General features: G+C 34.5%; 8 protein-coding genes and 2 long non-coding RNA genes across 30 annotated transcripts; 6 read left to right on the plus strand and 4 right to left on the minus strand.

The window, feature by feature from the left end:
- Positions 1 to 6,021: 6,021 nt before the first annotated feature.
- On the minus strand, positions 6,022 to 9,824 carry LOC149987259 (uncharacterized). The gene is made up of 3 exons (XR_016499131.1): positions 9,656 to 9,824; positions 7,822 to 9,457; positions 6,022 to 7,171 (listed from the first exon to the last, which is right to left on the minus strand). It is a non-coding gene; the product is annotated as an uncharacterized LOC149987259 (long non-coding RNA).
- A 2,337-nt stretch (positions 9,825 to 12,161) lies between these two features.
- On the plus strand, positions 12,162 to 14,812 carry LOC149987260 (uncharacterized). 12 transcript variants are annotated; one of them, XR_016499042.1, is made up of 5 exons: positions 12,588 to 12,820; positions 13,118 to 13,230; positions 13,664 to 13,826; positions 14,022 to 14,097; positions 14,431 to 14,812. It is a non-coding gene; the product is annotated as an uncharacterized LOC149987260 (long non-coding RNA). The 12 variants fall into 12 exon arrangements; XR_016499044.1 differs by having other exon boundaries at positions 13,664 to 13,759; positions 13,966 to 14,097; XR_016499045.1 differs by having other exon boundaries at positions 13,664 to 13,759; positions 13,966 to 14,097; positions 14,436 to 14,812.
- A 41,979-nt stretch (positions 14,813 to 56,791) lies between these two features.
- LOC112272924 (uncharacterized) lies at positions 56,792 to 59,123 on the plus strand. Of its 6 annotated transcripts, none has more exons than XM_024501102.3 (2): positions 56,792 to 57,410; positions 57,822 to 59,123. In XM_024501102.3, the coding sequence occupies exon 2, from the start codon at positions 58,015 to 58,017 to the stop codon at positions 59,032 to 59,034; it is 1,020 nt and encodes a 339-aa protein (XP_024356870.1). In that variant the 5' UTR covers positions 56,792 to 57,410; positions 57,822 to 58,014; the 3' UTR covers positions 59,035 to 59,123. The 6 variants fall into 6 exon arrangements, with proteins under 6 accessions (XP_024356870.1, XP_024356877.1, XP_024356874.1 ...); XM_024501109.3 differs by having other exon boundaries at positions 57,096 to 57,400; positions 57,834 to 59,123; XM_024501106.3 differs by having other exon boundaries at positions 57,100 to 57,410; positions 57,834 to 59,123.
- An 8,626-nt stretch (positions 59,124 to 67,749) lies between these two features.
- Positions 67,750 to 73,200, plus strand: LOC112273579 (peroxisome biogenesis protein 3-2). Of its 3 annotated transcripts, none has more exons than XR_016498853.1 (9): positions 67,750 to 68,494; positions 69,652 to 69,828; positions 70,071 to 70,270; positions 70,573 to 70,697; positions 70,943 to 71,070; positions 71,372 to 71,614; positions 72,000 to 72,262; positions 72,641 to 72,842; positions 72,994 to 73,200. XR_016498853.1 is itself a non-coding variant. In XM_024502518.3 (8 exons), exons 1-8 carry the CDS (start codon positions 68,454 to 68,456, stop codon positions 72,661 to 72,663), a joined length of 1,200 nt encoding a protein of 399 aa, XP_024358286.1. In that variant the 5' UTR covers positions 67,750 to 68,453; the 3' UTR covers positions 72,664 to 73,200. The 3 variants fall into 3 exon arrangements, 1 of the variants encoding a protein (XP_024358286.1); XR_002967074.3 differs by having other exon boundaries at positions 72,641 to 72,802; XM_024502518.3 differs by having other exon boundaries at positions 72,641 to 73,200.
- Positions 73,201 to 75,436: 2,236 nt separating this feature from the next.
- LOC112273636 (cold-responsive protein kinase 1) lies at positions 75,437 to 79,424 on the minus strand. The gene is made up of 7 exons (XM_024502615.3): positions 78,545 to 79,424; positions 78,290 to 78,424; positions 77,932 to 78,050; positions 77,607 to 77,817; positions 77,283 to 77,517; positions 76,950 to 77,100; positions 75,437 to 76,063 (listed from the first exon to the last, which is right to left on the minus strand). The coding sequence occupies exons 1-7, from the start codon at positions 78,930 to 78,932 to the stop codon at positions 75,710 to 75,712; spliced, it is 1,593 nt and encodes a 530-aa protein (XP_024358383.2). The 5' UTR covers positions 78,933 to 79,424; the 3' UTR covers positions 75,437 to 75,709.
- Positions 79,425 to 81,484: 2,060 nt separating this feature from the next.
- On the minus strand, positions 81,485 to 86,610 carry LOC112273634 (solute carrier family 40 member 1). 2 transcript variants are annotated; one of them, XR_002967104.3, is made up of 10 exons: positions 85,858 to 86,610; positions 85,522 to 85,672; positions 85,064 to 85,260; positions 84,502 to 84,838; positions 84,129 to 84,310; positions 83,700 to 83,896; positions 83,285 to 83,422; positions 82,931 to 83,041; positions 82,490 to 82,630; positions 81,485 to 81,776 (listed from the first exon to the last, which is right to left on the minus strand). XR_002967104.3 is itself a non-coding variant. In XM_024502612.3 (10 exons), exons 1-9 carry the CDS (start codon positions 86,130 to 86,132, stop codon positions 82,490 to 82,492), a joined length of 1,704 nt encoding a protein of 567 aa, XP_024358380.1. In that variant the 5' UTR covers positions 86,133 to 86,604; the 3' UTR covers positions 81,485 to 81,776. The 2 variants fall into 2 exon arrangements, 1 of the variants encoding a protein (XP_024358380.1); XM_024502612.3 differs by having other exon boundaries at positions 83,700 to 83,871; positions 85,858 to 86,604.
- A 2,408-nt stretch (positions 86,611 to 89,018) lies between these two features.
- Positions 89,019 to 98,023, plus strand: LOC112273022 (uncharacterized). 2 transcript variants are annotated; one of them, XR_016498929.1, is made up of 10 exons: positions 89,019 to 91,207; positions 91,570 to 91,628; positions 92,211 to 92,866; positions 93,200 to 94,450; positions 94,610 to 94,718; positions 95,364 to 95,553; positions 96,028 to 96,095; positions 96,369 to 96,469; positions 96,963 to 97,445; positions 97,684 to 98,023. XR_016498929.1 is itself a non-coding variant. In XM_024501334.3 (9 exons), the coding sequence occupies exons 1-9, from the start codon at positions 90,762 to 90,764 to the stop codon at positions 97,263 to 97,265; spliced, it is 3,183 nt and encodes a 1,060-aa protein (XP_024357102.1). In that variant the 5' UTR covers positions 89,019 to 90,761; the 3' UTR covers positions 97,266 to 98,023. The 2 variants fall into 2 exon arrangements, 1 of the variants encoding a protein (XP_024357102.1); XM_024501334.3 differs by having other exon boundaries at positions 96,963 to 98,023.
- Positions 98,024 to 99,516: 1,493 nt separating this feature from the next.
- Positions 99,517 to 100,364, plus strand: LOC112273671 (peroxidase N1). The gene is made up of 3 exons (XM_090245453.1): positions 99,517 to 99,606; positions 99,802 to 100,011; positions 100,167 to 100,364. The coding sequence occupies exons 1-3, from the start codon at positions 99,517 to 99,519 to the stop codon at positions 100,362 to 100,364; spliced, it is 498 nt and encodes a 165-aa protein (XP_090101579.1).
- An 18,714-nt stretch (positions 100,365 to 119,078) lies between these two features.
- Positions 119,079 to 123,056, minus strand: LOC141044569 (uncharacterized). Its single transcript, XM_073529296.2, has 8 exons — positions 122,379 to 123,056; positions 121,540 to 121,853; positions 121,041 to 121,280; positions 120,776 to 120,879; positions 120,471 to 120,609; positions 120,217 to 120,281; positions 119,723 to 119,972; positions 119,079 to 119,549 (listed from the first exon to the last, which is right to left on the minus strand). Exons 1-8 carry the CDS (start codon positions 122,464 to 122,466, stop codon positions 119,484 to 119,486), a joined length of 1,266 nt encoding a protein of 421 aa, XP_073385397.2. The 5' UTR covers positions 122,467 to 123,056; the 3' UTR covers positions 119,079 to 119,483.
- A 5,672-nt stretch (positions 123,057 to 128,728) lies between these two features.
- Positions 128,729 to 132,796, plus strand: LOC112273171 (uncharacterized). Its single transcript, XM_024501646.3, has 9 exons — positions 128,729 to 129,185; positions 129,526 to 129,694; positions 129,863 to 130,010; positions 130,213 to 130,259; positions 130,428 to 130,653; positions 130,819 to 131,007; positions 131,214 to 131,529; positions 131,646 to 131,827; positions 131,999 to 132,796. The coding sequence occupies exons 1-9, from the start codon at positions 129,008 to 129,010 to the stop codon at positions 132,359 to 132,361; spliced, it is 1,818 nt and encodes a 605-aa protein (XP_024357414.1). The 5' UTR covers positions 128,729 to 129,007; the 3' UTR covers positions 132,362 to 132,796.
- The last annotated feature ends 11,383 nt before the right edge of the window (positions 132,797 to 144,179 follow it).

Genomic DNA, 144,179 nt, shown 5'->3' on the forward strand with positions numbered 1-144,179 from the left:
GCAACCTAAATTTACATTCAAAGATAGAAGACATGCAAATTGACATGGTATGTGTCAAATCCCTAAGTCTAGAAGAAAAAAAAAATGACGTTGTCGTATTACGTGCTTTCCTGCTCAAGAACGCGCCGGGCGTCTGGCTGTAGAAGGTAGTATGGAGATTCGTCGATAGTCACGCAGTCTATCAGTTTTTGACTGCTGGAATATAAAAGACTGCAACAATGTACAGTAAATCTATACGGGTGCTCTTTGACTGCTTGTCGAAGTCCTTTTTGCCCCAGCCGGTAGGTCTCTAGACGTTACAGAGAACCCCGTACAACCAAAATTGTTAATCTTCAATACTGCTTTGTACTTACGATCTTGTATCCACTGACTGTCTTGTTAGATTAACCCAATAAATTTCATTCACTCTGCATACTCAATCCTATAGACATCCTTTTAATCCTTCAATCACAGACGTAACTCTATTTCATAAAACAGTCAAGAGTATTCAAACCCACTTCATTTAAAAATCCCGATTCACCATTACAATACTGACTTCAGCAGCGAGTGCCTCAGTCTTCCCAAAACTCCATGAAGAAGAAAAATCCAAATTCTCTGTCTTTCCTTCCCCGACCCGAAGCATGAAGCTCCTCTCTCTAATTCCCTTGATCTTCAAAAAAACCTCCAATGAAAACCGAACTGGTAACCTTGCAGAAGCTTGAAAACTTGCTCCCCCCCCCGATTTCCCCCAAAAAAAACCACCCCCAAAACTATATCCCCCCTAACCTTATCCTCTGAATTTCTTCAATCTTCCGTCTTAGATCCGGAATTGGCTCCCACCTCAAGCTTGGATCCAAAATTGGCTCTCATCTCAACTTGGATTCGAAATTGGCTCTCGCCGCCAAGCTTTCTCCTCCGTTTTTACCTTTAAGAAATCCATTTACCGAAAACAACGTTCCCTGAGACGGCACAGAGAACAGGACAGCCTGAAACAGAATCGAACCCCGTAATCGGGACCACATTGAGTCGCCTGACCAATTCAGGTCCTATATTGGTAAAGATGCCCGTAGTAACCTGGATGTTCCCGTAATTGGGTCAAATTAGTCCTCGCATCAGATTGGCTAAGACCCGTAGTAAGACCTGGATTTTCCGTAACTAGACTGCACTAGGTTGACTGGCCAATTCAGGTCTCATATTGGGTAAGAGGACCCGGATTGGATTATCGAAATTGGATCCAATTGGCTCCTCGAACCCGTCGTGTGAATTGGTCCTTCTCTTCCTGCTGACTCTCGTTATTGGAATCGAACGGGGCATTTCAGTATGCCCCGGCTGACTGTAACGGAGTCACTGAACCTGACCACTCAGTATTTGTACTGGAGTTGGTCGATGCTCCCAATATTCGAGGTAACTGAATATTAATAAAATTCTCCTTTCTTTTTATTTTCACTGTATACTCGTGTTACAACACGACAACGTATAGAGGAAGGACTATGCTTGTATTGCAATAAAAAAAGCCACAAAGCTAGAAACTGCCCCAAGAAGCAAAATCGATGCATTGTCACGACCAGAGGCACATTTGTTCAGAAAAACGAAGATGCCCAGCTACAATAGGGACCGTATGGTTGAAAAATTCAATATCACAACAACAATCAGGTTCCTCTTTTTTCACTCAGCGTACCCATTGCTTTACCATTCTTCTATCTTTTTGCCCTTAGAAACTAAAAACCTTAGTATTATTAGATTTAGGAGCATCTGCGTGCTTTTTAGACAAAGAATTTGCTAAGCATCATGAGATTCGTCTAGTACAAAAACCTAAACCTGTTCACGTAGAAGTAATAGATGGACGACCTTTATTGTCTGGTAGTGTCATCCATGAATCAAAACTAATAGAGGTGACGTTTAAAGACCATAGTAGTTATATTATTTTTAATATTATTAGAACCTCATGAAACCGTGTTATTCTTTGTCTTTCTTGGTTAGAAATGCATAACCCATCCATAGATTGGAGGTTAGAAAGGATGACATTTTCTATAGAACATTCCGAGAATAAGCCTGTTAGAAGATCCCAAATCAAAAAACCCTTATTTATTGGAGCAAGAGTATTTGTAACATCATCTAAGGAAGGCACATCATTTATCATTTATGCGACTCGAATTAGCGGAGAGAAGATTTTGACAACAAATATACCAAAGCAATATAAAGATTTTGAAGACGTGTTTCAAAAGAAAAATGTCGACATGCTACCGGAGCATCGACCATATGATTGTACCATAGACTTAAAGGAAGGAGTACAACCACTTTTTGGTCCAATCTACAATTCTTCACAGACGGAGTTAGTGGAGTTGCAGAAGTACATTGATGAGAATCTAGCCAAGAACTTCATTCATTATTCAAAGTTGTCAACTGGGACACCAATCTTATTTGTGAAGAAAAAAGATGGCTTATTATAGATATACATAGATTATCGAGGATTCAACAAGGTGATAAAGAAGAATCGTTATCCATTATCCTTGATATCAGGTCTTCTAAAGTAACTTGGGCATGCAAAGATCTTTACAAAGATTGATCTAAGAGAAGCTTACAACCTCGTGCGAATGAAGAAAGGAGACAAATGGAAGACAACTTTCCGTATAAGGTATGGCTACTTTGAATATAATGTCATGCCTTTTGGTCTTACCAATTCTCCGGTGGTCTTTCAACACATTATGAATGACATCTTTTTGGAGCACCTTGATGATTTTGTTATCATCTATCTAGATGATATTTTGATATTTTCCAAGAACATAGAAGAGCATGAGAAAAATGTTCGTTTGGTCCTTGAAAAACTCCATGAGCAAGGACTTTATATCAAGTTAGAAAAGTACTTGTTTAATCAAACTGAGATAGAATTCTTGGAATTCATGGCAAGTACGGAAGGCTTGAAGATGGATCCTAAGAAGGTGGAAGCAATCGTATCATGGGAAGTTCCAAAGACGATTAGAGATGTACAATGCTTTCTTGGCTTTGCTAACTTCTATAAAATCTTCATTAAGAATTATTCTCAAGTTGCTACTTCCCTCACTCAGTTGACATGTAAAGACAAGCTCAAATGGGGACCTCTAGCAAAAAAAGCATTTTAAGATCTTAAGATGGCATTTAATACGATTCCAATCATGGTACATCCGGACTTTGCAAAGGCCTTCTATTTGGAGATCGATACTTCAAATTTTGCTATAGAAATTGTACTTTTGTCGATAGGCACAGATGAGAAACTTTATCTGATTGCGTTCTACTCTCAAAAGTTTTCAGCTGTCAAGATCAACTATGAGATTCACAATAAAGAACTTCTTATGATAGAGAATTTTCTTTCCAAGAGTAGCGTCACTTTCTTGAAGGAGCTATACATACTGTGACCGTATACACGGATCACAAGAATTTGGAGTACTTTATGTTGGCTCAGGTTTTGAATCATTGTCAAGCTCGATAGAATATGTTGCTATCCAAGTTTGACTTTGTTATTACTTATCGACCTAGGAAGCAACAAGGACTATTCGATGTATTATCAAGAAGATTGTATCTAGCGCCAAAGGCTGCAAAAGCAGCATTTGATCAATAGTGTACAATATTATTGAAGTCGAAATAATTCAGACTTTGTTCTCCTATAGTACCAATTGATGTTGACTTCCTCAATCAAGTATGTACTGCAACTATTGGAGATTCTGTAGCCCTTGATATCATGCAACATGTCAATAATGACAAGTTCAAGGTAGAAAGAGATCTTTTATACTTTGAAGAGTAGTTGTATATTTCAAAGGGACCAACATGACTCCGAGTTCTCCAATCTCAACATGACTTTCTAGCTACAAGCCATTTTGGATTCAATAAGACCTTGGAACTTGTTTCTTGAGATTTTTGGTGGCTCCAAATGTGGAAGGATGTCAAGGATTTTGTCTTTTCTTGTGAAATTTGTTCAGGATGAAAGAACCCTCAGCATCATCCTTATGGTCTTTTTAAGCCATTGCCTATTCTACGTCGGTCATGGTCTTCAGTTTCCATGGACCTTATTACAGACCTGCCGCCATCGAATTCATTTGATAACATCTTTGTTGTGGTAGATCGGCTTACAAAGATGGTATACTTTGTCCCTTGCAAAAAAATATTGTGAAGCAAAGATACTGCAAGGTTCTTCCTTGATGGTGTATATCAACATCATGGTTTATCAGATGATATCGTGTTGGATCGAGGAATCCAATTTATATCAAAGTTTTCAAGATCTCTCTTTGAAATATTGAAAGTAGATATCAAGCTTTCTTCGGCTTTCCATCCTCAAATTGACAGCCAAACGGAATGAATGAATCAAACTTTGGAATAGTATTTATGATGTAGTATCAACTATCAACAAGATGATTGGATTGCATATCTATTCTTAGCCAAGTTTGCATATAATAACATCCTTCATGTGTCAACTAAACAAACACCATTCTTTTCCAACTATGGGTATCATCCAAAGCTTGATTTATTGAATTTGACAACCAATAACAATCCGATAGGTAAAAGATTTGTGAAACAACTATCGAAGCTTCAAACTACATTGAAGCTTCAATTGCAAACTGCTCGAGAAGCTCACAAGTCGTCTACAGATAAATTTTGAAATGAGGCACCTACTTTCAAAATTGGAGATAAAGTATGGCTGCGTCGATGGAATATCAAAACCAAGCAACCATGTCATAAGTTAGACTACTGGAGATTGAGACTATTTGTCATTCAAAAGCAAATCAATCCAGTGGCATATCGTCTGGGATTACCAGCTACTATGAAGGTACATCCAGTCTTTCATGTTTCTTTGTTGGAGCCTTATCAAGAATCATCTTTTTTTGGAAGAGTGCAATGTCCGCTACCTAATATTGAAATTGAGAACCATGAGGAATACGAGGTGGAAAAGGTACTAGATTTATGACAGAAGTGGGAAAAATTGGAGTACTTAGTTTATTGGAGCGGCTATGATATCACTGAGTGCATATGAGAACTAACAAAAAATCTTATCAATGTATCGCAAAAGGTACAGGAGTTTCATGGACGCTATCCTCAGAAACCTAAGTCCTTTTGATGAAAGTTTTTTCAGTGAAGTCCCTTCTCCTTAAAGCCTCTTAATCCTCGGCCTTATAAAAAAAGAAGAGAAGGAACCTCTAAAAGACATAGTTAGAGAATATAAATCTATAATATGAGTCCATTCTTCCATGTTTAGTACTTGTTTTTTTGGTCTGATATGGATAGCTAAGAGATAGATATCATATTAGTCATGTCTTCTCAACCGAGTATCTCACAAAGATAACCTTGAGATGAAGAACTACCTATACCACGAAGACGACGAAGGATATCTAGTAATAGGTCACTAGTGATTGTGTTTGAGGTAGAACCTACCTATGGTGATCTTCTCGAAGGAGTGTTTGCAGGGCATTTTCACAATGAAGACACAGAAGTTCATGCCTGGTCGGAAATCAAAGATGTATGACACTATCGTTGGTTACAAGGACTAATAAACTACTTATCGTACAAACAACAATTGGAGTATATTGTCCACACTAAGCAAAAAAAATTTAACTTCTTACGTTGGTACTGACTCGCAATAGGAGTGCTTCTCTAAGACCTCGAAGCTAAAGGAGAGAGTGATGTCAAGGACATACACTAGGAAGTTGTAGAAGATTCTAGAAGGTTCTAGAGAAGCTTTGTAGTTTGTAGAAGCTACTTGAAAAGTTTTCAAGCTCGTAGATGCTGCTTGAAAAGCTTCCTAGCTTGTGGAAGCTGCTTGAGAAGCTTCCTAGTTTGTAGTATATATAGGAGCCAAGACTGAGGAGATCCTTAGTCTCGACAATACACCTCTTGGAGCTCTAGCTCACTTGTCTAGTGTTGTTCTTGTACTCCTCTTATTAATCTAGTTCTTGTCAATTCTTCTTGAGATTCTTATTTAGATTTCCACTTAGTATTCTAAATTCGTGATATTAGGAGTTACATGGTAATGTTCTATAGGATCTCTAATATATGTTGACTTTGTACGATACATGCTTTAGCTTACAAGGCAAGTTTTTTATGTATAAGCCACAAAATTAGCTTGTTCTTTAGGCTATCAATATGTATGGCACATGGCTAACTTGTTGACTATATTTCTAACCTAAAAAGTCAATTATAGATACCTATAAAATCAAAGTAGCATCTATGAAGCTTCTAAGAAGCTATTATATAGAATATTATAGAATTAACCTATTTTTATTTACTTTTATCTAAACATATAGATAATTATTGGTTTACATGTGTATGTCCATGACATGGTTTTTGTGATAGTTGTGGAATCTAAATTTACATTTCTTTTACATTGTCTCTAAAAAATATTGAGATTACTAGGCAAAAATATCATATAGAAACATGCACATGTCCTTATTATTTTACAATGGATTATGTACATGATGGCAATGAAGAAATAAATGCACCAAAGGCTATAATGAAGAAGATAGTATGAGATAACACATCATTTAAACATATTTTGGTTGTAGTATATATAATTATTAAATTATTTTTTCAAATTTAATAAATGAATTGCTCCTATGTAAAATTCTTGTGTCATTTTATTCTTAATACAAATAAAATAACATGAAATATTTGCATTCAAATATTACAAAATAATTTTAAAGACCATGTAGCAAAGGTTTTTTTTTTTCTCTCAAAATATATATATATATATATATATATATATTTATCTTCCAATATGAAATTTTTATTTTTGAGTTTTTTTTTAAGTAAAAACATAATCTGCCTTATTTATAAGCAACATAACTAATACAATAAATTATATTAGAAATTTGATATTCTGCTTCAGAATCCACGTTCTAATACCTACTGATTATAATTTTAATCTATCACATACACTATTACAGAAATCTTATTAATTATGTACATTTTTAGATACAATTATTTGAATAGTTACAATTATTAAATAAGTAATAATAATAATAATTTAAAAAAATTATAAGTCAAATAAATTATTGCAAAAGTTTCAGTACAATTGTGTCGGATAAAAGTAAAAGGCAACACCTAAATCTGAGAAGAAAAGTCAATTTTATTAATGAAGAATTGTGATTTTTGGGAGTATAATATGAGAATTTGTTCCTTATAATTCATGAATAGCATGTGTATGGCGATCTCAGACACAACCAAAATTCTGTGAAATTTTAAAGAACACTGTGAATACATTTATATCTAATTTATTTTAATCAAAACTTGTGAAATAAAAAATATGAATTTAGCTTTTTAAATCAAAACATAGAACATCTTTCAGAAAAAAAGTAATATTTTACACAAAAGATACAAAAAAATTGTATTTATAAACACCTGAATCAGTGAAGGTGTTTATAAATACAATCAGGTGTTTATAAATAAGAATTTTATCGTAAAGAAGTAAAAACATGGATCTAACTTTTAATAAAAGATTAAAAATTACGTGTTTCTATTCAAAAAAATTAATAAAAATTATATATATATACATATATATATACATACGTTTTTAGTTTATGTAAAAATTAAATTTCAATTTAATTTGAGTGTAAAGAGAGTTTAATATATTTTTGAAAAATATATTAAAAAAACCAATATCAATTAATTAATTAATAATATATCATTAATAAAAAAAATTGGTAAAAAAAACTCTAAATGATAGAAATAAAAACACCAATAACATATATTCAAATATCAAAATAATATTGTCACTATTAAAATCCATTAACTGCTTATGATAATAGATTCTATGTGTTTAATTAATTATTTTTCAAAAACTCTTAAATTGGATTAAACAAATGGAGTATTGTTTCTTACCAGCAAAATTTCATATTTTTTATAGTTTTTGAATCGTTAATAAAACATGACATTATCATCTCTGATAAAATTATAAAAAGTTTATGTATTTTTTATTATGCTATGTTTTCATTGGCTGCTGTTAAAATCTGTACTTCAATCCAATAAAATAACATAAATCATTTAAAGTTCTATGTATAATATCAAGCAGAATTTTTCTAAAAATTGTCATTTCATGTTTTACATACTTATAATTGTGCATTTTTATTTTGTTTTGTTTTTTCTAAATCCAGAAACATCATTTTTTTTTCCCTTAAAATTCACCTCACAAGTGAAACAAGCCTTATTTTTTATTGATATCTTCTCCATACCTCTGTTAATCAACTCAATTTATCAGTCTTCAAAACATTAAGTACCTTCACTTGAAATTCCAAATATCAATTCGTTTCTTTTGTCTATTGTTTACTCTTATTTTATCTCCACCTCAGAGATTTAAACAAAATACATCAGTGCCAAGTACTTATAACATAAGATGACCCCATACAACCCATAGATGATATATTGTAAGCACCCGGACCAGGACTAGGAACAAAGTTTTTATTTTGCTTGGGTTTGTGGCCACGAGAGGCCATAGAATAAGCGGGACCCACTTTGATATGGTAAGTGTCAATATTGTAAGAACCAGGGCCGGGAGTTTGACTCACTCGCGGAGGAGAGCGATATCCAAAACCACTTGTTCTTTTAACACGGTCATTGGAATTCACCACTTTAGATTTCATAGCATAAACTGGTCCATGGTTGTTCTTTTTCAAACATCCTTGAATGTTATATGCTCCAGGTCCCGGACTTGAAGCCACACAAGTATTGCTCTTATACTTTCCACCCATTGAAAACGATGGAGCCGAAGCTCTTGTGGACAATGCATTATCAATGTTGTATGATCCCGGACCAGGTATTGATAACATAGAGTGATGAGATTTGGGTGATAAAGTCCATTTTTTGTTGTGTGATTCAGCCATTGAGTAGGAATTCTACTGAGGGATTAAGCTAATGAATGAATAGCATTCATTACATTTCAATATTAATTCATGATATGAAGTTTCCTTTTGGATCATAAACCCACTGAATGCATCATTGTTGAAATCAATATTAATTATTCATATTTTTTTTCCAATTTTTAAAACAAATTTTGGGTAATGTGATTTGAAGCAATAGAAAAAGTGTTTTTCTTACTGTTAATAACATTTTTTAAAATAATAATAATGAATCAAAATTCTCAATTGAAATTCCGCATTGCAACAATAAAATGAATGAGTCTTTGTTATATTGCATGCATTTTTTAGGAATAGTTTCTAACATTAATTGCTATAATTTTAGTCCCATGCATGCATCAAGTCATTTATTAGATTCCTTTATATAATTTTGCTTGCTTCTTTCCTTTTGTTGAATTTGATCTTCTGATTCTTATTATACTTTTGATAAAGCTACAACTTCATTTTTTTGAAATTTTTCATTCAAAATTTGTGTACATATAATAGTGTACTCAAATAAGACATCACTTCAAGATAAGACAACAGCAATATTATCTTTTGTAATAATTTTGGAAAGTCAAAAACATCAATGATTTGTTGTTACTGTTTTAGCTTGTATCTAAATTCTGCATCAGAGTAGAAAATTTGCCACATATCAATACTAATTTGAGATCTTTAAACAAATAATATATATATATATATATATATATATATTTATTTATTTATTTTCAATATTATTTATTTGATATGTAAATGTATTTTCAAAATAGTTGAGTTGTTATAATTCTTCTGATTTCAATATTAGTTTGTAAGTTTATGCATACAAGACTTGTTTCAAAGGATAGACACAAAACAGGTCATGTCTTTTTGTTTCATTTTGTAAAAAATGTAAATTATTATCCTTATAAAAAATATTAAAATCATGGCATGTAAGTTATTATCAATTAGGTTTTGTTCTAAGCTCATTGTATTCATATGCTAAACTGTAATTTAACAAACCAAGAGTTTTATGCTTTTCAGATTTTTTTCAATAAGTAACTTGTTTTGATTCTAAATTTGTAAAATAGTAGTAGCACACAAACTAAATAAAAATTAACACATATTTTGGTATTTTTTGAAAAACGTTAAACATTTTCTTCTTAAACAGAATCAAACTGTCACCATCAACTCTTAAAATTTTGTGCATTAAGATGAATAACGTTATGAATTGCTTTTCTAACAAAAACTGATCAAGACAATATCAAGACAAAAACTTAAAATGATCAAGAAGTAATTTTTGTGAAAAAATATAAAATAAAATAAATTTATTTTTAAAGCTCTTAACGAAACCATGCTGTCTCCATATGTTGTATTTTGCACTAAAATTTTAAAAAATCATTGTCATTTGATTTGCATTTTCAAACAAGTTTTGTTTTATTTTATAAGGGTAATATTATTCACATCATTTTTAATATATATATATATATATATATATATATGTTCATGAATTCTTTTCTATTATTTTCTAAGAATAATAAACTAACAATATTTAAGTAGTGATTATTTTTCATTTAGTGATATTTTACAACCATCTTAAAGGGCTTCCTAATAACAATTTAACATGAACCTTTGAAATGATATCATTCTTAATTGGAACCTTGATTTTACTTCCAGATGGATAGCTTAAATTCCAATGATTATGACATACCCAGTTATTCAATTAAATAATAATTATCTCTTCACACGTTTTAGAATATTGAGCTACATAAAAATACAAAGTTATATGTTTTAAAATATTCTATGTAAGAAATCCTATCTAGAATTTAAAAACTAAAAAGAAAGAATTGTCATAACATATGTTGTTGATTTAAGTTTTTATATAATCAATTGCATTTTTTTATATTATTATTATATGCCTTCAGTAAGATAATATAAAATAAAAATAAAAAATAATATTAAAATATATTAAAATTACAAGAAGATAATTTTGGTTTTGTTTTTCTTAAATCTACAAATGTTTAAAGATACATATGTGTACATATTTAATCAACTCAAGTAAATCTTAAATCAACCCATCTTTGTTCTTATTGTCTTATATGACATCATATATTCTCCACCAATCCAAAGATCATCTTCTTTGACTTATTCCTTGATTGAGAAGATAGAATGTTGAAGTAGAGTGAATAAGTAAAGTGGACAGGACTAGATATAGGAAATCAAGAGTGAAGGAAGGTTGGTTTAAGATTTTCTTAAATCAATTTAATATTCTTCTTTATATATTTATAATTATCAAACACAAATAAAATATATAATATTATAATTACTTACAATAATTATTATGTTGAAACTATAAATAAGAAAATAAATATAGTATATGATATTAATAGTAGTTATCATAATTTATTGAAATATTAATTCTACAGATTAGAAAATTTAAAAAAAAATTAAAAATCAAGGCCAATAATTATTTTTTGTAATTTTATTTTATTATTTTAGCATTTATTTATTTTTTTTAAATTTTTTAAAATTAAATTTTTATTTATATTTTTATCTCTTAAATTATGATTATAAATCCTTATCTGTGCATGTGTAATTTTTTTTATTAATTTAACTATTTTTGAAATAGTAGTAATAAAATAATTTTATATATTTCATGACATTGTATTGTTTATGTTGAGATTTATTATTATATTATATTATTATAAATTTATAACTTTTTTTATTATATGTTAGTCTCAATGCAAAGACCTGCACTTCTATACATACATTCATATAACCTTAATGTAAAACACCAATATATTTGATCCTCAAAGTAAACAAAATATTTCTTAAATAGTTTTAATAACTTTAATTGGAACATATTTTATTTTTAATATATAACTTATTTTATATATATATATATATATATATATAGATTTATATACTTAATTACTAGAAAAAATCTATTTAGCTATTGAATTATTTGTTGCTATTAAAACAATGGTTTTAGATTTTTAAAATAAATTATTTGAGCAATGTTCGTATTGTAAGCTTAATATCTATATGAACAATGTTTGTATTGTAAGCACCAAGAATACAAAAAACATATAGAAAATTGGAAACATTGATTTAATATAATGTTTAGAATTGATTCTATACAATACCAATCACAGATTTTAATTGATGCTAACAACCTTAATTTATTAGAGATTTTTGTGGACAAATAATTAGATAAATACCATATTTTTATATAAGAATATATATATATATATATATATATAGTATTTATCCCATTAATTAATACAATCTATCATAAATATATATATATATATATATATATATATTAATCATCAAAGTTTATTAATTATTAGAAGTGGCATATTAAAAGCATGATCATCCTTGCCAAGGATATAAATCATCTTTTGTTTACTTCCTTTATAGCAACAATGTGGCTATGCCAATTTTACATACAACCACATGGTCTTTATTGATTATCTCTATTAATTGGTAAAAGTTAATAAAAACCAATTAGTTATTAAAAATTATTAATGCACCACAAAAGAGAATCAATTCTCAAAAAATTTATTAATTATTAAAAAATATTAATTTATAAAAATTAAGGATTGGAAGAATACTATATCTATTATATAAGGTACACACCATAGGTATATGATAAAGAGACAAAAATTGATTATGATTGACAATTGAGAGGAGACAAAAATTAGTTGTGATTGTTTGTTGAGAAGAAACTTTGATAACCCAAGGAATGCAAAGTGGTTGGGTAAATGCTTAACCAATAGAGATCACTATTAGGGTTTTGCTTGTGGTTGTATTGGCTTCTAAGGGCGTGGATTAAGGCTATTTATACAAAAGAAGTGATGGAAATTCTTATGCATTGTGGTAAAATATTGGATGTACATAGAGTAAGATTGTGGTTGTATTGGCTTCTAAGGGCATGAATTAAGGCTATCAATACAAAAGAAGTGATGGAAACTCTTATGCATTGCAGTGAAATATTGCATGTACATAGAGTAAGATTCAAGTGATTGGTTATTCTATTGAATTCTATTGATATTGTTATTGCATAGATGTTGATGTCCTAAAACAATTCAAATGCCATTTCATGTATTGTAGCTTTCTGTTAAATTAGACCACTTTATTATTCTTAGTTGTTATATAGTTACTTTGTAATTAATAGTCGTGTGTCCTATCTTTAAACATTACATCATCCTAAATACTTCAATTATTGGTGATTTTTAAGGTTACATGCAATTTAATTTGTTGTTTGCACTCCTATTGATTAGTGACATGTAATTTCCCATGTATAGGTTTTGAAGTGGACTATGTAGCAACGATGATACTGGAATGACTTCGATTTGAATACAAAATGGCCAACGTGCTGCTTACCAATGGAAACCTTTTACATGCCACATTGATTGAGGTTTCCTTACATGTGTAGAATTTGAGGCCATTGAGTTTTCTAATAGCTGCTTGATACATTTTGAAGCAGGGAAAAATAAACAAGGGCACCAAGATGGTGAAGCGTAGCAAAAATGAGGAGTTTATTTCCATTATTATGGTCTTTTGAGAATTTTTGCAAGAGATCTCATAGCCATGACAGACAGTAGCTAATTGATAGGATAGATAGGGTAGTCTAACTAATAAAAGTTTGGTAATAGAAAAGGGTATGCTCAAGTTTCTAGAATTCCTAACGTACTTCTTAATTTTTCCAAAATGTGTATGTCGGTAAATGAGTCACAATTTCAACAAGTTTCATAGTATTTGCATGCTTTATCAAGTATTGTGGATGTTGTTGTTGGAGGTATCTGCCGTGTTTGAATTACGTAGGATTTTGACATAAGTTTTTGTGGCAGGTTGCGAAGCGAAAAGCAGGACTGCTTGATGAGGAAGATGATGTTGAACTTGCTGAAGCTTTGAAAAAGGCTACTGACCTTGAAACAGAAAAGAAAGTAAAGAATCTTTCTCCGAACGGCGTCATTCTTTTGATACATTTGCTCCAATTGACGAAGTATATATGTAAATACACCAATGGCACGAAGTCTTTTCGAGAGAGAGTCGTAAATGTGTGTGTGCGTAAGCACAAGTGTATGTAAGCTTCTCTGTGGATCTGAAGGCTGGAATCGTTAAACTTTGTGCATTTGACGATGCTGGACAGGTCTCCAAAGTTGGTTGTTGAAGTTCTAATTCACTAGGATTGAATGGTGCTTACAGAAGAATTTTTAATAAATGTTCGCAAGAGCACTAATGTCTTCGGAGCAATTTTTTTTAAAAATCGAGCTGATTTAGGGTGGGTTTTCTTAGCTTTTTGTATGAGTTTTTCTATCGCTTGATTTTTAGTGTGAATTTGAAGTGATACAAATTTACTTCCCATACAGACGAAATTGATTATGTCGGGATCGAATGTTGTCTTTTTAGTACGGATGACATGACGAGGTTGTTTTTTTTTTACTGACTAGCAACACACATGTTTGCATGAAAAGGTGAAAGCCAAAGAGCAGCGTATTTTGCTAGCTTAGATGAGGGGGAATTCATAGAATTGTTCTAGGTCAGTGATGTAGGAGGCAATATACCCCGCAAGTGACATTGGGAGAACATAACGGTTGTGCTGTGCCGTTATAAGACTAGGGAAAGGCATCGCGGCTGTGGTGCATCACTGAAGCATCACTCCAACTAAACAACTTATTCTAGCCTTCGAGCTTTGAGCGCACAAGGGACAACGAGAGAGCAACAGAGAGACTAAGATTACAAGCATTTTCTCAAGAGCGACACCGATCCATTGCGAAGGCGGAGAGAGACAGAGCTTTTGTTACCGACATCGGGGTGGTTATGGCGTGAATTGATTTGAATTAATTCTTCACTGCAGTGGACTACAACGATGAGAATTCATGGAGCTTGGAGGTTTCATAAATTACAAGTGAGAAAAAATAAAATAAAAAATTCAGGAAAGGTACAGCATTTGGTGTTTGTTAGTTTCTTATTCATTCTTTTAGATATAAATTTATCGGACAGAGAACTTTTTCCACAAACATTTGATAAATTCTGTGCATTACATTACATTTAGCAGATTCTATTGTTGTTAAATTTATTATCATCATTTAATTTTTCAATATACATTATTTGTGTGTGTGCATGCATATTTTAACTATTTTTGCAAGTTATCAATAGATTCAAATTAAATAATTTCAAAAATAAATAAATGTTCAGTCATAATTTAGTGACTACAACTTCTGATAATATAATGGACTTTTATTTTTAATGTTTTATGTTTTTTTATTTTTTATTTTTAATGAGTACCTATATCATGTACATCTCAAACCAAAATATAAGTATTTAATGTAATTTATGTATCAGATTGTGTATCTTAAAATTATAATTATAATTTTAAATACTTTAATAAAAGTGTATCTTCTATTAATAAAATCCAAACATTCAGATTTTTTCGAATTAAAATTTAAAAATAAAATAAAATAAAATGATTGAAAGAAAATTTCAAAAAATAATTTGATTTTATTTGACTTCTAAATGACTTTTATAATATAAATTTATAGGTCAGAGCATGCTTATAACTACAAACTCATTTGTGCACTTTACACCTTAAACTCATTTGTGCACATTTTTAAGTTATTAAAAATAAAGATGATATAAGTTTATGATTTTATGTGTATACATATACATATACACAATAATTTTTAATTTTGTATTACAATTACATGATTAAGAAAGATCAAAAAAATTGACCACTGTATTTATGTGTTCAATTGTACAAACAGTCAATTTGCAAATAATATTTTGATTTTAAATAAATATTAAGAAGTATATGTTTATTTTATTTGATTTTTTATGAGTAATTTGTAGTTTAATATTATTATTTAAAAAAAAAATACATCAAGATTAATATTTTAAATTAAAATGAAATATGATATTTTAATCATCAAATTCACAATATGCTTTTTAAAGATTAACAACATGTATAATAGTTACATATAATATTAATTACTAGAATTATTTTAATATTCTATAAATTAAATATAATTTTTAATATGTATATATTCTTTTCTTAAATAATTAATTAAGATAATTTACATTGTAAAAGAATACATATACACATGATTTGGATTTTTGATAAAAAGTTTCAATACACATGTAAATTATTAATAATAGATTGAAATCAAGTAACAAATAATGAAGAATTTCCAACTTCTCTCACAATTTTCTATGAATTTTTCAAAGTAACAATCCAATCTTATTTGGCCCAATAATTAATTTTTTCATCTTGAATAATTAAGAATATTGCCTCTCAAGCTCCTTCAAAAGCTCCGTAGCTTGTAAATTCTTATTAAGCTACTCAATCCATTCCAAAAATAATTTATAGGTAACTCAATCAATCTTGATTTATTAGTAATCCAATCAATCTTGATTTATTGGTAATCCAATCAATATCATATAATTACTACTTATATCATATTACATGTTGTCTTATTAGAGAATGCACGAAGCTCCTAGCTCTAGAAGATGGAATTATATTTTATTAGTATTTAAGAAATCTTAATAGGTTTCATCTATATAAAAAGAATTCAATTCGAATTTCAATTCAAAAGTGCTTAAAGCCAATACAAAGTGCTCAAAAATACTCTTTTCAATAACCTCAACTATATACAAACTCTAATTATTTTATTACTTTCATAATTAGGTAATTTCAATTTCTCTTTGTAAGCCTTAATCCTAGTCACTAAACTTCAACAAGTTGTAACTCGTAATTTGACCATCCACTCAATGCAAATTTTTGCATACAAATGCCACTATAAGTCTTTTACATGCTTATGAAAAAATGTCCAAAAAACTGTACTAATGTCACTTGGCCATGAGCTCAAAAGTAGATATAGATGTTTCAATAGCAATTTCTCTTTCTCTAATTATTAACTTTAGTTCAAAATTAAAATGTAGCTTTATCATCAAGTCTTCTAAAACTACACCAAATTTTACCTTATTTTAACTAATAGATCTTCAAACATCATAGAAACCCTATTCAAGTCCAAACTGCCAACCTTTGATATTTTTTTATATCAAAAATCAAATATCTCCTAATCACATTGTTAAATTAATATCATATTTTATGCAAATTTAGTAAACATAATCAACCAAATACTACCAAATTTTGAATTATAGATATGATACTAATTTCAAAAACTAGCTAAGAGTGCTAGTCCTAATTATATTGCATAAATCCAAAGTCACCAATACAAACTTTGACTTTAAACAACAATTACAAAGTCATCTCAAATCCTATAAAAATATTAAGAATATGAATCTCAAAAAAAATTCTGAATATACTCTTGTGATACTAAAAAGAATTAGAAAATCATTCAAAGATTATATATTATTGAATTAGAATGGCTATTGTCAAAAACAAGAAAGCTAGAAAGTCTTGAAACAAAGGGGTTGACAAGAATGAAGAAGGATCCACTCTTACCTCTATATATACTCTTAACTAGGAGCTATGTGGTGATATCCTATAGGACCTAAAAAACATATTGACTTTATAAGACACGTATCTTAACTTGCAAGGCAAGTTTTTTTATATGTATGCCACAAAGTTAGCTTGTTCTATAAGCTATGTGATTAACTTATTAATCAAGTTTCTAACCTATCAATCAACTAGAAACACATGTTAAGTCAAAGTAGTGTGTATAAAGCTTCTAGGAAGCTTTTTTAGAAGATATTATGAAATTAACTTATTTTTATCTACTTTTAATTAATCATATAGGTATTTATTACAATATATATGTATATTTGTGACATTGCCTCCTTTCTAAGGATGAATTCTATAAGGAGTGGTCTTCATATGTTGAGAAAATCTAAGATGTGGCAAATTATATTTATCACATATTCTAATCTTTGTTCTCTTCAAAGATGGTTGATAGGTCTTCTTAGTCATTGATAGTATCCCATACTAAGGCAACAAGATCGCCATGTTATTTGATCATTATTAAGGCGTTTGTAACTTCTTTCAAATAAAATATTTGAAACACTATCAAAAGTTGTTTCTACCTCTAATAAAATCACAAAACATTGGAAGTCTCTTCCAAGGTTGTGATATCAAATATGTTGTATCTTGCCATCTATTTGAGGAAGGACATGTGAAATATGAGGAAGATTTTCATAGACTCCAATAGACATAATCAATAAGCAATAAGATTGACTTATTCACTAATAGATAAAGGTCTAAGCTTACAATAGTCCAACTTATCATAAGGACAAGTAGTTTGAATATTGCATTGAAGTAATCATACCTTGTCACCTACATTAAATTATACTTGTTCTTTACAATAAGCATCTGTATTACTCTTATGTTGTTCTTGATCTCCTTCTAATTATGCCTTCATTGTTGCATGTACCTTTGACAAATGATTTGCCAAAACTTTTGCCGCAAGATTATCAACTTTTGAAAAGTCAAAAATATCAAGTCATAGATGATAACCATAATTGGCAAAAAAATATGTTTGTTGAGTAGAAGAATGTACCAAATTAAAATATACAAATTCTACTAATAATAAAAGAGTTGTTCAATTATCTTGATAATAATTGATGATACACTTCAAGTATTGCTCTAAAACTTAATTCATCCATTCTATTTGTCCATCAATTTGAAGATGAAAAGTCAAAGAAAGTTTTATATCCACCTTTAAAATCTTGAAAAGAGTTCTCCAAAATCTTAATATAAATTGAGTCCTCCTATCGAATATAATACCTTTAGGCAATCTATGATAGCAATTGTAAACAAAAAGCTTAGCGTTTTCTTCACCTGTAATAGATTTTGTACATAATAAAAAATATGCTATTTTGATAAAACAATCTACTACTATGAATATACAGTGACAAACAAAACCGAGTACAAAATCTGAAGTGCCAACTTTCAAGAGCAATTACAGAAATTTTAATGATTGCTTTATAAATCTGAAAGTTACATGGAATAATACACACAATCTTGTACACATGTACAAAGTTACACATCAAATTGATAACTAAACATCCTTCTACAAAGTCAAATAAACAACTATGTCTTGTACTCAGTATTGTTCAAAGAAAATCTTCAAACTTCAATATTTAGTCCAATAATCTTTTGCTTCTAAAACAGCTGAAATCCTTCTTGGCATACTTTTGTATAGTTTATCACAATCTTTTGCATCAAAACTAGGATAAATACTACAAACATTCTCCCATAATTCTTGAACACCTCTTGGCCTTGGAGTGACTTGGCTTAAACGCTGTTTGAGAAGGGCCCAAAAATGTTCCATTGGATTCAAATTTGGAGATTGAGCTGGCCATCGAAGGAGCTGAAATGGCTGTGAAGAGAGCCAAAATTGAACACTTTTTGCCATATGTTTGGGATCATTATCATGTTGAAAAACCACCTTAGTAGGATCTAAGTTATAATTCTGTGTGGTACTTTACAAGTAGGTTTCTAAAATTTTTTTGTACAAGTGTTGCTCCATTCTACCTTCAATTTGATACCAAGCACCCGGTCCAAAAGCAGTCATACAATCCCAAATCATAATTGAACCACCACCATGTTTGACAGTTTGACTAACATGTTTAGGTCCAAGTCGTTCTCCTTCTCTCAACCAACACCAAGACCTACCATTTGAGTTGATTAGGTTAATCTTTGTCTCATCATTGAAAATAACTCGTCTCTAATCATCAACGGTCCAATTTTTGTATTTATGAGCAAAACTTAACCTTACAAAAACATGTCTTTTGGCAAGTAGAGGCTTCTTTTGTTGCATACAAGCACCCAAACCAGCTTCTCTCAAACCACGCTTTAAGGTGATGTCTGAGAAGTGTTTACCTGTTTTTTCTTGAAGTTATTTTGCAGCTGCACTTGTCATTTTGAGACAACGAGCAGTGACAAGGTGCACCCCAAGTCGCTTCTCTTGGTCTCCTAAAACCTTTGGACGTCTTCTTCTTTTCTTTTCTATTTCACCACTAATCTCCCTCCTCAGATGAACTACTAAAGACTAACTCATTCCAAGTGAGTCTGCAACTTTTCTTGTAGAAACACCACTCTTAAGCTGCACCAATGCTTGGCGCTTCAATGATTCACACAACCGAGGCATAGAGATACAATTGACAAATCAACTTTCACTATAGATAGTACACAACAAGAGCAACACAACAAACAAAAAAAGCCCTCAAATCTTGCAAAAAGGAGTGTATATTGAAATTTTGAAATTCAGCAAGAAGAAGCAACCACGTCTCTGTGCTTCTACAACACTTTTCTCATAAACCCTACCTCAAATGTCTCAAGGACAAAGACTCGATGAGGGAAAATATATACAAAAAGGCTATCTCGATATAATAAGTCAAAATATAAACAAGTAGGTATATTAAAAGGAAACTGGAATGGCTATTGCCACAAGATAAGAAACTAAAGACTCTTGAATCTGGACTAGAAGCAAGAAAGGAGTTGACAAGAGTGAAGAAGCCTTCACTCTTGTCTCTATATATACTATCTAACTAGGGGCTACGTGGCGACGTTCTATAGGACCTCCAATATGTGTTGACTTTGTAGGACACATGCCTTGACTTACAAGGCAAGTTTTTCTACGTGTGGGCCACATAATTAGCTTGATCTTCAAGCTAACAACATGTGTGGCACATGGCCAACTTGTTGACCACGTTTCTAATCCAAAAAGTCAATTAAAGACACCTATGAAATCAAAGCAGCGTCTAAAAAGTTTCTAGGAAGCTTCTATATTAAATATTATAGAATTAACTTACTTTTATCTACTTTTACTTACTTCTACCTATTTCTATATGTAATTATTAGCTTACATGATTATGGCCATGACAAAATGATAATGAGATTTTTCATCTATGTAGAGGACTGGATGAATACACACAATAAAAAAGTAATTCTATCAATTGACTTATGTGTCAGTTGGAAGGATCAATGAACTATGAGTGTTCAGATTTTGTACTTGGTTTCGTTTGTCACTGTAGATTCATATGAACTTGAGACTAAAAGATCCATCATAAAATACATAGAAACAAAAAACTCTAGTTGTTTTGGAATAGGTAATGGCTAAAGAAGTCTATAAGGTCAATGGCAAGGAGTTTTGGATCTTGAAAAATATCATATGATTCTACAAAGTTTCTAACTACCTTCCATATTTAAAGCCACCAAAAATTTCTTGATATTAGTTTCAAAGTTTTGTTGTATCTAAAATATCCAGCTATTCAAAATTTATGATAAGTTTGAAGAATATATAATTGTGTCACATTTTTGGAATATATAAACATCCCTCAAAATAGAATAGATTGTTCTTAAACTTGAATTCGGAAGTATCATGAGACTTATAAGAATTATTCTTAATATCATAGATAAGAGGATTAGAGGACATACTTCATTGAATTTGCTGAAGAAAGGTTGAATCAATAGTCAATGTTGATTTTATTACTCAAAGGTAAAAATATTTCAACTTTAAGAAAATTATTCTTTGTTGATCGAAAGATGCATTTCCTTCTTTTGATATAAGATAAGAATATTTAGAAAAGATATTCAATAAATATTGTTGTTTTTTGGATCAATAAGTGATCTTGAAATCAAATCTTGATAAAGACATGCTCCAACAAGTTTGGCGACAATTCAAAATATGTATCGATATGAAGTACTCGAGGTTCTTATGATCTATATATATGGTGACTAGACTCAAGGTGCCTTCTAAATATTAACGCCATTTTTAAAATGAATCCATGATTATAAAGTACTCTTTGTTGTGGATCTTATAATTAATCTTGGTTCCTAAAAACATTTTAGAATGAAAAGCTACTAGATAGAATTTATCATCTGCACCCATTTATGATAATACTACATCAAAGGCCAAGTTTGATGCATCTATTTCTATGAAAAATACCTTAGAGAAGTCAACACATTATAAGATTGGTGCAAAAATAAACTCCTTTTCTAAAGCATCAAACAATGCTTTAGTTTCTTTACTCCACTCAAGTTTATCTTTACAAGTCATACGTGTAAGTGGAGCTACAACTTTAAAAAAATTCTTGATGAAGATTCAATAGCAATTGGTAAAATTTAAAAAGCATTACATGTTCTTTATAATTCTTAAAATCTTTCAATCCATAATAGTTTGGACCTTCATTGGATCTATCATTAGTCCTTTGTTGGAAATGATATATTCTAGGAAGTCAACTTGAGTAGTGTGGAATATACACTTTTCTAACTTGGCATATAATCTTGCATCTCTAAGTTTTTGTAATACACAACAAACATGAATTTCATGCCCTTTTGTATTCTTAGAGAAGATTAAGATATTGTCCAAATAATAGATGAGAAAATTATCAAAAAATTCATAAAAGACATCATTCATTAGATGTTAAAAAGTAATTGGTGCATTCATGAGTCTAAAAGACATGATATTATATTCAAAATTCCCATACCTAATTCAAAATAATTTTTTATTCATTTTGTTATTTAGTGCATAGTAGATTATATGCACCTCTTAGATCTATTTTTATATAGATCTTTGCTTGATTCAATTAATCAAGAAGTCTTGAAATGAAGGGTAGAAGATTCATATTCTTCATAGTGATCTTATTGAATTTTTGATAGTCCACACACATCTGCAAAGATCTGTCTTTTCTCTTTACAAATGAGATAGGAGCCTCAACTAAAAATTTAGAATGATATATATAATTCTTAACTAAGTTCTCATCAATGTAATCCTTAAGTACATCCAACTTGTTTTGTAATGGCTATAGATTGGTCCAAATAGTGGTCAAGCTCCTTTGTAAAGATCGATGGAACAATCATAAAGACAATGTTTTATTTATATTTTCCTTATCAAAAACATCTTGGAAATCTTGATACTAGCTAGGAATATTACTTGAAGTCTTCTGACCATAAGTAATGGGTGTGGTATATAAAGATAACATTTTTTTTATGACATGCATAAAAGCTTTCGCACCTATTAGTAAAGATTTGGATGTATTAGACTTCTGTATTTCTACTTCACTAAGAAGATTTTAGGTTAAATTAACAAAAAAATTAAAGTTATGAAAAATCCAATTCATTTAAGGATTATACTTTTTTAATCAAGATAATCTTAAAATAATTGAATTGAAAAGAGATCTTATTACATTAAATATTACTATGCTATTATGATCTTTAATTGCTACATCTAAAGGAACAATCTCATATTTAACATCTTTAAAAGTTAGCAAACGACTATCTATGACTTCTATATATACAAGTTTATTTTTTTGACTAATATTATCTCTTATTTTTAAAAAAAACTTTCTCTATAAAACACGTTGAGATTCTTGAATCTAATAAAGCTAAGACTTTGTGATTTTTTGGTGCTAAATAAACTTCTATTGTAAAACAAGGTGAGGGAACTAAGGAGAGAATAAAACCTTTACAATGAGTTAATCAAGATTCCAGCTACATGGTCTCTATTGAAATTGAAAAAACTTATTTTTTGATGCATTGTCTTCTTTGGCAACCATGCTTTTTATTTTTTGGTGGCATTGTTTCTTTGGAAAATATTGAGCAATGTATTTAGCTTCTCCACAATATAAGCATAAGCCTTCTTCATGTTATCAAGTCTTTTTCTACTCGGTGAAGAGTTTAAAATATACCATATCAATTTACATTGGTTCTAATCTTAATGAATGTGTTTGTAAAAACTTAAGAGTTATTGTCATTATTTGATTTGTTCTTTTCAAGCCAAGTCTTTGTTCTAGATTTTTTTCAAATAATTGATTATCACATGCAATGGCTAAGGTAATAAATTATTTTAAAGATTCTACCTTTAGCATTGTCAAAAACAAATCTTTGGCATTATTCTTAAATCCATATGAAAATTTATTAATAAGGGCTTTGTTATACCACTCCACATCACAAGTTAGATTTTGGAATTTAGTAATATATATGATGGCTAAACATGATCTTTGCCATAAAGATAAGAGCTTCATGTCTACTATTTTTTTTTTTAGCACTTTCTCTGAATGTGGCTGTAAATACTTCTAAAAATGAATTCAATTTATAAAGCAGTCACAAATTCTTTTCTATTAAAGGTACAAATGAAGAAAGAGTACTTCTTGATAGAAGTGCACATATAAATCTGACTAGAGTAAATCCATCAAAGTATTAGAAGGAATGTAATCTTCAAAAGAACTTAATTTATTGTAAAAGTCTTCAAAATTTTGATCTTATTCTATCAAATTTCTCAAGTATAATAATCCTTGTCTTTGTCATACTTATAGAAGCAAAACTCCTTGGATTTAATTAAAAAGTGAATCAACTTGCTTCCTTCAACTACACAACTTCTTACCTCAAATTCTAAACTTCTTTCATAGGCATAGGAATAGTACGTCTATGATTTATGTTAGAAATATGTAAGATTTCTATTCTTAAAGTATTGATAAGCTTATGAAGATCTGAAATAGTTGCAAATCTATTCTCACTTCTATTGAGATTAGTTTCTACAATCTTTCTTTCTATAGAAAATTCATAAAAAATTAAAAAATTAAATTAGAGGAACATAATCTGCAATCTCTAATATCAAATAAAAATATCCACAAAGAAGGATAATCTACTTTATTTTTAAAAAAAATCAGTATTAAAAAACAATATTATTTTTTTAAAGATGGGTAGTTTGTAATATTCAAAATACAACAAAAGAAGTGGAATAATCCACTTACTTCTAATATAAGTTAGAAATAATAAGTTAACACTCTTGTCAAAATATTAAGGATATAAATCTTGAGAAAAAAAATCCTCAATATACTCTTATGAGATTGAAAAGAATCAAAAAGTCAGTCAAAGTTTATATGATATTAAACTAAAATGGCTATTGCCAAAATCAAAGAGATTAGAAAGTCTTGAAATAAGACTAAAGATTAGAAAGGCATTGATAAGAATGAAATAGGCTTCACTCCTACCTCCATATATACTCTTAACTAGGAGCTATGTAGTGATGTCCTATAAGACCTCCAAAATGTGTTGACTTTGCATGATATGTATCTTAACTTACAAGGCAAGTTTTTTATAATTATGCTACATAGTTAGCTTCTTCCTTAAGCTATCAACACGTGATTAACTTATTAACCAAGTTCCTAGCCTATTATCAAAGGCATACACATGTAATTCAATAATTACCTATATGATTTAAATAATAGTAAGTAAAATAGATTAATTCTATAATAACTTCTATAAAAGCTTTCTAGAAGCTTTTTAGACGCTGCTTTGACTTTATAGGTATCTTTAATTGATTTTTTAGGTTAAAAATATGATCAACAAGTTGGCCACGTACCACACATGTTGGATAGCTTGAAGAACAAGCTAATTATGTGGCCTACACATAGAAAACTTGCCTTTTAAACTAAGGTATGTATCTTGTAAAGTCAACACATATTAAAAGTCCTATAGAATATTATCACATAGCTCCTAATTAGATAATATATAAAGAGGCAAGAGTAAAGTCCTCTTTACTCTTATCAACTCATTCCTTGCTTCTAGTCTAGATTTAAGAGTGCTAGTTTCTTTGTCATTTAGCAATAGCCATTCTAGTTTCTTTTTAATACACATACTTCTTTATTTCTATTTTTTCACTTTTCTTTTGACACAAAATTTTTAAATTTATGTATCTTCTTTTAATTCATATCCTTGACACATTGACAAGAATATACTTACAATATTAGAGCTTTGTCTTCTCTTGATTGAAACTGAATTATCCTCTTTTTTTTATAAAACATAAGCATATTAGAAGTTGTGGATTACCCTCTTTTAAACTAATATTATTTTTAGTATCTTCTTTGTTCTCAAGTTCCCTCTTCTACTTATCTTGAGTAAAATTAGATATTTATTTTTTAAATATTATCATGATAAAGCTTCTTGAAATAAAAATTACAATGGCAAAAATACAAGAGTAATTGAAAGAGTTAATGCTTGCAATGTATTATCTCAGTTTACCACTACAAAGAGCAACAAGAATGGCAAGAAAAAATATATAGATATGATTAGAGTTGCTTCAACATCTACATCCAATCATATCTCTTTTCTTTTTGTGGAACATCCTTCCAATACTAGAGAACCAAAGAATTGTCTTGCCAAAGAAGTTTGATGGCACAAAATCCTACTTCAAGGATTTATCAATCAAGTACAACTTGTGATTGATTTTCAATTCTAAAGCTATCCAATTCTAAGTTTACAACTTAGATTCATAGATACACTTCTTTTAGGTTCAACATTATCATGGTTTTCATCTTTTCTTCAATGACAAGATCCAATACTAGATAATTTAGAAAAAAAATTAGCAAAATTTTGATCCATGTATAGAGAACATGATGCAACTTGTATTCCAACCAATAAGATCAGTATTTTATGATAAAGCAATCGATTCATAACATTATATGTGTCAAGGACAAGAACAAAATAAAAATAAATAAATAAGTGGGACTTTTTTTAAAAAAAGATGATAAAATAGAAATAATTTTATATATATATTAAGAAAGAAATTGGAATGGCTATTATCAAAAGTCAAGAAAACTAGAGATCCTTGAAACTATACTGAAAGCGAAAAAGAAATTGACAAGAGTGAAGAAGGCTTCACTCTTGTCTCTATATATACTATCTTACTAGAAGCTACGTGGCGACATTCTATAGGACCTCCAATATATGTTGACTTTGTAGGACACATGCCTTGACTTACAAGGTAAGTTTTTTAACATGTAGGTGATATAGTTAGCTTGGTCTTCAAGCTAACAATATGTGTGGCACATGGCCAACTTGTTGACCACGTTTCTAATCCCAAAAAGTCAATTAAAGACACCTATAAAGTCAAAGCAATGTCTATAAAGCTTCTAAGAAGCTTCCATATCAAATACTATAGAATTAACTTACTTTTGCCTACTTTTATTTACTTCTACCTATTTATACATGTAATTACTGACTTACATGCATATGTCTGAGACATTATCCTTCCTTCTAGGGACGAGTTCTACGAGGAGCGATAATCATATGTTGAAGAAATCTATGATGTGAAAAATTATATTTGCCACATGCTCTGATCTTTGTTTTCTTCAAAGATGATTGATAGGGCCTCTCAACCATCGATAGTGTCCCATACCAGGGCGAGAAGACCACCCACTTATTTGATCATTGTTGATGCCTTCATAACTTCCTTTGAATAAAATATTTGGAACACCATCAGGAGTTGTTCCTACCTCTAGTAAAACCACCAAATATTGGAAGTCTCTTCCGAGGTCGTGATACCAAATACGTTGTATCTCGCCATTAATTCGAAAAAGAACATGTCGTTCTTGAAGATCTTCATGTCGATTACGTCATCTTGAAGGTTGTGACAATTATAATGTCTCATTTGGCAGGTTAGCAAATGAAGGTTCTTGAGTCGAATTTGCTCGTTGTTGGTTCTCCATCTCCTAAGCCTTACAACTATAAAGAAGCTACAAACAAGAATTGAAAGTAGAATGTTATCTTGCCTAGATCTTGTTTCTTTTATAAAGAAGGTTTTCATCTTGATTTTGATTGATGTCGTCGATGAAAAACCTCCACTTCCTTTGTTGCATTTGTAAGATTCTTTACAGACTCCCATGTACATTCACTAATATCCTATCCGCGCCAATGGATAAGATATTCCAATTTATTTTTGCGCCGCCTTGTATCTAAGACTTCTTCCACTTCAAAATCTGTATTATTGTCTACTTCTATAAGAGGAGGTCGAGCTTGTCTTCTTCTTGATATGTCCACTGTCTTGTATAGTTCAAGAAGAATCACGTTGTTATACTATAAATGCTTACAGTATGTAAAAGTTAGCTAAAACATATTATATGTTGATAAATCTAGATGTGTATTAGAGTGGCTAGTAGATTAAATTAAAAGGATTTTGTATAAGAAAATTTACTTTGTTTCTTTACTTCTTTTGATTTGGATATTAAAATATATATATATATATATATATATATATAGGACCTAAATGTTTAGTATGAAGCCTTGGAGAAGGTGGAAACCTAAGGATGAAAATCTAAACTAGTAGGAGGCTTATTGAAAGGGATGAAAGCAAGGCATGGTCGGATGAAGGCAAGGAATGGAGAACTTCATCCCTATTGGTCGAATACCATGCCTAATAGGCTTCAAGGAGGCTGCCCGAGGCTTTATTAAGGATTAGGGTTCCTCTTTCGAGGGAATTCGGAGATTAGAAGCTAGGATTGTAAAGTTTAGGATTTGGAGAATAATTTGTGTACAAAAATTAGAGGATTTGGAGTTAGGATGAAAAAGTTATTACCGTTTGAAGTTAAGGTGTTTATTTAAGATATACTGTTACTCTTTTGAGAGTACGAGGAGTTTTACAGCAGCTTTTGAAGATCGGAAGGTGCGACTGGAACAGAGATTTCAAGGCCTACATCTTTCATGAAAGAATTATTGCTTTTGGAGTTCATATGAATGAGTTGTAAGGAGTTGAAGGCAATGCTTCCAAATCAAAGGCAGTAAGTAAGCGGTTTTGTTTGTAGTAATGGTTGGAGCCATAACTTGAGTATTCGGATGAATTTTTGGCTCAAACTTTGGGAGAATGTAAAATTTTGTGTTAAAAAGCTATACATACAAATTTCATGGCATTTGAGCTTATATTTTGTAAGATATGAAGAAAATTTCACGCGGGTATATAAAGACAAGGGTTTGAAGCTACTGTTAGGGTTTTCAAGATATCTCAAGATCCGCAATGAATTTGCAGTTGAAAATTGTTGAAGAAATTAATAAGAATACATCAGTATTTCATGTAAAATTTGAGTTTGTTTGGATGGTCGGATTAGGAGATATGAGGTGCTGAAGTTCGGAAAAATCTCTACATAAGAATAAACAAGGTTTTAGAAGATTTTATCATATTTTGGAAGTTGTAGATTACTTGAGGATTGTGTATTTGGTGTAATTATTCAAAAAGGGAAAAATTATATATAAACTTAGGGCTTCTCCTATTTTTAAGCATGATTGAATAGTTAGTAATAGCCAGAAGCCCATTGTTTTTTTGAGACAAACTCTCTCTACTCCGACAACATGGAATACTGGATGGATTTTCATTGACTCCAGTAGGTCTAAATGATATGCAACTGGATTGATTTGTATAGAAATAGAAAATGGTCCAAGTCTTTAATAGTCCAACTTGTCAAAAGGACGAGTAGTCTTGATATTGTGACGAAGTAATCATATCTTATCACCCATGTGGAATGGTGGTTGTTCCTTTCGATAGACATCCACATAGACCTTTTGTTGTTCTTTAGTTTCTTTTAACTGCACCTTTATTGTTGCATGTAACTCTGACAAATGAATTGTCAAATCTTTTGCATCAAGTTTATCAACTTTTGAAAAGTTAAAAGTATCAAGTCATGGATGATAACCATAATTGGTAAAAAAAGGTGTTTATTTTGTAGAAGAATGTATCGTGTTATTATAAGCAAACTCTGCCAATGGCAAAAGGGTTGTTCAATCATCTTGTTGGTAGTTAATGGTACATCTTAAATACTGCTCCAAAACTTAATTAATACGCTTTGTTTATCCATCAATGTGAGGATGGAATGCCAAAGATAGTTTTATATCCTTTTTTAGAATCTTGAAAAGAGTTTGCCAAAATCTTAATACAAATTGAGTTCTCCTATCTGTTATAATATCTTTGGATAATCCATGATAGCGATAGATAATATCAAGAAAGAGCTTAGTTGTTTCTTCACTTGTGATAGATTTTGTACATGGTACAAAATGTGCCATCTTGGTAAAACGATCTACTATCATGAATATAGAGTCATATAAACCTAAGATTAGAAGATCTGGGATAAAATCCATAGAAATAGAAGACCATGATTGTTCTGGAATGGGTAATGGCTGAAGAAGTCTGTAAGGTCAATGATAAGGAGTTTTTGATCTTGAGCAAACATCACAAGATTGTACAAAAACTTTGACTGCTTTCCACATTTGTGGCCACCAAAAATCATTGGATATTAGTTCCAAAGTTTTATTGTACCTAAAATGTCTTGTTATTGGAAAGTCATGACGAGCTTGAAGAATATGTAATCGAGCTTCACCTTTTGGAACATATAGGCATCCCTCAAAATATAGTAGATTCTTCTTGAATTCAAACTTGGAAGTATCATGAGACTTTGAAGGATTTCTCTTAATATCATGAACAAAAGGATCAGAAGACATACTTCACAGAACTTGTTTAATGAAAGTTCAATCAACAGTTAGTATTGATTTCATTACTCAAAGATGAAGATGCTCTGGCTTCAAGAGAATTGTTCGTTGTTGATCAAAAGCATCATCTCATTCCTTTGGTGCAAGATAAGATCATCTAGAGAGTGCATCTGACAAACCTTGTTGTTTTTCTCGTCGATAAGTGATCTTGAATTTGAATCTTGACAAAGACATACTTCAATGGACTTGGCAATGATTCAAAATATGTGCTGACATAAAATATTCAAGGTTCTTGTGATCCGTATACACTATGACTAGGCTAAAAGCACCTTCTAGATAATGGCGCTAATCTTGAAATGAATCCATGATTGCAAGAAGTTCTTTGTTGTAGATCTTGTAGTTGATCTCAACTGCTAAAAATTTTCTAGAATAAAAAGCTATTGGGTGAAGTTTATTATCTATTCCCATTTGTGACAATACACCATCCAAAGTAAAGTCTGATGCATTTGTTTCCATAAAAAATGGATTAAAAAAATCGATGCGATATAAGATTGGTGCACAAACAAAGGTTGTCTTCAAAGCTTCAAATGCTACTTTTGCTTCTTGATTCCATTCAAGTTTGTCTTTGCAAGTCAAACGTATAAGTAGAGCTACAACTTGAGAGAAGTATTTAATGAAGATCCAATAGTAGTTGACAAATCCCAAAAAGCATTAGACATCTCTTACCATTTTTGGGATCTTCCAATTCATAATAGTTTGAATTTTTTTAGGATCCATCATAAGTCCATCATTTAAAATGATGTATCTTAAGAAGTCGACTTGAGTAGTATGAAATACACACTTTTCTATCTTCGCATAGAGTCACGCATCTCTTAGTTTTTGTACTACTTGGCGAATATGAAGTTCATGTTCTTCTATATTCTTAGAATAGATTAAGATGTTGTCTAGGTAACAAACAACAAAATCATCTACAAACTCCTGAAAGACATCATTCATTAGATATTGGAATGCTGTTGGTGCATTTATAAGTCCAAAAGGCATGACATTGTACTCGAAATGTCCTTACCTTGTTCAAAACGCAGTCTTCCATTCATCTCTTTTTTTGATGCGTACCAAATTGTATGCTCCCCATAGATATATTTTTGTATAGATCTTAGCTTGATTCAATTGATAAAGAAGTTCAGATATCAAAAGTAGAGGGTACCTGTTTTTGAGAGTGATTTTATTGAGTCCTCGATAATCAACACCCATCTGCAATGATCCATCTTTTTTCTTCACAAATAAAATTAGAGCTCCTGTTAGAGATTTGGAATGGTGTATGAAGTTCTTGGCCAAATTTTCTTCAATATACTCCTTGAGTTCAGTCAACTCATTTTGAGATAAATTGTAGACTGGTCCAATTGGCGATTGTGCTCCTTCTTGAATGTCAATTGAGCAGTCATAGGAACGATGTTCTGGAAGCGTATCTACATTCTTTTTTCTCAAATACATCTTAAAAATCTTGATATTGGCTTGGAATGCCACTTGAATTCTTTCCACCAATAGAAATAGCTGTGGCATAAATGACACAAGGTGATCTTTTTTTGCAACATGCAAGAAAGTACTTGCACCTACAAATATAGGTTTAATTAGACTAGACTTATGACTTTCTACTTGATTAACTACGCTCTTAGTTATACTTTCAGAAAAGTCAAGACTACGAGAAGTCCAATCTATTTTAGAGTTATATTTTTCTAGCCATGATAAACCTAAAATGACTGGATTAGAAGGAGATCTAAGGATATTAAATATTACAAAGTTACTATGACCATTAGTTGTTATTTCTATAGGAAGGATTTCATGAGTAATATCTCTTGAAGACAACGGACGATCATCTTGTTAGGGACATAGTCCTTAGAAACCTTCTAGAGATAAGTTTTCAGAACCTTCTAGAAGCTTCTTAGTTGGTAGAAGATGTTAGGGACATAGTCCTTAGAACCTTCTAGAGACAAGTTTCTAGAATCTTCTAGAAGTAAGTCTTTGGAACCTTCTAGAAGTTTCTTAGTTGATAGAAGTTGCTTGAGAAGCTTCCTAAATAGGAGTATATATCAAAATCGAGGCTGAAGAGTTCTTCAGTCTCGACAACACATCTCTTAGAGCTCTAGCTTACCTCTCTGGTGTTGTGCTTGTATTCATCTGATTAATCTAGTTCTTGTCAGTTCTTCTTGAACTTCTTGTTAGATCTCGAGTCTGTATTTCTGTGTCCATGACAGTTTGTCGAGACTTCACTGACCTCAGATATCAGAGCTAGTTTCTTCGTCGTTAGAGTGTAGATTATCCCTCTGCTTGGAAGTATACTAGTATTTTAGAGGTTGCAGATTCTGTCTTCTAAACTAATAGTTCTTCTGTTACAATATTGGAGTTTTATTCTTCTTGGAGAGAGTGGATTACCCCTTTTCTTGAAGTTCTTAAGGCATTTTAGAGGTTGTAGAGTACCCTCCTCTAAACCAATATTGTCTTCTTGTAGAGTCATTTCTGTCCTTGTCTTAGAATAGCCGGGAGCCAAGACATTAGTATGACAGAAAGTTCGGAGTCCAAGTTTGATGCTATCATGAATGCCCTCACTATGTAATTGCAAAGAACTGCAGAGATTGAAGGAGTCATGGCAAGGCTTCATAATAATGGAGCATTTGGAATGGCACAATCTAGGTTGCACCAGCCTCGAACTTCTGCACTTGGAGAAGCAACTTTGTCTGAGGTTCGACAAGCACCATGGGTTCTACAACATAAAGAACCCCGAGTTAGCCTTCCGGATAAGTTCGATGGTATGCAATGTCGTGTTGTAACACGAGTATACCGTGAAAATATAAAGAAATGGAGCTTTTATTAATGTTTAATTACCTCGAATATTGGGAGCAACGACCGATTCCAGTGCCAATATTCAGGGGCCAATTCAGACACCCCGTCACAATCGGTCAGGGCATACTTACCAGTAACAAAATGCTCCATTCGAGTCCAATAGTGGGAGTCAACAAAATCGAAAGGACTAAATCGATGACTGAGCGAGCCTAATACGAAGGACCAATTTGACCCAATTACAGGAACATCCAAATCTTACTACGGGCCTCTTAGCCAATATGAGACCTGATTTGGTCGGGCGACTCAATGTAGTCCCGATTACGGGGGTTTTGATTCTGTTTCAGGCTGTCTTGTTCTCTGTGCCATTTCAGGGAATGTTATTTCAAGAAAAAGAACCTTTTAAAAGGCAAAAAATAGAGGAAAAAGCTCTGACGATGGAGCCAATTCGGGATCCAAGATGAAAGATTGAAGAAATTCAGAGGCTAGGGTTTGAGAGGGGAGAGAAAAAAAACATTCAAAAATGGTTAGGGTAGAGGAGAGGATTCAGAGATTTGGGAATTAAGGAGGTTAAGAAAAAGGGAAGATACAAGGTTTTTGGGTAGAGGTCAGAAAAGGGACTTCTGGCGATCAATGCTGAAAAGGTCGATGTGTTATACTAGTGAATCGAGATTTTAATGAAGTGGGTGTGATTACTCTTGATTGTTTTATGAAATCAAAGTTACGTCTGTGATTGAAGAATTAAAAGGGTGTCTATAAGATTGAATATGCGGAGTGAATGAAAAATTTTGGGTTAATCTAACAAGACAGTCAATGGATACAAGGTTGTGAATATAAAGCGGTATCGGAGATTAGCAGATTGGATTGTTTGGGGTTCTCTGTAACATCTAGAGACCGACCGGCTGGGGTAAAAAGGATTTCGATAAGCAGTCGAATGACATCCGTATAGATTTATGGTATATTCTTATAATCATCTATATTCCAACAGTCAAAAATCGATAGACTGCTTGAATATTAGCGAATCTCCATACTACTACCTACAGCCAGATGCCCGGTGCGTTCTCGAGCAGGAAAGCACGTAATACGACATAAGTGGTGAACCCGACGTGAAAGCTTGAAGTGGAAGGTATTGGATTTTTTTTGATTTTATTTTTATTTTTATGGAGAACGAAATTAAAAATTTTGAAGGATCTTTAGGAAGAGTTTCTGGTGGGGGTTCTTCTAAAGGACAAGGTATGTACATGGATTTGTCTATTGCTAGTATGTTTCAAGCCTTCTCATTATCAATGTAGCAATAGCAAAGTAATGATCGAAAGAAAGCTTTAGCAACCAAAGCATTGCAAGTAGTGGTCAATAAAATTGATCAATTTGATGGAAGGAATATTTCAAGGTATTTAAGATATTATGATCATGAAATGGAATTAAATCGGGTTTCTGAGAAGAAAATGGTTGAATTATTTGGACTTGCCACAATACCAAAGATAAGAGACCATATTACATTGATTACGGATTATTATGGGAATTCATGGGAGGTTTTTTCACATGCATTGAAAGATGAATATTTCTTGGAAGATGTTGATTGCGTTACTAAGAAGCTATTTCTGGAATGGATTGAACGGCCTAATAAGAATTTACAAGCGACAGAGCTACTAAGAGAATTTGAGAGGCAATACTCTCAATTATCGAAGGTAGAAAAATTGACATTGGAGCCAAACAAAGTTGATCTATTTCTTCAAGCTGCTGATAGAGAATTGCAAGGGAAATTAGAACTCCTTCTTGAAGACAAAGAAGAAGATGAAGGATTGACAACAAAGTGGAAGAATGTTGAAGATGCGGTGGGGTTGCTTACAAAAAGAGAAAGTAGGAAGGATAGGAGCAATATTCCGAAAACAGTACAAGCACCCAAAGCTCCAGTACGTACAACACCACCAACAATGCCTACAGTTCAACCTTCGACATCCTTATCAAAGAAAGCAGATATGGGAATCTAAGAAATTATACGAGGAATGCAAGATCTTCAAATCAAATTGGCAAGACTTAAAGAAAATAATTCTACAAACAATTTGAAGAATGTTTCGAAATAAGGATATGTACAAAGATGCATTTGGTGTGATGATGCTTCACACCGTAGAAATGATTGCAATGAATTTAATAATATGATACGGCAAGGAATTATTTGCTGGAAAGATGGGAAGATAGCATTAAAAGATAGCGAGGATCTTCTTCAAACCAATTTTGACAAGAGAAGATTGAGATCATTGGTTCAAGATTACTTAAAAGAGCATGAAATAGCAGCACGAGAAAGTGCAAGTTATGGTGCTAGAGTAGATGATGACCTTGGTAGAAGTACGAAAACTAGTGAGTTTTGAGATTCTGCCATTTCTACAATGCAAGAAGGGAAATTACCTCGAGAAGTGTTATCGAGGACTGCAGCTACAATACGAGGTGCAACAGGTTGGGAGGATCCTATTGAGTCTCTTTCAGTTCATGCTTATATTACTAAGAGCCAACATGAAGCTTTGATGGAAGAAAAGAGACAAGGAAATTTTGATGATATGAGAGAAGGAAATTCTTCTAAGAGGCAAACTCGAGGAGACAAGGCTCGGGAGGCAGCTTCACAAGAATTACCTATAAAGGATATCTCAGCATCATTCAAAGAAAAAACAAGGGAGACAAAAGATAAGGGCAAATCAATTGCTTATAAGCTACTTTCTGACATTGAAGCGGCAACAAATTTGAAAGGGGTGTTGGAAGAACGTATATTAAACGCTAAGGTGGAATTTACATTGAAAGAAGTTTTGGAAATTGCAAAGAAGGAGTTTCATGATGTTATCATTGACAGCATTAAGCGAAAGAGGCAATTAATCGGCGAAACTGGAATGAGTCATGCTATTGATGCAAGAATATATAAAGATGAAGAAGAGGTTGATATTGGTTACAAGCAATCAACAAATGAAAAGAATGGGTATAATCAACAAGTACGTTTCGAAGATTATAGTGATAAGGAAATGGAAACTTTGAGCCATTATACTCGAAAGCATTGGGCAAGGGCAACTCTTGAGGTATTGGTGAAAGTAGGAGATATAGAAGAACCAATTGTTGCTTTAGTCGACCATGGTTCTAAAATAAATCTTAAGTCTAAAGATCTTTATAAGAAGCAAAAATGGCCAATTAATATGGAACATGGATAGGCAATACGAGCAACTAATAACACACAGGGCGAATTATATGGAGCTTGTCTAGATGTCAAAATTTGGATTGGAGATGTTACGACGGAGCAACATTTCTTTCTTCAAGATACAACGCCTTATCCGTTGATTTTAGGACAACCTTATATCATGGCAACACGGATGGAAATAAAAATACTTGATGATGGTTCTATTTATGCAAGGGTACGTAGTAAAGATGGGAGGAAAGCTATACAATTTCTAACAGTACCTCCTAACCATGAACGAAATTGAGATAGGTTGAGGGAGAAACCATTGCCAAAGATTGTTGAAGGATTTAATGATTTTGGGGAGGTACCACTGTAAAGCGAGATTATGGAGGTACAAAAAAGGGGGTACTCTTGCGAGATGAAGGTATCTTTGATGTGAGTTTTATTGATATTTTGGAGAATGGAAATATTATGTATAAGAAAATTGATGATTTTAAAAGAAAAGAAAAAAAAAGATTATATAATATTGAAGGAGAATTATGCAAGTTAGGTACATTGCAAGATGATGAGAGGATTTTAAGTGTTTATGAAGAAAATGGACTGAAAGATTCATTGGAATTGATTACATCTATTGAATTAGGGGATAATGATAAGATTGTTGAGATTCATTCAAGAGAGATTTATACCATACTTGAATCTTTTCTAGCACCAGAAGTCACTATAGAGACGAGATATAAAATGGCAGATAAGAAGGTAAAGCCTCTTGCCAGACCATTACTAGAAGATTCTAAAGAATAAATGGGAGAAGCATCAAAAGAAGCAAGTTTAAGAGATCCAATGAGAATTGGACATCAATTTACTAAAGAAACTTTTGAAGAATTGAAGATTGGTTCTAATGGTTCTTTATTACCGGAGGAAATTACTTGCTTCAAAAAGATGTTGGCTAAACAAGGTAGATCGTTTGCCTTCGAATCTTATGAAATTGGGTGTGTGGATCCAAATATTATAACATCTATGGTTATCTTCACTGTACCGCATGTACCTTGGAATCTAAGACTGATTCCAATACCGAGGATACATTTACCTAAATTAGTGGAACTATTAAAAGAAAAGATAAAGATGAAAATATTGGAACCCTCATTTGTACCGTATTCTAGTCGATGGTTTACGATACCTAAGAAGAATGGATCACTACGATTTATTCAAGATATGCAACCGATGAATGCAATAATTGTCAAGAATGCAGAAATTGGATCTATTGTGGATGAATTTGTTGAGGCGTTTGCAAGAAGGGCGATCTATTCAATGGCTGACTTGTATTCAGGTTATGATCAATTTTAATTTGCCGAAGGAAGTAGAGATATGACAACGACGAGGAGACCACTTAGATTGGTTAGAATGTGCACTCTTTCTCAAGGCATAACCAACTCAGTTACGCATATGATGAATGGGATGAATAAGATATTGAGAGATTTTATTCCGAAGAAGACTATGCCTTTTCTGGATGATGTTCTTATAAAAAGGTGCAGAGAAGGAGACAAGGGTGAAACTTTAGATAAGAGGGGGTGTCGCAAATATGTTGTTGATCATATATAAGATTGTAAAAAGATTTTAACTCGGCTTGGAGAAGTTCATCTTACATTATCGGGTATGAAGTCTGTATTTGGAGTACAAGCGGTTGTAATTGTTGGACATTTATGTGGATCTTACGAAAGAAAACCAGATCAATCTAAAGTTGATGCAATTGGAAGGATGAAAGAGGATTGTGATTCTTTAATAGAGGTTCGCAGGTTTTTAGGTGCATGTGTATTTTATCGAATCTGGATCCTTCATTATGCTCACATAGTGAATCCATTATATGAACTGTTACGCAAGGGCTACTGATTTAAATGGGAAGAAAGGCATATTTAGGCAATGCAAAGATTGAAGAAATTATTGATGTCACCTCCAATATTGAGAAAGGTTGATTATAAGTGCAATAGACCAGTGATTCTTATTGTGGACACTAGTCCAATTGCCATTGGATGGGCTGTGGATCAAGATGATTCAAGTGAGAATAGATTTGCACTTTGATTTGGAGCTAAAGTTTTAAGTATTTGTCAACGTGCGTATTCGCAAGTCAAAAGAGAACTTTGGGGAATTATTTCGGCTATGAAAGCTAAAAAGGACTATTTGATTAAGACTGTAGTAATTGAAATAGATTGCTTGCCATTGCTCAGAATGATTACTAACTGTTCAATGCCAGATATTACAATGTTGAGATGGATTGCTTATATTAAGTCACTAAATCCGGAATTTAAGCATGTTACTGGGAAGGACAATTTAGTAGCAGATATGCTAACTTGAGTAAGATACGAGGGGGAGGACGAAATGGTTGAAGACATTGATGACGTCGGATTGAAATTCTATTCAATATCAAATCTCAACAAAGAAGACAAGCTATTTCTTGAAGAATCTTATGAAGGAAAATTATTGGATATTGGTCATTACTTGAATACCTTGACTAAGCAAGAGAATTGGTCTACAGAAAAATTCAAACAAATAAGAAAAAAAGCATATGGATTTTCGCTTCAAGATGGATTCTTATGGAAGAGACCGAAGAAAGGAATTGGGATGCCACAACGAGTGATAGGCAAAAAGGAAGAAAAACTAAAATTATTAAAGGAGTTTCATGATAGTTTATGGGTAGGGCATAGAGGAATGTAGGCTACTTTTGCTAAACTCAAGGAACGATATTGGTCGAAAAATATATATCGAGATGTGCTCTTATTAGTAGAATCATGTGAAATCTGTCAATCGTATTTTAATATCTGACATTGAGACGGTCTTCATCCTATGTATCCTCTGCCTATTCATTTTAAATGGGTTGTTGATTTGGTTATTATGCCAGTTGGGTCATGGCAGATGAGATATTTGGTCTTAGCTCGTGAAGATTTATCAAATCAAGAAGAAGGAAGAGCATTGAGGACAAAATCTACAAAGGAGATTTGTAAGTTTTTGCTTGAAAATGTCATTTGCCACTATGGATGCATAGGAAAAATCACTGCAAATCATGGAGAATTAAATGCACAAGAAGCTCGTAAGTTCTTTGAAAGATGTGGAATTAAACTATCTCTGACTATTGCTTATAATCCGGAAGGGAATGCAAAAAGTGAACGTGGTCATCCACCGATTGTGAAAGCATTAGTTAAAGCTTGTAATGGGAAAGTTAGAGAGTGGCCACGGCTTTTGTCATTTGCATTATGGGCTAATCGAACAACACATAGTTCGGTAACAGGATATATGCCACTAGAACTTATGATAGGTCGAAAATCAATTATGCCGATTGAAGAAAGGGTACTTACTTGGAGTATGCTATCATGAGAAGTTGGATTAACAAGAGAAGAACTTCTAGCTATTAGGATTCGACAATTGGAACAAAGATCGAAAGATGTGCAAATAGCATTGGAAAGGTTAAAAAGAGCAAGGTTACAAAACAAGGCACGATTTGATAAGCAACATTGATTGAAACCTAAAGCAATCGAGGAAGGTGACTGGATACTTGTTTATGACAATAGTCTGAATAATCAATATAGTACTTTGCGGAAATTTTTAAAACGTTGGTTTGGACCATATGTAGTAACAACTGTTCATGATAATGAAACTTACTCATTATGGAAGTTAGATGGTACAAAATTGAAAATACCAATTGCAGGGAAGCGAGTAAAAATATTTAAACGAAGACACGCGGAGATGAATATAAAAGACCTTAATGAAGGTATAGAGATTTTGTAGCAAGAAGATGAAAGTGATTTGAATAATGAAGGTGACGAAGACGAACTGGACAAAGACGTAGAGAATATATTATAAATCAAACAGCAATTGGATAAATTGGTGCATATCGGACGATGCACAGGTTCAGAGGGGGTGGATGTCGTGTTGTAACACGAGTATATCGTGAAAATATAAAAAAAAAGGACTTTTATTAATGTTCAGTTACCTCAAATATTGGGAGCAATGACCGATTCCAGTGCCAATATTCAGGGGTCAATTCAGACACCCCGTCACAATCGGTCAGGGCATACTTACCAGTAACAAAATGCTCCGTTCGAGTCCAACAGTGGGAGTCAACATAATCGAAAGGACTAAATCGATGACTGAGCGAGCGTAACGTGAAAGACCAATTTGACCCAATGACGGAAACATCCAAATCTTACTACGGGCCTCTTAGCCAATATGAGACCTGATTTGGTTGGGCAACTCAATGTGGTCCCGATTACGGAGGTTTCAATTCCGTTTCAGGTTGTCCTGTTCTGTGAGTCGTTTTAGGGAACGTTGTTTCCGAAAAAAGAACCTTTTAAAAGGCAAAAAATGGAGGAAAAAGCTCTGACGGTGGAGCCAATTCCAGATCCAAGACAAAAGATTGAAGAAATTCAGAGGCTAGGATTTGAGAGGGAAGAGAAAAAAACATTCAAAAATGGTTAGGGTGGAGGAGAGGATTCGGAGATTCGGAAATTAGGGAGGTTAAGAAAAAGAGAAGATACAAGGTTTTTGGGTAGGAGTCAGAAAAGGGACTTTTGGTGATCAATGTTGAAAAGCTCGATGTATTGTACTGGTGAATCGGGGTTTTAATGAAGTGGGTGTGATTACTCTTGACTGTTTTGTGAAATCGAAGTTATGTCTGTGATTGAAGAATTAGAAGGGTGTCTATAAGATTGAATATGCGGAGTGAATGAAAAATTTTGGATTAATCTAACAAGACAGTCAGTAGATACAAGGTCGTAAGTATAAAGCGGTATCGGAGATTAGCAGATTGGATTGTTCGGGGTTCTCTGTAACATCTAGAGACCTACCGACTAGGGCAAAAAGGATTTTGGCCAGTAGTCGAATGACATCCGTATAGATTTACGGTATATTTTTGCAATCGTCTATATTCCAATAGTCAAAAATTGATAGACTGCTTGAATATTAGTGAATCTCCATACTACCTCCCATAACCAGACGTCCGGTGCATTCTCGAGCAGGAAAGCACGTAATATGAGAGCGTTCCAAGTTTCAAGGATTTGTCAATCAAATCAGGTTGATAACAACTTTACAGCTCGAACGCTATCCAATGGAAGAGTCGTGTGTTGAGCTTGTTGGAACCTTACTTACAGGGCAAGCTCTATCATGGTTTGTTCCTTTGTTTGAGAAACGATCGTCCATACTAAACAACTTTGAAACCTTTTTGAACGCATTTGTGGAAGCATTTAGTGAATACGACAAGGTTCAATGGGCTACAAAAAAAATCTGATTACTACAACCAGGGATGTGCTCTACATCAGTCTATGCATCAAACCTTGGACAATTAACATGCGACATCAATTGGAATGAAGAAGCGTTGATGAGTCAATTCTATTGGGATTTAAGAGACGATCTGAATGATTTACTGTTAACTCTTCTTGATCTGCAAATGCTCAACAAAGCTATTAGCTAAGCTGTGAAGTGCGATAACTGCCTATTCCAACGTTGCTAAGACCAACGTTTAAGACAACATACGGTTTGCCATGCCCCAACCATATCGGCAAGCAGTGTGAATTCACATTCAGAGGTAGAAGACATGCAAATTGATGCGGTACATGTCAAATTTCTTACTCTAGAAGAAAAAAAGCGGCGTATGGAGGAAGTTCTATGCTTATATTGCGGTGAAGAAGGCTACAAAGTTCGAAACTGCCCCAAGAAGCAAAATCGACATATTGTCAGAACTAGGAGCGCATTTGTTCAGGAAAACGAGGATGCCCAGCTACAATAGGAACCATGCGGTTGGACAGTGAAATATCGCAACAATAATTTCCGCTCAACCTATCCTTTGCTTTACAATCTCTTTGCTTATTGGTCCTCAGAAACTGAGAACCTTAGCATTATTAGATTCAGGAGCATCTGCTTGTTTCTTAGACAAAGAACTTGCGAAGCGTCATAAAATCCCTTTAGTACAAAAATCCAAACATGTTCACGTTGAGGTCATAGATGGACGACCTTTATTGTCTGGTAGTGTCACCCATGAATCAAAACCTATAGAAGTGACATTTAAGGGCCATAGTAGTCATATTATTTTCAATATTATTAGAACCCCATCAAATCCTATTATTCTAGATCTTTCCTAGTTGGAAAAGCATAACCCATCCATAGATTGGAAGTTGCGGAAGATGACCCTTCCCACAAAACCATCCAAGAGCAAGCCTAATAGAAAATCCCGAATAGAGAAATCCTTATTCATAGGAGCAAGAACGTTTATAAGATCGTTTAAGGAAGGCACACCATTTGTGATTTATGCGACTCCAACTACATGAGAGAAGATCTCGACAGCAAGTATACCGAAGCAATATAAGGATTTTAAAGACGTGTTTCAAAAGAAGAATGCCGACATGTTACCGGAACACCGACCATATGATTGTGCCATAGACTTATTGAAAGGAGCACAACCACCTTTTGGCCCAATCTACAGTCTATCGCAGGTAGAATTGGCAGAATTACGAAAGTACATCGACGAGAATCTAGCCAAGAACTTCATTTGTCATTCAAAATCGTCAGCTGGAGCACCCATCTTATTTGTGAAGAAGAAAGATGGCTTGTTGCGGATGTGCGTGGACTATCGAGGCCTCAACAAGGTAATAAAGAAGAATCGTTATCTGTTACCCTTGATTTTTGATCTCTTAGAACAACTTGGACGTGCAAGGATCTTTACAAAAATTGATCTAAGGGGAGCTTACAACCTCGTACGAATCAAGGAAGGAGATGATTGGAAGACAGCATTCCGTACAAGATATGGCCATTTTGAGTATAATATCATGCGTTTTGGTCTTACCAATGCTCGAGCAGTCTTTCAACATATGATGAATGACATTTTCCGAGAGTACCTTGATGATTTTGTTGTCATCTACTTAAATGATATTCTGATATTCTCCAAAAATGAGGAAGAGCATAAAAAGTACGTTCGTTTGGTCTTAGAGAAACTACGTGAGCGAGGACTATATGCCAAGTTAGAAAAGTGTTTATTTGACCAAATAGAGATGGAGTTTTTGAAGTTCGTTGCAACTACGAAAGGCTTGAAGATGGATCCCAAGAAGGTGGGAGCAATTGTGTCCTGGGAGGTTCCGAAGACGGTTAGAGACGTACAATGCTTTCTTGGTTTTGTCAACTTCTATCGGATCTTCATCAAGAATTACTCTCAAGTTACTGCTCCTCTCACTCAATTGACATGCAAGGATAAGCTGGAATGGGGACTTCTAGCGAAGAAGGCGTTTCAAGTCCTGAAGACCGCATTTATTACGGCTCCAATCTTGGTACATCTAGACTTTATAAAGGCCTTTATTTAGAAACTAATGCTTTGGATTTTGCTTTAGGAGCTGTACTTTCACAAATGAGAGAAGACAAGAAGCTTCATCCAATTGCATTCTATTCTCGAAAGTTCTCTGCTGTTGAAATCAATTATGAGATCCATGATAAGGAACTTCTTGCTATAGTGGATTCTTTCCAAGAATGGCATCACTTTCTTGAAGGACCTGCACACCTAGTGATCGTATACACATATCACAAGAATAAGGAGTATTTTATATCGGCTCGAGTTCTAAATCGACATCAAGCTCGGTGGAGTATATCGCTATCTAGGTTCGATTTTGTTATCACTTATCGATCTGGAAAGCAGCAAGGACTATCTGATGCCTTATCGAGGAGATCGTATCTTGTACTAAAGGCAGGAGAAGCAATGTTTGATGAACAATGCACGACGTTGTTGAAGCCAGAGCAATTCGGCTTAGCGCTACTATTGTGCCAATTGATGCTGACTTCCTGAATCAGGTACGTGCCATGACCATTGAAGATTCAGTAGCCATTCATATCAAGTAGCATGCCAATGACAACAAGTTCAAGGTGGAAGGCGATCTTTTATACTTTGAAGAGTGGTTGTATATTCCAAAACGACCAACACAACTCCGAGTTCTTCAATCTCACCACGATTTTCCAACTGCGGGATATTTTGGATTCAACAAGACCTTGGAGCTTATTTCTCGAGATTTTTGGTGGCCCCAAATGTAGAAGGATGTAAAAGATTTTGTCCTCTCTTGCGATATTTGTTCAAGATCCAAAAATCCTCGGCATCACCCTTACGGACTCCTACAGCCATTGCTAATTCCATGTCGACCATGGTCTTCAATTTCCATGGACTTCATCACGGACCTGCCATCATCGATTTCATTTGATAGCATCTTTGTCATGGTAGATCGGCTTACAAAGATGGTACACTTTGTCCCTTGCAAAAAGACATCATCTAGTGAAGTCACAGCAAGGTTTTTTTTCGATAATGTGTATCGATATCAAGGACTACCAGATGATATCATATCAGATCAAGGAACCCAGTTCGTATCAAAGTTTTGGAGTTCTCTCTTTGAGATACTAAAGGTGGATATCAAGCTTTCTTCGGCTTTTCATCCTCAAATTAACGGCCAAACGAAATGGATGAACCAAAGTCTTGAAACAATACTTACAATGCAGCATCAACTATCAACAAGACGATTGGACTGCATATCTATCACTAGCGAAGTTTGCATATAACAACACCCTCTATGCATCGACTCAATACACACCATTCTTTTCCAACTATGGATATCATCCGAAGCTTGATTTATTGAGTCCGTCAACAAATAACAATCCGACAGCTGAAGGATTTGTGAAACAACTATCATAGCTTCAAAATACGTTGAAGCTTCAATTACAATCTGCTCAAGAATCCTACAAGGCGTCTATAGATAGATTTCGAAATCAAGCACCTACTTTTAAAATTGGAGATAAAGCATGGCTTCTTCGACAGAATATCAAGACCAAGCGACCATGTGATAACTTCGACTATCGAAGATTGTGACCATTTATCATCCAAAAGCAAATCAAACTAGTGGCGTACCGTCTGGAATTATCGGCTTCTATGAAGGTACATCCAGTCTTTCATGTTACTTTGTTGGAGCCTTATCGAGAGTCGTCTTTTCCTAGAAGAGTGCAATGTCCGCCACCTAGTATTGAATCGAGAACCACGAGGAATACGAGGTTGAAAAGGTGTTGGATTCACGATGAAGGTGGGGCAAGTTGGAGTATCTTGTTCATTGATGCGGCTACGACATTAATGAGTGAACATGGGAGCCAGCTAAAAATCTCGCCAATGCGCCACAAAAGGTACAGGAGTTTCATCAACAACATCTTCATAAACCTAAGCTGGTTCGATGATAGCTTCCTTCTGAAGCTTGTTCACCCAAGAATATAAGAAAAGAAGAGAGCACCACCAAAATTCGTAGTTGATGTAGTTATTTTTTCTAAGATAAAATAGAATTTTTTCAGTAGCCATAGTTTGGTCTTCTGATATGGATAGCCAAGAGATAGATACTATGCCAGTCAGATTATCTCAACCAACTAGCTCACGAAGGCTACTCCGAGATGAAGAACTGCCTACACCACGACGACGACGGAGGATACCGAGTAACCGATCATTGGTGATTGTATTTGAGTTCGAGCCTACTTATGATGGTCAACCAGAAGGTGTGTTTGCAGGACAATTTCACAATGAAGACACGAAAGTTCATGCTTGGTCAGTAGTCGAAAGCGTGGGCCACTACCGTTGGCTTCAAGGGCCAATGAACCACTTGCCTTGTGAACAACAGTTGGAGTTCATAGCACACGTTATGTGACAGATCTTCATTTTCTTGCGTTGGTACTGATTAACAACAACATTGCTTCTCAGAGACCTCGAAGCTAAAGAAGGGGGTGATGTTAGGGACATAGTCCTTAGAACCTTCTAGAAACAAGTTTCTAGAACCTTCTAGAAACAAGTCTCTGGAACCTTCTAGAAGCTTCTTAGTTGATAGAAGTTGCTAGAGAAGCTTCCCAAATAGGAGTATATATTGGAATCGAGGCTGAAGAGTTCTTCAGTCTCGACAACACGTCTCTTGGAGCTCTAGTTCACCTCTCTGGTGTTGTTCTTGTATTCATCTGATCAATCTAGTTCTTGCCAGTTCTTCTTGAACTTCTTGTTAGATCTCGAGTTTGTATTTCTGTGTCCGTTGTCGGGATAGAGAGGTTTTGCCTCAAGAAAGCGCTGGGCTTATGGCTGTCACTAATTGCTCAATCAAGCTTAAAATAAGGAAACCCTAATTTTATATATATAAGTTCTCTTTTTGGGATAATTACACCAAATACTTAAGTCTTAAATAACCAACAACATCCAAAATATGGTAGAAGTACTCTAAAACCTTGTATATCCTTGTGTGGAAATTCTCCCGAATCTCAACACCTCATAACTCTTGATCCAACCGTCCAAACAAGATCAAAGTTTACATGAAGTACTAATATGTTGTTATCAATTTGTACAACAAATTTCAACCGTAAATTCGTTGCGGATCTTGAGATATCTTCAAAACCCTAACAGTCGCTTCAAACCCTAATCTGTATATACCCGCGCGCAATTTTCTTCATATCTTACAAAGTATAAGTCTAAATGCCACGAAACTTGTATATATAGCTTCTTAACACAAATTTTTATATTTTTCTAAAGTTTGAGTCAAAATTTCGTTCGAAAACTCAAGTTATGGCTCCTAACACTATTTTGAACAAAACCGTTCACTTACTGCCTTTGATTTGAATGCGCTGTCTTTAACTCCCTATAACTCCTTTATATAAACTCCAAATGCAAAATTTCCTTCACAAAAGATATATGTCTTGAAGTTGCCCTTCCAGCCGCACCTTCCGATCTCCAAAAGCTTTCGTAAGACTCCTCTTAAACTCAAAAGAGTAACAGTAGGTCTCAAATTGACACCTTAACTTCAAACGGTTATAACTTATTCACCCTAACTCCAAACCCTATAAAATTTGCACAAAAATTATAGCCAAAATTCTAAACTTTACAATTCATGCCTCTTATTTCCTAATGGCCTCTTTGAAGTCGCCGCAACCCTTATGAAGGTCGCCGGCAGCCTCCTAAAAGCCCATTGGGCATGGATTTCGACCAATGGGGATGAAGATCCTTATTTCTACCTTCATCCAACCATGCCTTGGTTTCATCCCTCCCAATTAACCTCCTATTAGTTTAAATTTTCATCTTTAGGCTTCTACCTTCTCCCAAGGCTTCATACTAAACATTTAGGTTGTATATATATATATATATATATATATATATACTTAATGTCAAAATCAAAAGAAATAAAGAAACAAAGTAAAGTTTCTTATACCAACTCTTTTTAATTTAATCTACTAGCCACTCTAACATTCATCTAGATTTATCAACATATAATATGTTTTAACTAATTTTTACATACTGTAAGCATTTACAATACGACACCATGACATATCTATGACTTCTATATGAACAAGTTTAGTTTTCTTTACTAAAAATATGCTATGTCTTTTAGCAAATTTTTCATCTAAGAAACATGTTGAGGCTCCTGAATCTAGTAAGGCAGAGGCTTTGAGATGTTTATGTCTTAGAATAACATTTATCGTAAAACATGGAGAGGGTTTTGAGGAGAGGATATGACCTTCACTAGGCGTTGTACGAGGTTTTAGCCACATGGTCCCTATTCTAGCTCGATAAATTTGTTTTCCAACATGCTATCTCTTTTGATCGCCGTACTTTTTATTTTATGGTTGCGTCGCTTCTTTAGACAATGTTTAACAATATGGTTAGGTTCTCTATAATATAAGCACAATCCTTCATAATGATGACGAGTCTTTTCTTGCTCAATAAGAGATTTGAAACGTACTGCATCAATTTACATATCCTCTACTTTCGAATGTATGTGTTGAAGAGATGTTGGTGTTGCTATTGAATTATAGTAACGTTGAAGTTCACTTGTATGATTCTCAAATTGAAATTCAAAAAGGTCATTGTCGCACTTCATAGCAAAGTCAATTGCTTCACTCATTGTTTGAGGATCAGGTAAGTTGAGCATTAATATTTTTACCTCATATTGTAATCCATAGAAAAATTGGCTAATAAGTGCAATATCATCCCACTTGATATCAATTACAAGTTGTCAAAATTGTGAAGCATACAACGTTATTGATCAATTATCTTGTTATAAAATATGGATCTTATTGGTTGCAACATGAATTACATCATGTTCTCCATACATGGATCGAAATTCTACCAAAAAAGCCTCTAGATTATCCAATATTGGATCTCGTTGTTCAAGAAAAGATGAACACCATGATAATGTTGAACCTGAAAGAAGCGTACGAATGAATCTAACTTGCGATCCTGGAATTAAATAGCTTTGGGATTGAAGTTCAATCACAAGTTGTACTTGATTGATAAATCCTCTAAACTTTGATCTGGTGCCATCAAACTTCTCGAATAAGATAATTCTTGGTTCTCTAACACTGAAAGGGCGTTCCACCATAGGAGAAGGGACATGATTTAGTGCAGATGTTGAAGCAACTCAAATCATTTCTATATCTTTACTTCCTGCCAATCTTGTTGCTCCTTGTGGTGGTAAATTGAATTGATGCATCACAAGCATTAACACCCTCAATTGCTCTTGCATTTGTGCCATTGCACTCTTCATTTCAGCAAGTTCTACCATGATAACACTTAGAAAAGAAAAGATGTCTAATATCGCTCAAGACAAATAGAAGAGAGCGCTTGAAAACAAAGAAAATACTAAAGACAATATCAATTTAGAAGAGGGTAATTCGTAACTTCTAATATGCTTATGTCTTATCAAGAAAAAAGAATAATCTACTCTTAATCAAGATTAGACAAAGCTCTGATATTGTAAGTGTACTCTTGTCAATCTGTCAAGGACAAAAACATGATAAAGATAAATAAATAAGTGAAACTTCTTTCAAAAAAAGATGACAAAATAGAAATAACTTGATATATATATATTAAGAAAGAAATTGGAATGGCTATTGCCAAAAGTCAAGAAAACTAAAGACCCTTGAAACTAGACTTGAAACAAGAAAGGAGTTGACAAGAGTGAAGAAGGCTTCACTCTTGTCTCCATATATACTATCTTACTAAGAGCTACGTGGCAACATTCTATAGGACCTCCAATATGTGTTGACTTTGTAGAACACATGCCTTGACTTACAAGGTAAGTTTTTTAAAGTGTGTGCAACATAATTAGCTTGATCTTCAAGCTAATAATATGTGTGGCACATGGCCAACTTGTTGACCACGTTTCTAATCCCAAAAAGTCAATTAAAGACACCTATAAAGTCAAAGCAACATCTATAAAGCTTCTAGAAAGCTTCCATACCAAATACTATAGATTTAACTTATTTTTATCTACTTTTACTTACTTCTACCTATTTATAGATATAATTACTAGCTTACATGCGTATGTCCATGACAATATGCTTCACAATTTCAACAATTTGCAACTGATATCAAGTAGGATGATGCTACACTTATTAGTCAATTTTTTTATAGATTATAATATGAAGTAAATAATTTGATACTCAACTTACATGATCCTCAAACATTGAATCAAGCACTTGATTTTGTTATGAAGTGTGATAATTGACTTTTTGAATTTCAATTTGAGAATTAGATAAGTAGGCCTCAATATTTTTATAATTCAATGGCAACACCAATGCCTCTTCAATATACATATTTAAAAGTAGATAATATGTAAATTGATAGAATACATTTTAGATCTCTTACTGAACAAGAAAAGATTCATCATCGTCAAAAAGGATTGTGCTTATATTATGGAGAATCTAATCACACTACTCAATATTATCTAAAGAAGTGATGTAATTGTAAAATAAAGAGTACAAATGTGAAAGAAGATAATATATTAGAAAATAAATTTGTTCAGCTACAATAGGGACTATGTGATTGGAACCTTATACAATACCTTATAAAGGTCCTATTCTCTCCTCAGAATCCTCTCCTTATTTTATATTAATCAATATTTTAAGACCTATACATTACAAAGCTTTTGCCTTATTAGATCAAGGACCCTCAGCGTGTTTCTTAGATGAAGTATTAACTTAAAGACTTAACATATCTTTAGTAAAGAAAACTAAACATATTCACGTAGAAGTCATAGATGATTACTCTTTGTCTTTTGAAGATGTTACTTATGAAATCCTTGCTATAAAAGTAATAACTAATGGTCATAATAGCTTTGTTGTATTTAATATCATTAAATCTCTATTTAATCAAATCATTTTAGATTTATTGTAGTTAAAAAAATACAACCCCTAAGTAGATTAGATTTATTGTAGTTCGAAAAATACAACAACTGAGTAGATTAGATTTCTTATATTCTTAATTTTTCTAAAAGTATAAATAAGAGTGTAGTTAATGAAGTAAAAAATCACAAGTCTACTACAATTAAACCTATATTTGTAGAAGCAAGATCTTTCTTGCATGCTACAAAAAAACAAAATCACCTTGAGTCATTTATGCCACATGCATTTTTAATAGTACAAATACTTCAAGTGGTATTCCAAGCAAATATCAAGATTTTTAAGATGTATTTGAGAAAAAAAAAATATGAATACTCTTATAGAACATTGTTCTTATGACTGTTCAATTGACCTTTAAGAAGGAGCACAACCGCCATTTGGACCAATCTATAATTTATCACAAAATGAATTGGCCTAAGTCAAAGAATATATTGAAGAGAATCTTGCTAAGAACTTCATATGCCATTCTAATCTTTGGCAGGAGTCCTAATTTTATTTGTAAAGAAAAAAGATGGATCATTGCAAATATATATTGATTATCGAGGACTCAACAAGATCACTATCAACAATAGGTATTCACTAATATCTAGATTTCTTGATCAATTGAATCAAACTAAGATCTATATAAAAATAGATCTATGGAGAGCATATAATCTGGTACACATCAAAGAAGGAGATGAATGGAAGATTGGATTTTAAACCAAGTATGGACATTTTGAATATATTGTCATGTCTTTTGGACTTGTAAATGTACCAACATCTTTTCAATATATTATAAATGATTTTTTTTTAGAGTTTTTGGATGATTTTGTTGTCTGTTATCTAGACGATATCTTGCTCTATTCTAAGAACACAAAAGAACATGAACTTCATGTTCATGGTGTCTTACAAAAATTAAGAGATGCGAGACTCTATACTAAGATAGAAGAGTATGTATTCCATACTACTCAAGTTGGTTTCTTAGATTACATCATTTCAAATGATGGACTTTTGATGGATCCTAAGAAAATTCAAACTATTATAGATAGAAAGTTTCGAAAGATAATTTGAGATGTCTAATATTTTTTGAGATTTGCCAATTACTATTGGATCTTCATCAAAGACTTCTCTTGAATTGCACTCTACTTATATGTTTGACTTGTAGAGACAAACTTCAATGGAATCAAGAAACAGAAGCAGCATTTGAAGCTTTAAAGACAACCTTTGTTTCTGTACTAATCTTGTATCACATTGACTTTTTTAAGGCATTCTTCATAGAAACAGATGCATCAGACTTTGCTTTGGATGCTGTATTATCACAAATAGAAATATATAATAAACTTCACCTAGTAGCTTTTTATTTCAAGAAATTTTTAGTAGCCAAGCTTAATTATGAGATCTATAACAAAGAGCTTCTTACAATTGTGGATTCTTTTCAAGAATGGTGTCATTATCTAGAAGGCACTTTTAGTCCACTCATTATGTATACAAATTACAAGAACCTTAAGTATTTCATGTCAACCCATGTTTTGAATTGTCGCTAGGCTCGTTGGAGTATGTCTTTGTCTAGATTTGAGTTCAATATCTTTTATTGGCCAAGAAAATAATAAGATTTATTTGATACCTTTTTCAAACATTCTTATCTTGCACCTAAAGAAGGAGATACAGCTTTTGATCAATAAAGGACAATTTTATTAAAGCCAAAATAATTTCAACTTTGAGTAATGAAATCAACATTGACTATTGATTCAACTTTTTTTAAATAAATTCAATCAAGTATGTCCTTTGATCCTCTTGTTAATGATATCAAGAGTACTTCTTCTAAGTCTTGTGATATTTCTAAGTTTGATTTCAAGAACAACCTACTTTATTTCAAAGGATGCCTATATATACTAGAAAGAAAAGCATGTTTACATATTATTTCAGCAACATGGCATTTTAGACATAAGAAGACTTTTAAGCTAATATCTAAAATTTTTGGTTGCCACAAATATAGAAGGCTGTAAAAGACTTTGTTCAATCATATGACATTTGTTCAAAGTCAAAAAAAATTTGGCATTGACCATTTAAAGGAAGTTCAAGAATGACAAAAGTTCAATGCGGATGCTTATCAAAAGGAACAACCATAATTTAATGTAGGTGACAAGGTATGATTACTTTATTATAATATCAAGACTACTCATCCTTATAATAAGTTAGACTACCAAAGGCTTGGACCTTTTCTTATTTGTGGACAAATCAATCCAATTGCTTATAGATTATATTTATTGGAGGCAATGAAGATCTATCTTGTCTTCCACAAATTTCTTCTTAAATCATATAAGACTATGAACATACCAAGAAGAAGACAAGTTCTACATCCTCCTATAGAAATGGACAATAATGAAGAATTCAAAATAGAAGAAGTTCTAGACTCAAGGTGTTGCCAAAATAAATTAGAATATCTTGTCTATTGGCACAAATATCATATTAGTAAATGCATATGGGAGCCACTAAAGAATCTTACAAATACAACAAAGGCGGTGGAGGCTTTTCATCAACGACATCCATCTAAATCAAGATAAAGAATATTAAATCTTTGCTATACAAGAAACAAGGTCTAAAGAAGATTGCATTCTACCTTCTATCTTTCTTTGAAGCTTTTGTATATTTGTGATGCTAAGGAGATGGAGAATCAACAACCAATAGTTTCTACTCAAGAGCTTTCATTTACAGACTTACCAAATGAGACATTGTGATTGTTTCGACCTTCTAAACAACAAAATTGATATGAAGATCTTCAAGAATGATATGTCCTACGTCAAATAAATAGCAAGATACAATGTCTTTGATATCACGACCTTAGAAGAGACTCTCAATGTTTGGTGATTTTATTAGATGTATTAACAATTCTTGATAATATTTTAAATATTTTTTTTTAAGGAAGTTATGAAAGCCTCAACAATGATCAAATAATAAGGTGGTCTTTTTGCTCTGATATAGGACTTTATCAATGGTTGAGAGAACGTATCAACTATCTTTGAAGAGAACAAAGATCAAAGTATGTGGCAAATATAATTCATTATATTTTGGATTTTTTCAACATATGAAAACTGCTCCTCATGGAACTCGTCCCTAGAAGAGAAGATAATGTCATCGATATACACATGTAAACTAAAAATTACCTATATAATTTAGATAATACTAGGTAAAAGTATGTTAATTCCATAATATCTTCTATAAAAGCTTCTTGGAGGTTGCTTTGATTTTATAGGTATCTATAATTATTTTTTTAGATTAGAAACCTGGTCAAAAAGTTGGCCATGTGCCACATATGTTGATAGCTTAAATAACAATCTAACTATGTGGTCCATACATAGAAAACTTACCTTCTAAGCTAAGGCATGTGTCCTGCAAAGTCAACACATATTAAAGGTCTTATAGAACATCGCCACATAGCTCCTAATTAGATAGTATATGTAGAAGTAAGAATAAAGCCCTCTTCACTCATATCAACTCTTTTTTTACTTCTAATCTAGATTTAAGAGTCTCTAGTTTCTTTGTCATTTAACAATAGTCATTTCAATTTCTTTTTAATATACATACTTCTTTATTTTTATTTTTCTAGTTTTTTTTTAACATAGATTTTCTAAATTTATATATTTTCTTCCAGTTCATGTCCTTGATACCTATCAATCAACTATAAATATATGTTAAGTCAAAATAATATCTATGTAGCTTCTAATAAGCTTGTTTAGAAGATGTTATAAAATTAATCTACTTTTATCTACTTTTACATAATCATATAGGTATTTATTAGAATACACATGTGTATCTATGAAAAAAAATAAGCCTTATGACTTTAAATTAATCTTGAAATTAAATCTCTAATCTCCATTTTCAATCTCCAAATTTTTCTATATTTTATCCTGAGTAGCCAATTTAGTGACTAAAGGTTTGATTTTGACCTTGTTTCACAAATGGTCGATCCTTGGGTATCAATTCAACCTATTTTAGGTGATCTATTATTATTTGAGGCAATTATTACTTATATGGTTCATAGTCCATGGTCCATATAGACCTTAAAATATGCAAGCTCTATGCATAAAAGATAAAATATGCCAAAAGATTATCAAAAAGTAATATCAATAGGTAGTAATGGATATCATCAATATCAAGAAAATATAATAGAAGAACTTTCAAAATTGAAAATCATATTATAAATAATTGAAATGTTGTTCCATATAATTCTATTATTAATAAAAAAATATAACTATTAAGATAAATATTATGATGTGGATTATTGATTTGTTGTAATGATGTGGATTATTGATTAATTCAAAATTATGGAATTGAAAGGCCAATGCAAATACATATATAATATTATGGACTATTTCTTCTTGATGAAATTCTTTAAGAATCAAACAAAACACTTGTTGATTTTCTATTAATGCCTTTATAGAAAAGGAAATAGAACAAAAATACTAAAATCAAATGTTTATAGAGCATATAGCATGAGATTTATCTTTGCTTTAATGGATAATAATCTTCAAAAGATATATTTTTTGGAAGGACCAGTAAGAATTAAAAAAATATTTGTCTACAATATAGCAACAATAAAGTTCTAAAGTGATGGATTTTTTTTTGTGTGTGTATTGCTTCTTTTAGAATTGCAGCACAATTTTTAAGTAAAAGATGGACTACACACCCTATGTTTAAAATTTTGCTCAATCTTCATGAAGATTCGTTTTGGAGTATTGCAAAGAATTCACCATATGCAAATGTGCTAAGAAAGGCAATTCTTATTATTTGGAATGGGGTACTAATGCAACATCACTTTTGTACTAAAGCTATTGATAGAATTCTTTGAGACATAAATGATACATAAGTTATTTGGCAAAATTACTATAGACTTTAATGGAGATTTTTGGAAAATTCTTCCTTATGTTGTAAAAGACTCAAGAAAAGAGATTATTGATGCTTCTTTGCAATGATCAAATATCTAGTCTAATATTAAAATATGCAAGTTAATCAAAAATATTCATTTAGAAGGTATTTCTAATAAAAATCAATTATTTGCTAAAAAACTTTTGTAGATATGTATTATATAAGATTGTTACTTTTAAAAGTTTTTTTGATGGTATAATGTTTATTTTTAAAATATCTAATATTATTTTTTATTTTTTAGATTGAAAATGGATCAACAATTGTAGATCCATTAAAAAGTATCATGATTCTTCTAGAATATATAAAAATAGGTCCAACATCAACTAATTTGATTAAATTTGTTTATTTGAGATTAGATGATAATGGGACACTTGGAGATGATTATTTCACTAACAAGCCTATTTTATCTACTCAAAATTATGATCTTGATGATTTAAACAAGCATGCTATGCAATGACTTCTTAGTGCATACATAGCAATTATGGATGATAGTATTGATAATGGTAATTATCATCCAACCGAGTATTTGAGTAGTCTAAATCCATCTGTATTGTGACCATTTAGCTTAGAACTCAACATTGGATGTCCTATTATACTATTACAAAACATTGCTGAATGTCAAGGACTTTGCAATGGATTACAATTGATCATTACATAATTGACTAATCAAATTATAGAGCCAAGATTTTTATCTAGAAACTACAAAAGACAATTGGCATTTCTTCCAAAGATCATATTATATCTATTATTTGAAGAGATTCTATTCAAATTGCAATGAGGGCAATTTTCAATAAGGGTGGGATTTGCAATGACCATTAACAAATCTCAAAGACAATCATTGAAGAATATAGGAATAGATCTTAGAGTCTCCGAATTTGCACATATACAATTATATATTGCCCTATCATGATGCACTTCTCTGAATATGATGAAGATCTTATATCCAAAAATAATGAAGACAAAAATACTACTATAAATGTAATTTATTTGGAAGTTCTTTTAATTTATTTATTTTAGCTATTGTTTATATGAAATTTGAAAATTTACATTTGTAAATTTAAATGAAGAAACATTAATTGTTCTATTCTAATTCATATATTCTTTTTCTTATATTTTTTTAAGAGTAGTCACTTTTTGACTTGAAAACCACAAATTAAGATTTTACAACTTTTTTGTGGCCAGCAGCATGGATTTCAACTAATAAAAAAATCTAATAAATTTCTAATAATTAATAAATTAAAAAATTACAATCTTTTAAGAATTATGATCTTCACTTCTATGACTTCTTGATACTATATTGCACTTGAGGGTTTGTACCTTTACAAATTGACCCATTTGTAAGTGAACTTAGTACTAATGTATAGATTTTATTTACTTATTGTCTATACAATATTGTCTTATGCATTTTATTTTGGAACTTTTTCGTGGCCAGCTGCACTGGTTTCCACTAGTATATATATATATATATATATATATACATATATAGTCACAGACATGACTAATACGTATCAAGCCTACGGCGACCGTCGCCACGCGCGCCGGAAGCGCGTGCGAGGCATGGCATGGCTTCAGCCTACTACGAGTTCCACTCCGCGGCGCCGATACTCACGCCGCTGCGACATCGTCACAAGAGCCCGTAGAACCAGAAGCAGTTGAGCTTTGTAGGCGGGGTGGGTTTTTCGCAAGGATCGCGCGAAGTAGGTGGGAAGCCCCCTCGGGGTTTGGTGACGGGACAGGGCGTTCTCGAGGCGGGACCCGACGAGAGTTTCCAGTGACGAGTCACCAACGCCGGTGTCACCAGCTTAAGCTTTTCCCCTGGAGTAGCTCGAGCTCCCTGCGGAGCTGGATTGAGCTCCAACTGGAACTCCATGGTTGGGGACTTTCGTGGCATCCAGATCATTGTTCGACGATGGGCTTTGACATTTTCGATTCGAAGGAACCTTCCTGGGCTTGATTCTCTCCCTTTGTTGCTCACTTCAGTGCGTCGTGAGAGGCGAGGGAGGAGACCGTCGTTTGCAAATTGCATTCCAGAGTGTGAATTTCGTGCGCTTCAGCTCTTGCTGGGTAGGAGATTTTTCATATTTATTTTTTGAACTTTTCTATTTGTTTGAGTTCGTTGTGGTAGTTTTATAAATTGGACGGAGGGGTTTGTCGGTGCGGAGCTGACCAGGAAAAGCTGGGAGTGATTTTCTGGGACGAGATGGTGATGGAAGAGCAAACCGCCTTCCGGATGTAGCCGGCGAATTTTGACTTCGGGACAAGATCGACGTCGGTGAAGTGCGCACTTGTAAGCCCTGAACTGCGATTGGACTATTCGTGCCATGGTTTGGAATTGGCAAGGTATTCGAGGGTCTTTTTTTGAAAATATCAGGTTTCTCCTTTGCATTCCAGTACTTGAATTTTAGAATTGTCGGCCAATCACTCTCTAACCGATGCCTTAGAAGCAGAGTTTAGCTTTACGAGGAGATGTACTCCCCATGATGTTTCAGAATTGTCTCGATCCTGATCCAATATTGGGTTCTGCTGAGTAGTTGTTATGAAGTAATAAAACATCATGTAGACCAAGCTCTTTGTTAAGGCAGTTGCAGTACGATAGTTTCTTACTTTCAAGAGATTGTAAAATGTGTGTTAGGCCAACCATTCCGTGGCCAAATGAATACTTTCATATTGTATCGATATTTCATCTCTTTCGTTCCAGTTATGACTTCAGGTACCCAACCCTGATACTACCAAGGCGGAAGGGCCTACGACAGCGTCGCTTCGGTGCTATCTTAATGAAGCCGGAAGTTCACCCCGCCATTTGACACAAATGAGTGGAATCAGACACGAATTCGAATTCGAATTTTTCGACACTGAGGCCAGGACGGTGATCAGGACAAAGAACGGCTATAATGACTTGTAAATTAAAGATGATGAGCGTGCGAGATGTTGGATTGCTCTTTGCTGTGACAATCTTTGCTTACGTGTTGGGAGTTCTCACAGCCCCATCATTCCTTTTTCTGTCTGCAACCAAAACTTCGCCGTATGATGTTTCGAAAACGCAAAATGATTCATCTCCTGTCTCACAACCGCCACTCCTAAGCTCTTTGCAAACATCTCCACTCCATCAGCTACAACAAGGGAGACAGAACAATAAGGACTGCAGGAATCAGCCATTGCCTGGGTACAGGATGCTCCCCACGGACCTCATCACGTTTAACCACGAGTGCAAGGCGGAGGCGATGCCTGCAGATATGATCCGAAGCTTTCTAATCAAGGAGCTCTTTGACGGCGTGTCCCCATACGAACATTTTCCACCGAAACATGTGGCAGCTCTTCTCCAGAAGGAACGGATCAGAGGATGGGGCTCCACAACGACTGTGTTTCGTCGTCTTATGGAGGAAGTAAAGCCTAAGGTTGTGATAGAGTTGGGGAGTTTTCTCGGCGCTTCGGCAACACATTTAGGCGCCATAGCAAAGGAATTAGGGCTCCAGACTGACATCTTCTGCTTCGACGATTTCCGTGGGTGGCCTGGGTTCCGCAGCGGCCCATTCGCCGACATCAAGCAGCAGAATGGAAATGCAATGCTCATGAATCAGTTCATACAAAATGTGATCTATACAAACTTGACGGAATCTATTCTGCCGGTCCCGTTTGCGACCGTGGCGTCGCTGTCAAGCTTCTGCAAGTGGGGACTTTATGCGGATTTGATAGAAGTGGATGCATCCCATGATTTTCATTCGGCGTGGTCGGATATCAACATTGCCTACAGGTTGCTACGGCCAGGCGGGGTGATGTTCGGACACGACTATTTCACCGCAGCGGATAAACGAGGAGTTCGGCGAGCTGTGAACTTGTTTGCGAGCATGAACAATCTGCGAGTGGAGCCAGACGGACAGCATTGGATTTACAGAAGACTAAAAGAAGTGTAGAAACTGATCAATTCCAAACTCAACTGTTACGTGTGCAGCTCAATTAAGCAAATCAATATGAAAAGTCTTGAACAGATCATCGACATGAATTCCCAGTCGGAGTGTGTACACGAGATCGTTCACCTGACGTTGCATTGTGCGCATTTAACTCATCTCATGCTGTTCAATGGTTTGCCAATCCTTAGCTTGCTAGTCCACCCACGAAGCCACGTCTGACTGAAATTGAAGCAAAACCTTCAGATAAAAGCTAATGTTTCCATGCAAAACATAAACCCTGAAAAATAGATCATGCGACAAAAACGAGGACAGATTTTACAAAAGTCAAACCTTTGGCCACTCAGCTAATGTCTCGGCACCGTCCAACGCTTCCTGAAGGAATCCGGCTCGTTTCCTTCAATTCTGGACGTGCATTCGGTGGCCCTGCTCGTGGGCCATCGTGACGTGGCGCCAGCCGCCACAAACGCAAAGTGCACCCACAATGGGCGACTCAAAACATGCTTATAAAAATGGGTGTTGATATCATTGACCCATAACACAAACTTTCTGCACAAGACATACTTATTAAATGGGCAGTGATATCATCAATACACACACATGCAATCTTCTTAGAAACATACTTATAAATTAAAAATTAGATGTTGATACCAATCTGACTGCAGAGGTGGTGGTTATTACTTTAGTATTTATGTTTTATGATTTTATAATAACTTGTTCCTTTTGATTAGTTGATGATGATGTTCTTTTTAATATAATGTTCTGTTGTGGTAGTTTTATGGATTTATGAGAAACTTCAATAGGAAATTGAGATTAGATGATGACTGAATTTTTATATAATTTATATAAATATACTATCAAAATATTCAGTGTTAGTTTAAGTGTTATGTATTTCTACTAAAACATTCTAAATTCTAAATCATAATTTAAATAGGCAATATATAAATTAATGTGATTTTAACAAGGTATATTTAATTTGCAATTAATAAATAAAGTGCAGAATTTACTCACTGTGTCCACTCAAAATCTTGTGAGAAATACTCTCAATGAATAATTAATATTTATAGATGCATTTAATTTATTCATATTCTTATTCAATTTTGTTTTTGTATTATTATATTCTTTTGAGAGAAGTATAATCTTTGATGATGCACACGAAATATGTGAACACATGTCACAAGACAAAGATATAAGCATAAAAGAATTCAATCAACTAAAACAGATGTTTTCAAAGTTAAAGTTTATTATTATTTTACTGAATAGCGTCTGCAAACTGATGAGATTTTACTACAAAACATGCTGTTGGTATATTGCTTACTAATTTACATAATTTGTACTTAAATACAGTCTATTAAAACATTGGAATTCTTTCCTACATCTGAATCGTTCACAAGATATTTTGAAACACAATCTGAAATAATCCAAAACTATTTTTGAAATTCATTCCTAGAAAGCAGTGCAAATTATCATTGAACCAAAAAATGTAAAAAAGCTTCTAATCCTAATTCATTCTAGACAATTTATCTACCAAGGGTTATAAATAAGGACCCAAGAATACATCACTCATCAAATTCCAAATTCTGAATGGCACAAAACCAGCATAAAACAAAAACATTTCTCATGCAAAAAAAGTACTATTCTGGCAAAAGCATTCAGTTTTTTTCAGCAACAAAGATCCAACATGAAATAAGGAATTGAATAAAAATAAAAATAGCCTGGTCATGATTCCATTAATTCTGTTAAACCAAAGAGTTATATCATCATATTATTTTCTCTGGATATATTCATAACAAATATGAGTTGGAACTTCATGCCAAAGTTGAGGCTTTTCAATAGGGTTTTGAAGATTTGGGATATGGTATGATATTGTCTTCACAAAGGGTCCAATTTGAAGCCAAATTGGGGTGAGTGGGCAGGTGGGTTTTGACACCTTGCCTCTAAATTTGTCTCCATATCCATCATAGTTGCAATCTTGAATCCAAGGCCCTGCAATATCAACACCATGCCACTACACTATTGTAGTGGCCCCAATTGGTGCCATGTTCTCTCTCTCACTCACATGTGTTCTCTTGTTCCCTTGCTCTAGTTCCCTTGTTCTATTTGAGAGTGAGAGTGAGTGTGAATGTGTGTGACAAGGGGAGCTCAAGCTGGAAATGTGCCACTTGGCTCCAATGGGGGTGCAAGCACAATAGCCTCCACTTCCCTTTCTTATTTAGGACTTAGCACTAAAATCATGCACAATTGGTCAAACTCATGTGGATCAAACATGTTATTTGGAGGTGCCCATGCTGCTGCCCAGAACAAACAAAAGAATATCATAAAATCACTTTTCATAACATTTTTACTACTTCTACCAGTTTTATGTCTCAAGGATGTCATGTGAGACTCATTTGGTTTAGGGTGAATTGTTGAGGTTGGGCTTAAGTCCTCAAATGTGTATATGTATATATATATATATATAAATATCTATTTCCTCCCACTCCAAAACAAGTGTCAATTAGAATGAAAATGGCCGAGAGATAAAAATAAGTAAATCAACACTGTACAATCATTTTCCGGATATTCTCATCAATCACCTTGGTGACAGTGGCAAAATGCAATATAATACTACAAAACAAATGAGAAAAAAATAAATTAATGGCAATCTCGTGTTGAATTGTATTATTATAAGTGGAGTTCAAACAGAATCATTGCTTGATTGCAGAAGCCTCACATTTGTTGTCAGAGCTGTGTTTCAATTAATGTGGTCTCAAGGTCACAGTCATATTGCAATAGTAAGGGGGTTCATGCAATTACATAACGAAGGTTTATATTAAATCAAGAGCCTCTATGTACTCAGTTGAGAATCTTTTGCACAGAGGATTCCAAAAATGAAAAAAGGATTAAAAATCAAAATGAAGTCAACACACAAGCACCTCAACGAAGAAAAAGTCAAGGCAAAACTCTCCACTTTGAGGAAAACTATTACAATACTGGAAAAGAAAACAACCTAGTGTAGCTATACCACTCTACAATCTCCAAAAACTATGTAAAATTGTTAAAGACATTCTCCATTTCCACATTTTTTTCACACAATCTTTTAACTTATTTTCCCCCTCCTTTATAGCTGATTTAACATGATCCAAAACTACCAAAAAACGACACATAGTTGCACCAAATGAGTTGGTGGTCCAAATTACAGACAAATAACCTCAACCATGCATGCTAAAAAAAAAAAAAAAAAAAAAAAAAAACAACCACACCCTTATTATTTCTAATATACAAAAAACCATATATATATATATATACATATAACTGAAGAATTGTATATGTTGATATATATAAGCTCCAACAACCAAAGAAAAAAGTGACAAAAGTTTAAAACGAACTTAACCTACCAAAGAACAGAAGGTTGCACTGAAAAGACGCAAAACAGCATCAGTGAGTTGAATCCCAGCTGTAAAATCTTAACCAAGGCCGATTACCCATAGCACAAGTTCACTCCCTGCTATCTCCAAAGCATCGAAACATGAAGCAAAAAAAATAAAATAACAGGGGGAGTGAAGTGGAACCACGGCCACTAGGGCATTGCACCTCGTGGTGCATGCGGGACCAGCTCCGCCCTCCCCCCGCCCCCAGCCCAGGCAGGCGCCACGGCGTCTTCTAACCCTAGCTTGCTATTCCCCTCTGGCTCCGCACTCCGCCTGGGCGACCATTGCAGTGGTGCCCACTTGCAATGATCTCCCCGTCCGCACCCACTTGAACTGTCAGCTTCAGCGAGAGAGCATTTTTCCGCTCTGTTCGTATGCCCAGCGCTGGAAAGCCTGCCTGCGCGACGCCTGAACCAGGAGACGATGCTTTATGCATATAAGGACCATACCATTCATTCCCATGTAGGGAGCGTCATCTGAGTTGTGGTTCGATCAAGTAAGTCCTTGTGGTGGTTCAATTTGCGAAGGGTCGGGAGAGTCGACGTGAAAGTGCAGGTGGTTGCGTGGAATCGGATTGCTTGCGCAGGTCTGGCTAGGAACTGGTGTCTGATTGACAGGGGCGGTGCAGAATTTTTTGTGTGTCGCAAAGGCCTGTTGTGGCGTGGGTTCGGAATGTGGTTTGGTGATCGGCGGCGGAGCGGGTGTGGGTTCAGCGGTTCTGTTTTTGTAGCGTAGGATTGCGCATTCGCTGGCATTTGAAGAGCGTGCTGGAACAGGTGGTGTTGTGATAGACGGTTACTCTGACTTCTAGTTTGTAGCCTAGACAGCCCTCCGTCGCTTTGAGAGAATTTGCGAAAAGAAACTTGCCGACCCGTGGTGGTGCCTGCCACGGACATCTCCTCTATCTGCGACAGAATCTTAGTTCGACTGCGAGAATTGGAGTCGTCCCGTTCCGTTGTTCCAAGGAAAGTAGTGGGGAGCCGCTCCTGCACTAGTACCCAGAGAGAAATAGAATTGAAATAGGCGCTGTTCTCGTGCACAATGTCATCGGACTCATCTCTGCTGACCACAGCAGCGAGTGATACATCCAGCTCCGCCGATAGCCGCTACGTCAGTAGTGGTGCACATTACAGTAGCGCTCGTCGAGGATACATCATCGACACTGCTCGGGAAGTGTCGACATCCTTCCCTGCAGTGCAATGGTCCTCTCCTCCGCTGCAATCCTGCCCAGCCCGATCCTCCCGGCGGCGATCGTACAACCTAAAGGCGCGTGGGGTGGTCATCGCCAAGGACACCTCAAGCGGTGGCAACCAGAAGGTTTTTTGCGTGTGCAAGGGCTGCAAAGGCCAGAGAATTGTCAGCAAGTCGACCTGCTACCGGCACCTGAGACTCGAAGCCGAGGTGGAAGGTGAAGATGTCAATTGGGACGCGCAATGGGGCACCCACCACGTTGATGGCTTGTCGCATGAGGAGGCTCTTCGTATGCACGAGTTCATCCACTCAACCGGTTTACGTCTCGGTTTTTGAGCTTCCTCTGAAACCATTGTCGCAATTGAGATGCCAAGAAGTTGAGAATCGATCATCTCCTCGTCGAGCACGCGTAGACTCTAATTTTGTCTTCCAGTAAGTCATCGATCTACTTCACTGGCACAAGTTCGTGCCCCAGTAGAAGCATGGCAACATTTTTGGAGTCGATACGAGACTTTTAGCAAGAGTGTAGAAATTCCACATAGTTTACTGGACGGAAACCCGTTTTTTTTTTTTTTTTTTTTTTTTTTTTTTCTTCTTCTGTTGCGATTATTCAGAGATAGAAGATCGTGTGCATTTACGGCAACAACCAATCTCAGGATCCAATCATCTCTGGCTCTGAAAATTTCCTTGCAACCAGTTCATGTTCTCGTCGAGGTTATGGCAAAGCTCTACTCCTGTGGCAAGAAACGACTCTTTATTTAGACAGATTTTTGACAGAGATCATCGCATCATCCAGCATACATTTGTCACATGTAAATTCTGCACTTTATAACAATAGGAATCGGATATGTCTACTGCTGCATGTGGTTCTTCCTGCGTGTATTCTCAATGGGTGACTTGCCTTGTTCATACAGTAAACCCAAACTTTGATCATGCAAGAGGATTTGATCATCAAAAGGTATTGTACAATGAAGGGTACTTGAGTTCGACCTCGCCGTCATCTAACTTCTGCTCCACTTTCTTCTCTTAATAGTTTCAAATACCACTTGGTAGGCAAAAGCAACACCTCACACACTTAAAACCCCGTTTAAATCCTTCTGAAGCCAGAGCCAAACAAGTGCGCACAACGCAAAGTACTCAAAATACACAGGCCAACCCTTGAGATAAAGTTTGGGACTAGGGCGAGGGCTAAGAGTGCGGAGAGTTAAACATTCCATCAAGACAAGTGTCCTCTGTAGAATAATATGTGACATAGCTAGCAGCGATTGAATACGCACATGTACCAGTGTACTGAACGATCGGCATGGTGGAATTAATGCAAATGTGTAGAGGTGTTGTGCCACCGGTAGAGGCCACCCTTGCAGATCACGCCGTCTTCGATTTTAATCGAAATGGAGAGAAGGCCACGCCCCTTGTTCGAGATTGCTGATCTCGCACAGCCACTTTGCTCTTCAATTTTTCACTCCCCCCCCCCCCCCCCAACCCAATTTACACCGAAGTGAATGTGTTGCGTGACCGCCATCCGCACAGTGAAAACACGGAGCGCATGTCGTGTCTACTACTTGCAAGCAACGCCATGATTCTCCCATTCAACTGCTTGCGAAGGCTTTTCAAAAATTTATTCTGTGAGCCTACAATGACTTTAATTACCACAGGATGACAGGTTGGTATCAACAGGGTTGTGGGTTAAATTTTAGGTGTAAAATCTTTAACAGTGATTTTACATAATAATAATAACGATAATAATAATTAAAACCAAGTTTGTATCAATAGGGTTATGGTTGAGCTTGTTTTTAGCTTATTAATTGAAAGATGTAAAATTTTTGAGTCAAAATCTGTGGTTACATTATCAATTATTGAGGTTTCAATCTTCTTTATATGGTTAATTAAGAGTTTGTTTAGGGTTTAAGATTTGATTAGGATTTGGTTGAGGGTTTAGGATTTTACTAGGGTTTGGTTAAGGTTTCATTGGTTTGTTTAGGGTTATATTGAGGTTTGATTAAGGTTTATTTAAGATTTTTATTTTTAATATTTCTTTAATATTTTTTGAAGGTTTTTATTTTATTATTTTTTAGTATTATTTTATTATTTTTTATGATTTTTTTAGATATATATTTTTAAAGATTAATTTGTGATTTCTTTATATTTTTTTGTAATTTCTTCAAGACTTCTTATGGATTTGATTAAAATTTGATTAATATTATTAAGATTTAATAGGAATTTGTTTAGAATTTCATTAGAGTTGTTAGGACCTTATTGTTGCAATTTTTATTTTTACCTTCTACAACTAGGTGCCTAATATATTCTCATGCAAACTTCATAGAATACAAATATGTTTTGGCCAACTAGGAGTTGCTATGTAAGCATAGAGGAATCCACTTGTTTGGTCCTCTTATTCAAACCAAGGCCATATAAACAAACCAATGTGCTTGAAGAAGAAGACTAGTATTGAGTTTGGATTCTACTATTGCAATAACAAAAAAAAAAAAAAAAAAAAAAAAAACATTGATAATTGGATTTTTTTTTAGTATTGGCTTAAATATAACAGCTCCAAAACAAAAGTTGCCAACTATGATATTCTTCTCATTTTTTACAACCCATTGCCACACATACTCAAGAATGTTGCCCTTATAAATATTAAAATTTTATTCTTGCCTCCATACACCACCTAAAAAAATATAGCCTATGGATGCTGGAATTATTGCTAGCTTAAAATGGTGCAACACAAGCTTCCACCTTCAATGTTGTCTTAACTATAAAGAAAATAAGTCATACACCAACATCTAAAAAGTGCACCAACTTTAAGCAATAAGATGGATTAGAATAGTATAGAATGATATTTCTTTTAATACAATCTCTAATCACTAGAAATACACAAATATCTTGTCACCTTGCAAAATATAAAGACTACCAACCTATTGTAGAAGACATCTCACATGATGTATCCTAAAATGAAGACAAGCCATCTGATTTTAATGTATCCGAGAAGGAACTTGTATTGGAAGAAGAATTTATTTGCCAAATGATTACTTTTAGAGTGAGGAACCTCATGTCTATTGACACTTTTTTGAACCTAGAAGGTTGGAAAGAGATTTATCATGAGCTCACGACGAAGAGCTTCTTGAATCGACTATTGTTATTAAAGTGGAAATGCTGGAAGAAGGAGAAGAAATAGAAGCACAAAGACCCCAACTTAGCTTGGATGTCTAGTCTTCGGTGTTGAGAGATACTATCAAAATGTGAAAATGATACAAAGTTAGGTCTCTAAAGAAACAAATGTTGAGGAGCAGGGTTGCTTGATTTAGAGGTCTTTAGGCAACTTCTTCTTTCCGTGCTGGCCTTAAGTTTTGTAACAAATCAATGTGGAAAGTTCAATTTTTTGTAGGAATGAGAAAACTTAGTAATTTTGCACTTTAAAAATCCAATTTTTTCTAATGCATTTATTAAACATCAAGTATTAGAGATCATTGGTTGTTAATCAGGAAATCAAGTTAGTAGATTGAAATTGTACCAACTATTGCAGCATATCAGATATAACAACTCCCGATTTGACTGTACATTTAGAAGTGCTATGACAAAAAAAAAAAAAAAAAAAAAAAAAAAAAACAAACCCTTAGAAGCACTCTATTTAAATTTGATGAGATTCATTACAAAATTATAATATAATTATAATATCACAATAAAACATGTAATTACTAGACATATATTTTTGAACACCATACTTAATGTTTAATTAGATTAAATCACAATGACTTAAAAATACACAAACAATAGCCTTTTTCATTGAACAACTACGCACTAGAATGCTGAATCCATTTTTGGTAACAAACCTAAATTTATTCTGTTCAGAATTTATTCAATTTTTACAAATCCAATCAAATTGTAAGATCATGGTATCAAAAAATATAAAAAACATAACAAAACAGTAATCTGCTTCAAATATTATGCAATTAAAGCTTGCAGTGACAAACCACCTAACAAAGTGGTCTGCAAAAGGAACCGTCATGTAAATAAACAAACAAAAAAATATGTATTTTTAGAAAATCCACGTTGTTCATTCTAAGCCTTCAAAATCCTCTACAAAGGGAGTATGGAAATTTCAAAAACCTAGAGACGCTGCCTCGTGATCTCCGTCAGCGCACAAGTTTCGAAGCTTACGTGGGATTCCCTCGCTGCCGCCGCTGCTCTCGGCGACTCGCCGGCCATGCAAAAATTTCCCTGCCTCAATGGAACGCATCGGAGCTGCTTCGCTCCGAAACATGAAATGCTCGCGGATCGCGGACGATGTGTGTATGCCCTGAATCTCATGCATCATCGAAGAGGAAAAGAGGCGATGAAGGTCGGCAATGGAGGCTTGAAGCTAGTAGGTCGATGAGGGTTCGTTTCCCCTGTTTGAGATGGGCGCCCACGAACTCGCATCTCATCACCGTTCTACCCTGTGCACCACCCTTCGCACCGAACTGTGTTGCAAGTCATCAAATCCGGAGCGAGACCCAATGCCGCAGCGCTGCGCCAAATTTAGAAGTAGAATATTGTAGTGGGTCCCAAAACCCTTAGCCAGAAAAGCAAACCAGAATGCGAACCAGGGCTGTGTGTAGGGGAGTCACTAGAGAAGCGTGACAACCAGTGAAGCAAGCATTCACGCGAGGGGAGTAGAGAGAGTATTGTGGCGGGAGGGAGGCTCGTGTACTCTTCTCCTCGCCTTACCTGATACCACTCTGCCCTTTTTGATTGTGTGTCGTCGGGTGGCAAGAGGCTTCGGACCGAGGAATTGGAGATCCTGTGAGCCATTTGCAGGAATTTTGTAGGTTGTATATCGTCGTCATGACTACTCCGCTGCACATCACATGCCACTATGATCTCAAGTAAGCGTGAGCAGATTTGATTAGTGGCTTGGATATGGTTGGAACGGTATTACTGTGCTGAGTAGCGATTGTTGTCATAGGGAATTTTGGGTTTGTTGGTTGATGGTCGATTGTTTGATGGCCAAGGTTTTGGTGAGCTAAGTGGTGGTGGTTGTAGGGAGGGGGAGGGAGGTTTCGTCGTCAAATTGACCTGAGTGCGTTGCCTGATTAACAATTTTTGGTTTAGAAATCGCGTGAGGTGCTTGTTTGTTTTGTTTTGTTTTTTTGTTTTTTTTCCCTCCCTCTCTCTTCTTTTGGGTACAGTAAGTTCCCTTTGTGCGTAATTGGAGAGTTTGGCAGTAGATTTTCGAGCGTTGGGTTCAGAAACTTGGAGCAGATTCTTCTTTATGTGTCAGTATTCTTGTCTGATTATCGTGCGGGTGGTGGAACCCTGTAAGGCTTTTGTTGTTTGAGCTGAAGACCTCACGAGCTAGTTTTAGGGCTTAGTTTATTGGACGAGGATGAAACTCTTGGTCATCGTGTCTTGAATCCATCCGCTTGTTTGTCGATGCTTGCGGCCGTTGAATATGGCAGTGGTGTCCCTACCTTACGATCGGTTGCCTTTAAATCTCAGGTGCTAAGAGATTTATTCATGAAGTTTTGTATCTTGAACGCCTTTTACGAGCTCCACTAGACCTGAAATATCATCCGCTTTTAAAATGTTTGAAGAGCAGCAGCGGCTCTTGCAAGGATATGAGAGCATTTTGCGCTCCCTTCTTTGTGTTCATAGAGGTGAAGTTGTTCTCTAGTTGAGGTCGCTGGAATTCATAGCTTGCTCTCATCCCACTACACTTCGAATAAATTTTATTACATGTATTTGTGGAGGGCTGGGAATCTAATGATCATCATCTCGGCCAGTTGGATTTAAGTACTCTGTACATCAGCAGTTTTCTCTTGACTTAGTAGAAGGGAAACCAAGGTTTTCATAATTAATTAAGTCTCAGCTGTTAAATAAACTCTCCGTATTTAACAATTTATCAAAGGAATAGTAGTAGGGGTTAATTCACGTATGCTGTTTGTTGAAAATGAGAAATGGCGGAACGCTTTGTAGTTTGCTAGTCTGGTAATGTTCATCGAAGGTGGTCTGACTTCCCCACATTTGTGCATGCCGTCCTCAGGGCATGGGTCAAGAAATATAGGCGATCGCTGCTGATTGCAGCTGGACTGGTGGGAGGAGGGACAGCAATTTATTATGGAGTCCAATATTTAGGGTTGGATTCACAATCACGAAAAGAAAGAGATGCCGCACGAGTTGCACTAGTGCAGAAGGAAGCGGAAGAACGTGCCGAAGTGCAGTACGCTCACTGAACTGTATCTGGATGCCCTTATATGTTTCTGTTGCATTTCTTGTGTGGCAAACATCGAAACATGTAGATATTTGACAAAAATGGTACAACCGGACTTTATCGGTTGTCAGGCGCCCGTAATAACTTAAGGATTAGGACGATTGTTTGGTGGCTGCATACTACAGGCACGTAATTTAAATTTGTCTTTGCTATGTACATAGAATTGTAGCACTGAACTTGATTGGTTCCAGGTTGCAGAGTCATTTTGAGGGCATTCAGAGGATATCAGATTCTACAACATTACCTTCAGTGTTACCACACCTGAAAGCTAGCCTGTACTCTAAGGTTGACCTGGAAGGATTAACTGACAAACTGATGTTATGCAAAGTGGATCCGCAATTGTTGAGTCACAGGGATAAGATGCAGCTGTGGCAAGAACTGAAGACTCGAAGTGAGTTTTAATTCCCACATTATGTTGTGCCTCCTATGAGCCTTTCAATGGTTGTGTTTGCATTTTTACAAATAAGCAAGGGTGGGAGCCCTAGCACTAAACTTTAGCACTAAACTTATCTGGGAACCACGGTTTAGTTTTCCAGCTTACGTCAAGAGGTTAATTACTTTCCTAGTATCGTTTCGGTTTTTGCAGGTAATTAAGTTTTCTTTTTCTTCTTGGAATGACTATTGCGGACACTGTATCTTTCTACAAACTTTCGACTTACGCCATATGCTCATCAAATGCATGCATGATGTTAGGTTTTGCTCGCACAGTTTGTGCAATGACAGCAGTTAGTCTGCTTGATCTCTTCATCCGCATTCAACTGAATATCCTTGGAAGGCGTGTGTATTTTGACACCGCCAGAAATATGATGAATTCCGAGGTGGGGAATTTTGAGCATGTTATTTTGCAAGCGTAGCATTTTGTTTGTAACGTTAGTGCCGCCATTTATTTCAGGCAGATATCGTATGTCTTTACGAGGATATTGATGTTCATTGCTCCTCCATTCTCTTCTTATGTTTCTTATCATGTTAGACATCCCTAACCATGAGTGTGCAACACTCATGGATAAAGGAGTGTTAGCAGAGTATAGTTTGCACTAACCCCACATGTTACATGCTTTTTCAGGATTCGCATGTGCCTTTATCCATGAGTGTGCAACACAAGTTCATAGCTTTCGCTGGATACTTGCATCACAAAGGTCTAGCGACTCTTGTTGCAGACACTTACAAGGTGGTGGAAATTGTACTAAGAGGGTACGTGTTAATCAATTTTGGTTACTTCCTTCTTGGCGTTTTGTGACTATTGGATTGCAGGTGTTATGGACTGAATTAGCTCTAGGTGCACAGTGTTTGAACTATAGCAATCATGCCTAGTTTGGAGGTGCAATTGATGTTAACAAGAATCCACTTTTTCATTCAATTGAATGTTTTCAGCTAGATGCTACTTTAGGTGTTGTTCTGAACAACGTGTCGTTATTTTTTTTGAGATGCATGGAACCACCAAGATCGAATTCTACATAATAAATTCACCGTTAGTCAACGTGGGATTTTCCAGGAAACAACTTAAGGAGCCTTATACAATTGACGAACTTAGGGATGTTTTTATGAAAATTCGAGCAAGCTTGGATAGCAGGAGATCACCCTGGGTTCAATACGTTCTTCCACCAGAGAATGTATTGCCGGATGAGTTTGTAGCCACCTCTTCAGCTGCAGATGCAGCCGCCTCAGTTTCAGATATGACACATGAAGATGACGTGCTTGCCCAGCTCATGAATGAAACTAGGGCAGTTGTGTCGAGGTAATGACTCACATGCTTGTAAAGTACCATCTACGTGTCTCTTTTTCACTATTTTTGACTTCCTCCTGGGTCAGAAAGATCTCTTACCTCTCTTGAGCCTACTCTGGAGCTCTGACAAGTTCTATGCAATCTCATGAATTTTGAGTAAACCTCATTGAAGCTGTTTAGAGATCATACAGTTCATCGTGCTAGCTTTGTGAAAGCTCTCTACTGGTATTGGTTGGCCCCGAGACATGGTCTTAGCTTCTACACGCACTGGTGTTTACTACATTGCTTACTTTGGGCCGATTATGTCACAGTAATTTGGACACTACAATTGCAGTAGAAGGCGAAAACTTTGTTCTTCAAGCCACTTCTGACTTCAGTTTTTGACCGTTTTGTGCAGCGATGAATTTAATGAAGTTCTGGCTGTTTGTCTGGATGCTATATTGGATGGAGTCATGGAGGAGCTTTATACCATTTACAGAGGATCTCCGGATAATAGCATTCCTCTGGCCAGGATGCTTCCTCCTGTAGCAGGAGCTGGGTCCACACTTTTGGAACATCCCGATGAAAACCGTTTTATAAGTATATTGGCAAACTTGCCGCAAGTGCATGCATTTTGTGCCTTGGTGTACACTAATTCAAGTGAGGAGGTAGTGGCATCGGGTGAGTTTTAGGGTATCAATCTCCTTCATTAGGATGTGCCTCGGGTGCCACAAAGTTGCTTGCGTTTTGAGTTCCTACGAGTCGCACTGTTGTGGTCTTTAAGGGTTATCTATGCAGCTGGTTAAATGAGCTATCGATTAATGACCAAGTTGTGCATTTAATAATTGTCTAGCCAATGTGTGCCAACTCACTTTCACAAGAAGATAATCGGAATTTTTCTACTTGTCTGGTTTTCATTCTGGTAATTGTAGATAACCTAGACAGTATTAACCTGCTTATTTCCTTTGAAAGCATGTGAAGCTTGATAATCTTTGACAACAAGACCATGTTATGTGGTTGCTGATTTATTTTCTGACAAGATGGTTTGTGGATGAACAGCTAGCACAGTAGAAGTCGTTTGAAGATGCGTACGATAAATGTTAGGATAGTTCTTGACACGAACTAACACAGATTGGAGGAAGTTAAAATTGGGCTTACTCCCTTTCTTGAGAGTCTGCCTGCAGCGTACATATCGGAACTTTTTTCGGCAGCTATCTGAAGGTGATTTTTGGCCTTGATGTCTGATCCTTTTCTTGAAATGGTGAGCCTTTCAGCTCATCACAAGCGAAATACCATCTTAGACGTTGAAATAATTTTATATTCATCCACAATCTAGTTTCATTCTCGTCAGCTGACTTCTTCACTTAAGTTGCAGTTTTGTTTAGAAGCGCAGCTGAAGCTTAACTGAACAGGTATTGAAGCATCCCGCGGAGGTCTAGTTCTCTGGCCGATTTTGAAGGAGCGGTCTTGAAATTCCTTTAGAATGTTTCGAAAGACTTGTAGAAAACCGAAATGAAAATAAACTTGAATTTAGATTCTTTGCACTTCATGAGCAGTGTAAGAATCAGTGGAAATTGATGCGAAGGAAAAAGTTTTAACTATGCGTCTTTTTTACTGTGTATGAACTTGTCACCTCATATTGTTCCAAGTTTACGGTCATTATTTGTATCTACTCGACATCCCTCAGCATGTGCTGCTATTGAGCTACCCTAGCTGTCATGATCGCTGCTGTGTGCAGTTTTTCAATATAACAGAGTTTGTTGGTGCTTGAAATAAAATCATAAAATTTGTAAATGAATTTGCACCAAATTTTGAGTTGTAATTGTTTAGAAATGAAATTTTAGCTTTTTTTATATGATTAGGTGATGCATTGAAGAATTGGTTTTTGAATATTTCTAACGGTAATTCTAAGGTTAGGATTTCATCTTGAAAAATAAGTAGTGTATTTTCAAAATTTAAATTTTGGGGAAATTTTGTTTTTGGTGTACAAAAATTATCTTATTTATCAACATGGAAAATTTAAAATTCTGTTAATGTTCATGTCTACTGCAATTGACATTTGTTACTTTCCCAACAAAATATGTTTGTTTATTTCTACAATTATAATATAAAAATATTTTTAATTTCAAAAAATGTGTAATATTTGGGTAGTGTCAAAAGATACAACAATATTGTAGGCATGTGCTCTTAGCCTACTATAGTGGCAATATATTTGCTTAATGCATTAGAAGTTATCACTTGGTCACTTAAGATGGATCTTTTTATTATCATTTGTACAAAAGAAAAGAAAATAATATATATATATATATATATATATATATATGTGCATATATTTTTTGTTAATGTTTATTTATTTCCAGTAAAATTATAATAATGCTTGTTTGGCTAAAAATCTCAAGTAATAAATGCAAATTCCAAGCAAGTAAATTTGTTAAAGATTATATTATGTTGACTTTAATTGATGCATTTTTTGCCTAATTATAATAGATGGAAGAATAATCTATATTGATCAATAAACATCTTCAGTAAGCTATTTAATGTGTAGCAAGTATTATATGATTGCTAAGAAACTAGAGCATCTTAGAGCATCTTAAGTGACAATATATAATATTATAAGATAGTTGCTATCTATAATCATATAATTTAAAGAAGTCAACAAAAACTCAAATACTACTATTATTTCATGGATACAACTTTTAAATAATAATATTTATTAGTATACTATTTGACAAAAATAAATTTGTAAATGATATTTTGTATGTAAGTAGTAGATTCTTTGGCAGGTTTCTAATAATTTACAAAAGCTTATATATATATATATATATATATATATATGACTTAAATACAATTAAATATAATATTTTAATAGTGTTTTTGCAATATACATAAAATCAATTTTAGAACCATATAATATATTACATTTGTTAGAAGATAATACACTAAAAAAGAAAATTTCTTAGAATGTTAGTAGTTTTTTAAGTATATTAATTTTTTTAAAACTTACACCAAAAAAACCCCTTAAGAACAAAAATCTCCACTAAACTTAAGTTGTTTGGTATTTGTATTAAATTTGAGCAATTTCTTTTATATAAATAATATCAAATATATCCCCTTTCTTTTTTTATTTATTTATTATTTTAAATATGTTTCTTATCAAATCGTTAATATTAATTATATTTTGATTATTAAATATTAATTGAATTTTATCTTAAATTTTATTTTAAAAATAATTTATTTTATTCTATTTTGATGAATTTATTAGTAGATTTTTAATAATAATTTATTTTTTATAAAATAAAATTTCTCAAAATATATTAAATACACCTTTTAATGCATAGCATGTCATTTCTTCAATATAAAAATAATTATTGGACTAATATTTTCTAAAAGATATGATGTTTTTTTCTGCTAGATTGTGTCTTGTTTAGTGTATGTTGTCACCTGGGAACAAACCTTCTTTGAAGCCACTTTTGAAGCCACTATTGCTTTTAGCAAGCAGCATGATGGAACATTGTAATGGGTACACACGAAAAAGTCACTTACACTTGCACAAGTTTGTAGAAAGAAGTTTGATCTTTTCAGACAGGTATTCCACTATTTCCATTCTTTAGTTGCCTGGGAGAAATGAGATGTAATGTTACCTCCCTCTATTGCTAGATATACATTCTGTTTGATGCATGATCAAAGTACTCAAATATTGGCATTTATATCCGAGGAAAAGTCTGAGGATGATGTTGAACAGCCATGTAAAGCGTGTGGGTTCTGTCAGTTCATATCCCTCAATGTCATTTATTTATTAATAAAAGTGTTCGTTGACTTGGAAACACCAGGTTATAAATCGTTGGAGGATGCAAGTAAATGAAATGGTGACATGATTTACTGAAGATTTAAAAGTGCAGACAGACGCAACGAATACATGAGATGAATTGATCAGGGGAGAACTGAGAGAGAAGAGTTTGTCAGATGCACATAAGCTTTTGACCCAGGAAGGATTTTCAGAAGAGATGTCACGATGCCTGATGTGTGTAAGTGGCACTGTGCATAGCATATATTACAGAGGGCCAGAAGTGGAGGAAGGAATCCTCGGGATTTAGGGCTCTTAGGAATTTTCTGTGTGTGCAAACAACTTCATCTAGGACTCAATATACTGATACTACTACCATTTTGTGTGGAGCTGGGTATTCTAGAGTGGAAAGATGAATGAGATTGGCCACATGATAGCGAGCCTTGCCTGGAGGGCGGCAACAGACTGGAGGAAAACATCCGTATACTCGGTTTGGTGGCGTTGCTCGTCTTCACTTCAGATTCGCCTATTAGCATGGAGACAACGTGCGACATGGAGGGCCTCATGGACGCCAGTGATTGAGTACACAACAAAGCTATCTCGGTGACTCGTTTCACCTCCTCTTCTGGGTATGGCTCGTCCATCAACAAGGGATCCAGCACAGCCAAGATGTTGCCTCCATCGTGCAACGTCCATGTCTGCATTCGACAGCATAATTGGAACTCAAGTATTAAGAGTCGCAAATAAGCTACAGTTCTCTGCAGCCTAAATTCTTGTACACGTGTGTCAGGACGAAGAGAAGCTATTTCATAAAGGTTACAGAAATTTACAGAAATGAAAGTCGAATAGAAGACCATGTAGCGACCAAAAACAACAATCCGGAACTATTGGCATAAATATCTACAAGAGTAAAATCTGAAGGTCAGACGGTTAGAAGATCAAAACGATAAAACTGCAGGGATCCTTATGGTCCGTGTACAAGGGACGGTAAACAATAGCAACAGTTGCTGGGAAACATGGAAACATCGGCACTAGTACTTTGTGGAAATGATTCAAACTAGTCCACATGATTGCATATAGAGAATATGCCTTGCGTACTTTTATGTCCATGCCTGTATATTCAATCAGTTCATTTTTTTTTAATTTTTGAGGAATTTAGCAACTTAGATTTTTAGGTGCACTCATGAAACTATCTAGATCAGTCATCACAAAATAGCCTTCAGTTCTTCGTGAAGACACAACACTAGTTTGAAACTGAAACGTCTCAATCTAAAATATGTGGCCATTAAATTCCTTTGTTAAGGGAAGTGTGATGTTTAGTGGAAAGGATGTAGAGGAATACATTTTAGAGGGAAACTACTGAATATAGAAACAAGAACACATAACAGTTATGACAAAGGAAATTCCAATCATGCTCTGATCACTCCAAATGGTTCTCTGAAGCATTGTAGCAGCATGCTAAGAAATTTCGATTTTAGTCACAAGAATTGTAGAAAGCAAGCATCAAGCTCCAATCGTTAGTCGTGACAGCCTCGTGCTGGCAGACAAAATGGTTTACACTGAGAGAATTGAAAGAGAACTTGCCCAATCCAGAAGGTAGGTCTCCTCTACTGGCAAACGAGCATTGAAGTTTTTCCGGCCGCTGACTACTTCCAACGTCATAATACCAAAGCTGAAAACATCAGCCTTTTCTGTCAGCTGCCCTCGCATTGCATACTCTGGAGCCAGGTAACCACTGCAGGTCACCACCACTAAGTTTGTTACATATAAAGTTTAAGATAGCTTGCATGCGAAACCCAGAAAATGAATCAATCTCTCGTGTTAGATTTCTTGCGTCTGGCCATAATGGTCAGCGTACTTGACATCGTATCGATAGTAAATTCCAGTGTGGGTTCCATGGTTCCCTTAGATTCTTACAGAGTTCCAGCGACGCGTGTGCTGACATGACTCTCATCGTCGGTGAACAAGCGGGCTAATCCGAAATCAGCAATCTTCGGGTTGAGTTCCTTGTCCAGAAGGATGTTGCTGCTCTTGATGTCACGATGGACAATGCGTGCCTGGCAACCCTCATGTAAGTACGCCAAGCCACGTGCAGTGCCCACCAGAATCTTCACCCTTGTCCTCCAATTTAAATGCAGTCTTTTCCCAGGGTCTACATTCAACATGACAATTTGCTAGTACAGATTAAGTTAATATAACTGTAGCGACCATCAAAGTACATCGAATGGGGTTGGAGGTTACCGAATAAAGCTTGGTATAAGCTCTTGTTCTCCAGATACTCGTACACAAGCAACCGTTCGCGTCCCTTGAGGCAGCAGCCACGAAGCTTGACGAGGTTGCGGTGCTGCACTCCCGTGATAAGCGTGACTTCGTTCAGAAACTCCTCGTTACCTTGCCTTGATTTTGTAGACAGCTGCTTTACGGCCACCTCTGACCCGTCGTACAGAATGCCCTGGACAGACGTATCATAGAATTTTTTTATGGATGAGTTCATTAGGAGAGGAATTGTCATGTCAGGATAAGATATTTTATGGATGATTCTCCCATCCTTGAATCATAAAAATACCTTGTAGACTATGCCAAACCCGCCCTCGCCAAGCTTACTGTCAATGTGGAAGTTTTTGGTGGCGTCCTTCAGCTCTTTGTAAGAAAATAGAGTTGGTCGTCCTTCGATTTTCATTATCTCTGGTGAAGCCAGAATATCCAATTAGACCCACAGTAGACTGATCGAATGTCACTGCCAACTAATCTTCAATTAAAGCACGGGCACAATCACCTTGAGGGTCGTGACTAATGCTACAGACAGTGTCCTATAATCAACAAAATGGAGTGTTTCCTATCCATACACACCCAGGGATGATTGGATGCAGAATGACTCAAGCTAGGCGAAATATTCATTGAAGAAGGCTAAGGAATTGAAGTACCATCGCGATCTGCAATCAGCGGTAGAGACCGTGAACGCACTCTTCTCCTCCAAACAAGCAACGAGAGCGCTACTGCTGCAAAAACGATCAGGCTAACCGAGATGCCAAGTACAAGTGGCAGATTCCTTTTAGAATCTGCATACCAGTTTACCCTACATACAATTAATCTTACCATCATCCACGCACAAAGCATTCAAAATCATTCGCTCTATCACAGAAGAAAACAAGCATTGAAGGCGAGGGGGGAGAGAGTGCCTGATAGTAGTCCAAGCATTGTGGGGCACTGGCCGCACAACTCCGCTGTCAGATTACATAAGACGGGCAGGTTGTGATCTCTATAGGAACCGTTTTTGTTGCTGCCCGGAGGATAGAATGTAATCCTGCAGAGACAAGCTGGGGAAATCTTCCACGCGCTGGCAGCCTCTGCGCAGCAACCATTTGTGGGTTGCGGCACTTGTTCCAGCATGAATGTTAAACACTGCACCAAACCACCTAACACTGGGCGGCAATCACCAACGTCTATTGACGGTCTGTGATGTTCAAACGGAAAATCACATGTCGAGTTAGGAGTTGCATCCAATACCTCGATGTCGGTAATGAAACTGACGAGGAAAACTATCGTCAGCATCTTCATAGTAACCATTCTCACTATGCTTGTAGCTCATGCGAGCTAAATCAAGAAAACTTCAGAGCTTTTCCTGAAGATTTAAAACCCTGCTAGAATGACGAACCCTGATTAAGAGAAAGTATCAGGCTGTCGGTTTAGAGTGACAGTCCGTCGGCACTATTCGTAGAAACATAACAGGATTTTCTCCTGCATGGAACTAATGCTGTGAGTTTCATGAGGTCTATCACCCCTAATATGGCAGCATTGGCAACCCACTGATGCCTGTAGAACTCACTGCCTGTTTCTTCTTAGTGTAAAGTGCAGTCCCAACAACTGCATTATCTTGCATGTTCAAGCACCCTGCACCACAGCAGCGTTTCTTCATTACTACCAATTTCCTTCCTCCAACTGCTTGAAATAACAACGTCTCTCGCAACTCTGGTTTTTAAATCACACAATCTGTACAGCAGCCTTGACCCGAAGGTGGCAGAGAGACCAAATGCCAGCACGTGAAGGAATTGCAGAAGATCTTGACAAGAGAGTCTAGTTCTACCACCTCACCAAAAATATTAACCACAAATCTGTTCGTACAAAAAGAAAACGACCATACGAAGCCAGAAGACAGACAATTGGCTATGGGTCACCCAATGTCGCAATCAGACTCCATCATGGACACAAACAGCCACAAGTACTTCAGTGAATTAGTGAAAGAATAGACATTGAATGGACATCTGAATCGACACAACATGATGTAACCTTGAGGATCTCGAAAGCCACTGCTCATCCTGCAGCTACAACATGCATTCATGAACCATTACCGTAAGACAAGACCTTTCTTCAAATCACCTCAAGTCCCATCATGCTGCTTAGTGCTTCTGCTGCATCTGCTTTGTCATTTTCATTTTTCTTTCTACTTTTCTGACACCCCATCAAATTCTCTCTCTCTCTCTCTATACATTAGGAAAGTTCGATTCTCTTGACGAATACTTTTCCACTTCTTTGTCCATTCTGTTGATGCAGCCATGGCTGCTAATGCTGAACACGGGGGCAGGTGGGAATACAAGTGCCATATCCAAGGCTCTGCAAAACACTGTGATAGAATTTGACAAGCAAACAAATGGAGGATGAAGTGACAAGAAAAGTGTGTTTTTTTTTTTTTTTTTTTTTTTCTTTGTTGTGGAAAACCAACAGTTCTGAGGGTGACAATCAGTTCTGAGGTTAAACTAGAGGGGTTGTGAATTTGAAGGGAGCTGCAGAGCAATGTCATGGAATGGCAGGCTGACGAATGGGGCCTTGGGCATGGTGAGTTGGGTATTGAGGTGCAGCAGCTTTTATTTATGTCTTTATGTTCTCTTCTTGTTCTTGTTCCCTTTTACTTTTCTTTTTTTTTCAAAGTGGGTACTTAGTTGTACTGTAAGATAGATGTGAAAGCACAAGGCATAATCTTGTCATTCATGAATGTGTAGCTCCACTATAAATTGGTCTTGGAGACAGTATGAAGAGTCCTCTAGATAGAAGATATATATATGTATAGAATCCTGAATCAATGAAATTTTAGCAAAGTATTTTGAAAAATTGTAAATAATTATGTTGATGTTTTTTTTGCAATCTTTACAGTGAAAGTTTATTTATGAAGAAACAGAAGTTGTAATAAATTATCCTGAAACAAGAAATTCAATTTACAATAAAGATTATATTTGATCAAAAAAATATTTATTATGAATAATTTTTTTTATCAAAAATGCATTATACCATTAAGTGATTTGCTGCTTTGTACATTTTGTTGCACCCACTCAATGCCTTTCTACGCTTTAAATATTCTTCACAAGATGTATATACCTAGAGTGCATTTTGATATACCTAGAGTGCATTCAAATTGAACCATTTCATTACAACAAAGCATAGTTGTTTTTATTTTTATTTTTTATTTTTATATTTTTGGTCAATAAAACTAACTGTTAAAGTATTTTCATTGGATGTACAAGTTTAAATCTTAATTAGTTCGTTTTCAATCATTACTTGAATTAAAATTCATAAATTGTGTGCATGCATGGGACTTTACTAACATTGTTAACAAAAATTTAAGTTCTTAAGTTAAATTGTTTTAAAGATCTCCCTCATCAAATAAATTTCCAATCAATTATCTTCACTAAATCAGTTTCATTTAGCAGCTTGACTATGTCACTAAAAAATCATGTGAATGTGACCATAAAATGTAGAAAGTCAAGCTTTAAAAACACAATGTTTTTTGGCATTTCAGCTGATCAACATTTTTACAAAAGTAAATAAATAAATAATCCACACAGTTGTTTTAACGCCAACACCCCAATTTCGTTTCCATGCATATATTTATTTATTTTTAAATACCCTGGAACCTAGAAGTTAACCTATTGGAGTCTTAAAGTAGCAAGGTAGGTTTTGAACAGTAAATGGTACAAGACAATTCTACAATCTACAATCAAGGAGTAATTTCAAAATGCTTCATTGAAGTTCTGAAAGTTCAAACAAAGCAGCAATGAAATTGTCTGTAAGTAGCATTTAAGAGACCATACCATCTTCAAATGTACTAATGAAACATAATGATCATGTTTGCATCAAACAGGCATTTCTTAATGAATTGAGAAAGCGACAACTTTAGTTATCCTTGATAAGAGTCAGTCAAAACCCCGGACATATACGGCCAGTCAGTGAATCTCACACTGTACTACCGACAGACATGCTGCTAGAAACAAAATTAATGTACAACTCTGACAAACTATTAAGTAGAAAGCAAACTTTCTACAGTCTTTCTCCAGCTGTGCCCCGTTTGACGCACCCAACTGCTACATGCCTGATGTTGCTTCCTGAAGGCTTAGGAAGCATGTCTGACTTCATGGATTCCTGACAAGGCATAACAGTGTGAGTGACGCCCAATCCATTCTTAAGTGTCTATGGCCATGCTCAAAGCTTTTCACAGTCTCACAATGTAGAGTTGAGACTGTATTCAAAACTTCAGAATCCCAAAACACCGAAAAAGTCATAACTTCACCAATGTTGTATTGTCTACTTTATCTGCACTAAACACTACCTGCAAAGAGCCATCTGTCCAAGGTGCAACCTGAATGAAACAAAAAGTAATGTCTGCAGAAGGTTCCCTACGTAAGTCAGTTAATATCTGAATCTCAACTATAGTTACAAAACGTTCTAAAAAGTTGACTCTCTCTATAGATATGTCTCAAGCCATGGAAATGTTTTAGCAAACATACCCACTTCTCCAACCTGTGCGATCGACAACTAAATAATATAAACATACAGCCTCCATGACCCCTCATACTACAAGTAATGAATTAATGTAACCAGTGATGATAGAGCACCACAATAAATGGAGCTGCGGTCTCTTTGTACCTTTCCCCAAAGCGCTAAAACTAAACCAGCAGACATTGTATTTATGACGCACCTTCTCCCCGTTTCATCATCGGTTCATCCAACTACAGACTCATTTTTTGCGCTATTCTCCCGACAAGGGGTGCGCAGCTACAAGTATCGACTTAAATAAGATTGAACTAGATGAGCAGAAGCTCTTGGAAATCAATAAATACAATTCTCCTTCGTACCTAGGTGTTGTGTATCCATCTGGGCCGTAGAAGGCGATCAAAGTGGAAAAGATGACCTCGGACACGGTAAACGTGCATTGAGTAAAGCAAGGCAGATGTCAAAACAGCTCCGTATGACATGCAAATGGTGATGCCAAAGTCCTGTATATAAACATTAAGAGATTAGGATAGGCGCGTCAGCTCTTTACTATTATCCCAATTCGTGAATTAAACATCGTGATAGTTGTTTGCATACTCCAACTAAAACGGTCTGACGAATAAATGCATTTCCAAAATCTCACTAAATTGAGCTCGAGTACCAGGTGAATCCTTAAGAACAGCAACTTCAATACTAACGTGGTTACAACAGCCGAGTCTGATATATCCGTCTGAGTTTAGGCTCGCTCGTTAAGCGTATCTACACTTAATCATAAAACTTTCAACTACTTTGGGATAACTTGCCTGTGGACGAACAATCACCATGCCAACAGCGTAAGTTAACATGTCCATTAGGGATTGCAAGGACCTCTGCACGCCACCAACCACTCCTCTTTCTGCCACTGGCACAGACTCCTGCCGAAATCAAGGGAAAAATCAATGACGAAATAAAAATCAATTTCTGTGAAATCACCGCATAATACCTTGAATGAGTAATGAGGAGGGAACCATAGAGCGGGGTTTTAAATACGAATGATTCAAAAAAATTGGTTCGCTTCTCATCTCAGTTTCTAAATTCCCGAGCCTGAAGCACTGGGAGTTGGACACAAAGAAGATGGATCCCAAAAGAAAGTGCTGTGGGGTGGGTCGAGTGTTGACCTGCATGAGCTGAGTCACTGATAGATCAAACAACCACAGACCAAGACGTGACGCTGCCACGCCACTAATCAGCAGAAGTGAGGCCACTTTTGAGTTGTGGATCCATACGGAAACAACGCATACTGACAGCAACGACCACTGTTCAAAAGCCACGTTTGCGAAGTCACGTTAAAAGAAATTCCTTACACCTATACTGACATGTTTGACAAGATGCAGATGCAAGAACAAAGTGCGTCTCAATAGGTCAATCCTCTTTTCTTGTAAGAACAAGGAACTATGACTTGGAACTAGATGTTCGGCTTCCTGTAACTTGAATGCAAGCTGTTTAAGAAGCAAAGAAACGATTACTGACGTTAAAATACCTCGAAGTTACATCCACTATTGTCAATTTCTTCACAGGGGACTGAGATCTCACCTGGATCCAAATGGACCAGTTGCCCGTGCGAACAGTTTGAAGGCGAGCATGTACAATTGGGAAGATGAATGTGGCTAAAATTCCCATCATTGCTGCTACACCACGAGCAAGTCCTAACACATAAGGAGGAATGCCTCTCCAACTCAGAAATGCCGACATCAATGATCCAAAGCTGCACCGCCCACGCCCACGTAATCCTTGGATTGAGATAACCAACATAATGCACCAGCATATCGCAATTATCAGGTTGACATATTGAATTCGAGCCAGTAACATGGAAAGCTTTCATTCCTTCATTAAAATAAATTGATAGACTATGAACGATATCACTTCAAGATGTGACGTAGACAAAATCCTCTCGAAAATACACTCAACGCCACAGCCTTGAATTTGAATACCTTAACTTCAGAGATACAGCGAGAAACGTACCTCAATACAGTAAAGTAGAGAACTGCAAGAGCCAGTCCTGCTAGCACGGCTTCCTGGTGCATGTAAGTGACCCAACCTTCAATCACCGGTAGCTTCTTCAGCTTATTGAGAAAGGTAGACTGTCGGGATGTGGTCTGTTGGCCTGTATTTTTCAGTAGGCTTACTTCTTCGTGGCCCTCCATCTTTTGATAATAAATAGTACAAAACGATTAGTACTATCAAGGCTGATGCAAAAAGTACCTAACTTAAAAACTCAAAACAGATATTCGCTGATGTGTCCTCAAGCACAAGAGTCTCAAGACCATAGCAGTTAAGAACAGTTTCGGACTGAGGCCTGCAATTGAAAAGATAAAGAAGGGAAAGATTCAAATACCTGAGACATATTGTCTCTCTCAAAGACGCTCAATTCCACTTCTTCAGCGTTTGACTCTGCAAACTGGCTTGAGGCTTGGTAAGCTTGGTGTGCGGTGCTCTTCTGTTGCAAGGCGGGCATGGAAACGTACACATGATGGAGAAGCCAGTATTCAATCCCGACCGAAATAATGTTCCATACCGCGATCAAAACAGGACTTGCGAGCACCGACACGGAACTCATCATGAAACCAACGACTATTGGAGCTAGGAGTTTGCAACTGAGATCTATACGGCGCATGACTGAATTAATTTTTGTCAATGATCCTGGTGCTTGCTTCTCCGCAATCAAAACTACCCTGCGCCAAAAATCAATAAGAGTGAGCATGATCACTTCATGAAAACTCACCACACGAGAAAGGAATAATGTAAAAATCATTAAATTGATTCTGGCATTGGAGTCTGTGATAGCAAGAGTTGGATTAATTTAGGTACCACTGTTAGAAAATGAGGCTACACCGCAGGGTAATCAAGAACCTAATAATTAATATTCAACTGAAATATACGAGACTTAAGAGCTGTACCAGTCGCGCTCCACCACTACATCCATAGCCATTCCTGCAAGTGCGCTGATTGCACCGAATACATTCACAATAACAACCAGCATCACAAAGACACTGAATCCTCCTGGGGTAGCCCATGGATGGAGCAAGAGCATGACGACAGCCAAACCAGCTGCTACAACAGATCCATTTTGTATACCCAATGAAAACTGCACCATCTGGACTCCAACGCCAACATCTTCAAATCATACGCACCTAAAAGCAGAAAGAAAAATGCAACCAACACTTCGACTTGGACACAACTATAAAGAGAAATACAAAGTGAATCTTCAACTTCTATGGCCTCGAATTCTTGCATGCTCTGACACAATCTACTTCATTCCTTGGACCAAGACTGTTATGCGAATTCTAGCATTTATGAGTTCTTAAGATATCCTTCCTCTAGAGAATCCACCAAAGGAGTTGTGCAGAAGCCGTACCCTCAGCCGGGGACATTTATCCACCAGATTCCCAACAAGAACACCAAGAGTAGCTACAGAAGCAGTTTCCACAAGACCATAGATAGCAACGAGTAGTAGTGAATTGGGCCACACTTGAATCATAAATAAGCCCACCGCAAACTCCCACATCCTGCGTGGTCATTCAGCCAAAACTCAAATTAAAGATTGATTTAGAGTTTATTGCCCACACAAAAACAAGGCACATTGGCATAACTGCGGACATAACGTGATAATTAGCACAACCCTAGGCTGAAGACAGAATTTTCCTCAGGCAGGCTGTGAAATCGAACTCACGACCGAAGGAGTGACCTATACCTGTCTCCCCAGCGGGAAAGAAAATGGCTCCAATACAGACAGTGAACGAGCCTACTCCAATTCTCCATCTCTCCATCTCTGGCTTCAACCCGGAAATGCGATTTGCCTCCAACCTCGGCAAAATCATGACTCAAAGCAAACCTCCTCGGCATTTCCTGTTCAATACCTCCAACATCCGAGTGCCGTCCAGGCAATAATCTCTCAATCTCGGATTCCATCTCTTCAGCAGCGACCTTCGCCATGGGACGGGAAGAATGGGCAGATTCAATCTCCATGACAGTATTGCAACTCAAGGTTCTCAACAAAGGAATATCACCCACCAGACGGGTTCAAGCTTTCGCCTCAGAAAGGACCCGTCACTGGGGAACCAGCTACATTACACCCCACAAACTGCCATACTTTCGAGAGAAACCTCACGTACGTCTTGAGCGAGTACATGGTGGCATAGAAAACAGACTGAAAGGCATGGCCGAACCCCGAGAAATTCTACTGCAACTCGGCAACCTCAACAATCCCAACCCCCCAACATCCGTATCTTCTCCATCAGAGCAAATTCAGCACCAGGACAGACCCCCACCCACTGAAATCCTTTCGAGGATACCGGAAGAATCAAGACAGATCCACCTGAATCCTCGAACGGCTAATCTTCACTTGCAATAACTGCATTCTTTTCACTCAAATTCATCGCGGCCAGCACGCACACACAAACACACAGCTTCCAAGAGCCTCATGGTGGTGGAGCCACTATCTTCATGGTCGTTTTGTGGGCTTTGGCAACTTTGTGATCATGGAAAGGTCACAGTTTTAGTTTAGTTTTATTGAATTTTCTTTTTGTGTTCTTTTATGGAAAGACAGTGAAGTTAGTCTTCAGTTCTCTTTTTTTTCTTTTCATCAAAAATAAAAATAAAAATAGTTGGAATTTTACAACTGTGATGTGAACGACTTATCCGTTTGGGATAAATGTTTGGTAAAAACGTTTGCAACTGTTTGCTAGTTTGAAGTTATTACAGATTTACATTGCTTTCAGAATATAAAACACTTCGTGAAGTATCATGTGTGTTCTTAATGAAGCACTTGTGAAATTCATCTCAGATTCAATATGACATTTTTAATGTATAGGATTTAATTGAAGGAAATCCCAAAATAAAATAAAATAAAATAAAAAATCATTCATGGTATGTACATTTACTGCTCTCTTACTATGCTATAAAAATTATTAATAAGTTAAGATATTAAAAGTAATTTTATTTATTTTTACTTATTTTTTAAATAACAGTTGTTGTGAATGTATTATTACTAATTCAACCAAATTGAGTGTTGATTTAAGTATTTCTTTAATGAAATATTTTCATGGAAAAAAAAAGTGGATTTTTTTGTTTTAGTTATGGTTCTAACTGTAATTAAATATAGAATAAAGTCAATTTACAGAAAGGCACATTGTAATTTATTGGTCTTTTTGCCATGTTTTGTAAGACTGTAATAGAAACTATAATCTTTAAAGCTAACAAATGAAACAACATTGAATGAAGAAAATAGTGCGTAAAGATTTAATTACATAATTCATATACTTGCTTGTGTTATTCGTAAAATTGAATCTAAAAAAAAAATTACATATCTTCAACAAAAAATTAAAATCTTAGCTAATTAAAAATATATCTTAATTGTAAAATAGTAAGAATACAACAATGTTTACAAATAATCATATATAAATAGATAAAATCATAGCAATTTTTTAAAAACATGATAAAAAAACTTATAAATAATATTTTTTTTAGGAAAATGTCAAAATGATCTAGGTTTCAAACGATATTTTGATTATATATATATATATATTAGAAATATATATAAATTATTAATAATATCTTGTTTATATATATATATAAAGGGATTTTTAAATAATTTATGTAATATTTTTACAATGAGTTAATAAATTTAAAACAAACAAATAAATTAATACTTATGTTTTCAAATGCTCATTTTCTACTTTTTTCAATTTTAAATATCATGTTACTACTATTACAAAAGTTTTTAAATTTTGAATTATTAGATGTAAAATTTAAACCATTTTTGAGGTGTATGAAAATTAAATTCAAATAATATTCATTTACAGCACTAAGAACTTCATTTATGGCACTAAGAATGTAAAAATATAACATATAAGGAATAAATTAATGGTGAAAAATTAAAATAAAGTTTTAGAATAAAAAGTGTTTTACAATCTGAAACTAGTGATTGAAAAACAAGTGAAATTTATAATTAATCTTTAATTGGCATATGTAATAAGTTTTATTTATTTATTTATTATTTTTTTTCCCTTGTGTTGTTTCAAACATTTTCTAGTAACATAATTGAAACCCTTGAAAAATCATCAATTTTTCAATTCAATTTTTTTTCATAAAAAATTATATACATACATACATACATACCCACATACAAGTAAAAACCCATGTCATTGGGCCCTGCAATCTTTGGCACATCCACCCATTTCCTTGTTTCTATGTTCCCACGTTCCCTTATTCCATGAGTTCCCTTCTTTACAGCCAATCGTAAGACTTCTTTGTCTAACATGTATTATACCCCAGTTGTCTTATATGAAAGATATATGTTGTGACTTAAAAAAAGAAATATATAGTACAGGATCATAATAATTTCATGTTCTAAACTAATCAAAAAATAAAATAGTTCAAATTTTCTATACACAAAAAAAGTAACTATTCAACTTCATCTTCTCCAAAAAAAATCCTCCAATATATCTGATCATATATATATATATATATATATCTATATATCTATATATTTCTCAGTTAAATATATACATAAGAAAACCGTTAACTAATGCAGTCGGCAGTGCCACAGTTCGTTGGTTCAAACCCGCACGGAAATAGGGGATACGCGGTCACGGAGAGGGGGGTCACACGAGGGGCGAGTGAGTGAGAGGGGCGTGGGCATGGGGGGTCATGCTGCGTACTGTCGACAGGGTCGGGTCATGAATGTGAAACCAGACATGGGAGAGAAGGCGACGGGTACGGTAGGGGGGAGGGTCTCCCTCGGGGACAGGGCCAATAAAGATTCGACAACCAGGGATATGTCGGAACTGCACCTCCCATAAGTGCCGTATAGCACCAGCACCAGTTAGAAAGTATGTAACAGCAGCAGCAGGACCCTCGCCCCTTTGAAAAACTAAGAAGAAGACAGACAGGCTCTCTCTCACACACTCATACACAACACACACAGCCTCACAGACTCACAGACTCACTGAACCAGCGAGAGAGTACAACAGAAACAGAAAAGAAGAGAAAGAAGAGTAAGGAAGGGAGGGAGGGACTCTGATTCATCCCGCCACCATTTTGTTGGTTTAAGGTCGGCGGGGCTGACTGACCACGACGCCCAATTTTGCAGTGCCGCTCGCTGTTACTACTCCATTACGGCGCCCATCCCGCTCGTCGTCGTCGTCGTCCTAGCCAGCCGTATGATCATCGCACCCCGTCTCTGTTAGAAATGCCGTCTGCCTGACCTTTCCGACCTGGCGTTACACCCCCCCGTTAGAGACCCCGATCAGAGAGAGAGAGAGCATCCATACTGCGGCGGGCGGTCCAGTAGGGTGGTTAATTGATGAGGCAAGGGAGACGTGACTTCACTATCCTCGCTGTTGCTGCCGCTCTTTTCATTCCATTCTAACCCTAAGTAGGAGGGAATTGGTTTGCTGTGCTCGCATTAGCCTGTGTGTGCAATGCGTTAACGGTCCAGAATAATTCCGTTTGGTCGGGGGTTGTGAATGGGGGAAAAGGGAGTGCGTTTGTGGCGAGGAAGGTTTTGAGCTCGTGGTCGCTTTGTTCATGTTCTTTTATTTTTATTTTTATTTTTACATCGAGCGTAGAAAGGGCTTGCCCAAGCTATGCGATTTTGGAACTAGTGCTGGAACTTTGGATGTGTTCCATGGGTTATGGTTTTCATCTCTTAGTTTTTCGCTGCGGGAGGTGTTTGAGCTGGTCTTGTACTACTGCAGACGTCCGAAGGGGATCGGAGCTTGATACGAAATCGCTCATTACTTTATACTTTTTTAGTTTCGAATATTTTTCATGCGGTCTGGTTTGAACTTCAGAGGTTGACTCCGTCCAGATGTTCCCGAGGCACGTTGATCGTAGTTACCAAATTTAGACGTTAGAGAGGAATCTTTGCGCTTTAGGAATAAGTTTTCCGTGTTCTCCCAGTGCTTGTTTGTGTGCAATGTCTAGGTATTGTGTCATGGAGGACGCTTCACATTCGAGGAACGCCAGCGTCTGCAGCTTGCGTCGCTCTCTTACAGCTTCTTTCGTCATCCCCTTTTCGCTTCCCACAGCTTCGTAGTCGTTGCAGTGATAGAATGAATGAATGTGGGAAACTTTGAGACCAGTACAATTGGCCTGTAGCACGTGGACACAACTGCAGTATTCATGTTTATGTAGCTGCAGCACAAGAGGGAAACTAAGATTGTAGGTAAGAGCAGGTGGTTCTTGAGATAGAACCCCATAGTCTCGCTTTCGAAGTTTGTAAACACCGATTCAGCGTTGGCAAAAGCACTTGTGAGGCTGCCTCAGATGGGTTTGTCGAAGGAGCTAAATATCGGGGTCAGATCGGACGGTAAAGCATGAATGACGAAAGTGGGCCTGGTTGGGTGAGCGTGATTTGCAACTGTTCAAAGCTAGGATGCTTTGCTCCAGGGATCAGCGCGAGTTCTATTCGAAAATCAGCTCTTCGTGTAGGACCGATAAGAGGGTCGGGGTTTGATTAGAGCTTATTAGGTGATCAGGATTTTAATTACTATTATTATTTTGATATCCTTAAAGTCCTAGTTCCCCTCTTTTAACTTTAATATTACAAAGGTGAAAAACAAGTCATTATTAAGGTGGCGGTAAGGTCTTATCATGGGAAAAGGGACAATTGATAGGAGAAGACCTGATGGAGAACTCACAGTAGTTCGAAGGCTCATCGATCCTAGTGAATCTGAAATTGCTGCTACTCCTACAATACCCGAGGACGCAAGTTTACGACAGGCACGAGAGTATGACAAGGGATGGGATGGGTCATTACGCGGCCTCGATGGAGGTGCTTCATCCTACGATACTGTTGGGGTTCCAGATAATATTTCCGACGTCGGAAGGGAAGAGCCCAGTATAGCATTCATTGCTTCAGGAGAAAATAACAATGTGGAATCTTCTTTGGTCTCGAGGCGTGTTTCACAAAACACAGAAATGGGAAGACTCAGACAGCTAAATTCTGAGAGAGATCTTGAAGAAGCTTCCAGTTTATTATTCAATAATCCAATGAAATTGCAGCTGAAAGCTCAAATTCTGGTGTTGGGAGATCTGTTGTAAGTGGTGTTGCTTAGGAACATGTCATACTTTCGATATGTTATTTTATGACTATCAAAAATTCTTGGAATCAAAGTTTGTAAGTGCATTAGTAATGCTTCATGTTTCTAAAGAGTCCGGCATTCGTGTGGCTTTGCATAAACTAGCTGTTAAGTCCTTGAGAGCACATTTCTCCTCATATTCAATTATGTACATATCTGTGTGTTTATATCAAGTTTACTACCAATAGCTGATTTGCCAATCTGCTTCTCACCGATTTACACGTCCTTGTAATGAATTACTCACTTGCGGTTTTGCCTTCCTCCTTCCCTCTCTCCCTTTTCCCTTCTCTCCTCCCCTTTTTTCGCATCATGTTCTCCAGGAAGGGTGTAGTACCGAGCTCGGATTTACTGAAGGAGGCTTGTTCGAAACTTGTTGAAGGTGTGTTTCAGTTCACATATGTTTTTGGCAATTCGGGGGTAGTAATGGTTCGTCTTACTTTGAGATGGATTTTTCGAGATGATCAGCTGTCTGTATGTTGCGTGTCTCTTTCTTGTATTTTGGGTTGACGAAGATGTCAGATGAAGATGTGTGATGTTTCTGGAGTATAAAAGTTAGAAGACTGTCTTCTCAGTTGCATCTTTCTTGGTCTTGCCTGATTCATGCTGAACTTGATGCTTCAAACTGTAAAAGTCCATAAAAGTATGGAGTGGAGTATTTTAGCTTCTAAACAGGATTCAATAAGATACGACATTTGTGGCAAGCAACCTTAAAAGTCTTCAGTGCTATCGATGCTTAAATTTGCTGCAATCTCGAATCTATGTCATTTTATAATTTTCTTGTGAAATACACTAAAGAAAAACACATTATCAATGTGTTGTACGCACAATTGCTTCTGGTACTGCAGGAATAGTCTAATTTTTGAACTAGTCAAAACATTGTAGTTTTTAATGTCGTTGCATGAAGTTTTCTAACTATTTCCATCGCTGTGGTGCCTTTATTGATATTGTTTGAATATTTCAGGAGTTGAAACTAAGTTTTTCGAGCCTGTTGTTACCCAACGTGGTGTTCAAGACCTACAATGCAAGATGACAAAGATTCCCAATGTCCCCGGAGAATTTAATTTTCGGAATATAGAAGATGAGTTATGTGTTCCAGGAAGACCGTTAACTTCAGAGGAGCCCCCATCAGATGAAAAAGAATTTCTCTCTAGTGACGATGGTTTAGCACGAGAGAGAGATCTTGCAACTTCAGGGCATTTGATGATCACACAAAACAACATAATGACAGCCAGGTCAAATTCAAATGTGGGAGAAGAGAAATCCCAGGCTGCCGGGATTAGTGGTCAAGACGATGATAAGCATCTTAATTTGGCGCAGGCCAGTGCGCAGGATGCGTTAACAACTGCTACATCTGCTCTTGCTCAGAGTCACATGGTGTGGGCTCGCCTTCATTCTCACGATCATTCGGAAGAAGGAGCAACTAGAGACGCTCGAATTGCGTCTGTTGCTGCTACTGTTGCGGCCGCTGCTTCAGTTGCGAAAGCTGCAGTTGAGGCTGCCCGAGCGATTGCAGAAGTATCAATGAATGCTTTTATTCAAACTGGCGCCTGCCACGCTGTTAAAACTGGAGCAAGCATACCTGAGTTTGGATCTAAGAATTTCTCACAATCACTGCAGGTATTATAATGAACCTGTGATATTACACCGAGCTAGTTTACAGCGGTAGTAAGTTCAATACAATGCTCCGAATAATCTTTCCCATATTGCCTCTAGGTCATAGGAGGAAGCATGCATACAGCACGCTGCTTTGTGAGCGTTAGGAAGCGATTCGTTATTAACTAGCCTTGAAAGTGAGTTGTAAAATCCTATTGAGAATACACAGAAGAGGAATGAATTTCTGTTAAAGGAATGTATATTGTACGAGAAAGTATTTTCGTGAAAACTATAGAAGATAAAATAGTCAGCTGGTTATATTGTAAGTGAAGCCAGCTGATCGTGAAGCAATTGCAGGTCACTAGTTGGGATCAGACTCATCATAGCATCAGGGAGAACGCCACTACAGCATCGCATCCAAAGACTGACATAGTGGAATCTGTTGTTCAAGCCGCTGGACGAGCAGCAGAAGCTGCCTCCCAGGCAGGAACAGTTTTAGTGAATACAAATCCACTGATCACAGCGAGTTGTTGGGGTGGCTTTTGGTCGCGGAAACAAACTGAGGTGGATGGAGAGCATGAGCGGAGCGAATATGGTGGAATGAACGAAGCCAATGAGATGCATGCAGTTTATGGAGTGGATGAAGTTGATGGAAGACATAAAGTGGGTGCGTTGAATCTGACGGATGCTGTGAATGGAGCGAACGACTTAGCCCGAGCGGGCGAAAAGTATGTGGCGCTGGAGCCGGAAGCTATGCATGCAGAGAACTACGTATTTCAGAAAGAACTGAATGCGGCGATGGATACCAACGTCCATGAAGATTATAAAGTGTATCAAAATGTAGTGAACCACGAGATCTCTAATGATGTGGCTGCAGCTAATGAAGAAGCGTCCGCGGAAAATGAAAACGAGGACGATCGCGAAGTGGCTGCGGCGTGTGAAGGCCAAGGTGAAGTGGGTTTGGTAAATGTTTATGACGACAAAGCGATTGTAGAACAGGAATGCGAGGTGAATCTGGTGAATGAAGACCAAGACCCAATGGCTGGTGCGATTGATGGCAAGTTAACTGCTACAAACAAAGGTGAAGTGGGTTTTGCAAATGAAGACCAAGACGACGTGTGTGAACCAAATAAAGTTTCTGTTGTGAAAGAAGTTGATTTACATGAGTTGGCTGTAATGGATATAGTGGATGTACCGAATGAGATTGCTGCAGTGAATGAAGTGGATGTGTCAAATGAAACGATGGAACCAATAGAAGAGGGACAACGTATCAATTCAAGTCTAGAGAAATTCAAAAGAGAGAGAGGAAGATGTTTTGAAGTACCAAGCAGAGCCAAGAGTTTCAAGGAATTAGCTGGAATTTCCTCCACTACAGCTCCGATCCAGACTGTAGAGAATGCAAAACAAATGCAGCTTTATTCACCTACAGGTCGAAGCAAGGATCGAGATGAAAACGTAGGAGGGGGAAAACGGAGTGCAAGGCATATTGAATCAGCACCTACGAGCTCTTCTGAGAAGGATGCAACCATGCGGGTTTCAGTAGATCCTGGCGACGAAAGTATCACACGAGAGCCGTCAGAGAAAATTTTGGATGCGTCTGTTGTAGAGGTGTGTGAAAACTAGTTCAGAGTCAAATCCAATAGATTTCAATTACAGAAGTCTTAGTGACTGAACTTATATCACCGTCCTTGTTAGAATGTGACCTCTTTGATTCATTCTCTTCTTTTACAGTTGAAAACGTGCTAATTTAATTCTTTATTCTTTCAGGTCATGATTGACGAAGTAGGATTGAGAGGTGCCTGGTTCTTAGGCAAAGTCATCAGAATGACTCCGAATGAAGCCTTTGTAGAACTAGATGACCTTCTGACTGAAAATGGTCAGTACTCAAAATCTTGTCAATTTTACATGTACATAAGCCGCCTCTCTAGGCTTCCCGTTGATTTTGTTTTCCAATACCTATTGAAGCGTGTACGAAAGTCAGCATGACACCTGTTGTAAGGTGATTCTAACTGAAAGATTAAAGTTTTGATCTTTGAAGGGCTTTCTAAAGAGAAAAATGTGCCTTCTCTAGAAATATCTATTCTCTGGCATGTGCAGTTATACATAGATAGAGTGATTCGATTTTAAAGAATGACTTTCACAGAGATGTTTTCCGGTGTCATTTTTCTAATTTCTACGCATTGATTATGATTAAGTATGTAGCTTTTATCTTCTGCAAGCTGAGCAGTTGATTAGATGAAATATGTATAGCACATATTTTTCTCAAGTTTTGATGCCTCTTTCTCTCCCCTCCTCTCTCCCTCTCTCTTTCCCTCTCCCATTCTTTCTTTCTTCCTTAAGTCTTGATCAACTCATGAACTGAATGCTACAGTATCACTTCCACCTCTTAGCTTACTTTGTCGTTTTCAAATTATATAATCCAGTGTGTTTCATGAGTTACTTTTGTTCACAGTGAACCTGAGAGGATATGCTTATTTAAAATTAGCTGTTGATACGAATCAAATAATGTTCATGAATGCAGGCAAGGTGAAGGCTAGAGAGTGGTTTCCTCTTGTACAAGGGAATACTCCGAATCCTTCACGACGACACGTCCGGCCTGTGCACCCGTTCAGCATTGTTGGTGAAGCAGGTGTAAGAAAGCAACGGCGTGTATCATTAGTATCCCAAACTTGGAACATAAGCGATCACGTGGATGCTTTTGTTCATAACGCGTGAGTTTACTGTACTTTTTGCAAGTAGTGTGTATAATTTGTGATTGTCGTATCCAATGTAAGCTTCGTATGGATCTTTGTCGCATCGAAAATTAGACGATTAGTTATTTTCGAAATTAGGAATAATTGAGATAGCTGGAGAAGGCTGCTACATCTGGAAAATTTGCACCGTCTGGTTTTGTTGTCTTCTGAGAGCTCTAGATATAGATAACATTCCTTGCTATATGGTCGTGAGTAAAAATAATGGTTTAAATATGTATTCTTAGGCTGTTTGTAAGTTTATCTAGTTTAGGAATAGATTTGGTCGTTTGCAACTATTTCAAGTTATTAACACCAGCAGGGGCCTGATTATTCCTATTCTTGTGTGTGAAAAGTAGTTTGCTGAGTGTTTATGTGGAGCTTTTCTTTGTGTGCAAGTGCGTGACATTAAGAATGTTGTTTATGACAACCATCATGTGGCACATCTGGATTCAGGTGGTGGGAAGGGATTGTCGTGAGCTTAAATGATATGGATGCAACCCAAGCCACCATCTGTTTTCCAGGTTTGAACATGTTTCACACAAGCCATCTGTTTGTACTTCATATCATGCTTTTGTTATGAGGTCCTTGTTAAGATCTTATAGCAGACTTGTGTGGGAGATGAAGTTGTAGTAGTCGGTAATATCCATGAATTTCTTTGAGATTCTGCTGTCTATGCTTTGCACTGCATTTTTGCGTTGCACGTATTTTCCATTAGCAGTCTACTTTTCTCAAAGTTGTTCAATGTCATTACTTCATCTGGCTAACAACTACGAAATTAATCTCTTGCTGTGTAGGGGAGAGCAAAATACAGGTTGTAAAGACGTGGAATTTGAGGCCCTCTTTCAAATGGAAGGATAATAAGTGGATACCGCTGAAACATTCTGAGCTGCTGGAGGTAAACTAGTTTCAATAGTCTTCATGTTTTACGATTGCTGAACAGTGAATGTGATGTCCAAGTAAGAAATCAGCAAACCAAATCTCCTTATGGAAGCACTTAGTATTCTGAAATGGATTACAAGTCACTGAGAATATAAGAACGACTTGATCTTGCTTTATATTATGAAAATTCATACGTGCATGTTTATTGAGACAAGGGTATAATGTCACCAATTTCCCGGGTTTGTCCATGACTCGTGTTCTCGTTCGATTGTAGTCATAGTGTTCTGAGTTGAAATGTGTTTTCGTGAAAATTCATTGGATTTCTACCCTGAACGATTAAATTTTTGGAGGTTGGTTGACAAGTTCACAAAGTTGGATTTTATTATAAATCGCTGGAACCAATATCTTATGTGGAGGTATGCGTCATAAATGTAAAGGCAGAGTGTGTTGTGTTGCGGTATCTTTTGTTAGTTTCGAACTCTGAAGTGATGTTGTTTTGGAATAAGTAGAATCAACGACCTTGGAAGCGACAAAAATTTCGAGACTTGAGTTGGGAGCTTTTGAATAATGGGCCTGATGAGCTGGTTACTCAGAAATCAAACGGTGAGACCAGTGATGGGAAAATTCTGAGGACGAAACTTCATGAGGACCGTGCCTTTATTTGTGAACTCACATCTGCTCAAAACGCTCGCCAATCACCCGCTAGGGATCAGGAGGAAAGTTTAACACCCGTTCAGCAACCAGGGCAGAAAAAAGCAGAGGTCAAGGGAGGTGAAATCACCATGAATTGCAAGTGCCGTGAAGAAACATAAAGCGCTTGAGAAGAATGTACTGCCTCCAGGAACCTGCACCAAGATATGCTCCTGTGGACGAAAGCACGCCAGCAGCATCTGTACGCAAAATCGTGCGAAAAATTTGAAATTTCTTTAGTAAGCGAAGTTGACGCGCTGGAGAGACGAAGACGGTTGTCAAAGCGACGCTCCATTGGCAATGTATAATTCTCAACCCGGTGAATGTGATTCCTTGGTAAAGTGTGATTGCTTCCGAGAGGTGTCAGCAGAAGGTGCCATTGCTAGTTCGAGCTTCCTGAGCTACGGCATTACAACGAGCAAGACACATTATGATCACAGCATGAATCTCTTGCTTTGCCAAGAAAAGAAAGGTGATTTATCATTCATTGGCCTTCCGTGAGGTTCTGACTGACTCTTTTGTGCATGTTGATATGGACAGAGCGTTTTTTGTGACGACTGTGTCCGAGGTTCTTCCAATATCCCACTAAACATGTACGAAAGATCAGGAATCGTGGACTGATTAGTTGCAAGAGTCTAAGTTTTTGAGGACTTTTATATTTCAACTGATATTTTCCAAAAATAGGACTCTAAACGACTAGAGTAAGTCTCATAATCCACATGACTAGGTAAAATGGTTTTGTGAAAGATTATTTTTTGAACAAGAGAATCCGTTCTTGAATGGATTTTCGTTTTTGTTTTCCTAACTTATGCAATATTAGCAAGGTATTGTCTATTTCTTAGATCCTTCAATAATATAAAAAAACTCTTTGCAAAAAGAACCTTGTTTTTGTATTGATTTCTTCTCGTGCAGAGTTGTAGTTATTCTGTAAAGAATTGATAGTTCTACTTGCAGCAAACACAGGAAAAAAAAAGGTGAGAAGTTTGTAGTTTTTAATTTCTTCTCCCATCTAAACTATAATCTTCCATTATGTAATTACTACGAATTTTACTTTAGTTCAATACTTAAATCAGAATTAAATCATGATTTTGTTATGAACAATAAAAATAAACCCTACTTCAATATTTGGCTCTTATAATTAAGGTGGAACAATATTAAATCTTACAACCATCTTAAAGATCTATCAAATTTTTGAAAATCTATCAAATTTTTGTTTGGTTTTTGAAGTTGCTGCATTCGGTTTGGAGTTAAGTTCCCCCGCACCTGGGAATTTACTTTTGGAGGAATTAGTCATGCTTAAATCGATACCAAGAAGAATGTTCTAAATGCTCCAGCCTGGGCAAATATCCGTTAACCATCAGGACTGAGTGGCAATAGCATTTGGATTTCGAGGAAAAAATCAGGAGAAAATGCAAATATGATTCTTGTGTATTTTCCAACGAACTTCTCTTTTTCCATGCAGAAATCTACATCTCCCGATGTTGTCGAACTTCCACATTTCCAAAGCTTGAAATGAAACACTCTCGCACTTGATCAACACCAATTTGGTGTGCGCATGATTCATCTTTTACATTTTGTGACTAACCGACATTGACTCACTGTGCTCAACTTCGGACAACGACGCAGTGTCGGACGTGCGAACGCTGAACTTTAGTGCAGTTGACCTATTACATTTTTCTCCGACTCCGGTGGAAGGGTGCTTGACGTCCGCAACAGGGTTTTAAAACTTGAATGAAACTGGTTGATCTTGAGAAACTTATATGAATCCTCACGTGCTCTAGCAAATGATCAACTCTTGATAGAATTTCAATTCCCGATCCATTTCTTGTTCACCAAAACAGTTCCTTGACAATCGGATACCGCTTGCATTTGCACTTAAATGCTAACTTGTCTTCTGACACACAATAGGAGTGGCATAGTGAGAAAATGGGAGGAGAAATGAATATGGTGGAACTAATCCACATCGATGCACTTGAACACTGCGATCGTGGATAGTAATAAAAGAACAAATGAATTATTTAATATAATGGGGGATGGTGTCCACCTCAGTTCAACTTCCTCACTCCACTATATGTTATTCCTCGGAGATAAAACATGACATATTCTCATTGATTTCGTATTCTTTATGTATATTACTTCAAACTATCTTCCCACTTTGACACCCGCCAGTGTTTCTAGGTATAAAAAACCCCTAGGAAATAATATATAGGTTGAATATAGAACTGGGTGGTCCGGTAATTCTCACTCCATCACTAAGCTTGTTTCTATTCGTCTCAAGACTGAGACAACATGTAACTGAGTTCCAGAATCTGAGCCAGGCTATCGATCGAAATCAAAATCATTTATTGAGCAGGTGAGATCGGGTTTTCGGCCATGTGGAGAAATTTCATTCAAGAGAGGGTAAAGGAACAGGCTGTCAGGTATCGGTCAGATGTGGACCGAATCGATGATGTCCAAAGCCGTGTGATCAATATAAATGAGCAGCTCTATTAATCCAAGCCATGTGCTGATCCAAGTAGAGCGTTTCTTGCTGGGCTGCGCACTTAGAGACCTGCAGGAACAGGGAGTAGTTAAGTCTACTGTTCTAGAGATCAGGGATTGCTTCGTATCATCATTTCTGATACATTTTTCTGATCGCTGCTGTTGAGATTTTCGGAGATTACGAGGGTATCGAGTTTGTCTGTTGTGATGGTGTTGGTGGTAGCATTGTCTATGTTCTGCAGCGCAGATGCGCTGGTTCAAGGGTTCTACAGCAAAAAATGTCCCAACAAGGAGACGATCCTCTTCGACACATTGAAAGATCTTGATGCCAACGACGGGGACCTTCCTCCTATCCTCCTACTTCACTTCCAAGACTGCTTCGTTCGAGTGAGAGGCCTGTCGAGATGTTTAATTCGTCAAGGTTTGTGATCATCGATCATGATATCATACTTGCAGAATAGAAGAATTAATACGATTCGAGGGGCGTAATGTATTTTTGAGTATCTGATTCGCGAAACTTAACGTTGCTCCCTTTTCTGCAGGACGGCGATGCGTCTGTGCTTTTGGACGTTGCTAAGTCGGAGAAGACAGCCGCGCCTGGCGCACGTCTTCTGGGTTTTGAGGCCGTTGAGGCGCTCAAGTCGGCAGTAGAGAGAGCCTGCCCAGGCGTAGTTTCATGTGCTGATATATTGGCATACGCAGCACGTGATAGTGTGTTCCAAAAACATTATGTGTTATGAAAATTGTATCAGAACTATTTTGTGCATGATCTACGTGCTATAGCCTCTAGAACCGTACGAAAGCCTAGGAGGTACAAAGAGCTTTGTTGGAGTTGGAGTTTAATTCTATTGATGTTGATTTTTATTCAATTAAATTCTTTTGGTTGCTGGCAATGAAAACAAGTTTTTTTTTTTGCTCCAATATAGCTTGGTACTACTACTACTTTCCAAATATTGCATTTTGTAGACCATTTGTAAATTGTTCTATTATAATTATTTTTTGTTATTGTATTAATTGTATTTGGCAATAGCATCATCTTCAACAGATCATAGCATTGATTGCATAGATGAGAAAAACTATGGTATATGGATATTTATTATGAAAGACTTGATGCGTATTTGCAAGCTCTACATGCATGCAGATGAGACATTAGAATGTCCTACAGATATTGATAAAAAATTAAAATTGGAATTAAGCAAAGCAAAGCAAAAGAGATATGGGACATATTGGCCAAGATCCACAAGCCCTTGAGAGTTATTATTGACATATTTTTTATAAAGAAATTATGTAATCTTTGATATATGAATGGAGAATCTATGGAGATTTTTCTTGGAGATTTTTTTGATTTTAGAGATCAATATATTGAAGCTGGTCATAAAATAAGCAGATGTAGCATGACATTTCTTACATTTATTGCATTATCAAAATCTTGGGATCTATATGTTTAGTTGATTGCATTGACAAAAAAAAAAAAAAAAAAAAAATCATTGAAGAGATAGTACAATCTATTGTCCTTGAGGAGGAGATGCAAAAGAAAAAGAAGATTAGTTCTCTATTTTTTGCTTTAATAGTGCTTGCAAGAGGAAAAAAATTCTTAAAGAAAGACCATCTACAATAAAAATAGAAGCTTAAAATTGATAAGTCTAAAAGTATTTATAGGACATGTAGACAAAAGAGGCATTGAAAAGGTGATACAAAATGTCCAAAATAAATAGCAATGGTGTAATAAATATTAGAGTTGCTATTATTCTTTCAACTTTAGTGGCATCATTTAATTCAAAAACAATAATTGCATTGTTATCTTAATCATGGCATTATGTATGTATTAATAATGCAATAGATGTTCACATCCAAAGAGATAGGAATAACCTTCTTAATTTTTAGAAAAATATAACTATCCAACTCTAAGGCTATGATGGTGGCATTAAGAAATCATGAGATTCAAGTAAGCTGCATCTAACAATTTTAGATCCTATAAGAAAATGCATTCTTGTAGTTATGAAGGATGTCCATTGCATACTTAAAGCACATGATATTTTATTATCAGTTGCAACTTAATGTAAGAAAGATTGCAAATTTAACTTCGATGTCAATAGAGTTGATTGATTCTACTTTCAAGTGACTCACTTACATAAAGCACACTAGCTAGTAAAGCTTATCTTATGCCATGTAAAATTGAAGAAGTTACTATAGTTTCTAGTTCATCTATTTCGGATTGTATACCTATTGAATGGCATTGAATATTAGTACATGCTTCAATATATATATATATATATATATATATATATATATATAATATAGAAAGTAAAGTAGATGAATTATATTAAAAGTTTAAAGATAAAAAGGTATCACGGACATACACATATAAATCAATAATTACCTATATGATTAGATAAAAATAGATTAAAGTAGGTTGATTCCATCATATCTTCTAAAAAAGCTTCTTAGAAGCTTTATAGACACTTCTTTGACTTTATAGATATCTATGATTGACTTTTTAGATTAGAAACATGGTCAACAAGTTGGCCATATATCACACATGTTGGGTAGCTTGAAGAACAAGCTAACTATGTAGCCTATATATAAAAAACTTGCCTTGTAAGCTGAGGCATGTGTCTTGAAAAGCCAACACATTTTAGAGGTCCTATAGAACATCGCCAAGTTGTCGTATTATATTGCATTTAGCTTGAAAATGCACCAGGCATCTAGTTGTCAAAGATAAAGGAAAAATTGTAACAACAAATAATCAATAACAGTAATCGGCTTTGATAATAATAACCAATAGCGGCAACCAGTAATCAATAATAGTAACCAATAATCAATAGCAGTAGCTAATAACTAGGAATAGTAACCAATAACCAATAGCGGTAACCAAAAGCTAATAGTAGTAACCAATATCTTGTAGTAGTAGCCAATAACAAGTAGTAAAAACTAATATCTAGTAACAATAACCAATATTCAATAGTAATAACCAATATCAAGTAGCAAAAACCAATATTCAGTAGTAATATCTAATATTCAGTAGCAAAAATCAATATCTAATAGTAATAATGAATATCCAGTAGCAATAACTAATATCCAATAGCAATAACCAATATCTAATAGCAAAAATCAATATATAATAGCAATAATCAATATCTAATAGCAAAAAACCAATATCTAGTAGTAATAATCAATATCCTGTAGCAAAAAGTAATATCTAGTAGCAAAAACTAAAATCCAATAATAAAACCCAATATCCTTCAAAAATACAAAACTTTAGCACTTAATTTCTTCCAATCCAACCATTGGATTGAGCTCAAAATTTTTGAGGAGCAAGATAATATTCTTAACTTCAAATAGATGATAATCACAAAAATGTGCTTAAGTGTGGATCAGCCTTCTTGTCCAATCTAAATGCTGAATTTCTAGTGCCAATTTCTTCTCATCAAACCATTCAATCAATCTCAAAATTCTCATATATAAAGCAAAAAAAGTCTACTACCCAAATACATAGCTTTCTTTCCAATCCAACTAGTAGATTGTAAGAAATCTTAAAAATCCTCACTAGACCTAAAATTCTACTTTTTCAGTCCTTGATCCACTTAAACCTCAATAACCCTCAATTCAACTATTAAATCTAGTTAAAATTTACAATACATATTAGATGCAACTATAACCATTAATCTACAAAATTTCACTTATAGATCTGTTATAAAACTCTTGAAATTGCCCAAAACATCAATCCTATTTTATTTCACAAAATCCAAGTCATCTAAAAACAAATTCAACTTTGTAAAGCTCTTACAAAGTCATTACAAATCCAAATCACACAAAAATGATGCTCATAGAAACCCTATCTAGTTTGCTTTCAAATCCTATTCTCTAATTAGCAAAAAAAATCCCCAAATTATTGTTAAGATTCAGTTTTGTACATTAAGGTCTGTTTTTAATCCATGTTCATAACTTGCCCTCGCTGGGTATCAATATCTAGTATTTCTAGGTAATTTTTGCTAAAATTTATTCTTAATTTCTTCCAAAAGATGTCTATATTATTTATTTTTTCAATCTATCTTATTTTATCTTATTTTTGGTCCTTCAAAGTAAGTAGAAGCTATTTTTTTAAAAGGACAGTATTACTACTAAAAGTTTTACTACCTTCCTATCTTTCATCTTTATTTTTTTTTTTACTTTATCTTTTACCTTGGTTCTTCTATAATAAGATTCATATTATTATCTTTGACCATATAATTGTATTACAACATGACAATGTAGCTCCTAGTTAGATAGTATATATAGAGGTAAGAATGAAGCTTTCTTCACTTTTGTTAATTCTTTTCTTGCTTCTAGTCTAGATTTAAGAGTTTCTAGTTTTGTTTTCTTTTAGAAATAGCCATTTTAATTTATTTTTAATATACATATTACTTTATTGCTATTTTGTAACTTTTCATTTAACATAGATTTTTTAGGTTTATGCATCTTCTTGTAATTCATGTCCTTCACAAATTGACAAGAGTACACTTATGATATTAGAGCTTTGTCTTCTCTTGATTAAGAGTAGATTATTTCTTATTCTTCATAAGACATAAGAGTATTAGAAGTTGTGGATTACCTTCTTCTAAACTAATATTATTTTTAGTATCTTCTTTGTTCTAAAGTCCCCTCTTTTGCTTGTCTTAAGCAATATTAGATATTTATTTTCTAAATATTATCATAGCAAAGCTTCTTGAAATGAAAAGTGCAATGACACAAATATAAGAGCAATTGAAGGAGTTAATGCTTGTGATGCATCAACTTAGTTTATTACCACAAGAAGCAACAAGAATGGCAAGAAGTGAAGATATAGATATGATTAGAGATGCTTCAACATCTGTATTCAATTATATCCCTTCTCTTATGGTGGAACACCCTTTTGGTATTAGAGAACCAAGAGTTGCCCTACTTGAGAAGTTTGATGGTATAAGCTCTAAGTTTTGAAGATTTATCAATCAACTACAATTTGTGATTGAACTTCAAATCCAAAGCTATCCAACTCTAAAATCACAAGTTAGATTCATTAGTATATTTCTTTCAAGTTTATAATCATCTTGGTTTTCATCTTTTTTTGAACAACAAGATCCAATATTGGATGATTTTGAAGATTTTTTAATAGAGTTTCAATCCATGTATGGAGAACATGATGTGACTTGTATTGCAACCAATAAGATCCATATTTTACAATAATGCAATCAATCTATAACATTATATGCTTCATAATTTTAACAACTTATAACTGATATCAAATAGGATGATGCTACACTTATTAACCAATTTCTCTATAGATTATAATATGAGGTAAAGAAATTGGTGGTCAATTTACTTGATCCTCAAACATTGAGTAAAATATTTGACTTTACTCTGAAGTGTGATAATTGACTTTTCAAATTTTGATGTGAAAGTTGAACAAGTGGACTTCAATGCCACTATAATTCAATGGCAATATTAATGCCTCTTCAATACATACATTCAAAAGTAGAAGATATATAAATTGATGTGGTATGTTTCAAATCTCTTATTGAGCAAGAAAAGATTTATCGCCGTTAGAAAGGATTGTACTTATATTATAGAGATTCTAAACACACTACTTAATATTATCCAAAGAAGCACTATAATTCTAAAATAAGGAGTATAAATATTAAAGAAGACAATATATCAAAAAACGAGTTTGTCCAACTACAATAAGGATTGTGCAAGTGAAACCTTATACAATATCTAATAAAGGTCCTATTCTCTTCTGAGAACCCTCTTCTTGTTTTATATTAAATATTATTTTAGGACCTATACATTACAAAACCTCTACCTTATTAGATTCAAGAGCCTCAATGTTTTTTAGATGAAGAATTTGCAAAAAGACTTAACATATCTTTAGTAAAGAAAACTAAATCTATTTACATCGAAGTCATAGATGGTCACTCGTTGTCTTCTAGAGATGTTACTTGCAAAATCCTTCCTATAGAAGTAATAACTAATGGTCATAATAGCTGTGTAGTATTTAATATCATTAGATTCCTCTCTAATTCAATTATTTAATATTTATTATAGTTAAAAAAATATAATCCTCGAGTAAATTAAATTTTTCATATTCTTGACTTTTCTAAAAGTATAACTAAGAGTATAGTTAATTAAGTAAAAAATCACAAGTCTAGTATAATTAAACTTATGTTTATAGGTGCAAGAGCTTTCTTGCATGCTACAAAAAAAGAATCACCTTGTGTCATTTATGCCACACCTGTTTCTAATGGTACAAAGACTTCAAGTGGTATTTCAAGCCAATATCAATATTTTTAAGATATATTAGAAAAAAAAATACAAATACTCTTTCAAAACATTATCTCTATGACTACTCAATTGACCTTCAAGAAGGAGCACACCCGCTGTTGTGTTGTAATACAACTATATGGTGAAAATATAAATGAAAAAGATTTTATTAATATTTAGTCAACTTAGATGTTAGAAACAATGGCCAATTCTAGTGCCAATATTCAAGGGCTAGTTAATGTCACCTCATTGTAAGTTATACCACCGTACATGACATCAGCAATATGCTCCATCGGCATCATCGAATCAAGTATCCTCCATACTAAGGAGACAACCAAGATCATTTTCTAATCCTACATAGAACAAGCCTAGTAGGTATGTACTGGTGGAGACTCCCAATATGCTTGATGGGGGTGCAAGAAGACTACTTCATTGTTTTTATTGTAGACATATTGGTCATTATGCTAGTAAATATCCCAATCCCAGAGCCAGTGATGATTACGCCCTATTGTGTGGAAATTACAAGCAGTCGGGGCATACTTATCGACAATGTAATGCTCCATTCAATTTCAATAATCGAGATCAGTAGATCCTAAGCCAAGAAAAAAAATTAAGGAGATAAATCGAGGTCTTCAAGATTCTCTAGTAAATCGGGTGGAATGTGTCTAAGCCGTTCTTACCAGGAGTCAACAAAAAGGAAAAGGACCAATTCAATATTTGGGTGAGCTTGATGCAAAGGGCCAATTTGATCAAATTACGGGGACATCCAATCCAGGTCCTGTTACAGGCCTCTTATCCAATATGAGATCTGACTCGGTTGGACAATCCAATGAGGTCCTGATGTTAGGGACATAGTCCTTAGAACCTTCTAGAGACAAGTTCATAGAAACCTTCTAGAGACAAGTTTCTAGAACCTTCTAGAAGCAAGTCTCTGGAACCTTCTAAAAGCTTCTTAGTTGGTAGAAGATGTTAGGAACATAGTCCTTAGAACCTTCTAGAGATAAGTTTCTAGAATCTTCTAGAGATAAGTTTCTAGAATCTTCTAGAAGCAAGTCTTTGGAACCTTCTAGAAGTTTCCTAGTTGATAGAAGTTGCTTGAGAAGCTTCCTAAATAGGGGTATATATCAAAATCGAGGCAGAAGAGTTCTTCAGTCTCGACAACACATCTCTTGGAGCTCTAGCTCACTTCTCTGGTCTTGTTCTTATATTCATCTGATTAATCTAGTTCTTTCCAGTTCTTCTTGAACTTCTTATTAGATCTCGAGTCTGTATTTTTGTGTCCGTGACAGTTTGTCAAGACTTCACTCACCTTAGATATCAGAGTTAGTTTCTTCCTCATTAGAGTGCGGATTACTCCTCTGCTTGGAAGTGTACTAGGATTTTAGAGGTTGCGGATTACCCTCCTCTAAACTGATACTTCTTTTGTTACAATATTGGAGTCTTATTCTTGTTCGAGAGAGTGGATTACTTCTTTTCTTGAAGCTCTTAAGGCATTTTAGAAGTTGCAAAGTACCCTCCTCTAAACCAATATTGTTTTCTTGTAGAGTCATTTGTGTCCTTCTCTTAGAATGGCCGGAGGCCAAGACATTAGTATGACGGAAAGTTCGGAGTCCAAGTTGGATGCTATCATGAATGCCCTTGCTACGTTATTGCAAAGAACTGCAGAGATTGAAGGAGTCGTGGCAAGGCTTCATAATAATGGAGCATCTGGAATGGCACAATCTAGGTTGCACCAGCCTCAAACTTCTACACTTGGAGAAGCAACTTTGCCTTAGGTTCGACAAGCACCGCTGGTTCTACAACATAAGGAGCCCCGAATTAGCCTTCCGAACAAGTTTGATGGTACGCGTTCGAAGTTTTGAAGATTCGTCAATCAAATCAGGTTAATAACAGTTTTACAGCCCGAACGCTATCCAACGGAGGAGTCACGTGTTGGGCTTGTTGGAACCTTACTTATAGGGTAAGCTCTATCATGTTTACTCCTTTGTTTGAGAAACAATCGTCCATACTAAACAACTTTGAAATCTTTTTGGAGGCGTTTGCGGAAGCATTTGGTGAACAAGATAAGGTTTGATGGGCTACAACAAAGATCCGGTCACTATGACAAGAGATGCGGTCTACATCAGTCTATGCATCAGACTTCAGGCAATTAGCATGTGACATCAATTGGGATGAAGAAGCGTTGATGACTCAATTCTATTGGGATTTAAGGGATGATATGAAGGATTTGCTGTTAACTCTTTCTGATCCACAAACGCTCAACGAAGCTATTAGCCAAGCTGTGAAGTGCGATAATTATCTATTCCAATGCCGCCAAGACCAACGATCAAGATAATATACGGTTTGCCACGCTCCAACTATGTCGGCAAGCAGCGTGAATTCACATTCAGAGGTAGAAGACATGCAAATTGATGCGATACGTGTCAAATCCCTTACTCTAGAAGAAAAAAAACGGCGTATGGAAGAAGGTATATGCTTGTATTGCGGTAAAGAAGGCCACAGAGTTGGAAACTGCCCCAAGAAGCAAAATCGACGTTTGTTCACGAAAACGAGGATGCCCAGCCACAATAGGAACCGTGCGGCTGGACAGTGAAATATCGCAACAACAACCAGGTTCCTTTCTTTCCACTCAACTTGTCCTTTGCTTTACAATCCCTTTACTTATTGGCCCTCAGAAACTGAGAATCTTAGCATTATTAGATTCAGGAGCATCTGCTTGTTTCTTAGACAAAGAATTCGCGAAGTGTCATAAGATCCCTTTAGTACAAAAGTCCAAACCTATTCACATTGAGGTCATAGATGGGCGACCTTTATTTTCTGGTAGTGTTACCCATGAATCAAAACCTATAGAAGTGACGTTTAAGGGCCATAGTAGTCATATTATTTTCAATATTATTAGAACCCCATTAAATCCTGTTATTCTTGGTCTTTCCTAGTTGGAAAAGTATAATCCATCCATAGATTGGAGGTTGTGGAAGATGACCTTTTCCACAAAACTACCCAAGAGCAAGCCTAGTAGAAAACCCCGAATAGAGAAATCCTTATTCATTGGAGTAATAGCGTTTATAAGATCATCTAAGAAAGGCACACCGTTTGTCATTTATGCGGCTCTAACTATCGGGGAAAAGATCTCGACAACAAGTTTACCTGAGCAATATAAGGATTTTAAAGACGTGTTTCAAAAGAAGAATGTAAACATGCTACCGGAACACCGACCATATGATTGCACCATAGACTTACAGGAAGGAGCACAACCGCCTTTTGGCCCAATCTATAATCTATCGTAGACGGAGTTGGCGGAGTTGCAAAAGTACATCGACGAGAATCTAGCCAAGAACTTCATCCGTCATTCAAAATCGTCAGCTGGAGCACCCATCTTATTTGTGAAGAAGAAAGATAGCTCATTGCGGATATGCATGGACTATCGAGGCCTCAACAAGGTAACAAAGAAGAATCGTTATCCGTTACCCTTGATTTTTGGTCTCTTAGAACAACTTGGATGTGCAAGGATCTTTACAAAAATTGATCTAAGAGGAGCTTACAACCTCGTACAAATCAAGGAAGGAAATGAGTGGAAGACAGCGTTCCCTACAAGGTATGGCCATTTTGAGTATAATGTCATGCCCTTTGGTCTTACCAATGCTCCAGCGGTCTTTCAACATATGATGAATGATATTTTCCGAGAGCACCTTAACGATTTTGTTGTTATCTATTTGGATGATATTTTGATATTCTCCAAAAATAAGGAAGAGCATGAAAAGCACGTTCGTTTGGTCTTGGAGAAACCATGCCACTGAGGACTATATGCCAAGTTAGAGAATTGTTTATTTCACCAAATAGAGATGGAGTTTTTGGGGTTCATTGCGACTTGAAGATGGACCCTAAGAAGGTAGAAGCAATCGTCTCTTGGGAGGTTCCGAAGACGGTTAGAGACGTACAATGCTTTCTTGGTTTTTCCAACTTCTATCGAATCTTCATCAAGAATTATTCTTAAGTTGCTGCTCCTCTCACTCGGTTGACATGCAAGGATAAGCTGGAAAGGAGACCTCTAGCGGAGAAGGCGTTTCAAGACCTGAAGACGACATTTACTACGGCTCCAATCTTAGTACATCCAAACTTTACAAAGGCCTTTTATTTACAAACTGATGCTTCGGATTTTGCTTTGGCAGCTGTACTTTCACAAATGAGAGAAGACAAGAAGCTCCATTCGGTTGCATTCTATTCTCGAAAGTTCTCTGCAGTTGAAATCAATTATGAGATCTACGATAAGGAACTTCTTGCTATAGTGGATTCTTTCCAAGAATGGCATCACTTTCTTGAAGGACCTGCACACCCAGTGACCATATACACAGATCACAAGAATTTGGAGTATTTCATGTCGGCTCGAGTTCTAAATCGACGTCAAGCTCGGTGGAGTATGTTGCTATCTAGGTTCAATTTTGTTATCACTTATCGACCTGGAAAGCAACAAGGACTATCTGATGCCTTATCAAGGAGATCGTATCTTGTACTAAAGGCTGGAGAAGCAGCGTTTGATCAACAATATATGATATTATTGAAGCCAGAGCAATTTCAACTTTGCGCTACTATTATGCCAATTGATGCTGACTTCCTGAATCAGGTACGTGCCATGACCATTGAAGATTCAGTAGCCATTCATATCAAGTAGCATGCCAATGACAACAAGTTCAAGGTGGAAGGCGATCTTTTATACTTTGAAGAGTGGTTGTATATTCCAAAAGGACCAACACAACTCCGAGTTCTTCAATCTCGCCACGATTTTCCAGCTGCGGGATATTTTGGATTCAACAAGACCTTGGAGCTTATTTCTCGAGATTTTTGGTGGCCCCAAATGTGGAAGGATGTGAAAGATTTTGTCCTCTCCTGCGACATCTTTTCAAGATCCAAGAATCCTCGACATTGCCCTTATGGACATCTATAGCCATTGTCGATTCCACGTCGACCATGGTCTTCAATTTCCATGGACTTTATCATGGACCTGCTATCATCGAACTCATTTGACAGCATCTTCGTCATGGTAAATCGGCTTACAAAGATGGCACACTTTGTCCCTTACAAGAAGACATCGTCCAGTGAAGTCACAGTAAGGCTCTTTCTCGATAATGTGTATCGATATCATGGACTACCAGATGATATTGTATCAGATCGAGGAACCCAGTTCGTATCAAAGTTTTGGAAATCTCTCTTTGAGATATTGAAGGTGGATATCAAGCTTTCTTCGGCTTTTTATCCTCAAACTGACGGCCAAACAGAATGGATGAACCAAGTCTTGGAACAATACTTACAATGCAGCATCAACTATCAGTAAAACGATTGGACCACATATTTGTCGCTAGCCGAGTTTGCATATAACAACACCTTCTATGCGTCGACTCAATACACACCATTCTTTTCGAACTATGGATATCATCCGAAGCTTGATTTATTGAGTCCGTCAACAAATAACAATCCAACAGCTGAAAGATTTGCGAAACAACTATTAGAGCTTCAAAATACTTTGAAGCTTCAATTACAATCCGCTCAAGAATCCTACAAGGCGTCTATAGATAGATTTCAGAATCAAGCACCTACTTTCAAAATTGGAGATAAAGCATGGCTTCTTCGACAGAATATCAAGACCAAGCGACCATGTGATAAGTTGGACTATCAAAGATTGGGACCATTTATCATCCAAAAGCAAATCAAACTAGTGGCGTACCGTTTGGAATTACCAGCTTCTATGAAGGTACATCCAGTCTTTCATGTTACTCTGTTGGAGCCTTATCGAGAGTCGTCTTTTCCTGGAAGAGTGCAATGTCCGCCACCTAGTATTGAGTTCGAGAACCATGAGGAATATGAGGTTGAAAAGGTGCTAGATTCATGGCGAAGGTGGGGCAAGTTGGAGTATCTTGTTCATTGGTGCGGCTACGACATTAATGAGCAAACGTGGGAGCCAGCTAAAAATCTCGCCAATGCAACGCAAAAGGTATAGGAGTTTCATCAACAACATCCTTATAAACCTAAGTCGGTTTGACAATAACTTCTTTCTGAAGCTTGCTCACCCAAAAATATAAGAAAGGGAGAGAGCACTACCAAAATTCGTAGTTGATGTAGTTATTTTCTCCAAGATAAAATAGAATTTTTTTAGTAGCCATAGTTTGGTGTTTTGATATGGATAGCCAAGAGATAGATACTATGCCAGTCAGATTATCTCAACCGACTAGCTCACGAAGGCGACCCCGAGATGAAGAACTGCCTACACCACGATGACAACGAAGGATACCGAGTAACCGATCACTGGTGATTGTATTTGAGTCCGAGCCTGCTTACGATGGTCAATCAGAAGGCTTGTTTGTAGGACAATTTCACAATGAGGACACGGAAGTTCATCCTTGGTCAGAAGTTGAAGGAGTGGGCCACTATCATTGGCTTCAAGGGCCGATGAACCACTTGCCTCGTGAACAACAGTTAGAGTTCATAGCATACCTGGTCGTCCTTAGAACCTTCTAGAGACAAGTTTATAGAAACCTTCTAGAGACAAGTTTCTAGAACCTTCTAGAAGCAAGTCTTTGGAACCTTCTAGAAGTTTCCTAGTTGATAGAAGTTGCTTAAGAAGCTTCCTAAATAGGAGTATATATCGGAATCAAGGTTGAAGAGTTCTTCAGTCTTGACAATACATCTCTTGGAGCTCTAGCTCACATCTCTGGTGTTGTTCTTGTATTCATCTGATTGATCTAGTTCTTGCCAGTTCTTTTTGAACTTCTTGTTAGATCTCGAGTCTGTATTTCTGTGTCCGTGACACCCGATTATGGAGGCTTCAGTTCCATTTCAAGCTATTCCATTCTCTATGCCATTTTGGAGAAACGTTCTTTCCGTGGAAAGATCCTCTTAGAAAAGGGAATTCCATAGAAGCGCGGTTTGCTGTTCCAATTTGGAGTCGAGGGCGGAAGAGTAGGGGACCTCACGGAGTTAAAAAAAAAAAAAAAAAAAAAAAAAAAAAAGAGGAAAAGAAAGATGGCATTCAAGGAGATTAGGGGATTTTGGGGTTGGAGAGCTAGCTTCAAGCTCCTTCAAAAGGTGTAAGACTTAGTTTTAGAGGGTTCGGGAGGACTTTGCAATTGTTGTTCAAAGTCAGTGTTTGTATTGGTGATTTGGATTTTTTGCAATAAAGTTAGGGTTAGTACTCTTGACTATTTTCTAAAATTAGAGAAATATTTGTAGTTGAAATTTTAGAAGTATCTAGTTGGTTGAGTATGCCAAGTGCTTGCAAAAATTTGTATTAATCTAATGGTACGGATAGAGGATATTTGATCATTAATGTAAAGAGGTATCAGAAGTTGGCAGATTGGGGTTGTTTAGGGTTTCTGCAATATTTGGAGATCTACTTGCTGGAATAAGGTGAATTTTAGCATGTTAAGTCGAGGACTTAAAAGAGGAGCTGCACACAAATTTTTAATGAGAACTAACAAATGAAAAAGGAGAAATTGTAATTCAAAGTTCGTCATCAACTTTCTAAGCAGTGGTCAAGGGACATCAGTGTAGATTTACAGCGTTTTCTTGCAATCTGTAAGTTGGATTGGATTGAAACTTCTTGAACATTTAAAAGACTTTCAAAGACACTAGTGGTAGAAGTTTTACAACAATCAAACAATCAGATTGAGAATAACAGCTTGACGAAGCTTGCTATCTAGGATTAGGGTTTAAAAATTAAAAAATTAAAAATTAAAAATTAAAACAAAAGAATAATACTAATAAAAAATAAAAATAAAACTAACAAATAAAAAAAGAACTTGTGCTTATAATATCTTGAAGTTATTAAAAATAGTATTTCTAAGTACTTTGTATTGGGATTAAACTTTTACATTGAAATCCGAAATAGTTTACATTTAGATAGTTGAAATCTACTAGAATACTTAGATACTTGCAAAACATTGTTTCATCTTCCACAACGAGATGCCTGGTGCATTTTTAAGCAAGATAGCACGTAATACAATACTGCCATTTGGACCAATCTACAATTTATTGTAAAATGAGTTGGTCAAACTCAAGTAGTATATTCAAGAGAATCTAGCCAAGAACTTCATATGCCATTCTAAATCTCCAATAGGAGATCAAATTCTATTTGTGAAGAAAAAATATGGATCATTATGGATGTGTAATGATTATCAAGGATTCAACAAGATTACCATCAAAAACAAGTAACTACTACTTTTAATATTTGGATTACTTGATCAATTGAATCAAGCTAAGATCTATATAAAAATAGATCAATAAGAAGCATGCAATCTGGTATGCATAAAAAAAAAGTTGAATAGAAGACCACATTTAAACTAGGTATGGATATTTTGAATATAATATCATGCCTTTTGGACTTAGGAATTCACCAAAAACTTTTCAACATCTTATGAATGATATTTTTTAAGACTTTTTAGACAATTTTATTGTCTGTTATGTAGATGACATCTTGATCTTTTCTAAGAACACAAAAGAACATGAACTTCATATTCATCGTATGTTACAAAAATTAAAAGATGCAAGAATCTATGCCAATATATAAAAGTATATATTCCACACTACTTAAATTGACTTTTTAGGTTATATCATTTCAAAAAATTGACTTATGATGGACTCTAAGAAAGTTCAAACTATTATGAATAGAAAGATCTTCAAAAGGTCCATGAAGTCCAATGTTTTTTGGAATTTGCCAATTACTATTGAATCTTCATCAAGGACTTCTCTTGAGTTGCAGCTTCACTTACATATTTTACTTGTAAAGACAAACTTCAATAGAATTAAGAAGTAGAAGCAACATTTGAAGCTTTAAAGACAACTTTTATTTTTGCACCAATTTTGTATCGTGTTGACTTTTATAAGATATTATTTATGGAAATAAATGCATCAAACTTTGCTTTAGGTGTCATATTATCATAAATAGAATAAATGATAAACTTCACCTAATAGCTTTTTATTCTGAAAATTTTTTAGTAGCCCAGATTAATTATGAGATCTATGATAAAGAGTTTTTTGCAATTGTGGATTCTTTTCAAGAATGGAATCATTATCTAAGAGATGCTTCTAATCCAGTCACTATGTATACTGATCACAAGAACCTCAAGTATTTTATGTCATCTCATATTTTGAATTGTTGCTAAACTCATTGAAGCATGTCTTTGTCAAGATTTGAGTTCAATATAACTTATCGACTAGGAAAACAACAAGGTTTATCCAATGTCTTTTTTAGACATTCTTATTTTATACTTAAAGAAAAAAATATAGCTTTTGATTAACAAAGAATAATTTTATTGAAGCCAAAACTATTTCATTTTGAAGTAGTGAAATCAATATTGATTGTTGATTTAATTTTTCTCAAATAAATTCAATCAAGTATGTCTTTTGATCTTCTTATTCATGATATCAAGAATACTTCTTCTAAGTCTTGTGATACTTCTAAATTTGAGTTCAAGAACAATCTACTTTATTTCAAAAGATGCTTATATGTATCAGAAGAAGAAGCACGTTTATATGTTCTTCAAGCACATCACAATTTTCCAGCAGTAGGACATTTTGGATACAACAAGATCCTCGACCTAATATCTAGAGATTTTTGGTGGCTACAAATGTGGAAGTCTATAAAAGACTTTGTTTAATTGTGTGAAATTTGTTCATGGTCAAAAACTCTTCGGCATTGACTTTATGGACTTCTGCAACCATTAGTTATTCTAGAACAACCATGGTCTTCTATTTCTATGGATTTTTATTACGAATCTTCTAATCTTACGATCATTTGATTCTATATTTGTGTTGGTAGATTATTTTACCAAAATAGCATATTTTATACTATACATAAAATCTATTACACTTGAAAAAATTACAAAGATTTTTCTTGATATATCTATTAATATCATGGATTATCGGAAGATATTATATTAGATAGAAGGACTCAATTTGCATCAAGATTTTGGAGTACTCTTTTTAATATTTTAAAGGAGGACATAAAGCTTTCTTTGATCTTTCATCCTCAAACTAATGGATAGACTGAGCGTGTAAACCAAGTTTTGGAGCAATACTTAAGGTATAAGATCAATTATTAATAAGAAAATTAGAGAATCCTCTTATTATTGGCAGAGTTTGCTTATAATAATACAATGCATTCTTCTATACAATAAACATCTTTCTTTACCAATTATAATTACCATCTACGACATGATACTTTTGACTTTTTAAAAGTTAAAATCCTATGGGAGAAGGTTTGGCAAATCATTTGTTAGAGCTACATACAACAATAAAGGTACAATTAAAAGAAGCTCAAGAATAATAAAAGATCAACGGGGATGTCTATCAAAAGGAATAACCACAATTGAATGTACGTTACAAGGTATGGTTGCTTCATCATAATATTAAGACTACTTGTCTTTGTGATAAGTTGGACTACCATAGGTTTGGATCTTTTTCTATTTGTAGACAAATCAATCTAGTTGCTTATTGATTACATCTATCAGAGGGAATGAAGATCCATCGTATCTTTTGCATATTTCTTCTTAAATCATACAAGGCTATGAACTTACCAAGAAAAAGACAAGCTCTGCCTCCTTCCATAGAAGTAGACAATAATGAAGAGTTCAAAGTAGAAGAAGTTCTAAAGTCAACACGATGCTGCAATAAATTAGAATATCTTGTCCATTCATGTAGATATGATATTAGTGAATGCACATGGGAGCCAATAAAGAATCTTCTAAATGTAGCAAAGGCGAAAGAGGATTTTTATCAACGACATGTATCTAAATTAAGTTGAAGAATAATAAGTCTTTGTTATAAAAGAAACAAGGTCAAAGGAAGATTGCATTCTATCTTCTATCTTTCTTTGTAGCTTCCATGTATTTATGACACTAAGGAGACGAAGAACCAACAACCAACAGATTCAACTCAAGAGCTTTCATTTGTAAACTTACCAGACGAGACATTGAAATTGTCACAACCTTCAAGATGACAAAATCAAGATGAAGATCTTCAAGAATGACATGTCTTTCCTTAAATAGATGGCAAGATACAATGTGTTTGGTATCACGACTTTGGAAGAGACTCCTAATGTTTGGTGATTTTATTAAAAGTAGAAACAACTCTTAATGATATTTCAAATGTTTTCTTTGAAGGAAGTTATAAAGGCTTCAACAAAATCCAAATAATAAGGTGGTCTTCTTGCCTTGGTATGGGATACTATCGATGGCTGAGAGGGCCTATCAACTATCTTCAAAGAAAACAAAGATCGGAGTATGTTGCAAATATAATTCACTGCATCTTGGATTTTCTCAACATATGAAGATAGCTCCTTGTGGAACTCATCCTTAAAAGGAGGGGAGGTAATATTATGGATATACACATGTAAATCAATAATTACCTATATGATTAAATAAAATTAAGTTAAAGTATGTTAATTCCATAATATCCTCTATAAAAGCTTCCTAGAAGCTTTATAGATACCACTTTGACTTTATAAATGTCTATAATTGACTTTTTAGATTAAAAACGTGGTCAACAAATTGGCCATGTACTACATATATTAGGTAGCTTGAAGAACAAGCTAACTATATGGCCTACACATAAAAAACTTGCCTTGTAAGGTAAGGCATGTGTCTTGCAAAGCCAACACATATTAGGGATCCTATAGAATATCACTACATAGATTTTAGTTAGATAGTATATATAAAAGCAAGAGTGAAGCTTTCTTCATTTTTGTCAACTCCTTTTTTGCTTTTAGTTTAGTTTTAAAAGTCTAGTTTCTTTTTCTTTTAGTAATAGCGATTCTAGTTTCTTTTTAATATATATATTACTTTATTGTTATTTTGTAACTATTATTTTAACTCAAATTTTCTAGGTTTATGCATCTTTTTGTAGTTCATGTCCTTGACAAAAGGAGAAGGATAAAATACTTATATGTGAATCATGTATTATTGGCAAGGCCCATAGATAGCCTTTCTTACACAAGCACAAGCATGCCAATGGTATTTTAGATGTAATAGTATTGATCTTGGTTATTTTGATATATTTAGATTTAATGGTGTCAAAAGATTAATTGTGTAGATTGATAAATATTCAAGCTATTGTAGCCTTGTATTTCTTCAATCTAAAGACCAAGTACATATTGCTTATAAGACTTATAAAGTAGAGGCATAAAGATAAATTTAAAGAAACATAAAAAAAATTCTTATTAATCAAGGCATTGAATTCTTGAATAGTAATCTTGGTTTTCACTTCAAAGGCTTTTAACACATTTTATTTGTAAGAAATGATGCCTATCATGTTTTCATAATATACCTTATTTTTGTAACACAATGTAAAAATTGCCTTTGATCTAGAATTCATGGTATTTGCTAGAAGATAAGATGGTAATATCTCCAAGGCCTTAGAAGCATCACAATTTTTGCCAAGGTCTAAGTTTAACATCTCTCAACTTGTAGTAAACTTCAAAGTCCAAAGATTGACAAAGAAAGAAATGATTGTGCTCTCTAGTACTCATACAATCAACAAGACTGCATGCCACCACATTGACAATAGGATTTACTATTATCTAAGCAAGTTTGGAGTAGATCTTAACATCATTGCCAATCTCGTCAGGAAGATGAAGAAGAAATGTTGCTCTTTTGGACTTCAAAAGTGCATTGTCAACTTGTACACCAACATTTGTATAAAATTTGACTCCAAATACTCTAGCAACTTAGTAGCTAAGAGGGGCATGTTAGTTTTGGACCAAGTGTTGTTGAATGATGTGTCAATGCACCCTTTAGTTTAAAAGAATCAAAACCAAGCAACCTGCTTTACAACCTTCACGAAGGCCATAGTTTTACAAAGGCCATAGTTAAGATGGGCATCAGAGTCCTTCAGGTGACCAAAGCAAAATCTGCAAAAATTGCAGATTCATGAACAAATAGGTTGATTAAAAAGTCATTATTAACTTCTATTATAATATACAATGTTGATCAATCATTGGAAAACTAACTGAATTCAATTTAAAGAAAATGGAATTAGATTTTTGTTCAGTTGACAGAAAATAATACATTCCTACGCACAGGTGATTCATCCCAGCCAAGAGTAATTTGATTCGCAAAGTCTAACTTCACTCTTCATGTTGTTATAAAAGTTTGAAAGATTGAATTACTGCTTGATTGTGCTCAGCAGATACGAACGATGAAATTGAACGATTTGATTGATATTGAGACACTGAAAACCATATTCAGGAGATGTGCTGAACAGTGCTCGCAGCGTCACCAATGACAACAGAGCACCAGAATCAATATGGCTTTTGATCCCTGAATGCTATATTCACCTTACATTCAGATGTACGGTTTCTTTAGTCCAATTATTTATTTATTTATTTATTTATTTTTATTTTTTATTCTTTACTGCGACCAATAATTATCACTCCAGTTCACTAACTCTGTACAACTGCTGTTGTTGCAGCCGCTTGGGAACACTCGTTCCACTCTATCTTACAAGTCATCACGGCTTTATACAACTTAAAGGCTTCAATTCCTCACGTGACATGATTATCAAGTATATGCTCAATAACCAGGCCCAGCACCATCCGCTTATTTCTTGCTCGTTTGCAACACTGATGTGAGCCAGGCGTCTTTCAACTCAGGCCAATCGAATTTCTGAGCACAAAAATTTAACACGCCATGTTAAGCGTGTACTTCGACTCTCATCAATGTATATGAAATCAAAGTTCGAAAAATGCGATATCGTGGTCCAGCTAAACTAACTTGTTTATTTTTTAATGCTGTTAACCGAAACTAATGTGTTGCATGCTTGAAAAAAGTTGGAATACCTTCAGATGCTTTGCCAATCGCAGCACAGAATGATTCGAGATTGTTCCTGGTGAAGGGATAACAATGCGCTCGAATCTCCCTTCAGCCGAAGGCACCACCCGAGCTCGAATTGGTCGATCACCTCGTCGACCTGGCTGCTTGTATACAAAATGGTATACTTTTCCCGGTGGGTACAGCCTTTGTGCCTCCTCATCCTTCTTAGATTGACGCGTTTGCTTCAACCAGAATGTGAAGTACACGAAAATACTCCTGCAAAGCCTAAGTACTTAACCCAGTGCTCATACAACTAGCACACAAAAGACAGTCAAATTCAGCGAGAGAGCGAGAAAGAGTGGGAAGCGAGATCTTTTAGCCTATGTACATTGTCTAATTCATTTCGATGCCTTCAAAAACCTTTACAATCACAAAGCTGAAAATAATGATTAGCAAAACACCCAATGGGATGATATCTTCAGTTGGACCAAGGCTTCTGAAAGTGATGTCAGGTACTTACAACGGCAACGTCACAAGAAAAACTCGCTTCACAGACTTGGTTGATGCTCTGGGCAAGAAATCGTCCTGCTCACTCACAGAATGACAATGTCAGAATGGCTGCTTTGAGATGCACACCATCATATCAAGCTTTAGCTTCCCTCTGTTCTGCACAATGAGCTGTTCTCAAAACGATTCCATTGTGGAAAGACTAGCCTGGTATATCACGCTGTTAACGTATGGAGCGTACTTCAAGGCCAGATCGACTGACATCACCCGCGGCGGAGCGAACAGAATCGCTCGAATCTCGCGTGGGTCAGCCAATCCTACCAGCTCTGGACTCTTCACCAACATCATGATGAATAGAGCAGCCACTCCAGCTCCAAGTGAGTGCCCTACGATTGTTAGCCGGTACCTGCAGACACTCACACCCCCTGAGAGCTCGTCGGTGCAGCTCTGCAATCATGCGATAGTGCGGCAGAACAGTGAACCACCTCAGTGCTCTTTCGGACAATCACTCAGAAAGGATCTCATTCCACAACATTCTCACATCGTGCGCAGCCAGATTTCACGGAGCTTACCCTTTGTTGGATCGGAGTTGCTCCTTCAGAACGGGAGCCACATGTTCCGTCGCCCACTCGGCAGCTTCGGACATACCATGATGCACAAAGCCCTCCTCATATGGCTGCAAGCGAATTCGCAAAGAACCTTCAACCGGGTCCCACTCAACCACAGACCAAGTTCACTTACCAAAATCATGCACCCAATCAGAGCATACCATTTCTGAAAATCTGGAAACATCGCTCTTGCAATTGTTCATGCACACGCTCCTTGCAAAATCCGTACCTTCTCTCCCTTCCTGTTCTTCAGTAGCACAACGTAGTCACGGCGATGCAGGAGGTTGAGGCCTCGGATGTACATGCTCACTTCCTTATATCGGTGATCCACGTATATGAAGTAGGGCGGACACGCCCGGGGGGCCTTGGGTCTATGCAAGTCAACGACAAATCTACTATCAAACTGAGGTTCATGCTCACGTATGGGTTTTATCAAACCATCAATATCATTACCATATGCACCCAGTATCTGCAGAGAGGCATTCAACGATTGTACATTGAAAAACTCGATTAGAAAGTGAAATCTGACTCTTCTGCTTCATCCTGCTTGGGGAGACTAATCACGCTCCATGCGTCCCTCAGAAGATGCAACTGGAAGTCATGAGGAAACAATACCAGTTCACAGACACTTAGAATCTTTACTCTCCTACATGATCCAGATTAGGAGTCTGAGATTTCAGAATACTTCCGATGTTAGTATCAGGGTAAACACGACAGCCATGGCTCACCCGCACACAATGACGAAATATGTCCCTGACTTCAACCACTGGTGCTCTCGAAAATCCTTGAGAGTCTAGAGAACCTTGCCAGAATACTCGATTTTTCCATAATTTGCTATTTCTGCCTCCGACGAGATCTTCATCCCAACTTGCTTCCTCTTGTCGCCTGCTTTCTGCTTTCGTACTAAAGTATTGTCTCAAAGACTTGCCGAGCTTCATCTTCTGCGCTCGCTTGTGTGGGGAGGTTTTCTTTGTATCCACTGCTCGGGCTTCTGGATCCCCTACGTGCACCAGAAACTGGTTACTTGGACCTTCCTCTGTCCCTGCGCCAAGTCAATGTCAGCAGAATACTCGCAAAGGGGAGTGCAGTTTTAGTACCTCTATTTCAATTCATATCACGAACTCGCCCACAATAAAAAGCCGATACTCATCACTCCGACATTGCAAGAAACTGGATCGCATAATCTCTCCTAACCCATGAAAGATTGACACATCTCGACAAAGCCGACTTCACACGCACTGCATTCTCATTAATAAGCAAGTCGGCACGATTTGTTTCCTTTCTCCCTCATGACCACAAATTTGGGACGCATTTCTGCAAATCATCGATTTTGATCTAATCCTCGAACATTGCACAGCTTCTTCTGTTTCAGAGTTGCTCCAGATGCGTCCTCAACCTCGACGCGAACCTCACCACTACCCGCACGAGCCTCTCGTTGCTCACGTCCGAACTTGAGCTGCACGAAGACCTTTCCGTGCAAGTGGAATTGGGAAAACCCAACCCAAACGAACCTGTATTCTACAATTGCCAATTCATGACACTCACCTGCTGCATAGCATTGAATTACCTGCCTCATGCTTTCTCAACGATCCATAAGTAAGTACGCAGCTGCATGACTCGGAGCACGGTAGATGAAACCACCTCGACGGCTCCATCTGCCACGCCTGCAGGGGCACACCTCTGGATCCCAGGATGCCACATTTTCCGTAACGGAGAATGATAAACAAGGCAGACCATGGGCTTCAGAAGCCAGTTTCTCTCGGATAAAAACTCGTTAAAAAGCTTGCAAAAACAACCGCGGAACCTTGTATTATTCTGGAAACAGACGCCAAATCCAGATTCTGCTCTGCCAGTGCGCAAAGTGGTGCCCACGGACGCAGGCATGCTAACAATCATGCCACGGAGAGAGCACCATGGAGCAGAAGCTGGAACGTTTCCATGTGCGTAGGAGTGGATTTGAAGTTGTACCTAAAGTTGCTTCTCAACCACAGTTAGCGACGAAACACTCCAGAAGCAGGCGGCGGTGAGCACGCAATCCTGATCTCCCCCTGCACAATCCAGAACCCAGTGCAGAATCCAGCTCCACTCAACTGGCTTCCGGTGTGAGGCAGTGTGAGCACAGCAAGCAGAGGTGCAATGCCGTGAGCTACAACTCCACTGAACACAATCCTGGTCCACCATTCCCATTGCATACGTAGCTGGAATTCACTCTCCTCGTGTAACTCTGTGCCTTGAGATCATCAGTTTCGGAACCTCACTATACATCAAAATAAGCTCTTTTACTTATTTCAAAGTGGAAGTTGGGTTGTATGCTCAATCTTTTACTCCAGGGCTTTGAGATGAAGAGTGAGATTCAAGCAGTTGAGACTTGGTGTTTGCTGTTACTGGGTTGGTAGCATTCCGGCTGGACGATACCCATAACATCAAACTCTGGTTGTTGTTAACATTTTGCTGGTGTATTGATCTAGATAATTGGCAACATGGGATCTAAACAGAGAACTCAGCAATTGAGGCGAATGTGGCATTGTCGAATTGCTCATTTCACTGTGTCTGCGTTTGTTGGTTGTTGGCCTTTCTCCATTTGCCTTAACATGTTTGATGAAAGGTTTAAACAGCATATTTGCTTCAAGTTACATTGTAGACATCCAACTTTCCAAAAAAGGATTTCTAATTTTATATTGGATTATATTCTTCAACAACTCCATTTCTCTACAGCTTTGATAAGATCACAGTAAATGAAGTGTATGTGTCAATCTTAGAAGGTTGGTTTCTACCCTATCCAACTAAATGGATTAAGGTTCTTTTTTCACTATTATTTGAGATTTTATTCGATTTTATTTAATTTTTTTCAATTTTTACATTATTAATAAAACTGGAAAAAGTATTTCAAGATAGTTAGAAATTATTATGAACACAAAATTTTAAAATTACAGTCACATTTTTACATTTTTGTACAATAATTGGTGGCAACAAAAAATAGATCTTTTACATATTTTACAGTAGTATTAAATAAACCAATATAAAATTAGAGATTCTAACAGATTTTGAATTTCTTATAATCTAACATTAGAATCTTTTGACTTATTTTAGCTAATTAATCTTTATAAAAAATAGAATAAAGATTAAAAAAATTAATTCATTCCGCCAATCAAACAATAGTAGATTCTTTAAGATAGTATATTAGAAAAATGCAATTTTTTAAAACCTCTATTTTTATTTTAAAAAAATATTTTTACAAGTTAAAACCAAAATATAACCATTGCATCAAAAGTTATGGTTTTAAAACAACTATAGATAATTTTTAAACATTTTTTTTGTAAAATAATTTGAAAGGCTTGTAAGCTAAAAGAATTTAATTAAAAATACAAAAAACCTATAATTAATCTTTATATAGATGAGAATATAATTATTTATAAAATTATAAAAAAATTATAAATATTAGTTATTATTATTTGAACAAATTAGTAGAATATTTACATAGAATTATAAATTTTTATTTACAACCAATATAGCTCAAAAATATTTAAGAAAAATAATATTATTAATTATTTTAATTAAATTTTAATAGATAAACCAATAAAATAATAATACAAGATTTTAATGTACAAAATCTTTTTTTAAATCTTATTCTTCTACAATATATCAACTTCTATAAAAATATATTAGTCTACTATAAAGATGGATTTTTACCAAGTACAAAACCTTTAACCTCAATGTAGTCTCATATATGGGACAATGTATTGATATTTATAACTAAAAAAATATAAAATTAATAAAAAACTAAAAAAATCTAAAACTAAAAATCTAAAATTTTATAATTAAAAAAGAAACTATATATATTTTTTAAAACTATAAATTTATTTAATAAAATAAAAAAGTATAAATTTAAATTAAATACATAAAAGAAAATAATACAAAATATTTCTTAAATTTGCATACCACATATTATTCGTATTGATGTTTAATTTTTCACAAGGTTATATATTATTTATTATATAATTTGATGTACAACTCCACATTAGGCTATGCATCATCGATTATACAATGTGATATATGGCTATATGTTTCTTACTATAAAATATAATGTATAACTCTATATTTTGGCTATTTGAGATTTATTATATAATTTGATGCATACCTTTGTGCTAGATTATGCATCACTTATTATATAATGTGTTACATAGTCTTATGTAGAGTTATGCTATTACTTATGATAAATATTAATACAAATAGCCCTAAGCAAGATATTGCTCATTATGCAATGCAATATATAATTATATATTTATGATATAACACTACACAAAGTTTTATGGAAGACTCTACATTATTTGCAATAAATAGTTCTATTTTTATGATAAAATATAATATAGAGCCTTGAATAAGATTAGACATTGTTTATGATATTATGCAATGCAAATCTTTTTGCAAGACAATGCATCACCTAAGATATGATGCAATACATGTCCTTGCGCAAGGTTTTGCATTATTTATTGTAAAAATTGAAGATTATGAATTCTTAAAGTTGTAATCTAAATTGATTTGGAATACAACAAGATACATTTTAAAATATTTCTTTATATAAAAATAAATTAAATAAATAAATATAGAAAAAGATTCAAATTAATTAATAAATTATATTTGAATAATTTAATAAAATTTAGACAATTTAATAGGATAAAAATATAAAAAGACATAATTCAAAGCAATTTTAATCTAGAAGCTTATTAAGAAGATTTGTGTCTCTCTAAATTAATATAAAAAGTTTTCATACAAGGTTTGGTATTTTTCATTAACTCATTGCATCTAAATATTGCAATAGTCATTTTTTATCATATTATTCGTATTAGGAATGACAATCATGTTGCTTATGGTTCAATAAATTTTCAATTGATATGAATAAAAAGTGAAACAGATCCTCAAATATTTTCATAATTTAAAATATAGATAAATTTATTTATCTATATAATTCTCTCTCTCTCTCTCTCTCTCTCTCTCTATATATATATATATATATATATATAATTTATTTAAACGTAAAATCAAAAATGCATTACAATAGTTTTACTTAAATTTGGGTGAATTGATTTTAACTTATTTAACATTTTTATGTTTTGAAAATTAAAATATATTATATATTATTAAGTATGAAATAAATTTTATTGAATTTATTAAAATATAATTTATTATATATTCCATTTATAATATATATATTTTTAATTAAAAAATTAAAAAATATTTTATGATTATTCTTGTACTATTTAAGATTTTAAATTTATGTCTTTTCAGCAGTTATATCTTTTTAAACTTATATGTTACATATAGTTTTTATAATTTTTTGGATTGTATTAAAGGTCAAAACTTTAGTTTATATAGATCATATATATATGATTTAAATATGTTTAGATATACTTCTCATTTTTATAAGTTAATACTTAATGATAGTTAAATTATATAAATAATTTTTAATATTTTTATTTGTAATTATTTAAATATTTTATATTCTTTCTTATATAATTTTTTAAAAAAATTGAATATTTATATTTTTTTATTTACATTAATGGTTTTGTATTATGATTTTATTTTTTTCAATTCAATAGTGTATATTTTATCTTGTTTTCATTATTGTTTCTATTTTTTAAAAAAAAAAATCGTGTTTTTAGTATTTAATATTCTTTTAAATTTTATGAGTCAAATAGTGTCCAAGTTAGTGCCCAATTTTTGTCCAAGCACTTGTACAAATTTTGAATATTTGAGCAGGTCTTCTTCCACCTCTTTACGGATGATGTTTATTATTACCATGATACTGCTCAAAAAAAAGTTCCATCGTTTTTTCATACTAAAATATTTTGATACATGTGGTTTTGAATACAAATGGCATATCATAGTAATAAATAAGACTAACATCTCATATTTTCTTCAATTTTGGTGGCAATTTATATGTAACTATATAAGTAGATTTTAATTTTTTAACAAAGAGATATTACTAGTTCAACTTCTTATTGTTTATTTTTATTTATGTATATATATATATATATATATATATAAAAAAGAGAATCTACATGTATGTATGTATGTATGTATGTATGTTGCAAAAATAAATAAGATCGAACTTTAGAGAAATTCATGGCATGCATTACAATGTTAACCATTGTCTCTAAATTGCAATATATTAATTGAGTAATTAGGATTTCATTTAAAAGCCGAACTGCCATTCATCACTACTTATTTGACTAATCTACTATTTATGCTTCAATTGTGATACACAACCCAAACAACTTTAGAGATAAGAGAAATTTTTATGGTTAATTAAAAATTAACTTTTTTATTTTCAATTGGATATAAATCATTAAATAAGGGTCATTTATTTAAAAGCAATTAAAATAAATATTACTTTTAAAATATATAATTAAATACAGATCATATTTTTATCTTTCTTGCACACTTGCAAATTGGTATACATTAATGTATTTTATTTTCTTTATGTAAAAATCTATGTTATCTTTGTGATCAATCTTTGTGGTCAGATTCTTCTTTTGTTTACTAATTTTTTTAAATACAAAAAATGTGAGAATTAAGATAGCTGGTGGTAACATCATTTTTATGTTTTACAAGTTACAAATTATATATATATATATATATATATATATATATATAATTTAATTTTTTATGTGATTGTGATTGTAATTTTTATGTTTTTCATAGAAATAATTAATTTAAAGTAATTTTTTATATAATTTTATAGATAATAATTTTATAGGAATATCACATTTTTTATTTCTTAAGATAATATTCAATGAAAATATTCTTTATTTTGATTAGATGATTTTTATATACACCCCAAATTATTTAATTTATGTCTCTATTTAATGATATCATTGGTTTTCAACATAAAATTATATTTTATTAGTTAAATAAATGAATTATATTAGTTTCGTAATTATATTACATGTTCTGTAATATTTTATAATTATTAACTATTGATTAATAAATTTTCTTTAAGATATAATTTAACTATGACTTATTAACACAATTATTTTAAAAAATATTTTTATTTTCAAAAAATAAATATCTTTCGTGCAACAAAATTCTTGCTGTTTTTCTAGATGCATAATTTACGGTTTTTTATTATATTACTCTAATATTTGTTTTAAATATATCCTGTTATTTTTTCATAATTTATATTTAATTTTGATTATATTTATATATATATATATATATATATATATATTAATTTCAAGTTTTTCTAAATTATAAATATTAAATGGCTATCTAATTAAAAAATATAATACTTAAATATATAGATTTAGAAATATTAGCAATTAGTGTTTGAAATATATGCTTAAATTGTTTCATATGTATTTGTAACATGAAACATTGCCACAAACATATCATCAAATTCAATCTTTTTTTCAATCAATTATTTTTAATATGTTATAAAATGCTAAAAAACATATATTTTTAAAATTTTAAGTTGATAATGTTTTCAGCAACTAGTATATTTCCAAAGTAATATGAAATTAAATTTAATATATTTAGAAATCGGTAATATTAATTATTTATTTTATGGCTTACATAGTTTCATATTTTTATTTTTTTAATGAAAGTATAATTCAACTAATAACAATTAAAGTTAACAGTCAACTATGGTAATAAGATCTCTACTATAGACACTATGACTTTATTATGACCATGTCTTTTTTGTTTCATATTTCTGAAGCCTCAGAAACTGGGATTGAGAAGCTGTGGACCCGAAACTCATGAACGTGAGACGTGGTTTGCAAAAAGTAATTAGACCCATTTTAATATGGATATTCTCAGCCCAATTCAGGCTCACTTTCAATGCCAGAGATGTTGAACGAATTGGGACTAAGATTCCAGCGTACAAATATGAGTAGACTTGTGCAATTTGTTGGTAAGGGAAGCAGTGAACTTTGATCGGTGTGCATTGTTGGAGGATGTTGTTGACTAGAAGGGTGTCATTCCTGCCGTCTAAGTTTGAAATATTGACAGCACCTGTTTTGTGGAGGAAGAATCTGATTCACAAAAACTTTTTTGATCTCGTGTGCGGTTTATGGTATAAACCCAACTGATCCTTGAAGCTTCAATCTTGCTTGTTTTTTAGTACCCCACAACTGATCGGCATATATCACATTACAAACAAGTACACATCAAATACTCCTTCTAGTTTCTCAGAAAATGAGACAGTTTAAGGGAACCTGCAGTGCACAAAATATACGCCGTTGTCTACACAAGGTTGTTCTTCTCACTCTCATTGTCATAGCGGAAGGAATGACTGCAGACGAGCTCTTATCCCTAAAGGAGTCTGAACTGAACTCCGTTGTCAATCTGGCCACGGAAAACTCCGGCAACTGTGGTACATCTCTAACTTCTTTCTCAGCTCACCCCACCTTAAGATACCCAATATTCCTAACTCGATTGTATGTAATATGCTCCAAGTGTGCTGAAGTAACAATATTTGAGTAACTTCAAGTTGAGTTGATTTGGATCCTGGCTCCTAGCTAGGTGTTCTCTCAAATGTTATATGAAAGATCACCTAGAGAGAGACTTGCATAGAGTGAGACTTGCGCAGGTGTCTGATTCTCTGTGTGTGTTCAAATAAAATTGGATTTGCACATTTATTGTCTCTGTTTGTGTCACTGTGTCCGGAAGGGTTTGCGACCTTGAGACGATCAACCGCTGTACTGGATGTGCAGATTTGCTTAAAGAGTGTGCTGGTGCAAATTGCTCCCGCTTATCTTGTTACCGATACGCTAGAGATGTTTCCCAGTATAATTGCCAGAGCATTTCACTCCCCAATGCCCATTGTGGGCCTAACGTCTCCTGCTTTTGGAAGAACTTTAACTTCAAAGAGGGTGATGTCAGGTGTTTTTGTTCAACCATTAACTCGCTGTTGAGAAGTGAACTTTTGAATATGAGAAGAGAATATTTGGTACAATATTACGCATTGAGATTCATGTCGCAGAATTGGAAAACGGATGCATGGATGATGATGTAAATCAAGGGAAAATTCGGTTGGAATGTGGTGTACAGGCTTGTTCAGCAGGATCAAACTACAGCTCGATCAGTGTGTGCCCAGAGAAAGTTGGATGCTTCTTTCAAAAACATGACCAACAGCACTCATTTCTTCAGAGTGTTTTTTGGATCTGTGGATGGATCATCGAGGCTGTATCCAGGAATGGTAAAAACTGTATACCAGTCAAAACAGGTGGAGCTTAATTTGTACCACTGGAGTGGCTTCATCAGTGTCACAATCCTACTACCTACGATCCCATCATCATATAGAAATTGGTGATCTCTGTACACGGTGGAACTGATTATGTTAGTGGATCCATGGTGGTGGTTAACAATGACTAAGCACAATTTGTTCGCTTGTTCGGCAGGATGAAAGCTGCGTCGGATTTGAATACGATCCTCGAAAACGACCCTGGTAATTGGTGCTTCATACATATCATTTGGGGCGCATGTAATCACTCTATTTCTGAGTTTGAAGTCTTGCTGTCCTTCAGTTGATATTTTCTAATCTTTTAATTTCCAAAGGTCTTAAAGAAATAAAAAAAACATAAAATAACAATAATTATTTATTAAAACAAAACAGGTTTCGCCAATCAATTTATGTTCCAAAAGGTGTCATTGTACTCCTGGACTCGGGACCTACCATGCAGCAGCCGCTCAACGCTGGTACAATGGACGAAAGTTACACCAAAAAAGCACGAAATATAGTGCTTCAGCTTTTGGATACTCTGTCGACAGACGACTTTATCAAAGTTTTGTCTTTCAGTGGGGACAGCTCTAACGTCCAACCAATTCTAAACGATTCTTTCGTAAGTTTCATTTTAGCACCAGTCCACGAGAGTACCTTGATGAGTTTTACCATTCACGAATCCTGGCAACCAAGGGTGATACTCACGAAACCAGTGGTTTGATGTCTTCATTGTTTTATGGGAACTTTACAACATGTTCAAATTTTTGTTGTGATATACCTGCAGACACAGGTGGTTTATAATGATACAAACGGTAATCCCTTACTGAATGATTTGAAAGCTTTTCTATTATCGAATGAATCCGGCGTAAACAAAGAAACCTTGGATCCAAATGCCACAGCCATGAGCAATGCCATCAATACATCAATCTCGCAGTTGACTGTAAACTCAGTTATTCCAGCGAGGTATCTCAAGGTCAGCCACTTTGTCATCTTTAACTTCCCTGTTTTCATGACCACCAATAATCACTTCAATCACCGTTCTAAATCTAAAATTCTTGAAAGTCAGACTAGTGCTCATCACTTGTAACGATTATTCAGATGTTCCCCGTTGTTTGCGGTTATCAAATCAGGCACGGCTTGCGACAGAACTTAGAAAGACCGTTTCATCTGTGTTGGCAGGTGATAATTGTTCTCACCAGTGGTCACTACAGTACAACCTTACCGGAGGTCGATATTCGAGATCCAACTGTGTATCTATTTGTGTACAAACTGATGCCAACATCATCACTCGACGTTGTGCAATGTCCAACTGACAGAACGTCATTTGAAGAGATTCCAGTCTCGAATATCAACAATCCATTGTATGCTTTGAATTCTTTCTACTCATTCCTCGCTAAAATCCACAAAAATTTTACGGATGACAGGATCGACTACAGCCAGCAATCAGCACCCAATTCTATAATCCAGAATAACACCTTTTTCATGAGTAAAGCAAGTACGTAAAACCAACCTCTCCCTTTCAAAAACTAGCTTACTATTTACCGAGTCATTTATCACTTATCAGTTTCGCACTGTCTGAATCCCCGAATGTCTGCCTCTTTTCCACGACAGTCTTCAGTCTCAACAATGTGCTACTGGGCGTTATGGGCCTGGACATCTTCCTTCTAAAAGTGGAGGACCAGTTTGGCATAGATGCAGGTTCAATCGTGCAAGCTGCAAACAATGACAGCAGAAGAAACCAAGCACCCATGTACGACGCCAAAAATGTGAATATAAGCGTCTGCATGAACCACGTAAGTTGATTTCAATTTTCTGAATGATCGCAGCACTATCCCAGCACAAAAGAACTCATCTTTTCACCTTGAATACCCATCCTTTCCATCGCTCAGACTGACTCTTCGCTGTAACCAACATGCCCTTTCTGATCCACTGTGCAATGCTTTGGAACGCGACTACGCTTGCAGTCGCTTCCATGCGAATCCCTCAAGGACCTCCAGATACCCAACGAGGGTATATGTCCCGTAGTACTGCCGAGTGAAGACCTGTCAGTGCTCAAAAGGCTCAGCTGCTGCGGAGATTGCATTCGCAAAGCGTCGAAAGATTGGCCCATGGGAAAGATAGCTGGAGTTCTCGTCACCGCCGTCGCAGGTGCTGTGGGCATCGTGATACTCGCTACAGGCTTCTGGTACTACTCCTACACTCAAAACTCCTCAATAAAACGTGGAGCTCTGCTGCTAGCAGTGAAGCCACCAGCAGCTGTTGCTGAATCAGGCCAGCTTCGCAAAAAACACGAAGCTGCTGCATCCAGTAGCAAAGCATTACGCTAATGCCGAGCTCTAGCTCTGCACTCCACCGTTGTCGACGCCGAAAAAGTCCTGAGAAGCTTGCAGACATATCTTCTGCTTGTGGATGTTTAGCTGCTTAAGTTGCAGACAAGGGATAGGAGAAACAAGTTTTCGAACCAGGTTACTGGACACACTGAAATGCTCAGAAGTCCTTTATATCTAACAGTTGAGAAAAAGGGGCTGTGGACTGAGGGTGGATTGGTTGTTTATCTGACAAGACTTGGATCTGTTGGAGGGAAATATCAATCGATGGTTGTGTTGCAATGGAATGAGGACAATCTTTCTGCAGATTTATGTAGTTAAATTGTTTGTTTCTTGAGGTTTCTATCATTGAACAACCATGTGATTTGTGTCAAGGTTTGAGGTTAGAAATTTTGAGGACAGTGACGGATGTCGAATGTATAGATCTGTGTAAGTGACAACATCCATTTGTGTGAATATATAAATATATATATATATATATATATATATAGTCTTTTAATTATAATGCTTCACTGGATATAATTTTGTGGATGCTTCAAGTCGGCCATGGTATTGTTTGTAGACCTTTTTTGGTTAAAAAATAGAAGATGATGGTACCCTATTTCCATATGCATCTTATTAAGGAACACTTCTAAAATTTGTGATTTTGGTATTTTTAAGGTGTAAAGAGGACACATGTCTGAAATCCCTTATTCTACTTGTATTTTCTATATATTCACCACAATCTCCTTCTGCCATATAAGTAATATGAATAATGATCATTTTTTTGTTCTAGTTTTATCCTATAAATTGTTATTGTATGTTAAAATTTGGATATAGGATTCTATACCACATGGTGCATTGGATAGAAGAAGACATTAAGTAGTTTTTTTTGGTCATTTATTTATTTATTTTGTTGAAGAAAGTAGCTTCTATCCAATAACTAAGCTTTAAAGATGAAGAATTAGTTTTTATATAGGTCAACAAAAGACATGATTTTTCTTTTTTTAGCCATGTGTATCTTATCATTCAATTATCTTGCATTGTAGAATGTATGTTGGCTCCTTTTTAGTCTCTTCTATTAACTTGTTTAGTCTATTTAATTTTTTGAATAAGAATCTCTTCAAGCCCATAGAGTGATAATAGAATTTAGTATGTTAGAATTTACAATAGTATTTATTTTCAAAGGCGTCTTTCTAGTAGTTGTGAAAAAGATTTGTTTTTTAATTAATTATAATTAGAAAAAAATTCATTTATTATTATAAATTAAAAAAACAATATCTAGAGCCACCGTAGTTTAAAAATAATATTTTAATTTTTGCAATAATAGGATTTAATAAAATTGACCTTGAGTAGGCTTTTTTTAACTTTAAAGATGAGTCTAATTGATTTCTTCATAAGTTGATAAAATATTTTCAATGATGTAATGTAAGAATTGAATATTATCTTATTCTTCATCAATTAATTTAAAAAGAAAAAAATATTTTGTAAGAAATTTGACAATATCTTATATATTGTAATAAGAAGAGTGATAGTCTAATAATATTTTTTCTATTTTAAAAGATAAAGGTAATAGAATCTTATACTACAGATCATAGAAATGTTTGTTTTGCTGTAGAAGCTTGAATGAATTGTGAATAGTCTTTTTAAATAGTATTCTAAATAAATTAAAAAAATATATAATGCCTACTATGATAGATTTTAAAGTTCTATCTTTTGCAAATTACTTTACTTTCTAAGTGTATCTCTTTTTAAAAAACAATTAATTCTAATGAATTCAAAACTGTTTTTTTAATTTTCTAGAAAATTGGTTAATTTTTAAATATAGGACCTCACAATTAGTTAAAATTTTTCTATTTTTTTTTATTTTAAAAAATAAATCCTTTTTAATTCAAGATAAGTTATAATATTTGTACATAATATTTCTATTTATATTTTAAAGCTTTTAGATTTTTATTGTATAATTTTTTTTCTTTGATTTTATAAAAAAACTATACAAATAAGAATCATATGTTGCAATTTATTTGATTCTAATTATTGGGTCTTTTTCCTTTGTTTTGCAGAAGTTATAGTTGAATGCGATTTCTTATCAGAAATTTAATTCTTCTTATAGAAGATGGTTTTGATAGTCTTTAGAAAGACTTGTAAGAATTATTTTAAATCTTGTTTTGTACATTTTTTTCTCTTTTTTATCATGCATAAATCTTATGATAATTTCTGAAACAATTTATTGCTCTTTAAAATTTGAATGTAAAAGCATCAATGTTGGTATGTTTTCATGTGACTTGAATGGATTTTTTAACATAAGTATCTTATAAATATCAAATTTTTATTACTTAAGTTATTTCAAAAATATCTTATTGTATTTTTAAATTTTTTTTTTTTTAAGATATAAGTTTCTTTCAATACCATTCTAATAATGTAAAATAGTTTTATTACAATACAATATAATATAGTTTGTATGTTTTTTCATAATATAATCTCTATCCGTTACTTAATATATATTATTTAGTAGAATAGAATAGAAGTATTTCTATCATAAATTTCTTTCATGATTATCATTTAAAGCATTAAAATTATATATTACAACTTTCATAGTAGAGAATTATTTAAAATCATCTATTAGACCTTATTTTCTAATAAAGAGCCCTTATAAGGATTAACTATTATAGTAGTTAGTTTAAACCATGTGCATTGTTATCACTTAACATGTATTCTTACAACAATGAGAATTTTTAAGGTGATCATCTATATCTTATATAGATTTTTAATTTAAATATCTTCAATAGTCTATTGAATCTCTATATTTTAAAAAATAATTTCATTAATTTCATATATGGTTAATTGATTTTAAAAAATTAAGTTTGACTTCTAATAATTCTATTAGTAATATAGATGTTAGTTGCTACTAAAATAAAGCTTATATATATTTCTTAGAATAGACATTGTTTAACTCTACTATAATATTGTGGATCATTAATGTATTTGTTATTTATTTTATTTTTTGGAAAGATCTTATAGTAAATTTTAGGATTTTTTTTTTTAATCTTATAAGGAATAAAAATCTATACCAACTCATTTTTTTATCTCTTCTAGAATGTATTTATTCTATTTTTATATCACTTATTAGCATTGCATAGAAAAATGAAAGATAAGAAAAGCTAAGGATAAAATCCGTAGCCTTAGAATGTGCAAGGTTTTATAAGACCTTAATTCTACTAATTATATTAGATATAAGTCTGATAGGACATGCTATAAATATATATATCTTTTGATCTACTTTTAAAAAATATCATTTGTATTAATTATTAGATTAAAAGGGATTATCTTTAATTGGTCTTAATTTTTTTATCTAAATTTTCTTGTATTAGGTTAAATGCATTTGACTTTGGATATAAATTTGGATTTAAATCACCTACTATCAAGATTACAAAGATATTAACTTATGATTTTAAAAGCAATTGTATAACTTGAGTTTCTAATACCAATGTTATTGGAGTGAATTCTTGATTCTAATTGATAAAAAGTAGTAGAAAATTTTTAAAACTATTTTTGATTATTATTTTTATAAAAATAATAGGAAGTAAAAATATACTTACATCTTCAAACATAATAGTTGGATCTTTTGATTGCTCATTGGAACTGAGTAAGATTTGTAGAACAAAAAAGTTGATTGAAAACATTGATTAAACAATCTATCATTGAACATATTATATTTCTATATTTTATTATATTTTTAGATTACTTTACCTAATTTAGATATAAATAGAAGCTATGGTATGATAAAAAATATTATTAGAAATTTGTTGCAAAGTATGAAATAAGCTATTATAGCTTTTTATTTTTATATTTGTATTACATTGGTGTAGATATCAAAACTATTAAAAATAGTCATATTGACTAGTATATTTATTTAAATAAATAAAACTAAGTAGAAATAAAATTAGGTTAAATTATTTATTTCTTATTAGAAAGCTTCTTTGAAGCTCTATAAACTTCACACATGTTTATAAGTTATTAGTAGGTTGACAACTTAGCTACTAACTTGGCTACTAACTTGGCCATATGTCACACGTTTAGCTATTTGTATTACAAGTTGGCCATATAGCTCACGTATTAAAAACTTGTCCTACAAATAAGACATATATCTCACAAGTTGGACACATGTCATATAACCTATATGACATTGCTATGTAATTTTTTAATAGATAACATACATGAAGGCAAAAATAAAGCCTTCCTTACTCAATTCAATATATTTTATGTGTTTTATCTTTATTCAAGAGTTTTTAGTCTTTTTACCATTAATAGTAGCTATTCTAGTTTCAATTCTATATTAATCTTTTAATTATCTAATTTCTTTTTTTTGATAATATAAAAGTATATTTTTATTTTTAATATTATTTTTTGGCTTATATTTTTGATAGGTTAATTAGAGTATTAATTTTTATCTTATGTTTTTTAGAAGTGAGTAGATTATTTTACTTCTTATTATTATGTTTTAAAGATTGGAAACTATTTACTTTTAAATTAATTTTAAAATTTTTATAATTTTATAATTTTTATAATTTTATAATTTTATAATTTATTTACATCATTTTTCAATAAAAATTAATATTATTATTATTTTTAAATATATTTAATATTAGAAGTTATAAATTATCCTTTTTTAATTTTATTTTTAGATTTAAAAAAAATATTATAAATTTTTTTAAAAAAAATTATAGATACTATAATTAGTTAAAGTCAGAATAAATTTTCAATTATTTTAGATCTTTTCCAACTTTTTAATATTCATAAGTTAAATTTTTCATATATTATCAATTTCTACCATAGAAGTACTATTTCTACATCTATAAAAAAATTCAACAATGAGATCTAATATCTATACCAAGAAGTCATAAAGTTGAAAGAAACAAGTAAATCAACATCATAAATAAATCCAAAATGTCTTCCTATTAAAAATATGAAGAAATCAACAATTAGTATGCTAAAAAAGTTTGATGGAAAAAGATCAAAATTTTAAAGATTTATACAACAAGTGAAGCTCTATTTATGATTATATCTTTCTAAATATCTTCATAGATTTACTCAAGTTAGATTTTTAAACACATGCTTGTCAGAAAAATTGCTCTCTTAATTTGAACTTTTGATGAAAAAAAATTTAAAACTCCTATATGATCTAAATTCATTTTTGAAAGTATTTATAATTATATTTGGAGAAACAAATTCTAATCTTTATAACAAGAATTACAATTTTCTATTTTTTAAATTGTAAAATTTCAAAATCTTACTTATGATATGGATTGGAATGATAAAGTCTTTATTAATTAATTTAAATATATACTATAAGATAATATCAAAGATTTATCACTAACAATATAAAAAAAAATTCATTTAAATGATTTGTTACTCAAGCCATTGCATGCAATATTTGATTATTTAAAAAGCACCAAGAGGAAAGATTTGGTTGAAGAAGAATAAATAAAGTCATGACAACAATTCTCAAGGGTTGAAAAACGTATTCATTAAGGCTAAAATCTATGCAAATTGATACAATTCAATTTGAGCAATTGATACCAAAAAAACGACTTATGTTGCTGTGAAAATTTTTGTTTATATTTTGAAAAAAAGTCATAAAATGCAAGACTATTTCATCAAATCATCAAGATTTACAGCAAGGAATGTAAATTTAAACATAAAAAAGCTAAAAAATAAAGACATCAATTTGTATTAGAGACCTTATATTTTGGCAACTTTAGACCATAAAATACAAGTCTCATACTACCACCATATCCTACACCATGTTTTAAACTTTACATAGTTATTACAATTTCAAATCATAAATTTTTAATACAAGCATTTTTAGACATTAGAGCCTTAGCATGTTTTATTACTAAAGGCTTTATATTACAACAAAAATTGATACTTTAAAAGATGATTTGACTTGCTTTAATAGAAATTATTGATAGATATATTCTTATATTTAGAGATATTATAGAAGAAATCAAACTAGTGAAAGTGGCATTAGGTTATCAAGTAACTAAAATTTTCTTTAATATCATTTAATGTCTTTTAAATCTAATGATACTTAGCCTTTTTTGGTTTGAATTATATAATTTTGATATTAATAGAAAATTAAAAAAGTCACTTTAAGATTTAATTCCATTAATAACAAACCATCTCAATCTTTATTTGTAGAAGCAAAAATATTTATGAAAGTTGTAGAAATCAGGAACATATTTATTATTTTTTCAACACCAAGTCTTTATTCAAATGATGGCTATAATAGAATCTCAAAGTAATATAAAAAATACTAAGATGTATTTAAAAAGAAGAATATTAATACATTGCTAAAAAATCAATCTTATGATTGTACAATTGATTTTTAAGAAGGACCTCAACCACCATTTTGACCAATTTACAACTTATCACACAATATACTTGTTACTTTTAAAAAATACATTGATAAAATCTTACAAAGAATTTTAACTAACATTTAAAATCTCTTGTAAGTGCTCCAATCATTTTTATGAAGAAAAAAGATGGATCCTTGCAAATGTGTATAGATTGTTGTGGACTTTAAAAATTGACCATCAAAAATCAATGTCCTTTATCTTTAATATCAAGATTCTTTGACCAATTAAATAAAGCTATATATATATTAAAATAAATAAAAAATAATCCTATAATTTGATAAGTATTAAAAAAATAATAAAAGACTATATTTTAGACTATAATTGGTCATTTTAAATACAATGATATATTATTTGGATTTATAAATATTTTGGCTAATTTTTAGAATTTGATAAATAATATATTTTTTAAACATGTAGATAATTTTTTTGTATATAAGTTTAAAAATATTTTTATTTATTTTAAGAATATGAAGGAATATGAATAATATATTTATTTTATATTAAAAAAATAGAAATATAGGATATACACTAAGATGGAATAATGTGTCTTTCATACAACTCAAGTAGAATTTATAGAGTACATTATTTCAAAAGATGGTTTGCAAATAGATTCATGTGTTTCATAAGTTGAATACATGTTGTATGGCCTAAAGAACATTGCCAAGTACTTTTTTAATAAATAGTATATATAAAAGCAAGAGTGAAACTTTTTCACTCTCGTCAATGTATTCGTTGTGTTCTATCTTGATTCAAGAATTTTTAGTCTTTTGGCATTTGATATTAGTCTTTCTAGTTTTAATTCTATATCTACCATTTAATTGTCTATATTCTCTTTTTTTATAATATAAGCGTGTATTTTTATTTTTAAAATTTTATTATGGTTTATTTATTTAATATAATTAAGATTAAAATAAAAAATTATTATCTTAATTATTTTATTTAAAAGTAAAATATCATTCTTATTTTCTAATCACCTTAAGACTTAATTCTTAATTATTTTTTAGAAGATTGTCTTTAATAGGAGAGTAAAATTATAATATTATTAAATTTTAGTTTATAATTCAATTTATTTATGTCTTCTTATAAAATATTTTTTTTCACATCTAATTTATGACTTTCATTTATTTTAGAAGGTTCTTGTTGTAATCTATTAATTAATTAGTCTATAAAAAATATACTAAATATTATTTTTTGGTATTTAAGAATTTTTTTAAGCATTATTTTATTATCTAAGAAGTAAAGCATTAAGATTATATGTGGTCTCATGTTGGATTGGTATTATATGTAATTTATATTTAATTAAAAATAGATTTATGAATAAAACAATATGGTGCAATTTGTTACTATGTTGTCATTAAGGAACATATTCTTCTTTTTTTCATATAGATCAATAGCCAAGAGATCTGAATGAATTCTTTGTAAATCTATTTTTTATCTTATGTGATTTAGTTAAGTGTATAATTTAGTGTTGTTGGTCCTTGCCAAGTGTCTTCTTTTGTTGCAATTTTAAACCAATGTAAATCCATTTTTTGCTAAATTGTAAGTCTCTATTTATTATAGATTTATAATATTAAGTGGTCTTGTATTTAAAGGCTGTGATTTTTATTTTTTTAACTGAAGTCAAACAAGTATTTATAAATCTTTAAAGCCATGGGCTATTTCAAAATAAAATCTGCATCCTATAGATAGAAAATTATAATTTTTTATTTTTTAAATTCTTTATTACAAGATCAGCAATCTTAAAATAAGACTCTTATCTTCTTAAAATCTAATGCAATATAAAAACAAGGATATAGATTAATTACATTATTAATATATTTATCAAAAAATACCTATAATTACATACTAATATGCTACATATTTCTTTAAATTTATTTAGAAGTTTTTAAATACTAATTTTAGATAGAATTTAAATTAGTTGTATTTGAATTTTGGAAAATAAAATGAAAATTAAGATATTAGAATTCTAATATGCATATCCTTATAATGGTCTTGTATAGATTCAATAGTTGTAGTTTTTTATTTCTAATTTTAAAGTCTTAGTTAAAAAATATTTTTTTATGTAAATATATTAAAAAATTATAAATGACTTAATTTAGTATTTTGGTTCATAAATTATTTTCTAAAATAAATTTTGAAGTTTTTCTTTTTCACAAAATCAAAAATCATAATAAATTATTTTATATATTTTATTTCTTATTCTATAATCTCAACAACTTTTAAAACATAATTTAAATTTGAATAAAAAAAACCTTTGAAGCTTCTTAAAAATTCATTAGGTGCTTTTTATTTAGACCCATTATATAGATTGATTTTTATCCCATCATTCCTACTCATTTTCTTGTTGCCAATTTGCTCTCTTTTGTTTTCTAGTCTAATTTTGAGATATATCTTCCACATCAATGCCTTCCAACAAATAAACTTGATTCTACCATCTCATTGCTAACTTAGCTCACAAAATTTAATATAGAATTTTGATTGGCAACAATTTACCTAATATGAATAGTATAAACCTCTTACACTCAACAAAATGAGAATCAAACTAATAAAATTGTATGAAAATAATGTTAAATCATTATGCAATGCAATATACTTAGGAAATCCTAATTGTGGCAACTTGGAGTGCAATGATGCCATTGCCAATCTCATGGATTGCTGTACTTAAACTCAACACTATATGAAGACACTACTAGAAAAATTAATCAATAGACTACTCATTCTTTACATTATTTCATTATTATTGAACTACAATCCATTCCTTCAAACCTGAAACCCACCATAAAAATAAAACTTCTAAAACACGTGCATTCGTTTCCTTTGTTTCTGGTATGGAGGCATATATGGTAGTCCAATCCACATGAACAATAAATTAAATCAGGTATATTCTTTCAACAGTTTTCCACGTGCAATGAAATAAACATCCACTCGCTTCGAGTTAAGCCACAGTTACACGGAAACAGTGCATTGTACTTCCATCATTCACGCACTCTTTGCTTCGGAGTTGCTTTCTGGTTGCACGAGGGGCAGCGAAGCACAGGGACTGGAGCACATCCGTCTAGTGGGCAAGTTTTCACCAAATCAGGAGCAGGGACCGGATGTGATTACTCGATGGTGTAGGTTGACATATTTTACCGACAAAATGGTGATGTCCAACAGTGTGCAAGATGTGGATGCATATTCTAAAAATGCCAGTTTATCGTTGCTATTCCTCCCTGCGCAGAAAAATTCGGCTGGAACTACCTAACGCTTCACCGCTGTCCCGGGGTTAGTTCATACAAGACCTTCAAAGTTGCGCTCTTTATTATGACTAATGTTTCTGTAGTAGGTGACGGGTTGCAAGCTACAACGTGAAGGTTTACTGTTAATGTTGGAAGCTAGTTCAGAGCTCCAGCCACGATATGCACAGTGGTGTTGTCGACGTTGGGAGACGGAGAGAGGCAACCTGTCGTGGAGAGTGGAAGTGAGCCGTGATTTTGTTTTGAATGTGACGATGAGATGTGGGGTTGCTTGCAATGGATAAAGGAATTTCTTTGATACTCTCTCACACTAGTAATGTCTGAAAACTGTGATTGGACGGCAGATGATTACCCATTACAATCTTATACTAAAACCTACCGATGCATCTGCAGCTGCTCGGTTTGAGTGCTGGGAAGTCCGAAATACATCCATGTCTTCATCCCAACGGATCTGAACGTCCCTGGAAGTGCGACTGCGTATCACTAATAAGACAAATCTCAATAGGAACAAATCGTATTACAGTCCTCGAAGTGCCTGTCGGGAAGATTGAATCTGCCTCCACGTAGCGGTCAAGCCCTCTTGAAAACCAAAACAAGTTCGACCAGCTCTAAATTAATTGCGTTACTTCACACTACACCCAGCAGTGTCCTAGACGCATAACTGTCACGTTCACGATCAGAATGTGTTTTTTGGATTGTCACATTTTAATCTCTTGCAGAGGGACCATGCGCCGCAAGAAAATACGTCAGCTGTATGTGTACGCTTGACTACTGAGGGATCAACTACACGCTTCAGATAAGATACGCGAGCTAGAAATTCTACCAACCTTGCGGCCATCGACTTTGACGGGGATGCTTTCGAGAGACTGAGATCGAATCAGATAATGTCGTAGGCTCAGATGGTTGAAGTCCCTTGCACCATCCTTGCACCAGCCAGCTCGACTCCTTGTCCAATTTGTAAATTCTTGCGGATTCTACAGCCTTTAGCTTCTCGTCTGCAACCACTTTATCTCGGCTCGACGTCGACCAGCCTTGCACAACACCATCGAGTACTGCGGCCCACCGAGAAGACCTTTCCAAATCTGTCGCTGAAACTGAATAAGCCGGAGGAAGATTGGGACTCTAACTCCCCATTCTTGTGCACTGGTACAACTTTCCCAGACATCTTCACAGTCGACTACTGTGGAAACTTGCAAGCTGTGATGACAAATTCCTCTTCAATCAGCTAGCCAAAACAAACAAGAGAGAACGGCTATGCAACAACAGAATCCACACTCGCGTTACTGGTGACTGAACAATGTTAGCTTGGCCTGGTGCAAGGGGCTTCACAGAACCTCTTGATCAATCAAACTTTCTACAACATTAAGTCTGCAGGGAAGGAAGTTGAAAAGTATTGTCCTGCTCTCCTTCAATTTATGCACTTTCCATTGGCATTATGGATTTTATCTCCTAATAACGTTATCAATGAAGGTCGATCATGTAGAGTTCCGTTATTTTTTTTTTTTTTTTAAATACTTTATAATTTTTGTAAATTTATACAAAAAATTTGATTCATTGATTAGGATTTTTTCAAAAATGATTGGGTATTGGTTCTGTTGAGAGAAAGAGAGACAATAGTAGCTAGAAGTAATATGCTCACTCATGTAAACAGACACACAAGAAGTAAGTTTATTGATAGGGTTAGATCCTTTATACAAAGAGAAGGAGAGAAGATAAACATTGTCTCTCCACTACATTCCAAATACTATAGACTATAGTAAATAGCATGGAGAGCGCCAGCTACATTTAATGCTCTCAACACTTGTCTTCACTCGTCATAATACTTATATGCATACAATTATGATCTATATTTTTTTGTAATCTTGTAAGATCAACAACTGCTGCTTCATTAAAATCCTATTTAGAAAAACCTTATTATATTTAAGGACAAAATCATAGATGAAAGAAAAAGAGTACAACATTATCTCAAGAGTTTATTGCTCAAGAAAAGTAAGTCTTTGCATGACAATGCCATAAATAAGTTGGCGATGGTTATAAAAAGAGAGAGCTTTGGAGAGGAGATCAACAAGGTTATTTGCAGATTCAATTTTCTTGATCTTAAGTACTTGATTAGTAATGGAGTCATGGATATAACTAAAATACTTTGAATCAATGTGCTTTGACCTATCTCCTTTAATGAAACCA

Source organism: Physcomitrium patens, chromosome 20 (genome assembly GCF_059467195.1).
Source record: "Physcomitrium patens ecotype Gransden chromosome 20, ASM5946719v1, whole genome shotgun sequence".
Classification (NCBI taxonomy): Eukaryota; Viridiplantae; Streptophyta; class Bryopsida; order Funariales; family Funariaceae; genus Physcomitrium; species Physcomitrium patens.

Coding starts and splice junctions, on each gene's coding strand:
- LOC112273171 (XM_024501646.3), top strand. CDS start 129,008: ATGAGACAGTTTAAGGGAACCTGCAGTGCACAAAATATACGCCGTTGT. Junction 131,008..131,213: donor TTCCAGCGAGGTATCTCAAG/GTCAGCCACTTT, acceptor CTGTGTTGGCAG/GTGATAATTGTTCTCACCAG. Junction 131,828..131,998: donor TAAGCGTCTGCATGAACCAC/GTAAGTTGATTT, acceptor CTACGCTTGCAG/TCGCTTCCATGCGAATCCCT.
- LOC141044569 (XM_073529296.2), bottom strand. CDS start 122,466: ATGGAGCCGTCGAGGTGGTTTCATCTACCGTGCTCCGAGTCATGCAGC. Junction 120,880..121,040: donor AGAACAGGAAGGGAGAGAAG/GTACGGATTTTG, acceptor ATTCGCTTGCAG/CCATATGAGGAGGGCTTTGT. Junction 120,610..120,775: donor CAACTCCGATCCAACAAAGG/GTAAGCTCCGTG, acceptor GAGTGTCTGCAG/GTACCGGCTAACAATCGTAG.
- LOC112273579 (XM_024502518.3), top strand. CDS start 68,454: ATGACTACTCCGCTGCACATCACATGCCACTATGATCTCAA. Junction 70,271..70,572: donor GCAAGAACTGAAGACTCGAA/GTGAGTTTTAAT, acceptor GCATGATGTTAG/GTTTTGCTCGCACAGTTTGT. Junction 72,263..72,640: donor TGAGGAGGTAGTGGCATCGG/GTGAGTTTTAGG, acceptor GTGGATGAACAG/CTAGCACAGTAGAAGTCGTT.
- LOC112273634 (XM_024502612.3), bottom strand. CDS start 86,132: ATGGAGATTGAATCTGCCCATTCTTCCCGTCCCATGGCGAAGGTCGCT. Junction 84,839..85,063: donor GTAGTGGTGGAGCGCGACTG/GTACAGCTCTTA, acceptor TTTTTGGCGCAG/GGTAGTTTTGATTGCGGAGA. Junction 83,042..83,284: donor CAGTGACTCAGCTCATGCAG/GTCAACACTCGA, acceptor TGATTTCGGCAG/GAGTCTGTGCCAGTGGCAGA.
- LOC112273636 (XM_024502615.3), bottom strand. CDS start 78,932: ATGGTTACTATGAAGATGCTGACGATAGTTTTCCTCGTCAGTTTCATT. Junction 77,518..77,606: donor CTTATACCAAGCTTTATTCG/GTAACCTCCAAC, acceptor TGTTGAATGTAG/ACCCTGGGAAAAGACTGCAT. Junction 77,101..77,282: donor ACACGCGTCGCTGGAACTCT/GTAAGAATCTAA, acceptor GGTGACCTGCAG/TGGTTACCTGGCTCCAGAGT.
- LOC112272924 (XM_024501102.3), top strand. CDS start 58,015: ATGACTTGTAAATTAAAGATGATGAGCGTGCGAGATGTTGGATTGCTC.
- LOC112273022 (XM_024501334.3), top strand. CDS start 90,762: ATGGGAAAAGGGACAATTGATAGGAGAAGACCTGATGGAGAACTCACA. Junction 94,719..95,363: donor TGACCTTCTGACTGAAAATG/GTCAGTACTCAA, acceptor TCATGAATGCAG/GCAAGGTGAAGGCTAGAGAG. Junction 96,470..96,962: donor AACATTCTGAGCTGCTGGAG/GTAAACTAGTTT, acceptor TGGAATAAGTAG/AATCAACGACCTTGGAAGCG.
- LOC112273671 (XM_090245453.1), top strand. CDS start 99,517: ATGTGGAGAAATTTCATTCAAGAGAGGGTAAAGGAACAGGCTGTCAGG. Junction 99,607..99,801: donor TCGATGATGTCCAAAGCCGT/GTGATCAATATA, acceptor AGATTTTCGGAG/ATTACGAGGGTATCGAGTTT. Junction 100,012..100,166: donor TCCAAGACTGCTTCGTTCGA/GTGAGAGGCCTG, acceptor CCTTTTCTGCAG/GACGGCGATGCGTCTGTGCT.